The sequence below is a fragment of the Elgaria multicarinata genome, chromosome 18 (assembly GCF_023053635.1).
Source record: "Elgaria multicarinata webbii isolate HBS135686 ecotype San Diego chromosome 18, rElgMul1.1.pri, whole genome shotgun sequence".
Classification (NCBI taxonomy): Eukaryota; Metazoa; Chordata; class Lepidosauria; order Squamata; family Anguidae; genus Elgaria; species Elgaria multicarinata.
Window position 1 is genome coordinate 1,217,256 of NC_086188.1, and position 125,152 is coordinate 1,342,407.

The 125,152-nt window shown below is 43.0% G+C and overlaps 6 protein-coding genes across 11 annotated transcripts; 2 read left to right on the plus strand and 4 right to left on the minus strand.

Annotated features, from left to right (window-relative positions):
• Positions 1-2,823: 2,823 nt before the first annotated feature.
• ZCCHC8 (zinc finger CCHC-type containing 8) lies at positions 2,824-16,526 on the minus strand. 4 transcript variants are annotated; one of them, XM_063143852.1, is made up of 14 exons: positions 16,223-16,526; positions 14,605-14,647; positions 13,997-14,071; positions 13,271-13,376; positions 12,118-12,195; positions 11,682-11,785; positions 11,125-11,190; positions 9,430-9,490; positions 8,878-9,020; positions 7,761-7,903; positions 6,896-7,020; positions 6,150-6,233; positions 4,658-4,772; positions 2,824-4,393 (listed from the first exon to the last, which is right to left on the minus strand). In XM_063143852.1, exons 1-14 carry the CDS (start codon positions 16,404-16,406, stop codon positions 3,525-3,527), a joined length of 2,196 nt encoding a protein of 731 aa, XP_062999922.1. In that variant the 5' UTR covers positions 16,407-16,526; the 3' UTR covers positions 2,824-3,524. The 4 variants fall into 4 exon arrangements, with proteins under 4 accessions (XP_062999922.1, XP_062999921.1, XP_062999920.1 ...); XM_063143851.1 differs by having other exon boundaries at positions 9,430-9,493; positions 16,223-16,525; XM_063143850.1 differs by lacking the exon at positions 16,223-16,526 and having other exon boundaries at positions 2,824-4,165; positions 4,289-4,393; positions 9,430-9,493; positions 14,605-15,085.
• Positions 16,527-18,237: 1,711 nt separating this feature from the next.
• Positions 18,238-29,081, minus strand: RSRC2 (arginine and serine rich coiled-coil 2). Of its 3 annotated transcripts, none has more exons than XM_063143693.1 (10): positions 28,949-29,081; positions 25,123-25,279; positions 24,635-24,678; positions 22,171-22,361; positions 21,436-21,579; positions 21,157-21,279; positions 20,662-20,741; positions 20,063-20,295; positions 19,416-19,505; positions 18,238-18,881 (listed from the first exon to the last, which is right to left on the minus strand). In XM_063143693.1, the coding sequence occupies exons 1-10, from the start codon at positions 28,952-28,954 to the stop codon at positions 18,681-18,683; spliced, it is 1,269 nt and encodes a 422-aa protein (XP_062999763.1). In that variant the 5' UTR covers positions 28,955-29,081; the 3' UTR covers positions 18,238-18,680. The 3 variants fall into 3 exon arrangements, with proteins under 3 accessions (XP_062999763.1, XP_062999765.1, XP_062999766.1); XM_063143695.1 differs by having other exon boundaries at positions 22,171-22,383; XM_063143696.1 differs by lacking the exon at positions 28,949-29,081 and adding an exon at positions 23,877-23,954 and having other exon boundaries at positions 22,171-22,383; positions 25,123-25,166.
• A 3,221-nt stretch (positions 29,082-32,302) lies between these two features.
• KNTC1 (kinetochore associated 1) lies at positions 32,303-79,665 on the plus strand. The gene is made up of 63 exons (XM_063144311.1): positions 32,303-32,434; positions 33,475-33,595; positions 34,283-34,398; positions 34,745-34,817; positions 35,144-35,221; positions 36,951-36,985; positions 37,345-37,455; positions 39,040-39,133; positions 39,274-39,326; positions 40,374-40,486; positions 40,903-40,960; positions 41,380-41,478; positions 41,823-41,866; positions 41,956-42,021; positions 42,751-42,826; positions 43,657-43,782; positions 44,678-44,767; positions 44,940-45,005; positions 46,279-46,340; positions 47,267-47,378; positions 48,093-48,236; positions 48,750-48,806; positions 48,903-49,004; positions 49,154-49,270; positions 50,741-50,884; positions 51,500-51,598; positions 51,681-51,784; positions 52,358-52,463; positions 52,677-52,811; positions 53,868-53,990; positions 54,726-54,795; positions 54,890-54,957; positions 55,264-55,547; positions 55,729-55,901; positions 56,852-56,949; positions 57,702-57,843; positions 58,117-58,173; positions 58,859-59,022; positions 60,608-60,712; positions 61,472-61,600; positions 62,362-62,478; positions 62,706-62,815; positions 63,260-63,470; positions 64,554-64,643; positions 65,310-65,481; positions 65,606-65,664; positions 66,637-66,853; positions 67,103-67,176; positions 67,994-68,204; positions 68,526-68,635; positions 69,260-69,309; positions 69,572-69,650; positions 70,578-70,696; positions 71,749-71,884; positions 72,291-72,386; positions 73,226-73,282; positions 74,369-74,423; positions 75,427-75,490; positions 76,065-76,194; positions 77,203-77,292; positions 77,394-77,536; positions 78,732-78,822; positions 79,604-79,665. The coding sequence occupies exons 1-63, from the start codon at positions 32,303-32,305 to the stop codon at positions 79,628-79,630; spliced, it is 6,654 nt and encodes a 2,217-aa protein (XP_063000381.1). The 3' UTR covers positions 79,631-79,665.
• Positions 79,666-79,797: 132 nt separating this feature from the next.
• Positions 79,798-86,156, minus strand: VPS29 (VPS29 retromer complex component). The gene is made up of 4 exons (XM_063143853.1): positions 86,042-86,156; positions 81,648-81,839; positions 81,098-81,333; positions 79,798-80,210 (listed from the first exon to the last, which is right to left on the minus strand). Exons 1-4 carry the CDS (start codon positions 86,042-86,044, stop codon positions 80,093-80,095), a joined length of 549 nt encoding a protein of 182 aa, XP_062999923.1. The 5' UTR covers positions 86,045-86,156; the 3' UTR covers positions 79,798-80,092.
• A 286-nt stretch (positions 86,157-86,442) lies between these two features.
• Positions 86,443-97,337, plus strand: RAD9B (RAD9 checkpoint clamp component B). Its single transcript, XM_063144312.1, has 11 exons — positions 86,443-86,469; positions 87,061-87,150; positions 87,548-87,697; positions 88,112-88,226; positions 90,088-90,187; positions 90,927-91,033; positions 91,924-92,030; positions 92,928-92,992; positions 93,747-93,869; positions 95,054-95,189; positions 97,085-97,337. The coding sequence occupies exons 1-11, from the start codon at positions 86,443-86,445 to the stop codon at positions 97,211-97,213; spliced, it is 1,149 nt and encodes a 382-aa protein (XP_063000382.1). The 3' UTR covers positions 97,214-97,337.
• A 1,303-nt stretch (positions 97,338-98,640) lies between these two features.
• On the minus strand, positions 98,641-118,991 carry PPTC7 (protein phosphatase targeting COQ7). The gene is made up of 7 exons (XM_063144407.1): positions 118,966-118,991; positions 117,741-117,972; positions 109,042-109,221; positions 106,956-107,154; positions 104,678-104,801; positions 102,898-103,027; positions 98,641-102,337 (listed from the first exon to the last, which is right to left on the minus strand). Exons 2-7 carry the CDS (start codon positions 117,940-117,942, stop codon positions 102,279-102,281), a joined length of 894 nt encoding a protein of 297 aa, XP_063000477.1. The 5' UTR covers positions 117,943-117,972; positions 118,966-118,991; the 3' UTR covers positions 98,641-102,278.
• Positions 118,992-125,152: the final 6,161 nt, after the last annotated feature.

Here is a 125,152-nt window from a genome sequence, read left to right on the forward strand (position 1 = left end):
CTTCTATTCATTTTCTCCACACTATGCATATTAAGCTCTATTTAAAGGCCGGTGTTAGACATCCTTTTTCGTATGAAGCCCCAAATGTTTTAACCTTTCCTTATAGCAGCCTTCCCTAACCTGGTGTTTTGGACCACAACTCCCAGCATTCCTGGCCATGCTGGCTAGGGCTGATGGGAGTTGAAGTCCAAAATATCTGGAGGGAAAGCTGCCTTAAAGGAACAAAGTAAATTTAGCTGGGTTGGAACTTGGAGCCTTTTCCATTTACAGCTCAAATAATCTAAAATAGTTCCAACAGGGTTTGCATAAATCGTCAAGTTCGGAATGGAAGACAACTTACCAGCCAGGCATGAAATGCATCACTAAAGGTGCTTGGGAAAACTTCACCAATGCCCTCCCACATGGCTCTCACTTCATATTGGGCATTATTACTCACTTATTTTAATAGTCTAGCCTAGATTCTCATAGAACATACCCACTGCCATAGCCTAAGGGGGAAAATTACATCATGGCTAATAAAGCTGGCCATGAAAGATTCCCAATGCAATGGCCACAGGGTGCATTTTGAGGTAAAGACTCTTTAAAGATCTGCAGCTTAATGAATGTTAGTAAGGCAGGAAAAGACAAGAAGGAAATGCAGAAGCAGATGCAACACCACAGGTATGATTATGCACAGGAAAAGAGCAACTGCATAAACAATAAATCTGACTTTTGTAAGATCCTATCTAGCTAAGAAGGTCAGGAAGCAGGTTACGGGTCAGGCCTCTGATGGAAACTGAAGAGCTGTTCTCAGAGTAGCTGACAGTACTGGACTGGCTGGACCCAAATGGTTCAGCCGAGGATAATGCAGCTTCATATATTCCTATAGCTCTCCCAGTGAGATTATGTCTGAGGTGCAGTTTGACCCAGGGAGTTCCTGGCTCTCAACATCTATGGTTTGCTGCTACACTACATCTTAAGTAACTTGAAGGCTAAAACGGTATTTCTTGTGGGATTCAGAAGTCAGGAGCAACCGTGGAAACCTCAAATAAGAGAGCAACTACGAGGGAGGTAGACGGTGGTGAGCAGACACAGAAGAGGACTTCAGGGCCGCCATTTGCTGCCATTCTCTCTCACAAACCGCTACTGAAGAGCCCCGCCTTCCTTTGGACGCGGCCACCCTGACTGTTGCCAAATTTTATTTCTTGATTGTTTCCCAAGTTGATAGTCTCAGATTTCACATTGCTAGTCACCTTTGGTGTCCTTTTACATCAAGGCAGGCTATAAATAAACTAAAGTAACACATGCAATATGCAGTGCATCTAACTTTGGGGAACCAATGGTTGAAGAAAGGCTAACCCCTTGTAGTCTGACAAAAAATAACCTCGGCCCTGCCTTTTCATATATGGGGCAAAGCCTAGAAACCAAACAAGCCACAAGCCGAGAACAAATTGAGGCAACACAGTATGTGCTCTCCGTAGCCCATGCACAAACCAATCCTATCATGGACAAGTTGAAACAGCGTTTGAACCGCTCTCCACCCATTTATGATCTTCTGTAGTTAAGTCAACCCTGCAGGCGAAGGTCTTTTCATGTGGTTTAGCTCTAATGATTTGTTGTTGTTTTAATTTGCGCCCTCCTCACCCCGCCTCTCCCCTGGGCACTCATTCATAAGTTAATTAAACTACATATTCTAGCCCAAAGTGGAAGCCTGGGAAGAGACTGCAGGTGCAATTTCTTAGGTTCTTATTTAGCCAGGATAGCTAATGGAACTTCTATGTGCAGAAGCAGCATACCATGGAATACCAGACGCTGGGGACATTGTTACTGTCACACCGGGGTTTTATAGAAGTTTCCAGAAGCATCTGCAGAAAACAGAATGCGAGGCTATAGATGGTCCTTGGAACTATCCAGTAAGAGAGTTCATATCTTATTTGCTGCCTCAGGTGTTTCTAACAAGGACCACTTCAAACACACACAGAGATGACTCTCTGGATTACCACCACTGTAGGAAAGAATTCACAACTGAAACGTTTTATGCAACTTTCCCATCACTGAACGCTTTTTCAACTGCAAAAGTTCATCCAGTAATAGCCAACGACCGAAACACTTGATTGAATACCAATGACCTGGACTGACGGTACCCCACGTCATAGCCTCAGGGTACCCCTCAAAAGTGATATCAAGACAAAATGTATTTGATGTGGGTTTGCACACCTTGAAGTTCATAGCTTAACTAATATTTTATAGTTTAACAAATATTTTTCAAACCATAAGGCCAGTTCAGATGCTAGGGGTCCAGGGTCAGGAGATAAACAACAGAGGATCCTTCTATTTGGTCATTTGCTTGAGGGAAAGAGGTACAGGCAGGGTGAGCCTGAGGCCCGCTCGGGGAGAAAACAATGCAGACACTTTGCTGGAGCTAAACAGATCAAAGTCTGGTGAGTGGATGGGAGGCTATTCAAATAGGCCACGATTGCCATGGTGAAAGAAAGGTGGGATAGAAGTGTGCTAAACAGACAAACTGCATTGCCTTACCTGCTTTAGATATGCATTAGATATGCATTACCTTACTTAAGTGTGCATTACCTTTCCTATCTTAGGTATCCACCCAGCATTAGAAAAGGGTGTTCAGTTTATCTGTGTTACTTATGGGTATACATACCTGTGTCTTCCAATTACAATACTGGAAACTTCCCTGAAAGTAGCTAAATTAAAGCTTGTTTTAATACTTTTTTTAAAGCAGAAAAAAAACAGAAGAGTATAACATTCAACTACAAGAGAATTTTCAAGCTTGATTTTCTAACAAATTTTCTAGTTGCTTACCTGAATAACCAAAAAAAGTTATGAAAAACTCTTGTTTATTAAACCTCTGTACACAAGCATTGACATATATGTACAGCAAGTTCAACTATATGACGATGTTACCAAAAAAAGCGGAAGTGACTAAAAAAATCGACCCACATAAATTACTTATAAAACTCTTCAAAAAGGGTAGAGACAGTTGCAAAGTAATCCCTGATTATTCCCATTTGATTGCTAGTTTTCTCTCTCTCCCTCTTTCTTTTAAATGGAAGGGAAAGTATTTTAAAAAGTTTAGAACCTTTTAAAAACCACCGACAGCAAACATATCTACAGGATGATCAGCTCCATGTGGAAAGCACAGGTTTCATGTACGCAGCACAAATCCGTCACTTGTTGCTGCTGTAACTCACAAGTCAAAACAGAGCCAAAAAAGATTAACCCATATTTGGAGGACATTTTCAGAGGAGTCTGTAATGTAATATAGGATGATTAAGTCACCCAGTAGCTCTTTCTTAGTGAAAACATTTGTCTTTAGGCTGCAATTGGTCCTAAAGTCAAAATGGAAGCCCCTGTACACTGGACTTTGAAAAATAAATCACACCATTTTAGGAAGAACAAAGCATCTGCTTTCTATGTGTCTGTTCTTAACTTGGCGTTTTCATATAATTCAGAGCAGCATCCCATGTTAATGGGCACGGCTGGTTTCTTTTGGGTGAAACCCTGCTGCAGGAGCAGGACAATTAAACGGAAGGGTTCTTGTTCTTCTGCTGGTTTCTAGGAGAGTTCTTTAGCACGCTTCTTATTCGGAGGTAAATCCCAGTTGATTCGGCCATATTATCAAATTCAAATGGCGTTATCCCTGCCGCAAACTTGCTCATGTCAGGGACAGGGCTGGCATTTTTAGTCGACATCTCAACATTGGTGACCACAGGGGAGTCATCGCAGTCTTCCCCGTGGTTTGCCTCACATGCTGAGGCCGAGGGGCAGTCCTCTGCTTTGTCTTCAGAATCTTCCCCTTTTGTTAAATCAACTAATTCATCAGCTGAAATCTGTTTATTTTCAGGCTCTTCTGTGAGATCAACCAGTTCATTAACTGAAATCTGTTTGGTTTCAGACTCTTCAGCTTTGAGTATCTGCTCGCTGTTTTCTGAAAGTCCAGGTTCCGAGGCATCCAACGTCTTGCACGTAACTTCTTCCACGAGAACTTCTGGCTCAACTCTAGAGGGCGATGACGCTACAGAGTTCCCTGTTAAAGGGGTCCCGGCAGGGATGTCGGAGTCACTGGTGGCACTGTCGGCCTGCTCCAGGGCTGCCCAAATGAGACGCTGCTGCTCTTCCAGCTCTTCCAGGGTCAACGTGTCTTCATCCATGGCGGAGCCCTCTGTTTTCAGCGGAGCAGAATCATCGGAAGGTGTCAAAGGGGGAGTATCACGGGGAAGTGGTGGTGGTGTACAGGCAGGAGGCCGAGGAGGGGTAAAGTTGGGTGGGGTACATGGTGGGGTACCTCGTGGCAATGGGGGAGGAGTTGCGTTCAGCGGTGACCCAGGAGGCAACGGAGGTTGAAACTGGAAGCCATCATAACCTGGAGAGCTGTGTGGAATGTCCAAGTCTGAAATTAGGGGAAAGGGCACCATTTAGTAATAGTCCTGCTTTAATTCCTACCTAGCTCTGTTTTCTTCAAATAGTGCAAGACCTTTATTTAGGGGTAGTTTTTTAATGGTGGGGATTAAGTTGGTAATCAGGCCAGATGAATCAGATTCATTTAAAACAAGGTGACTTACATGAACCTGGGATGCAAGGATTGGGGACGTGTGTGGTTTTTTAAAAAAATAACAGTTACATATTTTCTGAATGTGCTTATTGAAAGGTATACCAGAATCCATCTCCATGTCAGCTGATGATACTTCAACGTTGCTTCCTCTCTGTCTTTTTGAATGATGAGAGCTCTGGTGAGATGAAGGCCTTTTATTGCTGGGCTTTGGACTTCCCTGAAGAAGTATCAGAAGGAAACAAAGAGAAATTAAGGGTATTTAACCAGTGCTATGAAAATGATCAAATTCCTTGTGTGCCGTAGCCATGTAGCGGGGAGGGCCGGTGACAACCTGGTCCCTTCAGAGATATTCTAGGCACGTTTTCTGAGTTTCCAACTCTCCCTCTCTCTCTCTCTCTCTCTCTCTATATATATATATATCCCTTTTATCTATTGCAATTAAGTATTATGCTCTTATTTTCCAGGGGTCTGGCTAGTAGGTGCAAAGATGCCGGGTTGACTGAAAAACACTTGGTTGTTTATTTTAAATTGATTTGATTAAATGTTGAACATATTACATTACTTGGATTTAGGTTGGTATTTTGCATTGTGTTGTGATGCTCTTCTAATATTTCTACCTAGGAGCTGTATATCCCTTATTTAGATTAACATTAGGCTGTTAAATCTCTCCAAAGGAGTTTAAAACAATCAGTTATCCTCCTCTCCTGAAGAGCAAGTCGGAAATACTTTGTCATCGGATAATGTAACTTTTCTATGATTAATGTTAAGATTTTATTTAGGTTATTTCTTCTATGCTGTTGCAGCCCCAAAGGGCTCACAGAGATAAAAACTGTACAATTAATTCAAACAAACCTACAAAGCCCTGAATGGCCTGGAGCCAGCACATCTAAGAGACCACCTCCACTCCCATTTCCCTTCACAGCACTGAAGGGAGATGGGGAAATGGCTTCAGACCTAATTTCTATGTGCCATGTCAGGACCTCAAAGTCGGTATGTTTTCCAGAAGCAGGGTAAGAACTTTTTAAAGTTTCCGAGCAGCTTTTAAACTGATCCTTGGGGGGAAGTCGACAAGAGCTGGGAAGGATCCAGCTTGGGATGAAGCATCCTTGGGGCTTAAGGTTGAAAGTTTTTCTGATCCTTCAAATGGGGCTGGGATAGAATTAGGGCAATGAGAATGATAGCCAGCCAAAGGGCTGTAGAGGAAGATGCACATACCAGAGGCATTTATAGAGTCATTTAAACACTAGTGCTAGAAGCCTCTGAGCCAAGATGGGGGAACTGGAACGCTTGGTTTTAAAGGACGACACAGATATAGTGGGCATAACAGAAACCTTTATCACTGAATATAAACTCTATAGGAAAGACAAGGAAGGGCTTACTTGGGGTGATGGCACTCTGAACATCAGAGGTCACAGAATAAAATAGAGTAGGTAGGATTCAGTGGAATGTGTCAAATGTAACATGCAGCAGAAACGTATTCCTATATACATGTTCTACTTGTTGCAATCATAAACAAAGAATGGGTGGGTTGTTGTTTTTTGTTAAATGGAAATACCAACACACAGCTTTCACCAGCATGCGTAAATATATTCACCAAATGATAAGCAGAAAGGTAGTGGGCAAAGATATCCTTCTGCTGAGATGGCTGAAGAGGTACTGAACCAAACATCCTCCATTCCTGTAGCAAAAGAAATATTGGGCTATTAAGAAAAATGAGGTACTAGTGAACATGCAAGACTGAGATAATTGCTATACATCAAAGGAGTTTGTTATACATGTTTAACAAAGAGTGTGGGAGGGAGAAGAAACATGTACATTGATGGTGCTATATAAATAAATAAATAAATAATAATAATAATAATAATGATCTGTAACCAAGCATATTATTTTTAAAAATTTATAATCTTTCAGGAAGAACCGTTACAAGGCAGCTAACAACAAAAGGGAAAACAATTTAAAAACAAGACATAAAAATTCCAAACATATTTAAAACAGCAAGAACTAAAATACCAAGCCAGTAAATCTTCACTACAAAGTAGTGTGGAATAAATACGTTTTAAAGTAACCAATGAGAGGGCCCCATGCCCACCATCCAGGAGGAATTCGAAAGTTGAGGGGGGCACTGCCAAAGAGACCCAGTCCCTTGTACCCATCAACTTGATCTCTCTTAATGATAGGCAAGTCAGCAGGGCCTTTAAGGTTCATATGGGTGCAGGTAGGCCTTCAAAACCACTTTCAAAAGGAATAATGCCAGATAGATATTGTGGGAAAGAACCATGCCACCCTGGGCTCCCTGGAGGGCGGATGGGATGAAAATATAAAAAAGTTATAGTCACTTACATCTGCTACTCCATTTGGAGTGGACATATTAAAACCTGGATAATTTATCAACTTGGAGACATCATAAGTGACACATCGGTTCTGTTGGCAATATTCTTCCTCCTCTGTTTCACCACCAGGAGATGCTATAACAAAGCACCACAAACATTACTGATTCTACTGACAACAGAGGACCTGGCAAATATAATAGCCAGATTTTCTTACTTCTAATCACTTTGGCAATAGAGTGCTACAATGCAGATTCTGCAATCGTAAGAAGCAGCAGACCCCTGTAAAACCTGATCAAGAAAATACTACCTGACAGAGCCCAGAGGAACAAGCACCCAAGTTCTGCTTTGGATGGTTAACTAGTAATTAACTAAAGAACAACCCAGAGTGAGAGTCAAAGAGACCCCATGTACGCAGTGGGATTTAAGTCATTGAACAGCATTTAAAAAAATCATTGAAGGAAATTTTAAAAAACCACTACAGCCTGTTACAACACAAACATCAACTGACACATTACTTTACACATCATTTTACTGTGACTGAAGTTCTGAAGCAAATGTGGAAAAAATGGCAGAAAAAATGAGCGCTGTGTCACAACTTAGGCAATATACACCTACGGATTTCATCTGTACTGACTAATGGCTTTGGTATTACAGGCATTTAATTATTCTGGGAAAGATCCAACAGGGAAGCCTCTTATAAGATAAACTACAACAGCAAGTAACACTATTGGAACCCTTAAGAGCTCCACTGTGCAGTCAGAAACCAGAAAGGTGGAAATTTTCCAAAAGGCAAACAATGGACAGACCCTCTTTCTCAGGTTATGAAAACACATTTGCGAACGGGGTGAGCTAACGAGGGCCCTGCCTCGTTTTACCTTTCCCATCATAGAGTGTTAGTCCAGATTTTTCCATTTCAGCCTCTTTCAGCCAACCTGGGGGGTAACCAAGCTGCCGCATGCGATAGATGAAAGGAGGGAGACTCTTGTCGGTGACACCAAGGGCATCTTGAAGTTCCTCACTATAATAGAGGGGGATAGAAATACTTTGGAAATTTGTCTTGAATTGCGAGGTACTAAGAAAAACACACACAGCCATTCATCCACCGGTGGAAAACTGGGGCCCCACTGGATGTACATAAATGAGCTGCAGAGTTGTGTCCAGTCTGAACAGATTTGGAGGTTATCACTCACAAGTGGAATATTTTCATGAACATGATGAATAAGTATATTATCACAATCCCATAACTTTCTCCCCCACAAGGCTTTCCAACATGTATTGGGCCATAATTGCCTCCCATTATCAAGCTGGTCTTGGGAAACTGTTGTTTAAGAATTTGCTGCGTTTTCATTCATGAACAAGCTTGTAGTTTCTATTGTTATTTAACTAAGGAAAGCACAGTGACCTAGTTCAGACATGACAGCCGCACCGTGAGTTAATTAACTCTCAGGACGCAGCAGTCCGTGCCATCCACCATTATGAAGATGCAAGCCCCAACCGGGGATTGCCAGAGCTTGTCATGTCATCTGTACCCTGCCAGCAGCAGTTATTTTAGGGTAAAACAGCCCTTGAAGAACCCATGGTCTGTTTGCCTACCAGATGACGAATCAAACCATTGTTTTCTCGACCACTAGGATGCTTGTTTCCTGCCTTCTTCACCTGCTCTTCTCCTGTAAACCAAATGCCTTTGTAGCACTATCATGTAGAGTGGATGGGTTTTTGACCACCCTCGCCTGCCAGCTCTGTAGCCTAGCAAAACAGCTTATGAAACACCCATGGTTCTGGGTTCACACTAACAACAACCCATGATTTAAACAACCCAGAGTTCAACAACTCAACAACAAACCTTAAGTTTTTTTTCTGGGTTGTTCATGCTTAACAAACCATGGTTTGTTAGCCCAGTTGCATTCACACATCACATAACTCAGAGTTCAACAACCCATGGGTTAAATAAACCATGGTTTAGCATTATGTACACACAGTGGGAAAATGTACCTAATTATTCCTGGCTTGAATCTTCCAAACCTTTCTTCAACCTCATCTGCATGATAGCGCTGCTGGAAGTTTTGGTTGCCTGCTTCTCCACAAGCATCCATAAACTGTTTTCTTTTTTCATTTATACGGGCAGCATTTCGTGGCTAAAATGTAATTGGATGAAAAAACAGGACAATGCCAACTTGGTGCCATTGATAAGACTATTGCAAGATGCAGTCTGCTCCTTTTATAAGTACTATCTTGTAACTTTACACAGAAATGGTATTATTTGATATGTATAAGCTTTGGTCGTGAATGGGTCATATGCTAACATTTTTTCTTCCTTTTTTAAAAGATCCCAGAATATTCTAAAATATTCTAAAAGGTAATTTTGTAACTAAAAAAAGTGCCTTAACATTTGAAATGCATTAATCATGTAGAAATGTATTACACACCTCCATCATATGGGATTTTTCCAAAACCCAATTCAATCCTTAAAAAATTAACCCATACTCTACTATAACAGATCATTTTCCTGAGGATAGAACATGAGAAGTCTGAGGAATAATTTACCTGTGGACAATCTTTCATTTGGTGGTCTTCAAAGCCACAGTTGAAGCAGTGAGGTTTCGGCCTGCTTTATAACAGTAGTAAGTTTACAATGCAATTATTTAATATTTGCTTAATAAAATGTAATTACATTATACATACACTTCCAATGTCTTAAAAAAAGCACACTCGGTATGTCTAATATTCTAAACCCATAATCACCTGTATTACCACAGAAATATTCATGATTAAGCATTCCAAGGGCTATGCAATCCCGACATATTTCAAGTGTATAATTGCAACAATGTCATAATATTGGGGCTGTTCACAGGACATGACAGCTAACCATGGGCTATTTAACCCATGAAGAGCTGTAGTGCGTGCAGCCACCAATGTGAATACACAACCCCCTGCTTAGGGGTTGTCGTATTGTGCATTCCTGACGAGTGTGGGATATGTGAGAGTTAAATAACTATCATGTGTCCCTAGAACAGAACGCACACAACTCATGCTCGCCGCTTTTGCACAACACACCAAACCCCAAGTAGAGACTGGATATACAATATAGTGCCCGTGTGCGCCGTGGTGTTTCATCTGAGCTCAGCCTACTGTGAGAGACAGATGAAGTATTGTAGATTGGAAATCTGGAAGTTGTAATGGAAACAAAAATACTCCCTTTGATATATTATATTTCAACTTTAACAGCATTTAACAACGTTAAGTTTGTTTTTAATGGACCCCAGAATTGTTGTTTTTAAATGGATACTGTTGTTTTTATACTGTTGTTTTTACGTTTTTGATGGTTTTAAAATTTTGTATACTTTTAATGTTTACCATTTTTAATTGTTGTAAACCGCCCAGAGAGCTTCGGCTGTGGGGCGGTATATAAACGTAATATAATAAATAATTAAATTTAAACTTATAACTGTAAATAAGAAATGTCAATAATGAAACACTAGATCTCAGTCTAAATTCATAAAATCTAAGCAAATTCATAAAATCTAAGCAAACTGCAGGGAGTGGAACTAGGACAAGAATATCAGGTATAAGCGATGAGCAATAAAACTCAAATATGTGGTTGAATATCCATACTATAAAACAAGCTGCTTGATACACAGGATATCCAGGTTGAATTAGAAAAGCTGAGTACATTTTTTCCTCCCCTTTAGCCAGGAAGAGTTGAAATCATCAGCTTCCTCTAGGCATACTGGCTAAACCAGAGTTTGGCTATCAGAATGGTCTTTGGGGTCCCGGGGTCCCACGCTCCCTCTTTCCCTCCCTCAAACCATAGCTTGCTGTGACATCCAAATCAGACAAATGACAAATTGCACAAACCAGAACTTGGAAGTCCACTACAAATTGTGGTTTCCAATTCAACTTTGGGGGTAGCTACGGTGTGGATGAACCAGGAATTGAGGAAAGGAACCAACACATGCAAAGAAAGGGAGCAGTGTGCGAAAATGAAGTCCTTTTATGGCTTGTCCATCACATTGTTTGAAAGGATATTGTCAAGCTTCAATAGTATAACTGCTTTGCTTTTCAAAGTATTGGGGGAATAGAATACCTTTTAAAAATTATTTGGAGACATAATAAAGGACACACACAAACCAAATTATAGAGCTGGAGAGAAATTAAGCCTCACTTTTTAGAATCAAAACTAACCACAATACATTTCAGATGTTGAGCTAGAGATTTTCATAGGTTTAGAGAAATACAAACCTTTTAGACTTTACTTGTATCTCTTGTCCATCTAGAGAAAGAATCTGCGTGAAAACTTGCTGGTATCTTAAGAGTTCAATAAGGAATTGCCATTGTATGAAGCAGAATGGATTTTGTATGCATGTGTGTCTGCATGATTTCTAACTTTAGCACAAAAGTATTTGGTGCAAATTGTTATTACAAAATATTTTTTTGCTTTAATAAAAAATAAGATCAAAATCATTATCAATAACATGATGGTGAGATTCTGTGTCGAAAACTTGCCCTCTCTTTCTAGTAAAGTTTAGCCTGATCGGTTTAATGTGTCACCTGCCTTATACTCCCTCTTTCCAGAAACACATCATAAGGCACAAAAACAATTTAAGCTGAGTTGCAAATCCATCCACCAGAAATTATTTCTTCACCAGACAGCAGTCTGTGCCCTGTAACTTAAACACGGGACTCATGCAGCTAAAGCCACTTGAAATACGCAGACTGACTCAATCTGTTTTAGTTCTGATTGCATGAAGTAGCAGTGTTAGTAGGAAAAGGGAATGACATTTAACTAAATAGGATACTTGGGTATTTCCCATCCGTCTGTCAGCTGAGGATTTTCATTTAATATAGGCTGCCCCAGTTTATCAAGACAAAAATTGGTAAAATAGAGAACACTTCCTACAACCTGTAGAAAGAGTCAGAAAGTGTCAGTATTATGTCAGATTGAAAGGTAACATTTATATTGAAAAATGTACTTAAATATTTCTCAAATATCTATTCTGATATAATTAAGTACATTAAAATAATGGCACCCATGTTTAACGATTCACAAGTCAGATCTTACATTGAACACTTCGGTACCAAGTAATATGAGATATGACCTCCCAAGAGTTATATAGCTAATTACAGTAAGAAAGAGCAATCAGAATTACACAAGCAATTGGCCAAATGCCTTGGCAAGAAAATCTGAAATATGGGACTCTAACATACATGTCGCAGAACAGAGAAGTAACTTACACTAAAAGCTTCCTTGATTTTTTTGGACATAGTTGAGTCGGTCGCTTTATGATCTTCTTCCAACACAAAACTAGAAGGCTAATAAAAAGAAACCATGGTTTGCAAAACAAAGGTCATCTTTACCAAGCAGGGAACTTTTATGATTCTGCGTGTTCCTCCCTTATGCCCACCCTCTCCCTCCAAATCCCAGCACAAACAGCATTCTCTGTGAAGCACTTGGCTTCACGGCTCATGAGCATACCGCCGCCCTCCATCCCATCCCCAATGCTGTCAGCAGGGATGCCCCTTTGTATATAGGCACTCTGAGTTCACGTCGGAGAGTGAATGGAATCATAGAATCATAGAATAGTAGAGTTGGAAGGGGCCTAAAAGGCCATCGAGTCCAACCCCCTGCTCAATGCAGGAATCCACCCTACAGCATACTTGACAGTCTAGGGGCATGGCATAGCTTTCACTGGAAAGGATACAGGGATATCGAAACCTGCCTCATACCAAGTCAGACCACGGGTCCATCTAGCCCCATATTGTTGACACTGACTGGCAGCAATGGCTCTCCAGGGTTTTAGGCAGGAGTTTTCCCAGTCCTACCTGGAGAAGCTGGGGCTTGCAAAGCAGGTGGTCTTCCATGAGCTACAGCTCCTCCTCAAGCACTGCCTGAATCCTTTGGAGTCGCTGTCAAAGTAGACAACACTGAGTAATACTGAACTGGGGGACTAACGGTCTGGTTTTGTATGAGGCAGTTTCATGGGTTCACATAGATCAGTGACAGCTTCTAATGTGTTTTTTCAAACATCAGAGGATTACTGGTTGGTTTAAGAAGCTCCAAATGCAATGCATGGCTTTCTAAAATGCCAACATGTTTTAAAGGCGCATTTTAGCTTTGCACCCTGTTTTACTGAACAAAACGCAGTTCTCTGAAGCACCGTCATCATGATGAGGTAACACACTGAAACTGACATTTTTTTTTGCCGACCAGCTATATGAACAGAAACATGTTATTTCTAAAAAGAAAATGTAACTCTCTTTTGTCATCGTTTCCCAGAAACATGATATACCTTTCATCAACAACAAAGGCTAGTCTACTACAACAGCAACAATGCAGACCAAGAAAAAAGTGAGAATTTTTTTAATCACTCCATTAATTTATAAATACCTGAGGCTTAACATTGAAGTAGGTCTTGTCAGATTCCGCTCTCTGTTGCTCCTCATATCTTTGAACTAAACTAGATATAAAATCCTCTATTTCTTGATGATATTGCCTACACAAGAGATTATCAGAATAGATAATAGATAAATTGCCCTGTTGCTTGTTTTTAAACACTATATGAAGTGACAAAGCGTGCCTTCTTTAGATATTGCTTTTATACATTGTTCAAGCTGAGGACTTTATTCTGCAGACTTCTCTTACATAAGAAAGAGGTTGTAGATCAAGCTTCCACAGACAAAATGCACAGCCATTTGTCCTATGCAGTGTTCTGATGGCATTACAGAAATTCAAAATTGCTTTCATGTTCCAGCAGTTTGCTTTCTCTGACAAAGAGTAAGTTTTAAGGAACACACAGATTTCATGAAACCACGTCTGCTAAGAGATATTTTGAGCAATATTTTCTTTAAATACTTCTTCAAATTCTTTAGACCTGGGACAGCAAGCTGCAACATGGGATCCTTAAATTTTTTTAAAAAAAACTTCTCTCTTTTATTCTCACCCACCCAGAGATTTAAAAGACTTTAAATTCTCTTTTAAAAAAATGAATATAACCAAAAATAGATGTAGGGTTACTGATGAGAATCCCCTTTAGATTGGGGAATACATGCTAGAATGCTCACCAGATCCAAGCATTTGGAACAGTGAACTTAGCCAATATAAGAAAATACTTACTTTGAAACAGTATTGTTCATAAATAAAATCTGTAATAAAGGTCCATCAAGTTTAGAATCATCCACTGCAAGTCCACTAAAAAAGGAAGCATAAATTTATCTTTATGCATTTCAGGCAACAGTTTACACAACCCTACAGAAAGTCTTTCATGTTGTTTGGAGGCATTGTGCCTACTTTATCAGACAAAACAACATTTAAACATCTTATTTTATCATCCCCATTATTCTTAATAAACAGGTCTTTCTTCTCACAGTAGGGCACACAAAGAATAGTTTACTAACCAAAATTATTTCTCTTTTGACTGTGTGTGCCACAGGTTACAACTAAATATTTGTGGGGGAGAAATAACAATTGTAAATAACTGGTTCTCTCTATTGTTCTTTAGTGAGTAATAAACTTTAATGTTATGTATCCAAAAAACAACCAGAATGCATAAAACTGTGCCATTAGCGTCACATGCCCAAAGGCACTGCCTCCCATATGTCTAACCGAATCACACAGGGCAAGGAATTAAGACGTGCCTAAAGTCGCTCTTTGGACCCCCAACTACTCTCGTTCGTCTAAACAACAGACTAAACATTACAGATGGTGGAGCCAATTACACATACCTCGGTCGACTCAGCATGTTCAGTTTTCTTCTGAGTTCGCAATGTTCATTATTTGTTAAGGAATTTCAAGTCATGCTATTGCTTCAGAATAATGAATCTAGAATAATGACTATAGCCCCTGCTCTGCATTCACATTCAGTAATGATCACTAGAACCAGAGCTCCAGATATAAGCATACTAAGAACTGAAAGAGCAGATACGACAGGGAAGTATGTTCTTAAACCATTCCTTAGGCAATCAAACTGTGTGACTATGGATGGCTGAAACGCATTAAAGGCGTGTGCATACTCAATGTGCACTGTACATGAAGAAAGGAAGGGACCTTGAAGGAAACAGACCGTAAGCCAACAGGTGGGGATGAACACCTTTTCAAACTCTTCAGGCTGCTTCATTGTGGGATTGTTGACATTTTTTATCTCACAAACGTGCTGGAGAGAAACCCCACCCTTGCGTCTGACTTATTAGAAAGGTTATTTTGGGGGTCTGGTCTTCTGTGCCCTTTAACATCTACTTAAGAGACAGACACTTGGCCAAGTCACACTCTCAGGTTGTTGCGAGGATGAAGTGTGGTTGTGCGTGGGAGAACTACATATACAACCTTATGTTTATTGGGAGGAAGAACTGGAATGTTAAAAATCCAATTTGCATTCCAGTCCAGTCCAGTGGTTAGTGTTGGACTGGGAAGTCCCAGATTCAAATCCTCACATAGCCAAGAACCTAACTGGGGGAGGTGGGCGGGTGATCTTGGGTCAGCCACTCTCAGCCTAAACTACTTCACAGAGGTTTTATGAGGATGCAAACCAGAAAGGGAAGGGGAGGGGGGAGTAGAAGAAAATGGTTTACATTACCCTGAGCTGCTTGGAAGAAGTGTAGGATAAAAATACTGTAAACGATTTTTTAAAAATTGCAGCAGCAAGATCCGAAGACCCTGCTCTTCGATACAACTTCCAGGGTGCAGCAAATATGTTTGTAAGTTGCAACACATATCCCCTGCACATTTAGACTAGAGCAGCCTTCCCCAAACTGGTGCCTTCCAAACGCGTGGGACTGTAGCCAGCATGGCTCATGCTGGCTGAGAATGATGGGAACTGTAGTCAAACCTTTCTAGAGGGCACCAGGCAGAAGGCTGGCCTAGAGAAAGCCCTTCAGCAGGTACAACTCTAGTCCATGAATGCAGAGATGCCCCAACAAACATAAATAGATCTGTAAAGTGCCACAAGCCTCTTGTTTTTGCTGCAACAGGCGAGCACTTCTTTTGGAGACGTTCAAGCTTAAGGGATTCTTTCCCACGTATATTTAGAAAATAATAATAATAATAATAATAATAATAATAATAATGATGCTCGGGTCAGCTGTGCACCTCATAATCACCGGAGAACGGAGGAGGGCCTGAGAAACACTCTTGAAACTGTGGCTGGGGACAGGAGGGGCGAGAAAAGCCCCTAAGAGGGCTACACCTGTTGGACTACTGCCTCGTAGCGGTAGAAAGTGGAGGAGGAGGAGAAAGTGAAAGGGGAGGGGGTTTAAGGCGGGATCTCAGTAAACTGGGGAGGGGGGCGACGTGGAGGGAAATGCCCCCAAGCAGGCAACCCGCCCCCGGCCTGCCCCGTCAGGATATTCTCGGCCTGCAGCGCCCGAACGGTCTCCTCATAGTCCCTCAGCCGCTCACGGAGCTCCTCCGTTTCCTCGTCAGTCTCCTCGAAGCGGATGTGTAGCGGCTGCGCGGCTGGGACGGGCGTCGCCTCGTCGGCGTCCAGCTGCTCGAAGAGCTCGCGGTCCCCGAAGTCCACCTCAGCCGCCATCTTAGGGCCGGGAGAAGAAGGACGGGCGGGTGTGGCCGGCCAGGCGCGATGGAGCACGCTGCCTCCGCTGACCGGAGAGGAGGGGAAAGCGGGCAGAAGGTCCCAACGCTACCTCGGGAAGGAGGCAGGCTCGGGGTTTCGATCGAGGCCTTCTGCCTCCCGGCCTCTTCACGCGGGAGAAACTACGACTCCCAGCATGCAATGGTGCAAGATCATGCTAGCCGCCCATAGGCCTGAAGAGTATTTCAGCGCTGGGATTTGTAGTCCAACCTTGGTGGCAGTTACGGGCGGCAATGCATGCTGGGATTTGAAGCGCACTTCCGCCCTGTGACGAAGATCCGGAAGAGGGCCGAACGGTAGAAGGGGAAGTTTGAAATCGGGTAGAACTAAAAGCGGTTCTCATTTATTTGCAAGGGGGAGGCACGTTTCCTGAAACGGTTTCTTGATGGATTCGTAGTATTAATCTCGGCGTAACATATTTGCGTTGCGTGAGGTTTACTACTAACTTGTACACCCAAATAGGAAAATTAAACAAGTGTCTATTTTTAACCACACACTGACTCCATGTTTTCAGATGTTTCCGTAGCTATCCTCAGCAATACAGCATGTTTAAATCTCACATCTACCAAGCTATCCACCATATTTCATCCATTTCATAAAAGGGCTTTCAGCAGGGGTTTCTTCCACAAGTCTGCAGCAAACTCTCACAACTTTTTAAACAGTATCTAAAGCAAAGGGATTCTTGTTACACAAAATGACCCTGGTTTCTCCTGAGTTCAGATTGTCTCCCATTCAGCTCCTGTATTTACCTAAAAGTAAATTCTACCAAAGACCTTAGGCCTTGATCACAAATAAAGCTGCAACCCTAAACTTTTGTAACCCTATAGTTTTGCAGTATGTTGGAACTTCTTTATTTCAACATTTCACCTCCTAACCCCACCTCAAACACACTCCAGAAAGCGGAGGGGGGGGGGGAACCTTAGGGCTGAATGCACAGTAGTAAGAATGTAATAGGGTGGGGTGAGAATTCATTCCAGTTGGAATAAGAGGCTTTAGATCCTTTGAGAAAACAATCCTTAAAGGGTTCCCCCCCCCCTTTTTGAACAAGCCAAGTCTTCAACTAGTCCTTAACGCCTCATCAGAATCCTAATGATCAGCAGGACATAGTCCAGCAGGCACTACCATCTTTTCATTAGACTGAGGCTTGAATAGGATGTTGTAAGCCTTGCTTAAAAGGTACAGAGATTGCAGAGCATCACTATTTTCTATTATCAGTTTTGATTTTTTAAAATAAAGTTTACATTGCAAATGTTGATCTCCTGAAAAAGAGTGGTTTTTTATGCTAATTCAATAGAAAACTTAACCGGAGGTGTTCTGGTGTTTCTTTTAAGTTTGCACAAAGTTTTACCAAATCCAAACAGTTCCAGAAATCAGGCTGGTCACCTGCTTAAACTGGCATAATAGCTTGTCTCAATAGTTTGAACAGGTTGGAACTGAAATCTGGTACAGGACAAAAACAAGACTCTAGCAAGTAAAGACTCCACTAATAGGGCTAGCGATGGAATCTTTGAACCTGTGCAAGAGGGACTATTAACTAGCTGAACTGCAGGAGAGAACGTTGGTACAACCAATATTCTGCACGCGATACCCTAAAGCCTAGTTGCATTGACCGTATGAAAATGGTCACTGCAAAACTGAGGTATTTCTTTTACACTTAGCTCTGGTTTTCTATATTGGAATGAGTTTCTTTCTTGTGTTAACATGTAATTCAAATAAATACTAGAAAATTAAGCTCTCTGAACAATTTACCCACTGAACTTAAAAACAGTACTATTTGAGAAAAAACATTTTTATTAACCAGGTTTTGCACTGCATTATATACCCACTGGCCCAGTCTGCTAGATTAACAACTACACAATGTGTTTTATGTTTCAAGAGTTGAAAATAACTGTACAAGAGTAAAGTACAAAAGTACACAAGACAGTGGACACAAAATATCCATGTATGAGTTTACCCTCACCTGTTCTGTTTTGAAACCACAGAACTAAAAATGTCCTTCTATAAGCTCTGTGAAATATAATGGAAGTGAGTATAACCTGATTACAACATGGAACACCAGTTATCACTGATCTGATATTTACAAAAATTGTAATGTCAATAAATTAAAGTCAATGCAACACCCATGCAAGCTAGGATGCTAGCTTTTGGTGAACAAGGACCCAATATCTGAACGAGAATTTTTGACAAAGTCCCAGGCTTTAAGATCACGTCCATTCAAACAGCGTCCATTCCTCGCATCGAAGATGTAAATCCCAAACCCATTCCTCTTTGTGTGTGCGTCTGTGACCTTGCCATTTCATATTGTGCATCTAGGTTTCTGAATACTTCTTCCTGCTGCTTCAAAGTCTTATAACTTTCTTCATCTACTGAGCTACCACCACCAGCAGCAGCAGCAGCAGCGGTTTCCTCTTCACTCTAGAATCAAAATAAGAACAAGATGTTTTAGAGAAAGAGATCTGCCCTCTGAACTATTATGCTGGCAGCTTATTCAACTGAGGCATTATCATTGTAAATGAAATTTCTACATTAAGTTCCTAACTGAACATATTATCAGCTTCCAGTTCATATAGTATTATAATTAAATTCATTTTGGTGTAGTTTCAGCGGAGCACTGTGGAAAGGACTTTGTTATAGCACTTCTCATCTATAGATACGGCGATGTTCGCTTGGCCTTGGAACACAAACTGCTGGAGGAACAGACTCGCCCCTTCCATTTGCAGCCCCCTCCCCGAGCCAACTCTGGAGGGTTTCGGGCCACCTGATGCCAATTTGGGGGGCATCATGCAGGGGGTGTATGGAGGAGAGCCAGCGCAAGTGCCCACTCATATGACTTAGTCCACAATCTCTGAACAAGTCACCCTAATCCATTTTAGCTTTTCCCTTATTAAGCGTATGTCATTCAACTAGCCTATATTTCTATCATTTGTAAGATTTTGAAGTTTCACATACCTTAATACCCATTAATTTTCTAAATTTAACATTTTGGTCCTTATTTCCAAAGTTCAGTTTCTCCCAGATTTCTGCAGATTGTGATTTATCCTATAAAAATGTAAAACCGTTTGTTACATACGCATACAGCACACAGATGTTATCAACTAATTTGAGTTTATGGATCTATTAATACTATGGAGAAAATGCTGTTTAAACATACCAGCATGCAGCAGATAAACAATTTCACACATTCTCCAGGGGAGGACAATTTCTTAATCTTTTTTACCCCATGTCTCCCAGCACAAACAGCCTTCCTGAACCACTTACAGTGAGACACTATTAGTGACTATCCATTATGTACTAGTTCTGCAAACCACGCGCCCGTTAAGGCCTTTATGTAAACTGTAGAAGCTCGTTAGAATTCTGAAGATCCCAGTAATCAAGAACATTAATTTATAAATATTCAATGTGTTAACAAGAGTCCCAGGTCGCTGACATATAGATTATGCACGTCATATGCATGTAGGTAACTATATCTATTTTATTTATTTATTTTATTTATTTAAGGATTTTTATGTCGCCATTCAGCCAAAAAAGGCTCTCACGGCGGCTTACAAAAGTATTTCTATGGCACCAAATTGAGATAAAAGGACAAAGAGTATTACCCCTTCTTTTTTGCCTTGCCACAACATTTTCCGCTTCTTTTCCTGTTCGGCAAACTTCATAGGATTCACTGCTGCTGGATTATAATAGCTTGGTACGGCGATGCCTGTCTCAGCAAGGGCCTTTGCTTGCAGGGCAGCCATTTGAGCTGCCATAGCTATCTGAGGAGTGACTTGTGTCCCAGAGGCCAGAAGAGCCGCAACATTGATGACAGAACCACCTGTGGCAGCTGCCGCTAAAATAAACATTGAAATGTTAAAACAAGTTTTCAACCTTAGATACATGGAACAACTACAATCTTTTAATATATATTAGTACAGACTAGCAAGCTGGAAGAATGCTTTCAACGGACAGCTTTTGCTAGTGCTACCCATGGCCCTTGTCTGGTGGTGCAACTATTTTTAGGGTCTGTTTATAAAAATACTTTTAAGAGCAGAGCGGAAAAGCCTCTACGGCTTTGTTTATTTAAAGGGCTTTGTTTATTTAAAGATACGTGCAAATGAAAGAAACTGGGTGATACTGATTCTTCTTATTTTAGACCTCAAATTCAAAGCTATAATTTTTCTATTGTATATCCCAGCAGTTCATAAAAAAACATTACCAGCAGCTATTTCTTGTTGCTTCTGTTTTTCAACCAGTTCTTTTTCTCTCTGTTCTTGCAGTTTTTTTGCTCTTTCCAATCTAGGAATATTAATGCAGAAAACAATTAAAAGTGATCTCCATTTTCTGCACACAAAACAGCACGCACATGTGTGTATCTGTCTCCCCCTTTTGACAATAAGGACAACGTTGTCCCTGAAGGCTTACATGTGACCCTCCAATTGACTAAGCATATTAAAATCGTTTTTCATTACTGCAAATCTGTTTCACAGTGTGTTGGCGAGTAAGTGTGAATAGATTACATTTCCAATTTCAATTAAATAAAGATTTTTCAAACAGACTAAAGCAGTTTTTCACATTTTGTTTTATAACGGTTAAAATTAGTTGGGGGAAGAACAATTACAACACTCCTCTTAAAGCTAGCTTGCTGCATTTCTATTTGGCCAATAACAGGTATGTCATTGGCTTCTATAAACGTGAGAGAAGAGTGAGGTACCTTCTAGCCAGTGCTTCCTGTGCATCCATTGCTGTATTTCTTCCCCTAAAAGGTGGCGGACTAGGAGTTCTGCTGTGACTTCTGCTGAATCTTCTGGGTTTTTCAGGTCTCTTCTTCCTTTCCCTGAGGTTAACCATATTTTAATAGTCATTGTTTCATAATTAATTGTTTCTTTGACCATAAATTAACCTTAACTGATTTCCAGAATATAGTCTCACTGTAAGTGCTACCACCCACCCTATGGCTTTTAACATTTATAAAAAGAAAGCATTAACATACCTGCTTCTACTCCTAGTTCTGCTCCTGCTCCTGCTCCGATGCCTGTGTCTAGATCTTGATCTAGAACGTGATCTTACACGCCGCTTTTTATCTCGGCTTCGAGATCGTGACTTTTTTCTATCACGGCTTCTACTACGATGACGCCTGAAAGCACATTCCAAATTCCTGGTAATATTTCCTAGCTTCACTATTCCTATTTAATAGCAGCAAAATGCAAGGAAGCCTATGCACTTTCTTCTATTTAAGAGATTACAAAAATCTGGAAGAAAAGTTCTGGAATCATCTACAAACAGCTTATGCTCACCTAAAATAATATTAGTGGCCTGAACACACCACTTAACATCGCTGTTCTGTAAAACAAGTTACTGGCATAATCTAAGGGCTTGATAGAAGGGTTATGGCATAAGAATACTAAATATGGGAAGAAAAAAGTTCAAAACTACTGGCTGGCTGCTGATCCACAAATACTAATGTGCTTAGAATAAATATGAACAGTTACACCAAAACAAGAACATGTTGGCACATCACTGATGCTGTACCAACACTACAAGCACATATGCTGGAGCAAACATTTAGGATGAGTGTGTACCTGGGCATATAAAAAAGTCTACGAGTATGTTCACTGAGTAAATTCAAACACCAAAGGCTTACATTTGGCAAATTTAAATCACACTTTATGAGCAGCATAAATAACTATAAATATTTAACATATCCCAAAAGTGTTAAATGATCTACCTTTCGCGAGATTTAGATCTCGAATGACTCCGTCCCCTTGAGGATTTCTTCTCCTTTCGTTTATGCCGATCCTCACCATTTTCAGAAGTGCTCACGCTCTCTCTCCCTTTTTCAGAGGAGTGTTCTTTGTCATTATGATCTTCTGACTTATGTTTCTTGGAGGACTTCTCTTTGGACCCATGTCTTCTTGCCTGTTTTAAGAAGAAGTTGGTTCTTTCAGGAAAATAGTGCAACAAAGAGAGTTAGTATGGGCATCAGCAGATAAAGAATGATATGTTGTGATGCAACATTAGTAACCTTAGGAGCGTGGCCCAGTCAACTGTGATGGCTTTAACACCACCATCTACCCAATGTTGCAGATACACATTTATCATTCCTCCTCCCACCATTTTCACCCCACCCCCCAAAGTCTTTTAAAACCTTTTTTGTACAAGATCATAGTATCTTCTGACTAATACTGGAAAACTGGACATGGCATAACAGCAACCTCTTTAGTATTTGGTTACCTCATGCAGTGACAAAACATTGTTTCCTATGGCTACAAAGTGGATGGAATGAGCGTAAACATGAGACCTGTATAAAGGTTTTAAGTACAAGCTCATCAGCAATGAAGACAGCTTGAACGTAGATCTACTGGCCATCCTTATAATCCAGTAACCGAGATTTGTATATGCAACGTATTTTCAGCCTGAAGTCTTTTACTTCAGATGACCAACATGAAGACTTGTGTTGATCCTGGAGTAGTCTGTGCATCTTTTGAAGCAGACTCTTACCATTCAAGGTTTATTAATGAAAGTTTTTTGTGTGGAGATTCTCTGTAGTTTTCCTTCTTTTGACAGTTTATTGTGTATAAATTTCTACTCTGAAGATCATAAGGGGATTTGCTTTTGTAACAACCCAAAAGTCTCAAAGATAAATCCCAAGTGTCTCATATAATAGTTCTTATCTCCTGGACCCAACTAGCCTCACTGAAAGCCAATATTACACATATTTACAATCCATCAACTCATTGCTGAAGACAACTGGGTGTACAAAGGCATTCCTACACTAAAACCAACAAGTGTTAAGCCACTGAACATACTAGAAGATTTTTGTTTGTTTGTTTCAAGTAGTTTCTAACATCATTAGATCCATTTGAGCTACTTTTTCAGTCACTTGTACAACCACTGAAGAAAGATTATTAGAACTTCACTGTAAAATAAAGAGTGCAAAGTGTCTGCTTATTACATAGACAAGATGGGACAAACCCACAAACATGGAATCAATCCCGCCCTCCAAGGCAGGAGTGATGAACTAGTAGAGTTGGGGCATCTCCACATTTGCGCAATGCCCATGTCCTCCTGCCCTTCTTCCTTTTTAGCATTGTAAAATTACATCACTAGTAAACTATAAAAAGCCAATGCATTGTTCAACAACTAGGTAAACATTACAGTTTAAGATACAGACCTATACTAAAGATGTTGGGCCAAGCATCCGCAGTAATTTCAAGTAACACCACCAGTTATTCCCACTGAATTTAAAATCTAAGATGTACATGTATACCATGTTTCTACCACTTGTACATTTTAAGTGAAATATTTTCTTACTTAAAACATAAAGGAGCAGACTTCTAAACATACACTTTGTACTAAAAACCACCATTATATCCCATAACCGATTTAAGTTTCTTTTTAAGGGAAATATGAGTTTGAATGACTAATAGTTACCTTATCATGAAGTAGGCTTATAATTTTGCTATCTGAGTCTGGAGCGTCTTCAGTTCAGTCTCTTCGCGCATTAGCACGCTGAGTATGATTTATTATAGAAATGTTATCATGTGATCTAAACAATATAGTCAATTTCACAAATACTCTCCTAATCTTTTTTTAAACAGAGCTTCCATTGGGAAAGGGAAAGAGATGACCCTGCCCCCACATTAAGAAATATCTCTCTCGTCTAAGGGCGTCCAGCAGAACCTAGCTAACCTTCTGGCTATTGCTGATGTTTGTCTGTTGGTATAACCTCTACACTGGAGGCAACTGACTTACCTAGCAATGCTATCACTACCGCTGCATCTCATTCCCCTTGCCTTTGCTTTAGGACCATTTCTACTCCCAAGAACTATCACCATAGCAATACTTTAAAATACAGAGAACTAAGGAAGTGGGGATACGATGGACAAAAGAACTTTGCAAACTCTGGGAAATGGAAGCTCTGTGAGAATCAAATATACAAATCCTATTTCTCCAAAGAAATGTTTACTGTGGCTGTTTCCACAGTTACTCTCTGAATGAACTTCTGTCAACTATTACCTTTTTGTCTTAATGATGTTTTCAGTCATGCTTCTCACTCCAAGCACATTTTTTGAATTTACAATTTTTGTACTTACCATTTAGACAATTTTATATATTAACATTTAAACATGATATGACATATTTTAAATATGTCTTGCACAATTACCCAAGCACTACAAAGTATTAATTACCTCTTTGCTTCTGCTCCGGCTTCTGTATTTTTTCCCGTCATTATCTAAGGAAGGAAGAAATTATCAATCAAGAAAGGAACACGGGAAACAATTATTTCTTTACATATACTCCATTCCCTGCCACAACCATTGCATAAGCTATTCTTGAGGTTTTAATTGGGATTGAAAACATAATTTCAATACCTTCACTGTTACCTTTTTGTCCTGTTACCTACTCCCCCCAACCCCACCAAGTCTTAACATAACGCTGAAGTCCAAAGTGTTGAGAACTGGACCACAGATCTCAAAAGGACTTGGAAATTAATTTTAAAACTTTGTATTTCGACCTTAAATATGTTTACTTGGAAGTTGCATTGGTTTTAATGGAACTGACCCCCAATAAACAGTCTGCCACCTCAAGTATAACAGCACAGAATCCCACTAAACTACAAGTTTATCTACTAACAAGATTTTATAACAGAAACTGTAACAGCCAGAGGTTTCCATACCCGACTTTCGTTTTCTTTCTCTTGATCGTGAACGTGACCTTGAGTAATGGTGTTTTGAAGTTCTAGGAGAACTAGATGCATCTGAGCGTTCCTTTTTCTTCTCTCTATCAGGAGATGATTTTTCTGGGGCTACGGTCTCCCGCTCTGAATCGCTAGCCTATGTGAAATGAAATAGTTCTTAATATTGTGCAGCAGAATGGCTATCTGATTTACTGAAAGATACTATGTTCCAACTATTGCCAAGCAACCTAACTGGACCATTATTTTACTAGTCCTTTTCTTTCTTTCTTTTTTAAAAAGCTAGCACAAATTTCTAGAGCCCAGTTCATATGTGGGCTTCTTCAAGCTATATATTCTAGCAACATGAGAAATTTAAAACGTTAACCGCAATCCTGTTAACCGCCACTGGACAATAGCACGTGAAACTAAATTCAGACACCGATGCAGTATCTTCTATCACAGACAGCTATGATCCCTACAAGCTCATCCTAGCTTCTGATTGATGAGATGAATCCTGCCTTCAGTTAAAGATGTTGAAAACAAAGTACCTCATCAATGACATCTATGAAATCCCAGCAAATTCAACACACTGAAGCAGCAGCCCACAGTTCTGTCTTTACCTCAAGTAATTTTACATTTTTTTACTAAAAAGGTTTGAGCAGACTTATCTATCCTTGGCGTATTATATTTTCCAAATGATCCCCCCTACGAATTCTTAAGGCACAACAGATGTGGTCTTTTTTTGTTACTATAGACAGAGTTTACATAGCCTTTCCCACCTCAGCGCTCTCCAGATGTACTGTACTACAATTCCCATCATCCCCAATTAGTTTGCCAATATCATGTAGACTGGGGATGAGGGGACCTGTAGTCCAATGTATCTGCGAAGTACCAGGTTAAGGAAGCCTGATAGTACAAAACATCTCATGACATGTTTTTGCTTACAACAACTCAGATATGAATGTTCCAAACGGAAACGTATTTTTAAGCCCATGTCCAAATGCCAACATACAGAGGAACTGGATTAACCCCCTCTGCCAAACATCCCAGGTTTCAATGGCGTTCCTCAGAAACTAGATTTCCTCCCTAACTTCACTATGCAGTCAGGCTGTGTATACTATACGCATGTCGTAGGTAATCTCTTATGAGGCTTAATGAAAGGGTTCTCAAATTAGTTTGTTTCCACAGGCTGGACAACATAGCCAGGGATGATGAAATTTACAATGTTGTTTTCCAATGGGTTGGATAAACATGGTTCTAGATCTCTCAGAGGTGAAGTTGTGCTCATGGGTCATCCTAGTGGCGGAAGCCATTTTTGCCCTTTCCCCCTTCTCTCTGCAAACCCCCCCCCCCAATCTCTAATCTGCTCTAAAAGGATGCAGCCTGGGATGTAACAGCATGGGATATTGTGCTGGATGAAGGGGGAATTGATGAAAACTGCCTCCCCTCCTGTTTGCAGAAGTCCTACCAGATCCAACCCATTGTTTCTGGGTGTGAAAGGCTACATATAAAAATTGCTAAAGTCTTTATGTCTGTAATCCAGTGCCAACCTATTTGGGGAATGACTTCAACACACAGGACTGATGTGTGAATATGCCAACTAAAAGTTTCTGGACCAGATTAAGCTATGGGCCTCTCATGGCCTCATTAACAATTTGTAAATGTGGACGTTCAAAAATGGGTGTCCTGCTTTTTTCAAATCCTTTCCCCCTCCCTCCCTTTAATAACAATTTTCAATTAGCAACCAGGACACCCCAAGGGATTGTGTGTTTTTATAGATAAATTTGGATAGTATTTCATACTTTGTTTATATATTCAACTATTCAAGTTAATAGCCTGAACACTCAGGATGTGGGAAACTAATTCTTAAATACAGCTCAAGACAAAACAAAACAAAATACCCTGCTGAATTGGGATGGATGGGTGGAATTCACCAACAACTTTAACTATGTCATTTACACTGGCAAATTTATTTATGTCCTGCCCTTCCTCCAAGGAGTACAGGGCTGAATACATGTTTCTTCTAGCCATAATTAAATATAAGGGAAATGGCAAGGCAAGTTGAAACTGGATGTTCCCAGCCTTAGTTTTCCATTTTTCCAATGGAAAACCTGAAAATTTGGGGAAACATTGCAAAACGCCTAAAAAGTGCAACACCCGTTAAGATAAAGCATTACTCACTCAAAAGATGTGGTATGAAGAATTTTATGGAAAATAACCTACAGCTTTAGAAAATGTGAATTCCTCTGTACATCAGGGTTGGGCAATTTGCTGTCCTCCAAATGTTTGGGCCTATAACGCCCATCATCCATTGCCTAGGACTGATGGGAGGTATAAACCAAATATTTGGTGGCCCATGACTTACCCAACCCTACACAACACTCAAATCCAAGATGCATGTCTGAACTGAAGGTGCTGCTATCTTCATGAAAGCATACAGAGCCTTCATTTTCTTGAGAGTTGTTGCTTGGCTTCTTCGGGTACACTTTTTCATCTGGAGATACTACAATTCTCCAGGCACTTACATGGGATTAAGACTAATTGAATGGGACTTATTTCTGAGAAAACATGCCTGGAATTGAGCTTTCAAATGATGATGATGGTATTTCTTAAGGGCACAATCCTGTGTATGTTTAGACAGAAAATGGTCCTATAATTCTCAGCATTCCCCAGCCACACATGCAGCCTGGGAATGCTGGGAGTTGTCACTTTTTTCCTGACAAAACATGCACAGGATTTCACCCTAAAGCAAACAGAATAGTGTAGAATAGGGTGACCATATGTATCTTTAACAGTTGCATAGAAAAGAGAATTTCAGTTCTCATTTGTATATATGGGGAACCTGGGGAAATTTCCTCTTCATCACACCAGTTAAAACTGCAGGAGCTATACTAGAGTGACCAGATTTAAAAGAGGGCAGGGCACCTGCAGCTTTAACTGTTGTGATGAAGAGGAAATTTCCCCAGATTCCCCATATGGGCAAATGACACCTGCTGAAATTCCCTTTTCAATACAACTGTTAAAGATACAGCGGCCCTGTCCTCCTTTTCCTATGGTCACCCTAGTGTAGAAAGAGCTTTAAAAAACAGAACAACAAAAACAAACAACCACAATCTTGCCCATAGGCTTGGTATTTAAAATACATAAGTGAGGGGGTGAAAAGTAGAGAAGAATACCAGGATTTTTACATGACCACGTATAAAATAAGAAATCGGGTGGTGGGCATTGGAGGGTAATAACATAACCGGCAGCTCAGAATTATTTTTTAAAGGTGGATTTTAGCTTCCTAGCTGGAACACAAAGAAGGAAAAAATCCTGGTCGTTTAAAAACAGATACATAAATGGGGGGGGGGAGGGGAATGATGAAAAGAATGGGAGAAGCAGCCAGCCAAGATAACATTCAGCAACTCAGAAGTCAGGAATTAAGAAACGGACAGATTTTTTTTTCAAAAGGGGGAAGGGGAGAAAGGGTACTTCAAAAAAGCTGCGCCCCTCCCCACGCAAAGCACCGTCTTGCAGACCGACGGCTCCAGACCCCGCCCGCCCTGCCGCCTTCTCCCCCGCCCCAGCCCCGATCCCGAAAGGAGGAGGGAGAACACGCAGAGAAACGCCTAGAAGGGGCCCGAGGAGACGCCACTGCCTCGCTCCTTCCCCCTCGCAGGGCCCAACATGGCGCCCGCAGGGGGGGAGGAGGAGGAGGGGACGGGCGCCATCTTGTCTCGCGCATACAACTGAACTCCCTCCTCCCGGCTCAGGCCTCGAGAACACGAACACCCTCCCCTCCCCTCCCCTCCCCCCCCCCGGAGAAGGAGCTGGGGAGGCTCACCGCCATGTCGGGGTTGGGGTACAGGGGAGGGGGAACGGGGCGCTTGTCGGTCCTCCTCGCCTAGCGCTGGCGGCGGCGGCGGCGGCTTCTCCGCGGCTCCGGCCCCCTCAGCAAGCGAGCGACGAGCGCGCTGCTCCAACGCTCGCGACTCCTCGACTGACTAGCTGAGGCGAGCGAGCAGATCGGCCCCACCCACTTTCACAGGGTTCCCGGATGTAGCTGGGAGGGGGAGGAGGACAAGAATGCTGCGGCTGCGCAGTTGTGTGAAGCGGCAGACAAACGGTGCGAGGGGAGTATAGAGATATGAAACTTGTAGAATGGCAATCGGTTTTGTCTAGAGATGCAGCTTCCTAGTTTATTCCAAAAGCCCTATTAGTGCGATACCGTTATCGGGTGAACGAAAAGTTCGCTGAAAATGCGCAAGCCTTCGAGATCGCCAGAGCTCTTCATCAGGCGAAGTGTTACAAAAAGAAAAAGCAACTTTTACTTTATCGTTATATTTGTTTATATGACACACAGTGGCCAGATTTGCAGGTGACAGTCCTCCATTTGAAGGAGTCCTCTTTTTGAAGGGCTGCTCAGCTCAGTGGGGTTTAAAAATAAGGAGCAAACACAAAAAGAGAGATAGTACCACAAAAGGCAATAAGTAAATAAGGGAGGCTTCCTGGCAATTGTTTCTGGCCCAAACAGTTTCGGATTCAGGCAGGGCCACTAATACCTAACATACAAAATAGAATGGCATAATTGTAAATAATAGCTGTTTGTAAGGTAGGCTGCCCTGTTCCTCTTGTGATCTGGGTGGGAGTTAATAAAAGTTTTTTTAAAAAAAGTATATAAAACACTTCTTATATAATAACAAGAACTCATGCTCTTACCATTTGTAACTAACATGCACAGCAAACATTTGCAGGACAAAATACCCTTAGTCAGAACAAACCAAAGAAAAAGGACTTCAGATACCTGCATCGTTGAATATATATACCACTCAGAGGCTGGAAAGACTAGGGCCTGGTTCAGATGACACTCTGAGCTTTGTGGTTAGCTTAACCATGGTTTAGCGTGTTGTCTGAATGGGGCCTGTGTGGGAAGGGAGGGCAGGAGGGAGAGCCACTACTCTACCAAATTATTCCTGTACAAAGTAGATGTAAATTTAATTAAGCATCTTCCATATATACAAATAATAACATTCCTTTTGCACTAATAGCCAGCGACGCTCTGGCTGTAAAAGACCTGCAGGCTAGAGTCTTATATACCAACTAATTACCTATAAAATCAGATGGTCACAATCAAGAGCCAACACTAATCTAATAAAACTGAGGTGGTATTAATCCTTCATAGAACTAAAGAGATCCTAAATTTCGAATGCTGGGAGTTGTAGTGCTTTTTAAAACTCTGGATTCCTCCATTGCTTTCGATGGGCAGCCTGCGAAAGGAACCAAGAAGTTCCGTCTCCAGGCCTCCCATTGAGATTCTACCCCTTTCGTATCTCTAGGCGCAGCCATCCAACACTATAAATGCGAAGAGGAAAAATCCCGCCAATTTGAATGCTTGACAGAGGCGGCGGCTGAGGCTGAGGCGAGAAAGCGGGTCCGTCGCTCCCCTGGGTCTCTTGTTGTAGGGAGAGGCGGGAACTGGGGTTTGTAATCTGCCGGTGGATTAGTTTCATGGGTCCTCTGTAAGAGCTGGCTGACAGGTGGGCGTTCAACAGGTGAAGCTTTCCGCGGCATCGCTCCACGGCCGGAAAAGCTATATCTGTTGACTTTCTGCCTGTCAGGCAGTTGTTAGCGACGCAGGAGCTAGATTGTTTGATGGCGAAATTGAGGACTTTTATTGAATACTGGAAAAATCAAGGTCATGCCTCTGTATGAAATTACAGGGGGGGAGAATGCCGGGGGTGGGGGTGGTGGCATGCAACTGCGCGTAATGATTTGCTTATCGCGAAGGTGATAAGCAAATTAAAGGAAGCCGGATTCCAGCTGGACATCAGGAAAAACTTCCTGACTGTTAGAGCAGTACGACAATGGAACAAATGACCTAGGGAGGTTGTGGGCTCTCCCACACTAGAGGCCTTCAAGAGGCAGCTGGACAGCCATCTGTCAGGGATGCTTTAGGGTGGATTCCTGCCTTGAGCAGGGGGTTGGACTCGATGGCCTTGTAGGCCCCTTCCAACTCTGCTATTCTATGATTCTAAGGTAAGGTAACTGGATATAATTTATCAACACTTTTAAATTTTAAACCAGTCTAAAGCTCCAAACCAGGTCACAGTAATATTGTCGCCTTTCATAAACAGTTGCATTCAGGGTATTGCATCTAAGAGACGAAATTATTTCCCAAAAGCAACCTTGTGTTCAACAGAAAAAGTTATTGCAACAAACTATGTTGTTTAATTTATAAGTCTGCCAGACAAAATTGTTCTTACTTTGACCTGATTTGGAGCTTTAGACTGGTTTAAAATTTAAAACTGGTGATAAACTATATTCAGTTAACTTACCTTCTTGATAAGCAAATCATCTCTTCTCGGTCATTGCAGAGTGCAGGACACAGAATAACGGGCTCAAGTGACAGGAAGCCAGATTCCGGCTGGACATCAGGAAAAACTTCCTGACTGTTAGAGCAGGATGACAATGGAACCAATGACCGAGGGAGGTTTATTTATTTATTTATTACATTTATATCCCGCCTTTTTTCCTCCAAGGAACCCAAGGCGGCATACATAATCCTCCTCCTCTCCATGTTATCTTCACAACAGCCCTGTGAGGTAGGTTAGGCTGAGAATATGTGAGTGACCAAAGTCACCCAGTGGGTTTCCATGGTCGAGTGGGGACTAGAACCCAGATCTCCCGACTCCCAGTCCAACACCTTAGCCACTACACCACACTGGCTCTTGTGGGCTCTCCTACCCTAGAGGCCTTCAAGAGGCAGCTGGACAGCCATCGGTCAGGGATGCTTTAGGGTGGATTCCTGCATTGAGCAGGGGGTTGGACTCGATGGCCTTGTAGGCCCCTTCCAACTCTACAATTCTATGATTGCATGCAGTTGTATGCCCCCTGCCATTTTTTCCTGTTATTATCAACTGCAGCCTTTTGTTCATTGTTTTCAGTACAAAATTAAACATGTATATTTTAAGAAGCAGGGTAAGAATTTAAAGTCCATTCACACACTTTTAAAAAAAGTTTTATTTTCTTATAACTGTCTTGGATGGCAGGAGAAGCTTCACCTGATGAATATCTACCTGCCAATCTTCTACCTGTGACACTCATGTTTAAAGTGCAGTGTTATTTTACCTTAACACGCACACAAAAAAAGACTCAAATTGTTACCTTGTTGTTCATTTTTACCAGGGCATAAGAAAACATGTGGGATGATGTTGAGCTTTTGGCAAGTGATGATACAGGGAGTGGGCAACTCCGTCTACATTCCAGGCAAGAATGTGGAAGCGCGCTGTATCAGATGAATACGCTCCTTAAAGTCACCTCATCTGAAAAGGTAGGGTTTCCTGTAGTGGTTCCACTTCATACAGTGCAAGTGAAGAAGACTGCATGCCTGCATAGATTTCAACAGCTCCGGCTGCCAGTAGCAGATGCTGAACTGTCCTGTCCTGTCAATTGTAGCAGGAGGAATATGCTTAGGCTCTGAGTCCTACAATCCACAATAGCTTGCTTGCCACAGATGCTGCTTCTGTTATTGGAAAAATGGATGTCGATGGCACCACTAGGTATTGGGTTTGCCCCCGTTGCACTCAAGTCCTGCTGGCGCACCTTTCCACAGACAGCTCCTTAGTCACTGTGTGAACAGAACACTAGGTTAGATAGACCGTTGATCTGATCCAGCATGTCTATTCTCAGATACCATAAGAAAATTAATGCTTGGATGATGATGATGATGATGATTTACATTTATATACCGTTATTTGTAAATCTCTGGGCGGTTTACAAAAATTAAAACATTGAACATTAAAAAACAAATATACAAAATTTAAAACCAAAAAATACCAACAAAAACAGACAATATCTGTTTAAAACAACTATTCTGGGGTCAGTTAAGAAACTCAGCATATGCTGTTAAATGCCTGGGAGAAGGAGAAAGTCTTGACCTGGTGCTGAAAAGATAACAATGTTGGTGCCAGGCAAGCCTCATTGGGGAGATCATTCCATAATTGAGGGGCCACCACTGAAAAGGCCCTCTCCCTTGTTGTCATCCTCTGAGCTTCCCTCAGAATAGGCACCCAGAGAAGGACCTTAGATGTTGAGCGCAGTGTACGGGTAGGTTCATGTCGGGAGAGGCGTTCCATCAGGTATTGTGGTCCCAAGTCATGTAGGACTTTACAGGTTAAAACCAGCACCTTGAATTAGGCTCGGAAACGTACAGGCAGCCAATGCAAGGCAGGCCAGAGTAGTGCACATTTGGATAAGTAGTGCACATTTGCTATTGCTAGACTATTGTGGTTAAAACAATTAATTCTGACAGGTTTATCTGTTTGGAAAGGAAATCATTTTCTATTCAGATTCTTTCTTTTTATTTGACAGGTTTTGTCTAACCCAGAGTTATATGCGAGCAGTTCGAGTGATGGCTGTGTGCTGGTGGCTGACAGAACAGTGGTCGTCCTTGACGATATTTGCCAGTCTCTTCGGATGTTTATTCAGTTTGGTAAGTTTACAGCAGGGTTGGGGAACCTGTAGCCCTCCAGATGTTTTTGACTACAGTTCCCATCATCCTTGTTGATTGGCTGGGTTTGGAGGTGCCTGATGGGAGTTGGAGTCTCCAACAATACCTGGGGAGATGGAGACAGTTCCCCACCTCTGGTTTACAGCTTTGAACAATGAAGCAACCCAAATTGAATGGTCTTTGGGATTACAACATTAAGATGTGGGCTTAGAATGTCCACTGTAAAGCATTTCAAATTGTTTTATTACCGTACTGGAAATTTGTGCACTGATCTAGGATCACACATGTGCTGTAATACACTTATCAAACCATTGTTTAGGAAGTTGGTTTGTTTCTACAAATCGTAGTTAATTATTAACTATATTTCAGAGTTTGGATGACACGCTGAACTGTAGTTAACGTGAAGCAACGATCTCCTCATGGCCACACAGGAAAGGGAGGGGGTGGATTCCTGCATAGAGCAAGGGGTTGGACTCGATGGCCTTGTAGGTCCCTTCCAACTCTACTATTCTATGATTCTATGCAATTGACAGGCCCACTGCTATTCATTCTTGTAATAATAAGGTATGGTAACACTAAACCATGGTCTAACGTTAACTCCAAACATAGCTGGAATCTGTGGCATCTGAATACTGAAATGAGACTTCTTTTTTTAAAAAAACCTTTCAGAGGCTGAGGTGGATGTTGTCGGCTTGTGTCAAGAAGGACAGTTTCTTGTGTCTGGGGAGAGAAGTGGCAACCTACATCTTATTCATGTATCATCGAAGCAAACGTTGCTAACTAGTGTATGTAATTTATTTCTTGCTTGTTTCTATGCAACATTAAATTCTTAAGTTTTGGCAGTATGGCTACATTTTAGTACTCTGCCTTGGACCCACATGTTCCCCTCTGCTCCTCTTTCCTCTTCCGACATGGGCCACAAGGAGATTACAAGCTTTTGCTGCAGTTTTCAACTAAGCGTAGTTACTCATTTCATGGTTAGGGAAATGGGCAAGGATTGTAAACCTAATTTCAAAGTGGTCTTTTTTCCTTAAAACAAATAAATTAAAGTGATATAATGTAAATTTCCTTGCTTTTTTTTGTTGGAAACTAGTATACTTATGTCTTTTTTTTCTGTGAATTTGTGTTTAGAGGTTGGTTCAAAGATCTTCAAACAGTAGAACTTATTTGGGTCTTATTCTAAGAAAAGACAGTTCTGATGGAGGTAAGTTTTGTTACGAATAATCAGATCTGTACATTTAAATTTTTCTCTTGCAAGCTAAGGTTGACATTATTGGAATTTTAGTGCCTTGGCCCTCTGCCCAAAAGGGAAGCCTCACATTTCCCCCAAACATTTGCTGGTGTTTATTCTGTGAATCTTAAAATCACAATTTTGGCATGTGCACTTTTGATCATTCATACTTGGCTGTTCCTTGTTTATCGTTGGAGAAGCCCAGATTGCTTATTTACTTAGGGACACTCACTTGGACACTCTTTGAGAACCTCTGTTGGGAAGACTTCTTGACACTTTGTCTTTGATTATTTTTTTAGGTACCTATCATGCGTTTATTCTCACAAACAATGGTTTTTTCTGTATTATGCACCTCCCACTTGCCAGAACACAGGAAGGTAGGACAATACTGTTTTAGATCTAAATCTTAATCTCAAGTCACTACATGGGTTAAGAGATGGAGTTTCCCTTGCTGTTTTTCATAATGCCATGTTGAATACCAATATCTTAATTTTACATGAGCAATAGGTTTGTGTGTTTTTAATACCTTGTAGGTGAGAGTTTGTTGTGTATATGATTTCTTCTGAGCTTATGTGGTATGAATGCCATTGGCACGATCAAGTCAATCGGAGTTACTGGCCTTGTAACTGTGCTTGTGCCGTACTTTAGTCTAGATTATGTGCCTTGATCTGTGATTGTAGTAGCGAGTATTGCCTTTGGCCCCTTCCAAACTGAATGGCCTTTGGTCCTTTCCTAATCTAATTGCATGATGTTTTGAATTTTAAACTCGTGGTCATGCAGCTTCTCAATAATTGAGTATGTTATTCCCAAACATTAATTTATAATTACATTATCACTATTTTAAGTATGTGGAGTGCTATACATTCTAGTGTGCTAGATGCGTTAATATGCTAGAACAAACCACAAGAAGACAGTTTTATGTCCTTTTAAAGACTTAACAAATATATCATGGCATAAGATTTCATGGATTAGAAGTCACTTCAAATGTATGAAGTAGGCACTATTCCATGGAAGCTTATACCACAATACATTGTTCCTATACATGTCTACTCAGAAGTCCCATTGAGTTCAATGGGACTTACTCCCAGGTAAGTAGGTATAGTATGCTAGCCTTATGGTGCATGTCTACTTAGAAGTAACCCCCATTGGGTTCAATGGTGTTTACTCCCAAGTTAGTGACAATAGGATTACAGCAGTGGTTCCCAAAGTGGGTGGTACCGCCTCCTTGGGGGCGGTGGGATTGCATAGGGGGGCGTTAAGAGGCAGGGGGGCTCTAAGAGGCAAAGGGGCGGCAGGGGGGCGCTTGAGGTGATCTTTTCCAAGAAGAGCCTCTCCAGAAGGTCTTAAAACCCAGGGACATTTTTATGGGAGAAGGTAGTTTGGTCCCAAGCCATATAGGGGAAGAATCCACACATGTATTAATACCGTTTAAGAAGCCCATCCATTACATTAAGAATTTACAGAATAGTGAGGTACTCTATCTACCCTAGTTACTAAATGTGATATCTAATATTCTTGCTAAATGACTATCAGACTTTGAAAAGATGATATCACTGGATCAAGTTCATCCATTATTTAATTGAATAAACTAAAAAGTAATTGGATTTTGAATAAACATTCAATTGCTACTGTTTTGAATTTGGGTTAAATTCAAAACAGTTATTGAATAACTGTTATTCAATAACAGGGTTATTGAATAACTTGGGTTACTGTTATTCAATAACTTGGGTTATTGAAAACCGCTATTCTGAATAATGATTTTTATAGTGTAGGGTCGGGGGGCGCTGGGCATGAGTTTGTGGAACCAAGGGGGCGGTGACCTGAAAAAGTTTGGGAACCACTGGATTGCAGCCTTTGTCTTTAAAGTACCTTAAGACACACTTTCTCTCTCTTAGAATATTATAAATAACTATACCGAGATATCACAACTGTAAATGTTATCTGAACTGTATTTTATTAAAAAATGTAAAATGTATAACCAATAGAGATTTTGAAGGAACCAAGTCTGCTTTATAAAGCAGTGGTAAAAACTGCTGGGGGTGTGGGTGGGGGATGCTTTTGGGAAGATGTAAAACCGCTCTTCACAACACTTTTGTCCCCATGCAGCAATTGACAAGATGGACATCGATGCTGCAAAGAAGGTAACCAGGAGCATGTAGAAGTCTTATATCTCATATTTTGGTTTTAAAATAGTTTGGCTATGATTTAGAGTCCTGTGTGCATATGGGGGTACTACTCCCTCCTCCCCCACACAGGAGGGAATGACCCTCCTCAGATTATGCTCTCTGCAACATGCTTAAGAGATTGTTTTTACCCATATCCTCACTTATGCAAATATAACAGATAAATTAATTGATTACAAACACCATACAGCTGTTCAGTTAAGAATTCGTAATTGGGTTGCAGCCCTAACAATTGTTATTTTTTACCATTTTTCATGAAATTGGGAATTATGCTTACCACTTTAAAATATGTGAATAGCTATTTGTCCGTCTTTCAGTTACAAGCGCAGGTGGACACATGTTTTATTTCAACAGAAGACTATCATACGGTTGGCTGCCTTACTTTCGTAACCGAGCACACAGCAGACAGGATCACTCTGATAATAGGGGTAAATAAGATGATTATTTGAATGCTTTTGTCTGTGACTTTTTTCTGGCGTAAGTTTGAGCAACTGGGGTGATTTTAGGATGTGTACAAATAGTCTGGCTTTTGCAGCCCCTGCTAAGAACTCCTACCTGTTCACAGTCATGGTTGGCAATTTGCATACAGGCGTCTTTCACTGTAGACTCAAGTTTGCATAATTCTGTGGTCCCTTGAGGCTCGCAAAGGAAGCATTGGATGACAGTCAGAATAAGAAAAGATGAAAATGTGACCTTGGATAGTTCCTGCTGGCTGGAACTCTCCCCTACTGCAACGGTAGGCAGATGTTGTCTCAGCAGGGAGCTGAACCCTTATATAGGCTGACAAGACCTGTAGTCTGGCCAGCTCCGCCCCCATTGGAGGCGCTTAGCTGGACTGTTAAAGGGCCCTTACCTGATTTTGTAGCCCAAGGCTGAGGAGGTGGAGGTTCTTCTGGGGACTCTTCATTTGAACCAGAGGGTGAAGGCAGAGCTGTGTCCTCTGGCCAGGAGGGCCCCGAATAAGGCACTGACTGTTCCACCCCCAAGGAAGTAGCTGACTCCTCTGCTGCACACTGCAAAGTCCCTGGGCTGGTGGTGGAGTTACACCTCTTAGTGAATGTGGGACTGCCCCTGAAAATGACAGGTCCACCTCTCTCCTCCTGCCCCTCCCGCCTCTAATAATTACGGATACAAAATGTGTCATGTGATGAGATGCTGCACGTTTCCCTTGCCCTACCCCCTACTTAGTTGCCAGCTGCTTGCCAGTGCAGTGCGATTGCATCATGTTTCTGTAAACCGCCCAGAGAGCCCTGGCTATGGGAGCGGTATATAAGTGTAATAAATAAATAAATAAATAAGTTGAATGCCCCTAGGTATTATGGGGAGGGGGGAGAATGAGACATGGAAGCAATGCCTAGTTCCAGCCAAAGTGTATGCGCACTGGAAAGCTGTTGCTAACTGTGGCTTTCCAACACATGTATGCGGAGCAAAACACACACACACACACACACATACACACACACACACAAATCCCATAGGTTTGGTGATGTAGGTACAGATTACAGACAGTACTTTCTGCAGACGGGGAAATTTTGTAATGTGCCCTGTGGTCTGAATTTGGAGCAGTGCTGGAAAAATCCCCGAACATCTGGTTAACCAGGCTTTCAAAAATGTAATGTTGCTGGTGCCTAGGAATTTGGATTTGGCACAGGACTAGTTCCTATTAATTTCAAATATGTTTGCACCCCTAGTTACGTTGTTTTTTTAACAGGGAGTAAATGTCTTATTTATTAACTCCTTTAAAATGTTTTTTCCGTCCTTCATCTTATGATACCAGGGTGGTATACAAAATAAAACTAAAAATCCCTATACAATAAAAATAAAACATGAACTACATCAAGAAATTAATGTCTTGAGGACCACTGCTTCCAAATACATTTCTATACACACTTACCTGGGAGTAAGTCACAGTGAGGCTTACTTCCGAGTAGGTATATAGAGGTGTTTACTGTAAATCTCCTATGAAGCACATGTGTGTGTGTTTCTGATATAAATACATTTGTTTCTTACAGGGTGTAGGTGATTGTGTGATGTCTGTTTGGGAAGTGAAGCCTAATAAAAAGCTGATCTCTATTCAAAATGTTGTTGATTCAAGTATGATGAAAGGTATGTTCTTCTGGGTAACGTGCCCAAGGCCCCCCGGCCACCACAAGTGCCCCCCCCCCGTTGGAGACCCCCCCCCTGGGGCTTATTATGCTTCTTTTCTAGGCAGGACATTAACAGGGTGGTATCTTTCTGTTTTGCAGCTGCAAATAAGCTTCAGGTTATCGACAGCTTGTTATTTGTCTTGGATAATGAGGCAAGTTTATTATGGTGGTATTTACTTTATAACCTAAATTTACAATTATTCCTCTCAGCAAATATTTAGCTAATTTATTTATTTATTTATTTATTTATTGTATCGGGAAGAAGAAGAACAGCAAAGCATTCAGATGATACTTCAGGATTCAATTGAGGGGGATGTTAATTAACGCATTACAGAAATACCAGCAGAAATCATTAAAAATAATAATGATATGGCTTACTATTTCGATTTCGTCTGAACCAAAAGGACATAGTCTGTTGGAGCGAGTGGAAATTCCCTGTCGCCAGGGGCACTAGTCTTCTGAGGGCGAAACTTACTGTTCCGCTAGGCCCGTCTTCCAGTCGCTGTATGTACTTCCCTTCAGTGTAACCGAGGAGTTTTGGTGCTTGCTTGCTTCCACCCGTCACTGCTGAATGACCTTCGTCTCTCCCCCTCAGGTCTCAGGCCCACCACCTTCCCACTTCCCCCACATTTTAAAACCCGGCTTTTCCTAGGGCAGCTTCTTTCTCTCCACCATGGCTGCTTCAGAGCATTCGCTACTCCCTCCGCCACTGTCCCTGCTGCCAATATGGCCACTTTGTGAGCAGCTCACCTTGCAAACCACAAGGCCCTCCCCTCCGCCCCTGCTTTTGTGTTTTTCTCCCTGCACGCCTCTGCGGCATGGAGCTACACTGGAGCTGAAGTTCCCCCACCTCCTCAGGTCCTGGCCAGAGCACAGAAACATACTGTTTAGCTATTAAAGATCGAGCTTTGAACTTTTCCGAACTTCCACATTTTCCTGCACGTCTACACTGCTTAAGGTTCAGTTTAAAACAAAATTAGCAAAATCAGTCTGTCAGATCTCGAGTAGTAAGCCTTACGCTATTAGCTAACTAATAGAAACATTTTTTTCATAATTTGAAAGGTTGAAGTATCACAAATGTATACTCTTTATGGATCAAACAGTTAAAGGAAATGTATTTATTTTATTTCTTTATTAAGGGGTCTTAAGTATACCAAGTTATATGTCAAAAATGATTCTTTTGTTTTCCTTTCTTATAGAATGTATTGTCACTGTGGGATGTTCACTCTCTTACCATGGTTTGGGTCTGCCCTACAGTTTACATTGAAGAATTTCTTCTGACATCAGAATCGGATTTTTCAGCAGTTGCATGGTAAAACTCTAGATAATTATAGTATTACTCCTGAGAAATATGAAAGGGTGCTGCTACTGTAGAATGGCTCATCCCCAATCCTTTGACCAGATCTGATCCCCCCTCCCACTCTGCACTCACTCCACTCCAAAAGAAACCCCTTTGAACAGAGAGGGGCAGACTTGTAAGTAAACATGCATAGGGTTGGGCTGTGGGGGGGGGTGTAATTATAGATAATATGTCAGTTAGTTCCCAACGTTCCATTACGCGGTACAGCCAAGAAATGAAAACTAGGCTAGATCCGTGCAAGTGGATTGGCTGAACAGGCAAGAGGGACATAGTGACAGGCATTTTGCTAGCTAGTACTAAAATAGTTTTAAATGGCGATGGCTCATAATCTGTAACATCTCTGATGCATTTTTCTCCTTTTTGTTAAGCCAAGGGATTGCCAATCTTAAACTGGTTGCTTTGACAAAACCCGATGCTGAAAAACAGGTATTGGCCTTGAGCTTTTAGTCATTTGCTTATTCAAAGTCTTTTTATGCCGCTCCTCGGCCCAAAAGGTTCTCATGTTATCAATAAAACTCGACAGTTCCTGCCCATCATGCCTAAAAAGATATGACACACAAAGAAAAATGAATGTGGGGTGGATGGGAAGGAAGGGAAAATAGTGAGGCCTTTCAGCAGGACTGGTGGAATAGCCCGGCTGGCTTCCCCCGCTCGTCTCCCTTAGGACAGTCCTGCTGGAAGGCTGCTGAGAGTGAACGTTTCTCATTGAGTAAAAACAACCCCAGGTAGTGTGCATAGCAAGAGACAGCAGGACAAAGCTGGGTATTTGCCCAGTAGGTTTTCCAGCCCTATTTTAATGAGGTCCCGTCTCCTATGATTTCCATAATTGTTCTGTTTCTGTGCAGACAAGGAACATTGTGGTTTTTTCACTGCCTGCGATACACCAGCTCTACTCTTTGGAAGTTGCGCACGTTTCTTCACTGGTTCAAAGTGGCATCAATACGGTATGTTTATGTCTCTGCTCTTCTGGGAAGGGCAATTGTGAAAGGGAATTGAAGTCAGGAGAACAAAGGTGGTTCCTAGTAACTGGAAAGAAATAGAAAGGTAGTAGTCAAAGAGGATGTGTGTTTGTGAGTGTGTGTGGGGAGTTACATTTAAGGCCTTAAGACTGACACTTCTTTGGGAAGGTAAATTGAGAAGTTTTGATCATAAATAACGCTTTGGAGAGGCATAGTTGTTGACCCTTAGGTAAAACAATACACCTCTTCCTTTATTTCTAGATAGTTATTACGCAATTAAAGCTATTTGGAAGGGATGATTTTCCATCTGAATATTGTCTCTCCCACAGGATACAATATACATTTTGGAAGGAATGTATGAAAATAACGAAAAGTAAGTTTGTACCTGAATGGAAAGATCAGCTATAGCTTTATTTCCAGTTGTTGTTACAGCTCTGTTTTTAACCAGGCATTCATTTCTAGGTCTTCTGACATACCCATTTCACTTCTGGTAATGAGATGCTTAACGGAAGCCTTACCTGAGAACAGGTATATGTATAATTTGGTTGTTACTACTAGTCTGGTTTAAAATGGGGTTCTTGGGGCGTGAATGAACCAAAGTTTAGAATATTTAAATCTCATTGATTTCAAATGGAAAGGACTAAAACGTGTACTTTATTCTGTCACTGAAATCCATGTGTGTAGCATCTTTACTTGGAAGAAATCCCCTCTGTAAGCTCCATCTGATGAGCGTTTTATTGCACGCTCGTTACTGGGCACTCACGGATTGCTCGGAGGTAGCTCACATGACATCGTCTGCCTCTTGCACACCTTCTGCCCCTTCTGGTCTTCCTTGCGCTGCAAGAAAAACCACGAAATATTTTTAAAACTGAAGTTGCTGCTCTCTCCTGCTGTGTGTGGGAGAAGCAGCATGTTCACAACGAGGGACTGAATGGCCCTCGGGCACCTTGTTTACTTCCTGTTTGAAAACAGGAAGTAACTGAGTGTCCATGGAGAAGCGATGGTAGCCAGTGTTAGCCAGCGTGTTGTCCAAGGTGTGATGGAGCTTTGTGCGTATACAAGTCCCAAAATTTCCCTCAAAAACGATCTTTAGTTACAATGCTGAAAGAGACGTACGTGTGTGTGTGTGTGTGTGTGAGAGAGAGAGAGAGAGAGAGAGAGAGAGAGTCTGAAAGCAGAAAAATAGGCTGAATTATACAACATTATTTTAGGCAAGGTGATCATTAGATATTCACACTCCATTTTCTGTCTTTTTAGACTGAGCCGTCTACTTCACAAGCACAAGTTTACTGAGGCTGAGAATTTTGCTGTTCTGTTTGGACTGGAAGTTGAGGTAACGGACCTTTATGTCTGCAAATCGTATCCTATTGCTTGTTGCCAAATGCAAAACCACAAATGTTTTCTTTGGTAGCTTGTTTGCATGCCTGCTTATTCCAGCTAACCAAACATAATCACCCTCTATCAAGCCTCCTGTGGGTCCATAAAAAATAACCAACAGTAACTTTCTTCTTTTGGATTGTAGCTTCCAGATATCGGCTGCCTTCACATGGAACAATAAGGCAGGATCATGAAGAGTCCTGGTTTAGAACCATTCGCTACTGCTTTGCTCCTCCCCGCTGCTGAACAAACCAGAAATGAGTTTTTATAATGTCATCTAAACAGGGAATCCTGGGTTGCAGCTCCCTTTATAATCCAGGCTTGCAAGTCAGGGTTTGTTCTTGGTTTACAAATTCTGTCTTGCTTGGGAGCAACAAGACCAGATCCCCTATTCAGACAGCACCATAAACCATTCCTGGTTTGTTCCGCAGTCATGCTAGAAGGGTGGAGCAAAGCAGAAGTGAAGGGCTGCATGTACCAGGCTTCTGGAGAATCCTGTCTTAATGTTATGTGTAATGAATGAATGAAACTTTATTGAATAAGTCTTCCTACCATTTCAAAAGATCACATCAGACATTGTCCGTTTATTGCTTGAAGGGGTTCTTTTAACTTACCTTTCGAAATTGTTAACTGTGTTTGCTGCGGGAGAAGGAAAGAATGCACAAACGTTTTGCAAATTTCACTCTGTGGGTACCAGACAAGCCCCACTCTACACTGAGTGCAAGCAAGAGCTCTGTTTTAATGAGAAAATAATATACTTTTTCATTTTTATTTTCTTTTAAACAGCTTGTTTACAAAGTAAAAGTGAGCTTTATTTTGGAGAAGCTGGTTACGGAATCTGCTGAGAACAATGGTCACTCAGCCTGGTTAGAACTTGTGGCTCAAGCTAAAGAAACCCTGAATAAAATAAAGGTAGGCATCTATATACTCTACTGTATGTACGGTTTGTTTATCTATTCCTTCCAAGATGTTTGGACAATAAGAAGTTATTTATTTTTGTTGTTGTTGTTGGTCATTGATTGTCTGAAAACAAAGTAAGTTTAAGAAAAATGATACAAACAATATATCAAATTTAGGTATAACTATACTTATTACAATAAAATCATATTAGTAGAAAATATTTTAATCTTAAAGCAAATACATACATTTTAAATTTAAACAGAATAGTCCACGTACATCAAACTTCAAACAAAAATCCCCAAACGCGTTTCAACCATACAGGTCTTCATCAGTGGGAAAAGGATATGTGGATTTTTTAAAAAAATATACAAATATTAAAAACAGCTTTTTATTCCCTAGATAATAGAGAGTTTCTATTGGACCTGAAAAGCAAAACAAAGAAAAAATAATTGCCAAATGCCTATTGGTGCCCTTCCCCCTTTCTTTTGACCCCAAGGTTTTACTCTAATAATGATTATTTACCCAAAGTTGGGTCTTGTAAATCTTCAAACTTGTAACAAGGAAGACGGGGGACTAGATACTCCCTCCTGTCTTCAAGAGCTGGTGGATAAAGACACCTAATTAGTTTGCAAAGTTGGCCTAATTAAACAACACTCCCACAACTTGCTCACTCTTAGAGAAAAGTATGTAATATTGAGTAACCTTACCTTGGCTCCCAAGTAATATCTAGTTGCAAAAGTGATGTCTCAAATGAACAGGTATATGCAAAATATGCAAGATAAACTTGGGAGCCGTGTTCTCAATAATGCAGTTTTTATTTGCTGTCTCCTAATTGTGGCCCGAGCGTGCTCCAGCGGCACTTTTTCACATTTCTGCCGGTCATTGACTGTCTCCTTCTTCCAAACAGGACAGCTGTTTCGTGGCTGAGTATTGCATCAATACCCCCTGGCCAACGTATGAAACTGCTCAGGAAATGTTGAACTATGCTCGAAGCAGGGTAAGTCCTGATATGTGCTTTTCACCCATCCTGCCTTGGAACTAAAGCTAGTTTAGATCTACCCTTGATGTCATTTTTCAGTTCTGATGGTTGCCTTATCCTGTTTGAGATCTTCGGCTTATTACATCCATTGGACTGCAAACTAATTTAGCATTTCATGTTCTCGTTTCAGGTCCTGAAGAGAGAGGATGCCATGGTTGTTCCTCTTTGGGCTGGGAACCCAGCATCTCTTACAGAGGTAACAAAATAAAGCTTGCTATGTCCTTTTTATTGTAACTGGGGTGTGGGGTGAGTGGCTGGAAAGAGAACCTTGAAATGTTTATGAATTTGAAGTGTTATAAGAGAACCATGATGGGATGAAATGCCAGGCTCTTGTTCATTTCTCACAATTTCTGTAGAAGTAGGCATTTTTCTGCTTCAGGACACGTTCTGAAACAGGGGTGGTGAACCTCAGGCCCGTGGGCCAAATCCGGGCCCCTTGAGATTGGCTGAGCCCCTTTTCCCCAGCTGCTGATCCTCGGGAGGGGCCAAGGTGGAGAAGGTTGCCTCCGCCACTCTTCCCGGCCTGCACTGTACGTGACCACAAGCCTCTGAGCCCTAGAGCTAAAATCTGCCGGCACCCCCACCCACCCTGCCACTTTTGCCTTTGGCCCCTGCTACCGCTGGAATGCGCCCCCTGAGAGCTTCTCCAAAATTGAATTCAGCCCTCGGACTGAAAGAGGTTTGGCACCCCTGTTCCGAAAGATCACTCAACTTGGGACTGTTTCACACATTCTTCCCACATGCGTGTAGGGAAACGAGGGCCAAACGAGCCGTGGTAGAGCAGCCACAGGGACTGCATGGGGGAGGGGACCCAAGCCATCACCCCTCCCTGCCATCCTTCGTTGCATCAAGCAACTTTCTCCCCATCCAGGCTCACTTTCCCAGGTCCCTTGACGTCAAGCTGACTTATGTAGAGTAAGACGTCCTCTATCTATCCAATGCATTGCTACCTCCAGTAGCCAAGGCAGTAAGCCTGTGTGCACCAGTTGCTGGGGAACATGGGTGGGAGGGTGCTGTTGCACCATATCCTGCTTTGTGGGTCTCTGGTTGACAACTGGTTGGCCACTGGGTGTGTCTGATCCAGCATGGCACTTCTTATATTCTTACATTTCTACCCTGATGTTTAGGTAAAGGCCTCAGAAGGCAGCTTACAATAGGGTGGTTGTTTTTTAATTGACAAATAACATCAATTAAGCAAGAAGTTAAACATATACAGGGAGACAGCAAAAAAAATCACTAAGAAGTTTGTCAGAATTTAAAAAATCTGTAGGGTCCACTTAAACGTTGTAAGACGGAAGGGCCCAAGAACTGCACAAGCATGGGGGCTACCACTGAAAAGGACCTGATCCGAGTACCCGTGAACCTGATCTTATGCAGTGAAGACAATTCGGAGATAGCAGTTCAGAACGTCTTATATGCATTTATCGTTGAAGGACTTTTTTTCTGAAAATCTTTTTGTCCTTACCCAGGTGATGCAGGCACAAGCCAGACTAACTACGTTTTATGGAGCATTTGGGCCGGAGAAATTCAGGTTGACTTTTTTTCCGTTTTTATAGTATTGGTTGTGTGTCTATGTGAGTAAATGATAAATCTCTTTTGACCTGGTGTACTTAGCTATATTAATTTGTCTTCTACACTATAAGACGGTGGTTCTAGGAAGGTAGGGAGCGAGGGTTTGATGTTTTAATGTAATATCTTCGGCAGACTGTCAGTTCGTTAGGATCAAATATATACAAAAACATTTACTTACCTTTAATATTAATTTTCGGATTTATCTATACAGACAAAATACAAATAACTCTGCCTCTAAACCACTGTTAATTACAAATGCAATGTCACAGTGACAGCCACTTTTCACAGTTTCTTGGACTCGCGTTGCTGATCTCTGCTGCTGAATTTCACAATTTTTCACTGGCTGAAGGAGCTGCTCTTTGGGTCTCTTTCTTTTTTCTGCTCCACTGCCTTTTCTTCCCTTTCTCCTCAGCCCCCCTTCCCTCCTTGGCCTTCTCTGCTTCTCTTCAAATCGTCTTTCTCCTGTGCGCTCCCACTCTTTCCCCTCTGTTCCATTCCCCTCTCCCTGACCCCTTTTCGCAGCTTGGCCTTTAAGAGCAAGTAAATACATTTCCATGAAGATAATAACTGGAACCCCATGCACTTCCTTTATTATGCATCAGTGGCTTTCCAAAAGTTATTTGGATAAACTTGAATGCTCTTTGCCCAACTGTTCATTGGCTCATAAATATAATTTGTGTGTGCTCCGAATTTAAATTACAAAATTCAGCTAATGGGGTCACTTGATAGTAACTTGATTTTTCAATAAACGTTTGTACAATCTAATCCAGATATTGGGGTAGGTTTTCAGTATTTCAAAACCGAATTCATTTTTGGAGAAAGAAACCTCTAAAGGTGATCACCTTATTTAGAATGTGCTTCTAAAATGTAACTTTTCTCTCCTAGTGGAACTGCTTGGTTTGAATTTCTGAATAATAAGAACATCTTCAAGGAGATCCTTTTACAGCTAAAAGAAGGAAATCTCTCTTCTGCCCAGTATCTCTGGCTAAGACACCAGGTAAATTGTTCCAGGTATATTCTCAGTGAACAGGCCCAGCTGCCACATGTTGCTACATTCCTGGGCTTTGTTATTTCATGCTACTGAAGTATTGAGCACTTGCTACATACGCACCACACCACTCATAGATCTCGCTGCAGCTCCCTGGGAGACCTTGCTACATCATCACCTGTCATGACATCGTTTTGCACCACCTCTGAATAAAACAGGAACGTTGAACCACTTTCAGCCCGAGGGCTGAATTCCATTTTGGAGAAGCTCTCATGGGCCGCATTCCAGTGGTGGCAAAAGGAGCGGGCGGGGGGGGAACCCTTCCAAAAAGTACAAATTATTTTAGCTTAAAGTTCTTACTCCTAGTAATTAAACCTTAGGAGAAGAATGTCAATCTTTTAGAAAGGGGGAAAACTCTACACAAAATCCAGGTCACTAAAAGGTGGAAGCAAGGAAGAGGCGTGGTTGTCTGGAGAACAATGGAGGGCCGGATTGGGACCCCCAGTGAGCTGGATTGGGACCTTTGTACCAGGGGTGTTGTATGCTGGCTGTGTTAATGATAGGCAGAGTCTAAACGCCCCTGGTATAAAGGTCCTTAGGGCCAGACGGACCAGTGATCTTTGGTACAAGAAGGCAGAACCACACATCCACAAGCCCTATTCTTTGCCTTCCACAATCACCAGTCTGTTGAGTGTGAGAATCTCTCTCTTTACTCCTCTCCAGGCAGACTTCAAAAGCAGCTTTAGTGTGGAAATGCTGGATATCCTGCTAGCCACAGTCTCTGGGACAGTTTACTTCAAAGAACTGTGTCTGTGGTTTAAGGATGTGATCATTCCTTTCATAAGGCAGGTTCTACCTCAAGGACAGGTAAGTTCTAATGGGGGTCTCTGCTATGCAGATTGGTGAACAGGCAGATGAGTGCACAGGTTTAGGTTTTTTAAGCCCTGATCATGGTGCAAGGAGTTGCTTAAGAGTTGTGGTGACGGCAGTTTCAGTAGAGTTGTCCAAACAAAACTTGCTGCTATTAAAGGGCATTGAGGAAAAGCTGGTTTTGACTTAGAAGGCCCTAAACAGTTTGGGGTCATGATACCTGAAGGACTGCCTCCTTTCATATCAGCCTACCAGGATTTATTATTATACTCAGATGCCCAGAGAGGCTGATGCTGAAGAGGGTTTTAATAGATTTTATGTCTTTTTATTGTTGTGTTCTTAACAGTGTTTTTAAGGTATTTTTTTAAAGTTATGTGTTCAATTAAGATTTTGTTTTTAATCTGGATTTTATTGTTCGCATCTTTGGGCACCATTTTTGGCAGAAAGTCAGGATATAAATAAAATAAATGCTTGTTTTAACTATAACCTAGCTTGACACTTACCTTCCAGAAAAGAATAGCAAAGTGGCTTGAAGAAGGCGCACGAAACCTTGAGTTAACTGATAAGGTAAAGTGTAGTAATTCCCCTAAAAAAAAACCTTGCATATATCTTTGTTTCCACAACAATATTTTAGAAATTTCACTATTTCATGTTTCAAAACAGGCCAATTGGCCAGAAAATGGACTTGAAATGGCACAGGTGTTCTTTAGCAACAAAGCTCCAGGTGAAATTGGATTGCCATCTTCTTGCCGCTGGGTTCCTTTGGTAAGTATTTCGCTATCTTGGAACTACATTTGGGAGAGAGAAGGGTACAATATCACAACACATTGATATTCTCTTCCCCCCCCCCCCCCATCCCATATAGGTCGAAAGTACAGAAAGAGAATTGATTTCACTGATGATTTGTATTTCAGAAGGACAATGACAACAAGGAAGTCCGTAGTCTAAGAGAATTGGTCAGTGCATTACAGGGCTTGGTAGACCTCTATAGAAAATACAACTGCAGGCTGGCCCTCTGTGACTTTGAAAAGGTACGAGACATCGTGGTGGTAAAGCCCGCGGAGGCTAGTGGCTCTGATGTCAGTGGGTCAATGGATCTGTCCGGGTTTTAGTCAGAACTAGTCGGAGCTCTGGAGGAGGTATCCAGGATGCACCTTTGGCTTTGTAACCCCCACCCCTACCCCTATATGCCATCCTGCGCACTCCTTTGAACATAAACGTGAGAAATACATTTAGCGTGGATTTGAGCATGTGCTCTGGATCTGCAGAGCAGCTATAAGTCAATCAGAGAAGGGTTATTAGCCATGAAAGTGAAGGGGAAATAGGTGTGGTTAATCTACCATGTGCTGCGCGTCAACTTCCCCAAAGGCATTAAGCTAATTGTTTGTCAGAGACAAATTGTGTGTCTAAATGAGTCTTTGATCACCAGAATGTTTTTTTCTGTTCTAGAAATCAAAATTACGGCATGGGTGGAGGGAGATATTCACCTGGTTCTCACAATGGCAGGCTAGTTAATAAGTCACAGTGGCTTATTCCCCCCCCCCCCCCGCCCCACACACACACACACACACACACACACACACGGGTGCCAGGGGAGATTAACGTAATTACCCTCGGCAGCGTGGCTTGTTGTGTCATGTGTGTTAGGAGTCTGATTATTGCACTCCCTCAGAGCATGCACAGAGTGCAAGCACACATCAGCAGAGACAGAGGTCACTGGCAGCAGGCAGATGTTCATGAAGCGAAGGAATACTCAGACACAGCATTTTGAACTACTAATCTAAGTTTACTTTACAAGTATTTACATAGAGCATAACATAGTTGAGGAACCGCCTTTTTGTGAACCGCCCAGAGAGCTTTGGCTATTGGGCGGTATAAAAATGTAATAAATAAATAAATAAAATAAAATAAACTTTACACAATAACTCTTCACACAAACTCTCCACACTCTTCAATCACATGTCACCTATTAATAGCCTTGTGAGCCAATCATACTGTCCATATGCAATATGAACACCGGATTGCATCACTGGGATTGTGTTGCTATGCCTCAAGAAAAAACATGGGCAAACGGCCTTGGCCAGAGAGCCCTCCAGCTATACATCCTGGCCGCTCTCAAAGACCTTGAGATGACTATCACAGAAATTATTCACTTTGTTCTTCAGTTCCAGAAAAAACTTCCACTTGAATTATGAACACTTTCAAATCCAGTGTGAACCCAGCCAGGGTTCCATGGCTAACAAGCTACCCCAGAACCCACAAGAACCCATGTTAACCTTCCCAGCACATGACAGGCATATGCAGGGTATATGCAGGGTAGGTAGCAAGTCACAGTGGTGTATTAACCACCCTGCAATCGTGTGAACCAGGTCAATGACTTTCATGAGATAATCCATCTGTTGCTCCAAAGGCTCGATTATTATCTCAAATAAGTTTTGCTATGTGCTGCTCATATCCTGCTTTAGAGATCATTTTCCCCTTGTTTGTTTTCTATGTCTTAGGAAGACGCAAATACAATAGTGTTTCGCATGTTCGATAAAGTTCTGGCAGCAGAGCTTATTCCATCAACTTTAAAGAAGTATGTTGAACCGTACATGTGCCATCATAATCTAGAAAAAGATGAAATTCTCTTGCAATACATAAAGGTACATTCTTTTTCCATTCTCAGAAAAGCCCCCACCTTTTATTGTAGCATTAAACATCCAAGCAACATGTATAATTATTTCTGTTTAGGTGGGTCCAAATTCTTCTTGCCTTATCTGAACATGGACCTGTTCAGACTTTAAAAAAATTTTTTTATGAAGATCTAGGCTAATCTGCATAACTATGCATTTAATATTTGTAATTTCTCCAACAGTGCCCTATATTTTAGACATTCCCACTGCCACCAGGCTATTTGAACTGAATGGCAAGTAGCCCCTTGGCATGTTTAGGAACTACCAGGGCTCTTTTTATAGTGACTTTTTCCACTGGTATAGCCCTAGTACCCATAGTAGGATGCTGTAGGTATAGGTGACTGTTGAGAGATTTGGAGACATAACACACAGGCCTGGTACGCATATCACAGTGGCATTTAGTGGCAAACCATGGGTTGTTTTGTTGTTAAACAACCCGAAGTGTCTGGGTTCGGATGTCATGCTAACAACCTACTAACACGGCATTCATAGGTTGTTTCTGCATACCAGAAGCAGGCTGCACATGGTCCACGTTCCCACAAATTATGGATTAATTAATTGATTCTTTCTTAAAATGCTATTTAGGACCTGCTACAACGGTACTGCACACGGTCGACCTCTGTCTTTGACACTACCTGGGAAGCAAAGGCCAGAGCCGTCTTGGGCTGCATGTCCAACACAGATGTGAGTATGACCGAGTACAAATGGGCCAATCTTGAAATGCAGGATGAGGAACTTCAAGGTTTGGATTTTCTTTTCTTTATAGCTGATCTTTGAAGGGGTCCTGGCAATAATGTACAGTGCTGTGGTCCCCTGGAGTCCAGGAATGGAGCAGTTGGTGCAACAATACCTGGACATGGATCATGCCAAGTAAGAGAACGCATGCACACCTGCTCCTATGCCTTCTGCGACTTCAGGACGTTTTCCTTGGTAGTTTGACTTGAGTGCGTTCACTTTTCTCTTGTTAAAGTGTGGAGCTGGAAGACAGCATTAAAATAGTGACTTAGGTGGGGAGCCAATGGCCCAATGACATTTCACTTTAGCTGAGGAACATGTGGACCTCCAGATGTTGTTGGAACCTCACTCCCCTCCGTCCGGTTCCTGGGCGCTGGTAGAAGAGCCTCCATGGGTGGGTGGCTGCTTTCTCGTATCTCTTACACAGCTCCGCTGTGCTGTGCAAGGCAGTTTTTAAGGATCGGAGCAAGAGGCCCCCGGAGCAGCCCTGGATTCCAGCACAACGTTGCACCTGCGCTTCAGGGTGATCGTTGTGTACCTCTGGCCTGAAAAACGTGGGGCAGGGAGGCTTGTGGCAAATGTGGTAGAACAGCGTTTCTTTGGCCCTTGAGCTCTTTTTGCATAAGCATCTGTTAAAACGCCCGCGTGGATCGGAGTGCCAGTCGGTCAAAAGCGGCGCTGTAAAACCAGCCACACGCTTAATTGCAGAGTGAAGCTGGTGCAAGAAGGTTACAGACTCATGGAAATGAAGAAACTTTTGCGGAGCTATGGAATAAGGGACACCAGTCTTTTAAACGATAAACAGATGATAGTGGTAAGTCTGACGCTTTGTTTGTAAAATTTCAGAAATAATCCCTGTCCATTTCCATGGAATGAGGATGTAATTGCGTGCAAGATTACAGCCTTGCTAATATGCCTCTTTAGGACCATGCATGCAAAAAAGTAACTTTATACACCAGCTAGTCTGCCCTGTGATCATTTCATATAACTGAGACAAATACAGTGAACTGATGTTTATCTTTTCCAGATGTTGGTGAAGTACATTCTTAAACAAGACACCCCTTCTTCTTTGGAAGATGCTTTGAAAATAGTAAATGCTTATATGTTGTCCACCGCAGAAGTCTATGTTTGGAGGATAGTGGACCTTATTCATAAAGGAGAGGTATGAACGTAGCTAAAGACCTTAAATAGCAAAGCTGTGCATGAAAAATGCTGTATTTTTTAAATTATATTGGCTATTTAGTGTGTTGCACAGTAATTAGTTGTGCTGTAACTGGCCATTAGCATGTTCTTACATAGCAGTGGTCGAGCACCTCCTTTGTATGCAGAACGTCCCAGTTTCAATTACTGACATGTCCAGCTGGGCTGGGAAAGACTGTCTGAAAGCACGGAGAGCAATTGCTGCCAGTCAGGGTTGGCAATACTGAGCTATATGGAGCAGCAATCTGACTTCCCGTTTTCCTAAAGCACCAACCTATGTACCAGGATTTAAAGCAGCCTTCCCCAAAATGGTACCTTCCAGACTGTTGGACTTCAATTCCCAGCATTCCTGACCGTTGGCCATGCTAGTTGGGGCTTATTGGAGTTAATGTCCAAAACATCTGGAGCTCACCAGGCTGACCTAAAGAACCACTCTGCTACTGCTGCAAGGAACTGGGGTGGGTGGGATTTTCCAGACGTGTTTCTTAAACAGCCGGTCTCCATGCCGAGTGGTCAACTGCCTTGTTTATTTCTTAGCACGAGGCTCAGCTGTTCAAAGGGGGAGAGTCCAAATTCTTGCTGGGCTCACGCAAGCCTTCTGAAGCATCTACACTTTTTATTTATTTATTTATTGCATTTATATCCCGCCTTTTTCCCTCCAAGGAACCCAAGGCGGCGTACATAATCCTCCTGCTCTCCATTTTTATCCTCACAACAACAACCCTGTGAGGTAGGCTGGGCTGAGAGTCTGTGACCGGCCCAAAGTCACCCAGTGGGTTTCCATGGCCGAGTGGGGACTAGAACCCGGATCTCCCGACTCCCAGTCCAAGACTCACTTACACTTACTCTTTGGGCCTTGGCCATGCCTGTCTTTCATGGCCTTCGACCTTAAGCGAAAGCAAATTCCTCTTCAGCAGTCATTTTGTCGCTAGCCACGTGTGTCTACAATAACGCTCCGTGCTTCTCGAGCCGTTACGGGCTGAACGACAGGACTATGACGTTTTGCATATGCTTGCAGGGGGAAGATGTCGTAGATTTGTTAAAATCTCTACCTTCTGCGGAAGCTCTGGAAACTGCAGAGCGAGTGTTGATATGGGGACGGCTGGCGCTGGAGGAAGACGGGGAGGACCGTGAAGAGGAGGTGACTGCCAAGAAAGAAAATGGCCATAGTGCAAGACCCTATTTCTTCGGTTCTAAAACGCACTTTTTCCCCCATATAAACATCTCTAAAAATGGGGTGCGTCTTAGAATCGCGGGTGTGTCTTACGGTGTTTTTTTCTGTTGGTGGTACTGAAATTAGTGTGCGTCTTACAATCTATGGCGTCTTACAATCGAAGAAATACGGTACATGTAGAAACGGTACAGAATATACACACACACACACACACACAGAGTATATATATGAGGGGACCCTCTTCTGTCAAGGGCTCCACCCCTTCAGGGAGAGCCTGTTGGGGTCTGCATATCGGCAGTGGGAGGAGCCAGAGCCGGTGGGGGTGGAGCTTGCAAGGTGGGCCAAGGGCTCCTTGTGTACTAGCTAAGGCCTTTATTTTTAAGCTATTCCTTCTCTGTGGGGGTAACTACACATCGCTGGTGAAGATCAGGAGTAGGGAGCTGGCAGAATTTGTATACATCCCAGTATAAAAGTAGTACAAAGTATTTCCCAAAAGAGTGGCCGAACAGCCCTATTTCTATGATTATGTAATTTGTAACTGAAGGTAGCAAACGCTGGGTAATTTTTGTTTCAGTTTGTTAGCAATATTAAGAGCAACAATGTTTGCCTTTTTTAACAGTGATGTCGTCCCCTTGATGTAACTGAGGCTGACAGAGAAGGAGTTCCTCACATTCTTTTCTCTTCTTCCTGTCCCCTTCCCAGCAGAAAATGCAGCTGTGTGTGAAAAAGATCCTTGTGGAGATCCTCAAATTCTTGCTTACTCACCAGAAAGGTACATTTTTGCATTGTTCACGTTCGTTCTTAAAATCATAGTAAATAACTCAATAACCTCTCTTATTTTCATCCCTCCCCCTCTTTTTGGACAGAAAATCTTTTAAAGAAAGCAGAGTATGAAGCAGATTTAAAACTATATAAAACTCTTGCAGCCTTGCAGGTAAGAGTTACGTGGCTTTTAAAGCTTTATAGAGAGGTTTATTTCTGAGTTGGATTAATTATGGTGTGTGTGTGCGCATGTGTGAGTGTATACGTGTCTCTGTGTGTGTTTGTGATCGAAACAAACACCTTCATTTTCTAATTAGTGGAGAATATTGTTCAGGATTTGGTAATTTAATCACCTATGAACATGTTGAATTTTGTAAAGCACAATTTCCATGGAGGCTGGATGTGAACCTGGTCAGTTCCATTATTTCTCACTTTTATTCCTTTTTTCTTCCATCCTCCTTATTTAATAAATCTTCAGGAGCATTTTGAGATCTGCCTTTCAGTCACAGATTATTGGAATCCATCACTAATAATTCAGCTCCTTGAAGAAAACATTAAAAACTATGAAAGAATCGGGAGCTCTAGAAAAATGCAAGAACAGGACGCCAGTGTGGAGGGCAGCAGCAGAAAGAAACCGTTGACTCAGCTGAGACTTTACAGGCTGGGTTCGCTTCTGCAACGGACAGAACATGAGTTGGGGTCCGAGCTGGTGCTGAGAGCATTGGATACTGGAAACGTTGAAGAGGCGCTAAAGATATGCAGGTTTTTAAAGTTTTACGTTTGGGCTAACCGTCTCTCCTGCTTAGCCGTTTACTATTCAGGTATCCTGCATGCAGGTTTGCATGCTGTGTTGATCACCTGGACTTCCTTGGGGTTATTTTTTAAATGTCTGCCTTCCTTTGCTTACCTTAATTCTTCCTTTTTTATAAAAATTCTTTTCAAGATATTTCTATGACTATTACCACGACGAGCCGACAGGACAGTTGCTGCTTCTGGCATGTCAAAGGCTTTGTCACATGTTAGGTTCTGATAGTCTGATGGTTATGCCCGAAGGATTAAATCTCCCAGCTGTGATCCATGAGATGGCGCGCCAAGCAGCTACACTCTGCAGCCCAGGTAATTCACTGCAATGCATCCATATGTTGTTGTCCTCCAAAAACTCTGATCCCTATAAATCATTTTGCTTGAAATGATTAATTTTGGGAGTTATCAAGCTACATTCATGTGTATCTGGGGTTCTAAATTAAATGTCCTCAAAACAGAGCCATGTGTGTAGTTACAAAAGAAATGCATTTGGGGTTTTTGGGGACGGGGGGGAGCCTTTTTTATCCCTATGAGACATTTTTTAACTCAGAACTTCTCATTGGCTGCCAGAAAAAAAAAGCACACCAGTGGCAAAAGTACTTGGGCTACTCCACCCCCCAGGTTCTTTGGTATTTATTTATTTATTTATTTATTACATTTCTATACCGCCCAATAGCTGGAGCTCTCTGGGCGGTTCACAAAAATTAAAGCCATTCAAAGTATAAAACAACAGTATAAAACCATAATATAAAATACAATATAAAAGCTCAACCAGATAAAAACAGCAGCAGTGCAAAATTACAAATTTAAAACACCGAGTTAAAATTTATTTATAGACTGTTAAAATGCTGGGAGAATAAAAAATGGTTTTCAGAAAGAAAACATTGTTTGGATACTTAAATCTGCTACCTTAGGTCAGTTTTTGTGGGATGCTTTTACTGCAACACATTTCATTGGCTGGGAGAAGAAATATTGCAAACTGCCCTATTGCAAATATTTCTCCCATATATTTTAGGGTGGTTTACTGGGGTATTGTTTGTCCCAGGTGCTTTTTCCGTACAGGAGTAAAACCACAAATGGTAAGTACCTGAAAATTTGAGGACGTTGCATACCACTGTGCAGATGATGATGTCTTAGAAGGACTGCATTGTAATTCTATTTCTGTGTACGTTCTGCATTGAAAAGTGCACCTGTTGTTGGACGACAGTAGCAATGTAGGTTACATTAAAGAAAACATGAAACCAACGTTCTCTTTTCCACAGATCTTTCCTTAGATTCGTTGGAACTTTGTAAATATACCTCATTTGCCCATGAAATTTATGGAAAGTGCCAAATTGAAGACTATGGGTTTATATCAAAGGTAATACAGAACTTGCGTTTACCAGAAGTAAGTCTCAGAAGAGTGTGCATAGAGTTGCATCCTTACTCTTCTGTTTGAAACCAGGATACCACAGCAGTTTGGGTGGCAATAAACTGAAAGGGATGACGATGATGCTCCTTACGTAGTAGCCCTATCCACACAAATGGCACTTTACAAAGAACCGAGATGTCAGGTCCCTGCCCAAGGGGTTTGCAGCCGAAAGAGGGAGACAACAGAGGCTGGCGGAAATTGGAGAAGAATCTGCCATTTCCCCCCCAGTTATTCCAACTTAGTTACAGTACGCTGTTGAGTCTAGGGCAGGGATGGAGAAAAGGTGTTTTGGCCTACAACTCCCAGCAGCCCTAGCCAGCATAGCCCAAACATCTGGAGTTGCCCATCCCTGGTCTAAGGGCTTGTTCAAAAGGCTTCCTAGAAAAGGTGACTTAATAGATACATGGGAGAAATGTCAATGAGCTCTGCATGGCTCCCACTCACAACGGTTCAGCTGTCTGAGCCCCGTTCAGGTATGCCTCGTAAACAAGAGCCAAGGCTCGCGATGTCCATACCAGTCCAGTCACCTTCTCTCTGTTCAGGCTTCTCTGTAAGGAGAGGCAAGAGGGAGAGGCTGAGTTCACCCCCTGCTGAGGACCTGGCAGGATGGGCCTTCCACTTCTTGCCCTCCTCCATTCATCCCACTTTCCCCTCTTATGGAGCTTTGACCAAAAACGGCCGCACGTTCCTCCTTTCTCTAGGCAACCTCCTTTGGAGCTGACAAAGACCCTTACGTAGAGTGGACGTTCTGTGACTATTTCACCGAGGATGGGGCTGTGCTGGACCTCCCCACTGTGCTGCCTTTTGCATTTGAAATGACGTCTTCCATTGTGCCTCCAGCAGGTAACCAACCGTACCTTGATTTAAGCTTAAGCTCCTTTCCAGACTCACTTTACATATCCCATTTCTTCGTAGACCTGCATTCACTGCTAATAGTTCCTAGATAACTTCTGCTGGCAAGCTTTCTCTCAATAGTTTCTCTCCCTTGTTAAATGCCATACCCAACCCTTCTACTGCGCTAAATCACTGTTTGTGGTTAAAACATTTTGCACATCTATGTTAGCAATGTTCCAAGATATTACGTTACAGTATACAACTCTTGCCCTTCTCTTGCAGAGCGGAAGATGTATCCACTAGACTCTACCAGTCTGGCATATTGTCCATTTGAACAAGGTATTACAGGAGCAAATGATTACAACCACAGGATCAAAAATACATCTCTAAGGGCTTAGGCAGATTTTTAAAAGCAAGGATTGTGGTTAACATTTCTCACGGTAAAATCCTTGAGTTTTAACTAGTCTTTGGTTTACCTAAGCTGTTAAAGAAATGACGATCAAGCTGGTACCCAAAGGGTTACTGCTTTAGGCAGTCTCGGGGGGCCTTGGGCGTGACAGGTGGGATGTTCTATCTGCCCCATCCCCACTGCTTTTAATAGCAAGAGTTCTCAGTCCACCATCATGCTAAAATTGCGGCTTGTTTTCTAAGGGTTGTAGGACATGGGAGGCTGTGGTTTGGAGAAGCACAATCCAAAAATACCCATTGAATATGTGGAATTAATTGCACACATATCTGCCTTCTTGCGCCGTCGTCTTTATTTACTTATTTACTATCTCACCTTTCCACCCAAAAATTGGTGCTCGAGGCTAGACATATCTTGCTGGGCCACCGTTCGGGTCTGATCCAAACACGGTTTTGCCACTGACTGACTGGGGTTCTTTTCAGTGGGCTGCTAGCCAAATGGGCCCGCTAATAATCTGCCTATCAACATGCCCTACAACCCTTAATTTCCAATACAAACCAAATCCTCACTGTTATAACACCCTATTTATTTTTCTTTCTTTCTTTCTTTTTGTCTTAGGAAAGAGTATTTGCTACTCATGCAGGAATCCCATCTCTGTTCTGCTGAACAGCCTGCAAGAATGTAGTCAATATGAGCTGGCTTTGGGGCTCATTATCGCCTCTTTCGGGTTGTTGTTTCAGCACATGGTGACCAACAATATGGATATTGGTCTGAGTGAGAAGGTAGAGGGGGGGCAGTCTTGGGGCGAAGTTACTCCAATGAGGCCTATTTCAGGCCTGCCTTAAGGTCAAAGTAGATGTGACACTGTTAATTCGTTAGCAGTTGTGATCAGCGTTTTTTTAAATAAGTAGTGCGTAGGGTGTTTTTTTTTAAGCCTTTGCCCATGCTGTGTTCAATGGAAATTTTCTTTCCCATGCAAATAGCATGTCCAGGGGCACCAACCCAGATCAAGTCTGCAGCCGGGGGGGGGGGGAGGCAAAGGGTTAACACTACTAGAGTTCAAGGCCTTGCTGTTGGCATATAAAGCTCTGGATCACTTGGCACCAGGTTATCCGAAGGATCGCCTTTTCCAGTATAGGCCTGTGCAATCACTAAGGTCATATGAGGAGGCCTTGCTGGTTGTAATGCAGCCAATGTCATCTGATGGCAACCCGGAAGCAGGGCCTTCTCAGTGGTGGCATCTGCCTTAAGGAAAGCCCCTCCCCCAGTATTTGGGAGTCACTGCCTGTTGAAAGACCCCTCTCTTTACTGAATCCTTCCCGGAATTGTGATGCCCAAGTGGTTTGTTTAGCGTTTACTGGGTTTTTAGTTTTGGTTTTAAATATTTTGAACATTTTAACTGATGTGTTATTTATTTATTTATTTGTTTTATTACATTTAAATACCGCCCCATAGCCGAAGCTCTCTGGGTGGTTTACAAAAGTTAAAAACATTTAAAAAGTATACAAAATTTAAAAACCATCAGAAACATAAAAACAACAGTATCCATTTAAAAATAATAGTTCTGGGGTCCGTTAAAAAACAAACTTAGCGTTGTTGAATGCTGTTAAATGCCTGAGAGAAAAGTATTTATTATGATGTATTTCAATTTTTGTAAACCTCTTAGGGATATTTGTTTTATATATGGTAAGCGTTATATAAATTGCTTGCCATATAGAAATAAATAAAAGCAAGGAGCCATTTTTATTGGCTTAGAGCAGTGTAGGATGCATGCCTAAACTAAGAATCTGGGGCACCATTTAGAGATTGGGGGTCCCCCTCCATGTTTTAAATGCAAGCGATTAATCCTGTTTGCCTCTAATCTTTTGAGAGGTGTAAAAAAAAAAACCCCACCTAAGTGCAAGAAATGCTCTTGAAATATATTTTGCTGTTTCTCCTCTAACCGTTTTCTAAGTGACACTTCCCTGACCCTTGCCAAGCTGGGCTCCGTGGTGCTCTTTCTCATGGGTTCCCTACCGGCCCTGCAAGGACAGCCGCAGCGGCAGGAACTCCCGGAAGCTGTGGAGAGGCCTGTTTGCTTCACCCCACCCCCTCAGTCCCCAACATCTCTCTTGCCTGCCCCACCACCAACAGGCACATTAATTTCTTTCCACTGGATCCCTGTAATCTGTAATGGTCATCTTGAGGATCATTGGATCAAAAGGCAGGGCAATCTTTGAAATAAAAGTACTTAACTAAAATAAAAAAGCATTAGAGCAAAGATGGCTCTTGGTATTGGCCAAGGAAGCAGATGCCATAGACAATTGCTGCTTTCATAGCAACAAAAACGTCTACGGCATTTCCAGTGTATTTTTCTCTGCCCATTAGCTGCATGACCAGGAAACACAAGATGGTGCCAGAGCGTTCCTCTTTACCATGATGCAGAGTTCCACTTCACAGATCAAAAGCATCGTTATGGCCCTACTGCACAAGGTGAGCACGTGCAATGTACTGCAGGGGTGGGATGCCATTTAGCCCTGTAGAGGGGGTGGGATTCTGTCAGTAGGTCGCCCCCGCCCCCTAAGTCTCTCCCCTGAAGCTCCGCCTCCTAACAGCAAAGTTTTTCTCTGCAGAGAAAGGCACAGAACAATCAGTCCGTGCCTTTCCCTGCACAGAAAAATGGCTTTTTCCATGCTTCTCTCACTGCACCAAAAAAAAACCCAGCCTTTTCTCCGTGCTGAGAGGTCTCTGTGTGGTTAAAAAGGCAGCACCTCCCAGCAGAGGAGAAAAGCAGCTTTTCTCTACCAATGGAAGAGGAACCCTCCACTGTGATCAGTATTGGAGGCACAAATGGGGCTTTTCTCTCACCACACTACAGAAAGCCCAACCTTCTCTACTGCTGGAAGAGTAGGGCAGGAGTTGGGGGAAGGAGGGGGGGATCCTCTCCAACCTCCACAGGCCAGACAGGGAACCTCCATGGGCCAGGTTCAGTTCCCCACCCCCTGGGGACCATAGCGTTACGATGCACTGTGTTTGGAGGAGCAAAGAGTTTTGCAGGACATCAAATTCCCTTGCCCAAACACTTGTGCAGCTCCCATTCACACTGGGGTGGGGGTGGGGTTGTGTTCTTCATCCACCAGGTTCCACCCCACCCCCTTTCCTGCCTTTTTAACATGTCCAGAAAAGGAAAGTATTAAATTAACTCGAGTATTTTTAAAGTTGCTTATTTGACAGTCTGTTTTGCTTCTGTAGGTTTTCAACAGTCAGCTGATAGACCTCAGTCTTGCGCTGGGCTACTGCACTCTGTTGCCCAAAGGAATTATATTTTCAAAGCTCTGGGATGTCGTAAACAAAACACCACAAAATTACAGTAAGAGTCTGGTAAGACTTGACTCTTTTTTAAAAAAAAACGTTAATGGAGCGTATAAACATGCGAAGCTTTTTCATGGAAAATGTTCTTCCCGTGAATTTATGCAGGTTCTAGAAGTTTCTAATTTGCAAATGTCTCTGACAAATGTGGTGTTTAAATTATTTTTCAGTAGTTAACTTTGAATCCTCCTGTATCTCTTTAGTCTAACATAAGAATTCCCAAATTAGGCTAATCCTTGTCAATTTCCCTTTGATGACCCCAAGTTCCAGCATTCCTTGGTGAGGAGAGAAAATCCTCCCTACTGACCCTCTTTACACCTTCCATCGTTCGTGTCCTAAGGACTGGGAGTGTTCCGGTGGTGCTGGAATTATTTGAGACACGTGAGGAGCCCCTTCAGGCACCTAATTCCAGCTGGCAAATTGCCTCGCCATGGCCCTGTTTCGGACACACGCTAAACTATGATATAGCATGACATAAAATGGCTTTGAGCAGAATTTCAAAGATATCAGCCTGAAGCTTACGCACATAACATTAAACCATAACTTGCGTTTAAATAGATAAACAATGGAATGAATCATTAAGAGTTTGAATGATAAAGGGAGGACAATAAGATAGAAAAGCATGCTAAGAGGGAGGTTTAAAAGGAGAACAGGGAGGTTTAAAAGGAGAACAGGGAGGTTTAAAAGGAGAACAGAGGTTTAAAAGGACTTAAGACCTGGTGCATGATTGCCAAGGTGTGTGTGCCTTTAGGGTTTCTTTTCCCCCCATTCAGGCCATTGGACTGGTTGGAGCACAGCTGGCCAGTCACTATGAAGAGACAAAAGAGAAACAAGCGTTTGAAGAATTAGTCACTGCGGCTGAATGGGGTATACAGCTCGGTAAACTTGGGGTGCGTGCTCCTTTTTACAATTGAATTTGGGACAAAGGGTTGGGCTGAGGAGTTATAGTGATTGCTGTTGACACCGTTTTAAACCGCATGGGAAGGTGTTTGCAGCTCAGGCCGTTTCCAGGCCAGGGGTGGGCGGGTGGGTCTTAACTGCTAACACTCCAAAGGGACATTGTGCAGCACGCCGTCAGCACTTCCAGTTTCACATTTGGCCTTTTGTCTGCCGGTAGATCTCTTTTCAGAATGTCTTTACAATGCCGTCAGTGAGGAAGAAAGAACTTCTAAGAACATTGGTTCAGCATCCGAATATAGATACAGATCTCATATTAAAATACTGCCGGTAAGTCAGCTACGTGTCATTGTTGCAATAAAAATGCTGTTTAATCCCAAAAGCACAGAAACGGGAATGTTTTTCCGTTGGATTACCACCCCTAAGAAAAGTCTGTACATGTCACCAGTGTGATAGCAAAGGGCGGGCGCTGCAGACAAACGGAACACCCCTAGAAAGATCTACAGATTGTTTCCGTGGATAATAAAGAATTGTACCCTAAAGATTATGAATATTGTAAATAATGTGTGTTGCGATGTTAGCAACTTTGTATTTTGTAATGGTCTTTGTGCCACAAACAAATAAACTATACATTCACTGGCAAGAAAAGTCTGTGTTTAAAAGTAAAACACATCTTCCCCGTCCTTCTTTTATACGGAAATACACTCCCTGATGGTCTCATTGGTCTTCTGAATGAGGTTGTGTTTCCCCTCCTGCCCCCGTCCCCCTTTCCAGCACGTTCCTGTTGGATACTGACACAGCGTTGCAGCTCTGCATCGAAGCGTGCCTCCAGAGCACCAGTGCAAGTCCGGCTGAAGGAGAGCCTGTGGGGGACCCTGGGAAGCAGCCAGCCCAGGCCTCAGCAGTGGCCAGAGCTGCGGAAATAATCCCCCTCCTGAGCAACACCGGCGGGTTGGTTGCAAGTCTCAGCGCGATGCTCCAGAAGGTAGAGCCCCGCAAAATGCATGTGCTGCGTTCCCACCCCCAAACCTTTATTTATTTATTTATTTAAGCATTTTTATGCCGCCATACAGCCAGAAAAGGCTCTCACGGCGGCTTACAAAAGTATTTCTTGACAATCCCTGCCCACAGGCTTACAATCTAAAAGACATGACACAAAAGGAAAGGGGATTGGGAGGGAGGAGGAGGAGCCTTTCTCCTTGCACAGAACAGGAAGACAGTCATTACAGGAATGAGACCAACCACCACTCCACACACCCCATTTAACTCCTGCCCTGCAAGTAACCCATCAGGTTCCACAAGGCCCATCGCAGGAGCTCTTTCCGCTCAAGGGCCAAAGTCCATTTCGGAGATATTCATGTTCGAAGGGGGAAAAGGCGGGACCAAAACACCCAGCCTATCGTAGCTCAGATGCAGCTTCACCTCGTTTAGAATGGGGCGGGGTGTGTGTGAAAAACTGTACAAAAACTTGCTAACTACCAAACAACGGGGTGGTGGGCTCATGTGGGGAATGCCAGAGGGCCGGCTTGGGACCCCAGATGGGCCAGGGTTGCACCCCTGAAGTTCTGCAGCTGTGCTCCAGAACAAATACCGTTTCTCTGAGACTCCGTTATAGAGCAGAGGTGTCCACTGTTATGAACTTCCAAGAGCCGCTACCTAACCTTTGCATGGCCAAGAGCCACACGTGGCACATAACTTACCACCTGCCCTTGAACTTGGGATAGAAACTCTTTTGGGTTGATGAGCACTTAAGGCTAGGGTCCATCTGAACCAGGGTTCGAATCTGATTGGCTGTGATACAACCCGGTTCGCAGTAACTGTGGGAAAGGCTAGCAGAGGAAGTGCCGGAGGCGGCGCTCGTGCTTGATGGCGGAGGGCCTGGGCGACGGGGCGGGAGTGAGGATATGTTCCTGTCACCACAAACAAGGGGCGAGCTGCCGTTATGTCTCCCGGAGTGCCTCCCGGAGTGCACGTCCGTTTTGCCAGCTTTGTAACCAGGAATTAACTGTTCACTTTGGTTCTTCTGTGTGTGTGCGTTTTTTCCACTTGCTCCCAATCCCTGAAACAGCTTGATCCATACGACTACGAAACTATTGAAAGTCTTCTGATGGTTATGGAAAGGGCTGGTGGGGAGGCAGCGGACATCCCGTTGAATCAGGTAAGGTGATGAGGATGGCTGTGCTTGCCTCATTGCAGCCTGGCCTTTCAAAGGCTGTCGGCCACTTGTTGGATTATTCTTGCTGGTGTGGCAGAAAATGCTCGATTATGGAGAGAAACTCTAGAAACACCTGGTGTTGTCCCCAGTGGGATGGATCCAATGTTAGTCCAACAAGTCCTGATCATTTCGGTGGGTCTACTTTAAGTAGGGCTAACATCGGATTCAACCTAAATTCGCCAAGCTTGCACATTGTTTTAACTGTATTAATTGGTTTTGCTGCTTTTAAATTCCATACTGGTTTTAGCTTGATCAATGATTTAATTTGTTTTTAGTTGTGTATATTTATTGTTCTATATTGTTGTATAATTTTATCTGTACGCCGCCCTGAGATCCTAGCGATATAGGGCGGGATATAAATGTTTTAATAAGTAAATAGAATAAACCTCTGGAGCAGTAACATGCTTGTCCCTGTGTCCCAGTTCAAAAGTGTGGACTTCACAGGCCTTTCCTGAATGTCACATTCTTCAATAGCCCTGCCTGAGTTGCGTCCCTGTTCCACGGGTGCATCCGTCCGTCTGTCTGTCTGTTGGCCTCCCTCAAACGCTGGCTCTTTAAGCGGGGCGATGGGGAAGCCCTGCCAGCTTTCGTTCTCGTCTGTCCCTCCAGGCCCTGATGCTCATTAAACACCTGAAATCCTACCGAAGGACGTCCGCACCTGGAGAGTTGGAACAGCAGTTTGCCCTTGAACAAGCGGTCCCTCTGTCGCCAGCGGCTCAGATGAGGCTGCCCTTCCACCTCATCTTCTTCAGAACGTCACAGTGCTTCTGGAAAGTCATTTGTAAGTTGGCTAAACACTTCTTCTTCCTCCTCTTTTTATTATTTTTTAAACCTTTGCGAGAGAGATGCATTTTGATGGCCTAACTCGTTCAGGAAATCATTCCTGGCTTCTTTTTCTTTTCCAGCTGTAGAGCTCAGTGAAGAATCATTCCCAAACCTTCTTTTGATCTCCAAACTGATGAAGGTAATGATGGCCATGCTGTGGTTCTTGTTCGAACGTGTGGAATTAGCTCTCCCTGGAGGGAATGAGGAGTATGAACTTAGGTCAGGGGTGGGGAACATCAAGTCCAGCCCCTTGAGGTACCCCAAATGGCCACGTCTCCTCCCAAACACCAAACTGCTTCTGTGCTGTTTTCCTCCATTCTGAAAAGTGGAAATACGCCTCTCTCTGAAGCCTCTGCCAATGGCAGCGAGAACTTTAAGCTGCATTGTGCCGGAGTGTTTTGAATTCCCCCCTCCCCCGCCCCCTTTGTCGTTCAGCCCTGCCCATCACTGGAATGTGGTCCCCGAGAGGTTTTCCAGAATGGAATTCAGCCCGTGGGCTGAAACAGCTTCCTCGCTCCTGGCTTAGGTGAAAGAGGAGCCTGGATTGGTCCCCTTGTCATGGCCCTAGGCAGAGGGAAGCGTGCTGCTAGGGCTCAGGCAGGCCGTGGAAGAGCACCCAGGCCCCAAAGGGCTGCCCCCTCTTCCGTCCCTAGCCCCAGCCAGGGGGCTTTGGGTTGCCCTGAAAATTGCATTTGTATCCATTACTGTAAACCGCCCAGAGAGCTTTGGCTGTGGGGCAATACAGAAACAAAACAGCCACTTGCCCTCTGGCCTCATCGTGCTGCTGTTTGAAGCCAGGTTTGGTCCACAATAAAGCATGAATCGTGGATGGAGGAGCTGACCCGGCCTCTGTGACTGAGGCCTGGGTGGAGGAGCTAAGAGGAACTGATACCTCTCAGCTTTGTCCACCGGAGTTTGAAGGAACACTATTTGCCTAGCGCAAAATGGGGGGAGGGGAATGGAATGGAGTATCCTGGAAGCGGATGTGGCTGGTCAGGAGAAGTCCGCACTGCCACATTTTGTTGTAGTTCCCCCTGGCTGTGCCCTTCTAGTCATTGCAGTAGGAAGACCTTGCTCTACCCGTTTGGCTTTTGTTGTTCTCCACCCCAAGGTCTCGCTGGACGTCCTCTACGTGTCTACAGCCACCCACGTGTTCCAAGAAAAGCTGAAGCCGAAAATGTTGGACAAGACGAGAACTGGATGTTTGCTGGTGGCTAACCAGGAGATGGCCAAACCCATACAGACCATCCAGTCTTGCCTGCTCTCTATCGCTAACCCAGAATGGGCCACCGCCCTTGCCTACAAGATCGCTCAAGATATTCCCACAGGTACGGAGAGGCTCTGTTCGTTGGTCTGGCCTCCCCGCTTGAGCCGGAAAGGAACGAATCGCCCGCTTCGCGTTCCCACGCTGAGGTTTGCCATAGCAGCTGGGCTTTGAAAATGAAGCTCTAACGTCTAAGCAAAGAGGCTCTGTGTGTGTGTGTGTGTGTGTGTGTGTGTGTGTGTGTGTGTCAGAGTGTTAGAGAGGGAGAGCTCCATATTTACCATCATTTTTAATTTTCCCTCTCAATCTCCAGGGCCCATCAAAGTCGAGGCTTTGAAAACCTGTCTCAGCTTAGCTGAAAAATGGCTGAAGAATACAACTGTGACGGTATTGATTCGTGCATCACAAAGCCCTCTGTGTGGATATTATTATTATTATTATTATTATTATTTATTTATATAGCACCATCAATGTACATGGTGCTGTACAGAGTAAAACAGTAAATAGCAAGACCCTGCCGCATAGGCTTACAATCTAATAAAATCATAGTAAAACAATAAGGAGGGGAAGAGAATGCAAACAGGCACAGGGTAGGGTAAGCAGGCACTGGGTAGGGAAAAACTAACAGTAGAAAGTAACAGTAACAGAAAGTAACAGAAAGTAACAGGATATTCACAGGGCAGTTTTGAGTTACATCTGTGTGGGTGTATAATATAAAATGCCAATGCCCAGCGCTCTGTTCCATGGCAGAGGACCCATGAAACGACCTGGGAGCAGGGCTGTGTAGGTGATTCTGGAGTAGATTGAGGCTTCTCCCCATTCATTCCTATGGAGGAAAGTCAAGCTTCCTGTGGAGATCTGCAATGGGCTGGTTCACACGATCACAACAGCTGAACACACAATGGGCTTCTTTCAGCCACGGCAGCTTGTGGTGTGTGCTGGCAGCCATGTTTAATATTCCACCCCCAGTGAGGGTTCCTCCCTCCTCCCCCACGCCCCCTGGCCTGGTAGCCTCCAGGCCATGGGGCAAGGCTGGGGAGGGGGCTGTGGGGGGACCCCTGCTTCACACGGGCCAACTGAACTTACAGCTTTTCCTGGCCACGCCGTCCTGCTGGCCTTCTTGCTTTTGTTCTCTTCCCATTTGTTTGGGAACAGGGCCTCTAGGTTCTGCTTGTCCCAAAATCTGCTCTGTCTTTTGATCAAGGATGAGTCTCGCGAGAAGGCCCGCCTGCACCTGAAGAAGCTGCAGGGGCAACACCAGAGATCCGCGACCGAGGCTGTGCTGACAGCCCACGCGCTGGACTCGGAGGGCCACCGGAAGCTCCTGGGGAAGCCAGCCAACCTGGTTGTCCTGCTGTATCAGCACAACAGCATCGTCGAAAGAGTTCAGAATCCAGTGGGCGGAGATTACCCAGGTAAGCCAGCGCCGCCGCCACCTCCTCCTCCTCTTTCCTCCTCCTCCGCCCCCTTGCAGGAACCAGCTCCAAAGGGCCGGACAATTTGCCCTTTGACCAGCAAAGGACCCACCGTGCCCACAATCACCCAGCATTGTCCAGGCTGTCTGGCAGTGGCTCCCCCGGGATTCATCCTTACCGGGGGAGGGGGCCCCCACAGCTTAGCCTTGATGCCAGCCCTGGTCATGCTGTTTTCAGATTGGGGTGGGGGGAATCAAATGGCAGGCGAGGCAGGAAGGTTTTATCAGATTCCTCAAAAGTACTGTCTTTGCGCTTGTGTAGATATCCATGCTGCAGCTAAGGAGATCGCTGAAATTAACAACCTCGATATGAAGAAAATATGGGGCTTGTTGCTAGAAAGGTGGCTGTTTCCAAATGTACTCCCAGCGGAGGTAAGTGCCTCCCCCCCTAAGAGGAACCGGTCTTGTTGTAGGTGCTGAACTTGTAGCTTAGAACAGCCTTACCCCACCTGGCACCCTCCAGGTGTGTTGGACTGCAAGTCACAGCGCTCCCAGCCAGCCCAGCCTATGATGGGCGCGGCAGCCCATGACACCAGGTTTGAAGTACACCTGCGTCACACTGACCTGGAGCCACCATATCAGAAGCACCCAAGAAGGACGCCGCGGGATGAGAGGCCAGAGCGCCCCCATCCCACCTCCGATCTGGAGGCAAGGCTCTGCCATTCACAGTCTAGTCATACCCTTGCCAATTTCTAGATTTAACTGGATAATAACCTGCTTGTAGAAGTGCAAGTCTGTCCTAGGAAGAAAACGTCAATTCACCTCCCGTGGGTGACTGCACCCTGCACTTGGACGTTGCCAGAGGGGCAGAGCCACTGCTCAAGAAGAGCAGGGGCTTTTCACCTGCCCAAATGAAAAAAACAGGCTGCTTGCAGCGTCCAGGTTCCACATCCCAGCAAAGCACTGGGCCTCACTCTGGCCTAGCATCTCCGTCGTGTCCTTGAAAGTTAGCTTCCCAAAATCTCACTGTTCTACTTTCCGTTTATTTTTTAAAAGAAAACGCCCGAGGTCTCTGACAGCATCCAAGAAGACGAAGACCTCAAGAGGTGAGGGCATCCAGTCCAGATGCAAACCTTGCAGGCCACAACAGGGTAGAGCTGGGAGGACAGGCGAGGACGAAAATGTATTTTTCAAAATCCTGCTGGGTTGACTTGTCAATGCTTCCTTAAAAGCTTGTGCTTCCAGGACTTCCTAATTTCAGTTTGCATGATGGAATTAAAAGGGCAGCTTTACGTACGGAATAAAACCATCTACTTTGGTGCAATTGGAAGCTTGCATAGAAAGAAAAAAATGTTTTTGTTTTTGCAGAGTTCTGTACCTCCTTCAGCTTCACCCAGTAGATTACTGCTTAAGAATCCTTTACGAATGTACAACATCTGCAACGTCGGTAAGTTTTTATACATGCAAATCAAACCAGCCGGTAGCGAAGTCTAATATGGCCATGCCGACTTGTGCCGATCAACAGTGGGTTTTAAGTCCCTTCTCTCAGTCCTGCCACCGTGGGAGGCACGTTTGGTGGGCATGTGCCTCTCCCGGGCTCTGCAGCTCCCTGCTGAAAGAGGTGAGGTGGGCTCCCTCTTTGCTAGCCTTCCGGCCACCAGCAAGGCTGTGTTTATCCCAGCCGGCCTTTGGCACGTACGCTGGTCTCTTGCTGGGGAACGCTCTCCCCAGCGAGGTCCGGCTGGCGCCAACACGGCCATCTTTCTAGCGCCAGGTTAAGACTTTCTCTACTCCCAGGCATTGGATGGCATATTTCGGGGCATTTTAATTTTTATCAGTCCCTGGTAGATTTGTTTTTAACTTGTTTTCAATGTTAAAGATTTTGTATTGTATTTTTATCATGTTGTGAACCGCCTCTCGGGTGGCCTAGAAGTGTAATGACTGAATGAGGCGGCTTCTCATGGTCTGGGTTCTTTTTTTAAATTCTTTTACTGTTGTGTTTTTATTGTATTTTTATGACCGTTTTGACTATGTTTATTTTAATCCTGATTTTATTATTGTTATTAGTCACCTTGAGCTTCATATTTTTGGTGGAAAAGCAAGCTGTAAATCAAATACAAAAAATTAACTTCTGAGCTATCATGAAGGGCGGCCCCTCAGCAGCGCGCCTCTCGGGCCCTGTGGGATCGCTTGGGCAACAGCCGCTTCCACTCCACGGCTGCCTTTGCACGAGTGGGGCCTTCTACAAGGCCCCAAGAGTTGCATCTCTGCTTTTACGTGCTGTTAAAGGGCAGGCTGAATAAACCAGGGAAAGGACCGCGTGCTTCACTGATGGATTCCTTCCTTCCTTCCTTTCTCCCCGCCCCCATCCCAGCCTATTGGGCTCACCCAGCTGACCTTTGCTCACAGAAGCCGGGCCCTCAAGTGTCTGCTCTACTTGGCTGATCCTTGCGCCATCGAGTCACTCTTCAAAAAGCCCATTCAGAAAGTGACGTAAGTGTGGAGTCTTGTTTTCCTTTTGACATAGAAAGTGTCTAACGGAACTTCCTAAAACTCGGCGTTCGCTCCCCTCCAGCACAGGATGCGTGAAGATCCGTTCTTATTCCTCCATTGACTGACTGTGGTCAACAGACCAGAAATAAAGATGAGCAAAGCCCAAAAACAATAAATACAAAGCAAAGTATAACAGCATAGGTACCATCAGCCCGATATATATAGGAGGCTGCCTTAGACAGAGTGTGGCCCTGGGTCCACCTAGCCCAGTATTGCCAGCACTGACTGGCAACCACTGCTTCCCAGGGTTTCAGGCCAGATTCTTTCCTCACCCGACCTGGAGATGCCGCTGATGATTGAACCGGGGACCTCCTGTGGAAAAGGCAGGTGCCCCCGGCCCCTCACTGAACTCGAGCTTCCTCCTCAAACAGTGAATGACCGGGGGTAATCCCCTGAAATCACCCTTCCGGGGTCAAAGCATGACTTGCTTCCTTGTTGTAATTGCCATTGATCAACTCCCCTTCTTCCTCACCCCATTCTTTATCCTCATAACAACCCTGCAAGGTAGGCTAGGCTGAGAAATGGCGATTGGCCCAAGGCCCCTCCCGGTAAGCTTTGTGGCCGAGCAGGGATTTGTATCCGATGCTCCCTGACCGGTGAATGATACTCTAGCAGCGACATCCTTTTGGAACGGCTTTTGCAGCTGCGATCCAATCCATGAACTGCTGGCCAGGGAAGGCAAGGCCGGGGGGGGGGGGGGGGGGGGGCTGGGCACGGAATACCACACTGTTGCTCAGTGGGATGTTGGTATCTTAAAAGGGGCTCCATCTGCACAGCCCCAAGTGAGGCAGGCCCACGAGCGGGAGTCATTCACACGTGCGGTTCCGTATCAAGCTCAGTGCCCCCCCCCCCCCCGTGGCTGACTCTCCTCTGTTTCCATTTTTTGCAGAAATGCAACCGTCATGTTTATATTAGCAGACGAGTTTAGGATAACCGCACTCAGGTAACCTCAGTTGCAGTAAATGCAGATTTTTTCTTGGTTTTTTTAACAGGCATTTCCTGAAGTGCTTAATTTACCTCAGTGAACTTGAAATTCTGAATGTTCCCTACACCTACGAGTCGTTCCATAGCACTCCCAAGGAAGGAATGATCAAAGGATTGTGGAAAAATCACAGCCATCAACCCATGGTAATATTGCTGGGGTGTTGGAGGTGGGGGGTTAGATGCGAGGGGGGACAGGAGGCCGCGAATGCAGCATGTGGGGCAGCCGAGCCTTTCCCTGTGGGATAGCAGGGAACGTGGATAAACAGCAGGGTTTTGAGGGGCTCCTGTCACAATCTTGTGGGCTTTCGTTTTTCTTTTTCTTTAAATGCACAGCAGTGTATAAAGGAGACAGCCGGGAGCACAGACTATGTATTATTAGGACAGAGTAATCAAAGGTTGGCCTTGAAATAAAAGGCTATTAAATTCTACTTGAGGTTTTACAGATATTGATGAATAGTCTTCTCAATAAGTTAACTTTACCTTGGAGCAATTTCTTAAGAGTAAAGAGGGTGTTAATGAAATGGTTTTGTGTTGTTCTCATTACTTTCAGGCTGTGAAATTAGTGGCAGAGCTTAGTTTGGATTACAAGGTGCATGATCCCCAACTGTGGAATGGGTTGCTGCAGAAGCTAATGAGCTTTGATATGGTAAGTGGAGTTTTTTTCTTACCTGGGACAAATTTGTGTATACTCTGCTAAGTTACAGTGTAAAACAAGTTACCTGGTGCCTGTGCAGATATTAGTTATATTTGGTTACATTTTCCAGTTGCAAAATGAGGGAAGAAAATTTAAAGATAATTAATATTGACATTCAGGCATATGTGGATTGATTAAAAGAAGAGATTTAATGAGAACAGAGGAATTAACAGCACAATTCTATCTATATCTATACAGAAGCAAGTTCAATGGGACTTACTCCCAGGTAACCTGTTATAGCATTGCAGCAGCCGTAGGAAATTGCAGGTCCGATATCTGTGGGGATTCCCATTTAAGTTACTAGTTTACTATAAAGGCAAGACCATAGTTATCTATAATCTGGAGGAAGGATGGTTGTTCTAGATTATATTGTGGAAGTTTAAGAAATAGATCAAGGGGTAGAATTAGTATGTGTGTCCAGTGCTCCAAAACATCTGGTTAACCTTTTCATTTGCTTCATTTATGAACTCTGGAAAACTTGGTGGTGATGGGTTTTTTTTTCGAACCACCCCAAACACTGCAAAGGGGAAAAGACTTAACACAACTTTTATCAGTGGGTCCAATAGCTCCATTTTATGGCACAAAATACCAGTTTCTAGCTTTGAGTTCCACGGTATGTTTATCACAGAATTGTGATCTATCATGTAATTTTGGGGGGGGGGGGGTTTCATTGGCTTCGCTGACTAAATTTAAAGAGTTCAAACTTTCAGCAAGTCCGCATAAAGTGGCTATTTACAGAAGCACTATTTACTATGTGCACACAACCCTTTAAAATGCCTTGTTTGTTTCAGATCCATTATATGAGGAAGGTTTTAGCAGAGATTACTGAGGTCTCTTCGTTATGGCAGGTGCGTGTAATCTTTTCCTAGCTGGATCCCGTGCTTAGCTTTAAAAAGAAATAAGTGTAGTCATAGCTTTGCTTTTGATGAGGGTGCAGCCGTTCTTTTCTGCCTGCGAGCTGAATATCACCGCGGCTTTAGAACCTTTAATATCTGCAGGTCACTGGAGGTGCAGGGGGCCTCCATGCAACCGTGCCCCTTCCTTCGGCCTAGGCCGGTGAGACAGCTGCCTCCCACCACCAGACAGAGATGGCCTGGCCTTGGCGATCCATACTCTGGTAACCCCCAGATTAGATTACTGTAATGCCCTATATGTAGGTTTTGGTTGGACAAGGAGGACTCAAGTACTTGGAGGTGGGGTAAGGGTTATCTGCTTGCCAGGAAACTTCTACCCCTTCTTTGGCACTTTGCAAATTTAAAGCCCGTTGCATCCGAGGGCCAGAGTGACCTCTGGACCCAGTAATAATTATGCTGCTTTGGTCTCAGTGCACTTTCTGCACCAGCTCTTGTCATGCAAAGTCACTGTAACCTGTGCACTTGATCCTATGCATAATGCCTTACCCTGCAGGGCTGGGTAGTAGGTTAGGACATTCAGTAGCTGGATTTTTCATTGGCTTGGTTGGGACCGAGGGTGACTGGGCTCCTCTTCTCCCAGAACCGGCTTCTGTTAGCAGCCGTTCTACCTGGCAGCGGAGGGAGAGGTGAGACAGAGTGATCCGTTCTATTCGCTCGGCGGAGGCCCCAGGCAAGCACGCTTCTCCTCTCCTAGAACGATCTCCGTCCTTGACCATTCTGCCTGGTCGCACAACATTTTTGGAACTATGCGAAGAATTAAAGCCTGAATTTGCTTGTCTTCCTGTTCCCCCTCTCCCCATTTCCCCCCTTTGTATCGTCTCTGTTAGATTGTAAGCTTGCAGGCCAGGACGAGGTCGTTCTTGTGTCATCGAGAAAAATAGCGGAGTTTTTTGTTTGTTTTTAACAAATACATCCATTAAAATAGTTTAACTTGACCTATGCATTCACAAATGGAAATAACCTTGGCACGTTTCACAGAATTCTCTCAGGCGTTTTAAAATGCATTTTAACTTTCCACAGATTCCAAACTTCAGCCGAGCCTGGCGAAGTGCTGTTCTGGCACCGTGTCTCTCAGGTGAGCGTTGTTACTTTGCGCTCTCTAAATCTTTATGCCTTCAAATCATCAGGTGGAACAGTTGTGAGTTTTTAGGTAGAGCTGTATCTATTCCACATTTCGGCAGAAGTGCAGAAAAGCCATTGAATTGGAGAGTGGATGCAGAAAGCGTCTGGGAATGCTTGCTTAGAAACCAGAAAGAGGTTCAACAGGGTCTTCCTCAGCCATGAGGTAGACTCCGGTGGGGATTCAATGGCTTGAAATACTTCTGTACCTCTCCCCACGACCACTAAAAGCAGAATACGGTGACCGTCTTATGCCTGCCTGCTTTCAGGTGGATTCTTGCATTGAGCAGGGGGGTTGGACCCGATGGCTTTATAGGCCCCTTCCAACTCTGCTATTCTATGATTCTAGATAAGTCCCATTGAACTAAATTTGACTTACAAGCAAACATGCAGAGTTTGCACTGTCAACCATGGAGATTTTCATAACTTAATTGGGTTTGGGATTGAAGCTGATAGTCAGGAGATTCAGGGCAGACAAAGTACTTTTTCACGGAATGCATAATTAGAGTATGGCATTTAAAAGTCACAAGATGTGGTACTTAGACGGCTTAAAAGGAGACTAGACAAATGGATGGAGGACGGTTAGCGGGGATGTGCTCAAGGCGTTCCATTGCTGTTCAGCGTGAGCATCCTGGAGGCTTCTGCCTGGGCACTGTGCGAAACAGGATGTGGGGCGAGAAGGGCCCTGCAGCAAGGCACTCCTTAATCCCTTATGGTGCGGGGTCTGCACATATAGCTCTGATTCTAACCCTACTCATGTATTTGGCTGTATATATTTGCTTAAATGCAGTGTAGAATCTGACCATACTATCACAGTAGTCATACATTACAACGGTCAGTAGTTTCTCTCCTGGGAAAAGGGTAGTCCTCTACAGAGCAGGAGGAAACTGATCTATGAAACAAGACAAAATGCAACATGAAAATCCTTTTCCTGTGTGTCTGTTTTTTTGTTTCTAAAGCTTCATATCCACCAAACACTAGTCAACAGGAAGCATGCTATGAGTCTTTCAAAACGCTGTTGAGGTAAGTAAGGAAACTCCGGGGGGCGGTGAGGGGAAATAGACATAAAAATGTCATATAAGGATTAAAAATTCTAGCTCTGTGTGCAGAACAAGGTGTTTGAATGAACAGCACCACTTCAAACTACAAGTGAAGGGTGCCACTTTTGAATGATCTCCTGTGTAAAAGAACTAAGACATCGGGGAGAAAGAGATCACTTTTTTTTAGTGCATTAAAAACACACACCTGCCAATAACAACAACAGCAACAACATGTCCCTTGCCTGCTGTGCTGGCTTTTTATTCCCAGGGTCTATTTAATGTGAAGGAGCATTTTAAAAATGTGGTTTTTTACAACACTCTTGCAGTCTATTCTGCTCTCTCTGCTGGCTACACGTGGAGATTAGACCTGGGATAAGAGATTATCAAAATATACATGAAAAAAACAACTCAGCCAAGATAACCTTACATGATTTAAAACAGATTGGTAGTTTATTAGTGTATATATCCAGCTATTAGGCTACTGAAGAGAGGGGGTCTTTCTGTCCCCCTAGAAAATAGCCCCTGCTAACTCTTCATTGCCCTCTGCCCTCTCAAAGGTGTCCGGTCCTGGCTGATCTTGATCTAATTGGGATTGCAAAGCAGTATGCCCAGTTAGACCAGCTGGCTTTGGCGCTAGCGTGTCTGTTGCTGATTCCTGAGCCTGAGAAGAGAGCTCAGCTGATTGAGGTGAGTGAATATATGCAAACGCCTGACAGAATGCTGCCTTTTCCCAAGCAGTTGTCACCTTTTTCAGTCCCCTGGTAAAGCTGCAGCATTCTGCATCCTTCGGTGCACATTTGATATTGTAGAACCCGGGCTTGGCAAACATCAGAGGTGTTGTCTACTTTGGCATGAACGCTCAAGAGCTCTTGAGATCATCTCCAGAGGCCCATCTCTCGAGCGCTCCCGGCCTTCTGAGGTGAGGCAGGGAAGCTGGGGAAAGAGCCTTCTCAGTGATGGCACCTCCTCTCAGGAACCCTCTCCAGAAGTTCTCACAGCACCAACTCTTTCGTCTTTCTGGTGCAAGGTGAAGACTATATATATATATTTACCCAGGCTTTTACATCTTGGTTTTAACCTGCTTTTAATGCTGCCACTTTTTATACTGTTTTCTGCAGCTTTTAATTTTTATTTTTACATTATTGAAGTGGTTTTTATTCTGAGCTACCAAGAAATTCTTTTTACAAAGTAAAGGGCAGGATGTAATTTTTTTTTAAAAAATTGGGAATTGCTTCTCTCTGCAGACAAGAATTACTCTACTTCAGGTGTTTATACCATCTTTCTTGCCCTGCTTTTTTCTTTATCATCACCAGAGGCCCCAGGTCCCAAGAGGGCTGCATCCACCTCAAGTGGACTTTCTATTCATTTGTGCACTGCGTAGAAATGTCACACCTACTGTTTCTTCGGCTTTTCTCCACACTCTGTAAAAATGTCATTGCTCTTCTCCTCCCCTGGCTTTTTTTACTTTTGTATTTACTAATTTAGGAGACTACATGTGTAGTGAAGGTGATCTTGAGCCCACAAAAGCTTCTGCCACGATGTCATGTTTAAGATACCACAGGAATCTTCCTTGTTTTCTGCTACCATAGTTCTAACACCTCTGATCCTCAGCCGCCTACCTGCACACCAATGTTATAAGATCCAAGAACTCAGCATGATTTCTCCCCCCCCTCCCTCCCCCCCCCCCCCGACTAGGCCTTCCTAGCCTCGTGTCAGCTGGAGACTGTGTTGCCGCAAGTGGAAGAGCACCTGAGCCTGGGAGAAGCGGCTGGCTTTGCTTCACAGGTATGATAATTTCACCCTCTTTGATCAAACGAAGACCTGACAAAGTTGACTCTCCCGTCATCCGTGGACGTAACCGGAATAACTCTCTTGCTATTTTGCAGATAAGGAGTTTGATTCTGGAGCACATCATAAATAAGAAATACGAAGAGTCTGCAACTGCAAAGTACTTCACATTATTGAAGTTCAGGGAGCTGGGTCCTGGCAGAGTGAAAGGCCTGGTGGGAAAACTTGTGGATAAGAACAGGTAGGCAAGTGCAGAATTCCCAAGTATTCCTTTTTCTTTCATCCTTTTGTGATGGGAAGAAAAGACCCACCTAATCCCATTGCTCTCCACTACTGTACACACCTTGTGCCCAACAATCACTCTTGTGGAACGGGCCTTGGTGTACCTGTAAGAGTCCCTTGATCGACACGTGGGTACAAATGCCTACACTTGGGCATTGTCAGGCGAACGAACAGGAAGAAAGAAATACCTGCAGTGTACCAGAAGCCACTCAGTGTGCACAAGAGTGAGTGGCTAGGGATTGGGGTTTCTTTGTTACAGACTTGACTTGTCATATATCCTGCACTGCTACATCAACACCTCTTGTGTAGTTAAAGCCATATCCAAATAACTAGTTTGCCTCTGTGGGTGGTGCTAATTGCCTGGATTGGACAGGACTGGAAGCTTGCAAGGTAGTGTGGAGAAGAGGCAGCAGCTGTGCTGTTTGAAAAACAGACTTGGGCCCCAATTTCCACGGGAACCGATATGTGTCTGCTCACATGGGGGGAAGTTAGTATAGGATTGCAGCCTAACGTCCTTAACACTTTTAGAGCGCCTCCATGAGACATCTGGCTCAGCAAAGCTTGCAGGCCTCAGCAGTGAGAGCTTATTGCAAGTTGACATTCAGTCCACTAAGAATTCTACCACAGTGTAGTTGTGGACTGCAGTTACGGGTCTGCCATAGAACTTACTGGACTGGATCCCCACAGTGTTGTTGTAGCAGGTTTTTATGCGTGGGTTGCCTCCAGGTGTGGGAGAAGAGCTTTCCTATAGCTTTAAAAGCCTGAGGCTGAGTTGCTTTGAAGAGCAAAAGTCACCATCTAATAATTCAGTGCTTTCAGGGTTTTTAAAGCTGCATTCCTAAACACACTTAGCAAGGGAGTAAATCCCGTTAAATCAAGTGGAACATCCTTCTGAGTAAATGTGGACTGTGGAATGTACACACCAAATTCTGGACTGGGTTGCGGCCTAAATGAATGCATGCCCATGCAGAAGACACGTCTCAATCCCCGGCACAATATCTGGTAGTCCTAATGTTCCCATCCCAAAACTACAGCTACCGGGCGTCAAGGAAAACAAGGGACCTGCCTCTGGCAAAGTGTGCGGTTTTTCCTTTGCATGGTGCAAATCTGAGGTGTGTTCTACTAATCATTGCGTTCATGTTTTGTGATTGCAGGATGGATGATGCAGCATCCCTAATAACAGAGTATCTAAAAAAATCTGGAAAACCTCTTCCACCAGACACGTCACCTTCAAATGTTGTAAAGGTAGTAAAACATTTTGTGTTGTGTTACATTAAAACTCTCTACCCATTACCTTTCCAGAAACTTTCAATGGAAACCAATAGGAACTCAGCTGAAATGTGCTAAGACTCATTTTGATGGCATCACCAATAACCACACTTGCCATTTTGCCAAACTAAGATTCAGTAACCATGAATTCTGTGTTTGGTATCACAGAGGCCTCCAACTCCTTCTACTCCTTCTACACTCTTCAAATACTTAAAAGGTTGTCACACAGAGGAGGGCCAGGATCTCTTCTCGATCCTTCCAGAGTGCAGGACACGGAATAACGGGCTCAAGTTACAGGAAGCCAGATTCTGGCTGGATATCAGGAAAAACTTCCTGACTGTTAGAGCAGTACGACAATGGAACCCATTACCTAGGGAGGTTGTGGGCTCTCCCACACTAGAGGCATTCAAGAGGCAGCTGGACAACCATCTGTCAGGGATGCTTTAGGGTGGATTCCTGCGTTGAGCAGGGGGTTGGACTCGATGGCCTTGTAGGCCCCTTCCAACTCTGCTATTCTATGATTCTACTGCCTAGGAAAGACAGGGATCATGTGACCTGGATCTTTTCTCTATGCTAAGTATAGATAGACTCCGCCCCCAGGCCTTCTGTATCTTTGGCCCAGGGCAGCGTGTCCTGCTGTAGCTATTCTGTCCTTACAATTCTCGACAAAAAGATCTTACTTTCTCCTGTAAATTCCTGCTAAAAGGGTTTTGTCTAAATGGTCTTACCCGGTAACATTTCCCCCCTCCTTCTTCAGATGTACTTCAGTGGTGAACTGGCATAGATCTCTAACAACTCCGGGAAGAACAAGACATTTTCCAGAGAACAAAAGTTTCAGGACTCTTAAGATGCTATGTATATAAAATAAAGTTTTTCTTATGTGTACTTTGTAGACGTTCCCTGATTTATCATAAGACGTTTTAAGCTGTAAGTAATGTTAGCTGTACCAAATTAAAGTTAAATGAGTGTTTATTACAAGACGGGGAATAGTTCATGTGAACAGACAGGACGGCGCTGTGCACTTTGAACGGTATTTACAAGCATGAACCATTTTTAGGCAAAGGAAAGAGTCAAGCCAAGGCAGACTTTGTAGAAGTCAAGTACTGTGAACTTAGTGGTCTACAATAAGGTAAGAGGAGTCATTTTGTAAGCTAATAATTTTGCAAACACGGTGGACCTTTGGGTGCATACTGCAAAAAAAGAAGAAGAAAAGAGACCAGAGGAGACCCAGGCTGAGCAACTTGCTTTAAGATTTCTTGTACTCGATTCTTTCTACTTTCACGTCATCGCCAATCAGCTGATAGACATAAGTGACGACAGTGGATGCCTGGATATCCATCAACACAAACGAAGGAATGATGTTGCTGAGGGGAGAAAAAGGTGGCACAGTTATTTTGCTGACCACATCAGGACTGAGTCCTTCACGACCTATGGCTGCAATTCTATGCACACTTATTTGGAAGAAAGTCCCATTAACTTCACTGCGACTTGCTTCGAAGTAAACATAGGACCAGGGTCAACAACTTGTAGACTGTAAAGCCACTAGGTGGTCTTATGTGGATCCTGCTTAGCCTCCTCATCCTCTAATACAGCCTTCCTCAACCTGGGGCGCTCCAGATGTGTTGGACTACAACTCCCAGAATGCCCCAGCCAGCTGGCTGGGGCATTCTGGGAGATGCAGTCCAACACATCTGGAGCACCCCAGGTTGAGGAAGGCTGCTCTAATAGCAACTTGACATCACCAGTTGTTAGGAGTAGTTTGCAGCTGCTTCTTTGGAGGGGTGGGCGGTACTTTTGCCACTTGCTCATTCTACTAGCCCCAAACCCCTATAAATCATATCAGGCAACTGAAGTGCGCCTCCAACAACGCGGCACTCTCCTACCAAAGGAAATAACTAAAAGCCTACGTAACACACTTCAAAAAGTGAGCCACACTTTGTTGTGAGCTGCGCAGAGGGGCTCGGATATTGGGCGGTATAATAAGTAAATAAATTAATAATGATAATAATATGAACTCATAAGTTGCCCAGCCCTGCTTTCATGTATTCTTAACTCAAAAATCCGGAGTGGGAGGGGCTAGAGATTTAGCACTGTTTGCTAGACCTAATAGCAACATTGAATTTATGCAACTGTAAATCTTCATAGCCAAGACTGAGAAGCTGTGGGGTGCTCCAGTCCATCCAAACTGCAGTAACTAATATTAAAACCGCCACATCCCCACTTAAACAGTATCCTGCAGCGTATAACTCACTTTTCCAAAGCACTGTAGGCTCCTGTCGCCGATCCAGGGTTGATGTAGAACTTGTTTTCATGTTCGAATGCCTCGAATTTGTGTGTGTGCCCTGAAATGAGGATGTCCACATCGAACTGCCTTTGCAGTAATGCCAGGCTGGCCACGTCCCCCCAAGGGATGACCTGGTGCCCATGAATCAGCCCGATCTTAAACTGCCCAACACTTACAACCTTCTGTTCAGGATAATTCAAGTTCTAGGATTAAAGACACAACATGTCAATTCTGTATACAGCTGCTCTATCCCTTTACCCGTTCCATATGAAAACGCCGCCGTGTATTATTAAGAATGACCAAACAACAGCCCTACAAGTAATGTGGCTAAACAAGGTACCGGTTCTAGTGTCTGATGTGGCAAGCAGAAGTAGCATGCGTGCACACCTACACCTGACCAGCTTGAAAGATCAATATATTTGAAAGAAACCAGTTCTGCAGTCGGTTACAGAGAACAGCAGAATAAAAGCTCAGAACAGAAAGCCGTATTCTTTCTCTACCCAGTCGACGTCATTACCTCATCAAAATCCCCTCTAACTACATGGACATCACCAGCCAGGGTCTTGAGGTAGTCATAGCTCTCCTTCGTGCAGAGGTTTCCAGTGCAGAGAATGTGCTGAATCTTTCCTGGAACCAGCAATTTCTTGAATTTAGCTGGCAGGCTGTTGCAGCGGTGCGGGATATGAAGGTCTCCCAACACTAACACCAACTTATAGGGAAAAAAGGGAAGAAGAAACACTTAGGTCTCCGGCAACATGTCAAGAAACTTTCAGCGCTTCAAATCTTTTTTCACGGTTCCTCCATTTATGGATAGACTCAGCATACTGCTGGAAAGTAAAAGTTCACGCTCCTTCAGACTTTAGTGGAGTTGCATCCTTATTGTGCTATCTTTATTGTGCTATCTTTATTGTGCTTTGTACTGTTTTTTTTCCAAATCCTGTGGCACTTAAAATATCAAAAAGGTTTAAACTGTTTTGGATTCTACAGCAGATAACCAAGACACAACCCCCAAACACAGCAATGACAATGTTTGAGCCATGTACCAGACTGGTGAAAAGTAATAGCTTTATCCAAGCCAGGCTTGCACGCTGATAAACACACACACACACAAAGGCCTTGATGCAAGGAACCTATTTAAATGTGTTGTCTGCCAAGGAGCTCCTGCATGTCACACAGGATTCTGGGAAGCGTTCAAGAGCACACACCAAGTTCACACGTAGAGCTGGCCAAGCCTGTGTGAAGTGCAGAACAGCACACCCCAGCACAGAGGTGGGCAGAAAGTAGATTTTGATCTATCAGTAGATCTCTGGATTACTGGCAATAAATCAACAAGGTTTTCTGACTCTAAACTATTTAAAAATTGCAACAAAAATGATCCCTCCCTCCTCCCCCTCCATGAAATGAAAAAAATATTTGGGGTAACCAGGAATGGAATTTTCTGTAAAAGGACTGTGAGTTCTTTTCAGTTTTGGTATCCCAAACAATTCCTGAGTTCAAAGTTGCTTAATCCTAAATATATTATTTAACTCTTTTGCACCAGGCTCCGATTGGTGGATCTAAAGATTCTAGTAAGCAAAGTCGATATCCACAAGTCTGAAGTCCTGCCATCCCTGTCCATCCCACCCTCCCTTACTGCTGCTGATGGCAGGGATGGATTGATAGTTGTGGGCAGACTGCCTTTCAGGGAAGCCTGTCCATGGTTATTGCTTTACTCATTGAGAAATAGTTTGCTATGCTTTGCCTGGGTCCCCTGGAACACAGTCTATAAGACGACTGTCTTAATTTAGAGCAAAGTAGTCACAATGAAGCATCATAATGTGACTCCACACCAGCAATTCAGTAGCAGCAGCCAGCAAGGCATTTTTCTTCATATCCGTTTAAACATTTTAATAGCCACTAAGAGAGTTGCCACCTACCACAACCATTGTTAGTAAGAGGCCAAGTTGAACAAACTTACTCTGTGCCCAGCCTTATTGGATGAAGAAGTTGATTGCAGACAGGGGTGGGGAGGGGTGCAGGGGGGGTCAGGAATGGGAGAAAAATAGGGTGAGACATGAACAATGTTAAATAAAAAGGAAGCAACAGAAAAGGAAACATTTCAAGCCAAATTAATAGGCAAATCATTATGAAATCTGAATGTTAGGGGGGGAAATGTTAAAAAAAGTAAATCTGATTTATGCAACAGATGCCATAACTAATGGAAGCATTTTCCCAGCATTGCTTGTACAGAGGAGTCATAATCTCCCATAGTTTTCAAATGAGCCACTAAGGTTAGCAAGCACAACAAACCCACCAGTGCCTTGCAGGTGTGGAAGTTTATTTATTTATTTAAAACATTTGTATCCTGCCCTAGATCACTAGGATCTCAGGGTGGCATGCAGCTAAAGTTCCAATGTATAACCCAAGATTCCCTGCTCAAAAGGGTTTCCCCATTCACTTCAGTGGAGCAGATAGCTCTGTACGCATGAAGACATGAGATGATGCTGACCTTATATCGAACAAATGCAATGAAAAGTGCACATGCTACATCTCCTAACGGGCGTCAGAGTACAAATAGGATCTGGGACATTAGCTTATGAGTAACTCCCAAAACACACACTTCATTTGGGTTCCCAGTAAAGAGAACATTTTCTTAAGAACTAGGTATTCATTCACAGTATCTTCGTTCTGGCCCTGCTACAATAAATCCACTTCCTCTTGACCCTTTGCTGTGGCTCTGGGAGCTCAGCACAGTCCACTCAATTTCAGAGTGAAGGAGCTGTGGAAGGTGCTGAAGTCTCCTCCACAAACACTCGATATATTATTCCATTACCCCACTTGAAGACTCTAAGGTTTACCAGACATTGTTCTCAGCTTTTCAATCATATGGCAGCCACAGGGGCTAGAAACTTAAACTAATAATAAAAAAACAATGCTGAGAATCTCAAGAGGCTGAACTGTGAACCTCAAAATCACATTCTTCACTTTTTCTCTGTGCACACACAGACCTGCCAAACTGTTGTAGGAACTTTCCAGTTCTGTTCACCTCGCACGAGATGTTACTTACAAGACTGTGCTTGCTAGGAACAGCAAAGTCAGGAAAAAAGGACCAAGCTGCCACACAATTTCTACTGCAGACCAAATTCCTTTTACTGACAAGCACAGGCACTTATTTTCATTCCTCTCCTCATTATTCCCACCACAGACCTTCATATATGAGACTGACAATCTACACACAGTGCACGATGCCACATTTCATAGATTCAGCGTAATGCTGCCAAGGGGTTAGCCAAGCATAATTCTTAAGAGAAAAGTTATTGCCATAAATACCATGAATGCAGGTGAGTTATGTATGGCAGGAATGTAATCAAAACTATAGTTAATGTGAAGCCGGGCAGGGTTAGAAGGAAAAGAAAATCCTTGGAAACTCGCTGGTTGTGAAATTCATTGGGAAATTGCCTTGACTAGCAAACAACTCCTGGAGACAATAATCACATACTATCTTTTTGTCAAAACGTTTTGGATCAGTCACCATGGGCTGCAAGGGCATTTCTTGTGCACAAAATAGAACTTCAGCACTGTAAGTTCCAAGGGGAGTTAACACCCAAGTCAGTGGAGTGTAGAATCGTTGTGTAATTTAGACTGAAAATTTCTCTTTTTTAAAAAAAAAAAAAGCACCAGTATACTTATGATGCTGTATAAACAACAGGGAAGAGGGATCAAGAAAGGGAAGAAAGTGTGGCTGGGAATAAAACGAACAAGAATGGAGTGTGGAAAGATTATCCTTTGCTCTTTGGAATACTCCATCACCTCCGTAAGCCTGACAAGAGTCTTATAAGGTAGATCAATACTGATTTCCCCATAATGTAGACTGGGTGAACCAGAGGCTAAGAGAACGGTAGCTTGCCCTAAGGCCAGAAGCACAGACAAAAATTCATGCCACCATTTAAAGGACTTTTAAAATTGTCGTGTATTTCAAATGTTTAAATGTTTTAATATTGGAACATATTTAATATATTTTTTAACTTTTGTACATTTCTATTCATAGGTTTTAAATGTAGATGTTTTAAATTTTGTAATGCCGCCTTGAGGCCCAGCAGATGATGATGATGATGATGATGATGATGATGATGATAATGATAATGTGTGCTATCTCCAGTATTCAAGGCAGTAAGCCTGTGTGCCCCAGTTGCTGGGGAACATGGGTGGGTGGGTGCTGTTGCACCCTGTCCTGCTTTGTTGGTCCCTGGTCAACAGCTGTTTGGCCACTGTGCGAACAGAGTGCTGGACTAGATGGACCCTTCGTCTGATCCAGCATCAGCGCTCTTCTTATGTTCTTAATAATATTAATAAGTTTAAGTTAGATGTATTGTCATTCAAACAGCCACCCAAGAGGGAAGTTATTGGTCCGCCGCTGAGTTTCAGGCCCAGGGCATTCATGGATTGGATCCAGACCTTAGAACAGACCTACTGACATTAACGGCACTCATGGTGACTTACATGCCCCACTGATTCCAACGGGCCTCCTGCTGCCTCTGGATCCAACCCACTGAAATGATGACATGCAAATGGGTCGGGCCAATTAGGGGGTTCAAACCGCGGGACTTCCCGACTGACAGCTCCCTTCTCTGAGTCACTGCGACAGGCTGCTCCACCCAGGGCCTGCCCAGATATATTAGGCTACAGTTCCCAACACCTCCAGCCAACTGGAGATGATGGGACTTGTAGTCCAACACATCGGAAGGCGGGGAGGCTGCCACACTACAGCAGCTCCAGGGGATCCCCGAAGGCAGCTGCTTCCAGAGAGGGAGGAGGAAAAAGGCTGACTGGAGGGGCTTTGGGGCAGGGGCTTCTTTCCCCCCCCCCACCCCGCTCGCTGCTTATCCTGATCTCCCCCTCCTCCTCCCCCTCCCCCTCCCCAAGACGACTCACCATCTTGGCCCCCCTCAGCGCCGCTACTTCAGCCCCTTCTTTCCGCCGCTTCCGGTGTGCCAAACCCGAAGTCCGGAAACAGGAGCTACGGAAGCCGAGGCTGAGCCAAAAACCATCCAGAACGCGCTGCGGAGGGCCCCGTCAGTCAAACTCGAGAAAGGAGACAGGAAAGGGGCGGGGCTTGTGGGCTCGTCTGTTTCCCATCGGGAAGGCGGGGGAAGAAACACAATGCAGGAGGGCGACATCCGGGTATCGGAGCTGTTCATGAACCAAAGGGCCACAGATTCCATACAATCAGAGACACTTCCGGCTCCCGACTGATCGTACGGAGGAATCGGCGCGAAAGGAGTAGGGGGAGGAGAGGAGAGTGGCTTTCCTCCATTCTGCATCTTGCCCCGCATATGGCAGTGCTGAAACGGAAACCAGAAGTGAGGAATGCACACAACGGAGCCCTTTCTCCCTCAGTCCCCCCTCTTTGTTCTCCGCGCGCTCTTTACCTCAGGCTGGGCTTCCCGCCTTTTTGGCGCGTCAGTGGCTCGTGAGGCGAGAGGGCGACGTCGTGGTCCCCTCCCGCGACCATGAAGGGTGTTATTGGGGGCGCCCAGCTCAGAGGTAGCGCCACGTACCGCGGCTGCCCCCCCCTCTCAAATACATTAGTAGTTACTGTAGCCATGAGTAAAGTCACTTCACAAAACCTCTTCCTAGCAGCAGTCCATTGATATTAAAATATTTTTTTTATAGATAATACACTATATCTCGTGTTGCATGTTTTGTTTTTCCTTCGTCCTGCTCCACACAGAACATAAATCAACTTTAAATCCTTCCCTATATTTCTGATTTCAAGAGGTGATTTACCTTCTTAGTTGACATCAGTTCATTGTGGACCAAGGCTGCAATGTGATAGGCTTAAGATGAATTAGTCCTATTCAACTCACTCGGAGTTACTTTTGAAAAGACATATTCCTTATTACGTATATAGGGTTGCCCTGCATGTCAGAATGTAATCGTACTTAAAAAAGACAATAATCTTCTCTACAGTATTTGGAAGAGCCGTACACGCCATAGCACGAATCAGTGACGAATTTTGGTTTGATCCTATTGAAAAAGGAGTAAGTACATTCGGAGTTTAGAAAAACAAACCTGGAATTAAATAATAGATGTTATAGATTGAAGTAGAATCAGAGTGATAATTGTATTTTGCTATCAAGATTCTTGCCACTAATAGCATATTGAAATCACCAGTCATTTGGTTTTATAGTTCTGATGATAAATTATTATTATTTACGTTTATATACCACCCCATAGCTGAAGCTCTCTGGGCGGTTTACAAAGATTTTAAACATCGACCATTTAAGAAAACAGATACACAAAACTTTAAAACCTGTAGAAACAAAACATTATACGAATTTTTTAAAACATAAAACGCAAAGTCCCCCAAAATTATCATTATGTTTCCTTCTCTGTGACTTGAAGTTCATGTGATTTCATTTAATCCTATATCCACAGCTTTCCTTGAGGTCAGTGAATTCTTCTAGGTCAGCCTATGCCTGTGTCTTCTTTTCATCTATGTTCTTTCAACATTATTCTTGTAAAAACACGACTGAATTGGATCTGAACAAAAACCACATACAACCTACATGTAAATTAGTAATAAAGGTAAGTCTCAGTAGATTTAAGCAATACATGCTATTTTATGCTACAAAACAGTTCCATTTATAGTTATTTGGACAATGAGATGACATGTAACGTACAGATGGTTTATTTGATATGTGGATTTCAACTAACAATATGACTTTGAACAATATCAAATTTTCTACTAGCAAAAAAAATAAATTACTGTAGAAATTTTGGAAAAAAATAATAATTTTCCAACGTTGTTAATACACAGCAAGGCAATATTAACCTAGCTCACCAAGATACATCTCCCTTATGCAATTGCTAATGTACTTTATGTGCATGTTTATTCTGCAAAGATTAGGAGCCAAATCTTTTGTTATCTTCAATGTGTTTTTATGAGCTAACTTTACGCTTAGGGAAATCTGTGCATTGATAACATTCTTTTTATTTCAGGCAGTCCTACCTCTATTTCGGTCCTTAAACACACTGGAAAGGAATGTAGAGAAATGCAACATTTATACAAATTTTAAAGATTGCCATATTGTTTTTCAACTTTTCTGCAAACATGGTATGTGTTGACACATGATCTTGTAAGTCATGTTATGGGCTAGAAGGCAGGGTTAAAATCCGGGAATCGACAGAACTTAATTCCATTTGAAAATAGGGGTTTTGGTCTTGTGTTTATACTGCCCCATAGCCAAAGCCTTCTGGGCAGTTAAAGTTGTGTGCTGGGATTAAGTCCTCAGCAACATTTGAGAAGTAAAAATGGGACAGTTACAAACATGATCGAATACACAGTTTCCATTTTCCATGTATGTCTAATACACGTTATTTTATACATGTTATTAAAGTTACACAATACAATGAAGTAGACAAGCTGACATGGTTTTTTAATTAGGTTTATGCACTGTAAATACAATAAGATAGGAAAAGAGAATCCAGCACTAGCACATTTTATTAAAAGATATGAAGTGCACAGTGTCCACTAGAGAGCACTAGATGCCACCTTTTATTTTAACAAGCCATGCAAAGGAACTGGTTATTAAATATTATGAAAACCAGGTAATTGGCATTTGATGTAGCACTAAATAGTCTTAAGAGTCAGCACATACAAAATCGCCACTCATTGAGACTACTCTAAAGTGTTCCCAGTGTAGCTGCGCCATTCAGTAATAGAGTGGACACTTACAAATCGCCCAGAGAGAAGAAATGCATCACCAAAAAAGAAAATGAATGAGGACATCAATTTGCATACATTTTGCATGTGCTAATCTATATGTGTAGATGCAAATTTAGAAATAAATATAATTTATACAGAAATACATTATTTCTGTTGGTACTGAAGGTTTGACCATGTGACCTGTGCAACTGCCTGGTCAGTCTGCTCTCCAGGTGCTGACTGTTGACGGACCACAGTCCTTACTGGTCTAGATCTTTAAACCGGAATTGGATAGGACAGACCTCAAAATAGAAGAACAACTTCAAACGGAAGGCAGGAACAGAAGCAGCTGCCTGCCCCACAAAATGCTGAGACTGCCAATCAAATTCTTAACACTGGCCATTCACAGGACAATTGCTAATGATAACAGAAACATCCTGGCACTAGATAAGTTAATTAACACATGTGGTGTAATAAAAATTCTTTATCCCCATTCAAGTTTCTGGCGATAGAATTAAACCTGTTGATGAATTCTAACTCAGCAGTCTCTCGCTCTAATCTCATTTATGATTATATAGTGTTGGCATCTGGGTTTGTAGCGGAGTCTGGTCTCATATGGCCTGTTGTGGTAGTAAGTAACTGGTGGTTCGGAGGCTATACTTAATCTGTATACTCAGGAGATAATTTTGTTAAGTCTTCTTGAAATGATTATAAAAATCTTAGTAAACCAGTAAAATGAATTGGTTAAATTTGAATATGGCTAAAGCAGTAGTTTTGAAGAAGACAAAAACATGCTTTGTTTTTAGGCAGTGCATGTATGTGTCACAGCTGGCCCCATTTTGGAAGAGGCACTCGCTCACTCCAGCGTAGGAGGAGAAAGGGAGAGCCTTTCCCAAGACGGTGCCCTGCCATCTGCAGACTTTATTAAAGTGCTTATATTAAAACAGCCTTTCCCAACCTGGTGCCTTTTGTATATGATAGACTATAACTCCCAGCATCCCCAGCCAGCATGACCTTTGGTGGGGATGCCCAATTATTAAATTGACTAACCAAGGATGCCTTTGGGGTTTCTAGTTGATTAATGTCACTGAATAATTGATTCAAGACTGCAGTTTTAGCTGTCACACATTGTTTAGCCTACTTCATGTTTATATAAATAATGCTCAATTTTTTTCAAACATCCTAAATATGTAATATACTAACATATGAAATGCTATTAATTTGTTCAAGCAGACATAGGCCAATTTCAATCCCTATCCTCTCTCCTCAGGTGTTGTGAAAACTCATAATTTAGCTTTTCAAGAATGTGAACCTTTGCAAGCTATGTTTGCAAAGCATCTCTGTCCCAATGTACTGAAGCTCCAGTCAAGGTAATAAAACAAACAACACCTTTACCAAGTCACCTGATACTTGTCACAGATTAAAATACAAAGGCTTGCCTCTCATTGTCAAGAGATCTAGCTTTCATTAATTCAGGCAGGAACATGGGAATTGAAGGAAGAAAAGCCAAATCCTGCAGGGACCACAACAGGTTAAGTACTTGGCTCCCTCCCATTGTGTTCCCCCACAAGATATGAAAGGCACTGAAAGGAGGCGTTCTCATCCTGCTGGGCACCCCCTTGGTCTCTACCAGCAGAAGGAAATAGCTCATGAAAAGGTGGTGACAGATCTGTTTTGCCAACTGGTCACCATCTCCACCTGCTGGAGAAGGTAGGAATGCATAGAGGAGAAAACAGCATGGTGCTCAGCACCCCAAGAGGATGTCTCCCGAACTCCTTTTTACTCCAGGCCGTAACTTTTTCTTGACTTGGCTTAGGCCATGTGAACAAACTGTCAGAAATTTGACGTTAAATAAGCTCCTCCGGGCCTCTCACATTTCTGGTATTTATCAACCAGTTCAGCTTTTTACACTGCTGTGGGTACTCTGATCTGAATAAGAAAATATTGAACTCCAAAATAAATAAACTAAAGCAGAGATAAATCCACAACATGTTGTGTTTCTTTTTAGGCATCGGTAAACAAATCTAGCAATTTTTCTTACTCATGTAAAACACAGACAGAAAAAAGCGCAATCTATGCATATAACTTCCATGTTTTCATGCTTCTCAGGCAGTTGTCTGATATATTGATTCATTTCCCAACCTATCAAGATGAAATAACTTTAGCTGTAACACCAGTGAAAGTTTGTTTCAAGACTTATGTTGAGGATGAAAAGGGTAAGGATTCAATTTTCATTGTGTGATTAAAGTATTTCAGAAAATTTATAATTAAAAATATTCTACATGCAAGAAAATATTATGATATATTAAGGGAAAGTGTCTTGCACCTTATGTGGCTTAAAATTGTTATTTAATCATCATATCAAGTCAATGAAAGAAAAAATAATGCAAATAGGATTGGATAACTACTTTTTCAAAATAAATAATATGGTATAACTGTTAACCTTCTAATTCAAATTCAAGGGTTAATTACAGCATCTGATGAAGTTGGATGTAACCCAGCACACTGCATTCCATCCCTTCTTTATCTGGAGAGAGAATGAGAATTAGCTGGGATATAATGTGCCCACTTCACTGCTAATATCATAGATGTGATTGCAGGCTCTCTTCTCACCATATGTGCAGTATTCTCCTTTTGAGGAACATGTACAAGGGCCTTGTGCTATAGATCAACAGGCCTTTTGCTGACCATTTTCAAAGATTCTCAATAAGGGCTAGGATCTCTTCTCAATCCTCCCAGAGTGCAGGACACGGAATAACGGGCTCAAGTTAAAGGAAGCCAGATTCCAGCTGGACATCAGGAAAAACCTCCTGACTATTAGAGCAGTACGACAATGGAATCAGTTACCTAGGGAGGTTGTGGGCTCTCCCACACTCGAGGCCTTCAAGAGGCAGCTGGACAACCATCTGTCAGGGATGCTTTAGGGTGGATTCCTGCCTTGAGCATGGGTTTGGACTCGATGGCCTTATAGGCCCCTTCCAACTCTGCTCTTCTATGATTCTATGACTCTAAGCCCTCCATTAAGTCATTTATTCCTTCTCATTTCCCTTTTGTTAACTGTTGCTCCTCTGCTTTAATCTCTGTTATTGTCATGACTTTTGAACAGATTTTGCAAAGGTAATGCACACGGAAATACATCTCAGTCCAGAAGAATTTGAATACTATCAAGTTGGAGTAGACTCTGAAGTAACATTTTGCCTTAAGGAGTTGAGGGTAAAGTTGCTAACTACAGTTGCTTGGTTTTGTGGTACATTTAAAGAGTACATAGCTGTGCTCTTCCATGAGCTCCTGCTAAAAAATCTTGGTTAGACAGTAGCATTTAAGCATGTGGGCTGAAAGGTTTTTGGGGAGGGGAGGGAAATAATGGGTGAAGTGCTATGAAACAATGGCATCTCTAAGAACAGTAACTTAAGAACATAAGAAGAGCCCTGCTGGATCAGACCAAGGGTCCTTCTAGTCCAGCACTCTGTTCACAGTAGCCAACCAGCTGCTGACCAGGGACCAACAAAGCAGGACATAGTACAACAGCAACCTCCCACCCACGTTCTCCAGCAACTGGTGCACACAGGCTTATTGCTTCAAATACTGGAGATAGCACACAACCATCAGGGCTAGTAGCCATGGATAGTCTTCTCCTGCTGGATCAAACCAAGCACCAGAATCCTGCTAGCAGCCCTAGCGAGCTAGATGTGTCCAGGTAGCCATAAGCTAGAAATAAAATAGCCAGTTCTCCCACCCATAAGAGATTGGAATAGCAAGCTTGAAACAAGTATCTAATACCTTAATGCAGTGGTGGAGAACCTCAGGGTTGGGGGCCCGAATCCGGCTGCCTGGGGCTCCCCAGATGGCCTCACTCTTTCCCTGCCCTCGCCCACCTTCTCCCCAATCCCTGACCGGGTAGAATGGCTCTCCTAAAGCTTACAATACGCTGGTGATTTTTTTGTATTTACACTATGCTGGTGTTTAACTTCTGGCCCCACCCACCACTGGAAGGCAGCCTCCGAGAGCTTCTCTGGAATGGAGTTTGGCCCTCAGGCTGAAAGAGGTTCAGCATCCCTATGGTCCTTAGTGTTATTTTGTGTTAATTAATTACACCCTTTCCTTGTTTAGGGACTCCTGGCTTTTGCAGAAGCTTTCAATGCTCCTGTCTCTGTCCATTTTGGTGTTTCTGGAAAGTAGGTTGATGGGTATTTTTTTTAAAAGATATATAATATTTTAGATATATAATATTCCATCTTTATTGTAAACTTCCAAAAGTTCGCTTCGCTTAACTAGTACTGTATTTCTTCAATTCTAAGACACACTTTTCCCCCCATATAAACATCTCTAAAAACAGGGTGCGTCTTAGAATCATGGGTGTGTTTATTATTTCTTAGAACCAAGCTTTTTTTTCTATTGGTGGTACTGAAATTAGTGTGCTTCTTACAATCTATGGCGTCTTACAATCAAAGAAATATGGTAATTAATAAAATTGCTTAAACTATTAGCTAGTATGCAGTTATGCAATATCAGAAGCATAAAAAGGCATAGAATTTTTGTGGAAGGTGTAGTACATAGAAAGAAACATCTACATAATCTAAGGGCTGCCTTGCATATACCAATTACCTTCACAAATACTATTTCCGGGTCATACATCCCCATGTACAGCATACACATGGGCCACAATCCAGCACACAGTTAGGTGTGCTTAAACCTGTTTGTTTTGAAAAATGTAGCAGCTGCGTTATGTAACGCTACGATGGAAAGACAAATAATATTTTAGTAGGTTTTTTTAGAATTAAAGAACAGTATCGGAAGCTGTCTCACTTGGAGAATGTAAACTGTTATTGATCAGAAGTATTTATATATTTTATTTATTACATTGTAAAATGTAATGAGAGAGATGTGTAATTGGGCTGCCAGTTGAAGTTTTATTTTTTACATTTAAAGGCCAATTGCTTTCAGCACTGAAGACATGGTGGTAGAAGCCAGTTTTATTTTGGCTACCTTAGCAGATTCTGAAAACAAGACATCCTCTCATGAATCCCTGCACCTTTCACAAGGCCAGAAAAGGTAACAGATTTTAAAGTCCATTCTTCCTTGCAAATTGCTAGATTTTAGATGACATGATAGCACCCTTCAAATACTTAAAAGGTTGTCACACAGAGGAGGGCCAGGATCTCTTCTAGATCCCCCCAGAGTGCAGGACATGGAATAATGGGCTCAAGTTACAGGAAGGCAGATTCCAGCTGGACATCAGGAAAAACTTCCTGACTGTTAGAGCAGTGCGACTGCTATTCTATGATTCTATGATATAACATCTCTGCAAGTTCAGGAAAGGATACCATTCATGCTCTTGCATGTGGAGTTCCAAGTACAGAATATTAGAGAGAATACTTCCTTATTATTATTATTTATTTATTTATATAGCACCATCAATGTACATGTCCTTACCTATTGGCTGTTGCCATTACTCAAGAGCACTTTTCATCCAAGAAACTAATTGCCCTCATCAGTATAGCAGCAGCCGTGTTTATTCAGTATCGTGCAACTAGGTGACTCATGCCTTCTCAGGTTTTGTTCACATGCCAAACAGAATCCCAGATGTTGGGAGTCAAACCCTGCAATCCCCCATAGTATAATCAGGGTCTGAGGGAAAATTACTCATGCAGCCCAGTCATATGCACTTAGTTCATGTATGCAGTTTTTATGTATTTAGGAGCGTAGGAGGATGCCAAATCAGATCACTGATGGTTTGTCAACAGTATATTGACTGGCAAGTGGTTCTTCAGAGATCCACAAAACAGGCTTTCCCAGCCCTATCTGGAGATGCCAGGGACTGGATCTGGCACCTTCAGCATGTGTTTTGCCACTGACCTTCAGCCCCCAAATGTGTTTCCTTATGAGTCTACATTCTTGTATGCCATCTTTCAAATTAGAAGTCAACATGAAGTATTTATGAATACTTGATTACATATTGCAGGTGTGACTGTTACGTGGCACCATCACATTTTGTTTCAATTCTGTTGGGGTTTCTAATTGCTATCCACTTGGTAAGCTGCTCTAACCAGATTTAAACAAATAAGCAGATTTAATTATTTATGGCTTTTATATAATCCTTTATCTGCTAAAAAGCCATCAAGGTGGTGTACAACAATTGAACAATAACTTTAAAAATGGTAAAAACATCAGTACATTAAACTACACGTTTTAAAAGGCTAGATTGAAAAGACAATCTAAAGGCTGTTGCATTTTAGGAGCCCTGCATCAGAGAGGAGCAGTCAAGACATCATCATGTCCAGCAGAAACATTCAAAACACAGAAACAGACACGAGTCTAGCAGGCGGCTTTAACACTGTGGAGGAATTGGTGTTACCTGATCCTAGTTATAAGGTAAAAGAGAAAGCTGAAAAGGTATTGAAATGGCTTGTTAAAGAGAAGTCAGCTTTGTACCTCAAAATAGAGCACTTTTTAAATTGATTTTGCTGCAGTGCCCCATTCAGAAGTTTCATCCCTGTACAAAAGCATCTATTCTGTATGTAGAATCTAGAACACCTCAGGGCACCCATGCACATATTAATTATGGTCCAAAATAGTATTTCCTTCCTGCCAAGGCCAATCACGCTGCTGAATCAGTCATATTCAGAGTATACCAATTGAAATATTAGAGTATACACACTGAAATTTCAATGGGTATACCCCAAGTAGAACTATGTCTGGATTGAGGCCATGGGTTAACATCTATTCCAGAAACCTTAACTTACTTAGGTTTGTTTACACTGAGAAAACGGCTAAGGCCTGCTTAGAATACAACAAATTCTTCCAACAAATTCGGCCATTTTGTTAACAGAAAGATAGATGTATCTACCTCTGTATGTATTTAATGTTACAAATATACAAATCAAGCAACTAAGAATTTTTCATATGAAAATCACCAGTTTACCTCCGCTTTAGTTTCTGAAATAAGTAAGCTTAGACACCACCACATAAATACCATTCCAAAATAAGAGGAACATTACTTCCCCACCCCAATTACTAGCTATACATATCTTAGGCCTTAGCTAGACCTAAGGTTTATCCTGGAATCATCCCAGGGTCATCCCTGTTCATGTAAATGACACACAGGGGACCCAGGGAGCAAGCAGGGATGATCCCGGAATAAACCTTAGGTCCAGCTAAGGCCTTAGTTGCTGCTGGTAAATTATGAACTCTAAATCTGGTATTCTTTAAACAACATAGTATAACACATTTGGGATCTACTACTAAAGAGAAGCCTATACTTTTTTTCAATTACCCAGAAGTGGATAATCACACATGTGCAAAATATATGAAACAAATCAGTAGGTGATGTGGAACATTGTATCAGCATTGTTCCATATCAGCAATGCCCCATAGTAAAAAATTTAAGCTATCCTATCGGGTGAGATATCATTGATAATAGATTTTGTCAAAAGCTTCCTTTAAGGTCAATTGAAGTCAGTCTAGGAGGAATTCCCCCCCCCCCAAAAAAACCCCATACCTATTTATAGGTTGAACTTTATCTCTCTCCCAATTCATTATAAAGTGGTAATTTCCATCTTGTATATTTATCATTTTATAAATTTTACTAGTAAGACCTCAAGCTATGCTCTTTGATATTTCTAATTCAAATGGGTTTTCAGTTTCCCATATTTCTAATTAGAGACCAAACATGCCTCAATTAAAAAAATAAAAAAAAAAATAAGGAAGGCCTATCTGCAATGAGTAGCTCACCAATTCCTTTCAAGGCCAAAAACATTCCATTATCAAAGACTTTCTTATTTGAGATAATTCCAGAGTTTATCCAAAAGGAAGTATCACCCAGTTGTTCTTATTGTAATCACTTGCTCATTATATAAAACAGAAGTTACTTTCACGGAAATTAAAGTACTTTCATAAGTGACAGACAAGATAGCCCCTGCCCTCAAACTTACAATGCAAAGAAGACTGGTCTAACGGACACTAACGGGGTCAGGGAGAGAGGAAAACAGGCAAAGTTAGGCACCAGTTCTTAAAGTTGCAAAGTTCTCATAATGACCAGCTTGAATGGAAGAAGTTCAGAGAGGAGCCAAGTGCAGCTGGGTCTGTCAGAGCAGTTTGAGTGTCCTTGCTTGCCCACTCTTCCCTCTGCTCCATCCAGATGGAGTGGCTGAAAGTTACCTGGGGAACACAAAAATGCCACCATCCTACCTAGTTTGGCCATAATACAGATGCAGCATTTTAGGGTCTTGGCTGAGACACTGCAGTTAAACTTCCTTCATTGCCTTTAGTTTCACTCCATGTTCTTCGGAGCCATTTCATCTAAGGAGCAAGATATCACCCATGTATTCCACAGTTTGGCAACAGCAAGCGACAGTGAAGAAGATTTTGGTAATAGACAAACCTCCCCAACATTTTAGTGATGCAATATATCCATCTGCTAAAAGTAATTTACATTGTCATTAAACAGTATATTTAAACAGTAAACCTGAGCTTTTACTTGTTTCAGAAGTATGTTTGTACTATTGGATTTATATATGTTGATTCCACATTAGTTATCATTATTAGAAGCTTCTGGACAAATGTATTTTATCTTCAATTGTCATTACTGTAACTTTTTTAGAGTAACTTATTAAGAAATCAGGGAAATCTACTCAGGTTCAATTCAATCAGTACATTTTTTTTTTGACAAATCTGCACTTAAAATCTAATGGCAGTCTTTTAACACAGGAGAAGTTGAGGGGCAAATGGCTGGATGAAGAGGTGCCTGGATCCAGTTCTGTTCACCATTTTCTTTTAAATCAAGTTTTATAAGATTAACTAAAACTAGTACATTACAAAACTGCTGGAAATATTGTAGCGTGAATTTTGTAATATTATGGCAGCGAGTTGTATTGATTTAAAAGTGTGTACAATCTCACAGACTCCTCCTCTTCCATAACAGCAAAGTCAGAAAGCATTTGGCTGTTTCAGCCTTGATAACAGGCAGTTACCCACAGCAACCTAACAAAGAGCAACTAGTCACACACTGCTCCATGGACTCTGCCTTTCTTTAAGATCCACTTCGCTTCAACTCCCACAGTGAAGGAGAATGGGTACTGAACTGCCTTTGAAATTTCACTGTAGTGAAACAAACAGACCAGCTAATATAAGTAGAGAATTCAGGTCATTTCTCTGGCACAGTTGTTTACTGCATGCCAAAAGAATGACTGTTTTAAGCTTTGCCATACGCTTTTTACAAGAAATATATCTGGTACTTTGCCCTTTCAATAGAATTTATTATTACATATTTGTTTTAATATTAATGTTTATACTTCATTGTCTTCTCGTGCCTCCTCACCTCAAAAACTTGCCACATGTATATCCTCCAGGAACAAATTCTGCACAAATCCATTGTAATTTACTTGACTTCTGCACCTGGAAGGGCATTGCAGGGAATATTATTGCTCGACTTGAGACACATTGGTTCCCAAATCTGAAATCTACACTTCGAGCTTAATTAATAGAAAATTCAACTCACTGCAAAGACATGTATATTTTTGTATACACGTTTCCTACTTCTTCTTATTATTCTTATTATTATTCTTATTATTCTTATTCTTATTATATTATTTTGAGTAGTATGAAATAAACTCTTACCTTCAAGCAATCACTTCTTGGAAGTTTTTTGCTGTTAAACAGGTCATGATATCCTTGGTCATAGGAGTACCATTAACCTTGAGCAGTTCACTGACCATAAAAATGAAGCCAGCAAAAGCTTAACAGCAACCCAGAGCCGGGGAGAGGGTGGGGGTTGGCAAGGCAAAAAACTAGCTCCAATCACAGCTAAAGAAGCCACGCATATACATATTGTATAAATACTATATTTATTAAATATCTTTACAGTTCATTTAAATGTATTTACAGATACTATTCTTGCGCAAATTATACTTCAGACATCCAACTCACATAATTGCCTTTTAGGTAAGCACAGGTAACGATAGTCTCATTTGACAAGAAAAAAAGCATCCTCGTTAGATTAGCTTGCTTTGTCAGGCAAGATTAAGAGTCCATTTCTAAATTTAGGCTCTAATCCTATACGTATTCACTTGAAAATTAAGTCCCATCCAATTCAATGGGATTTACTTCTGAGTAGATATTTGTAGGAAAGCACTGTTGGACTGCTTTCCTATGGGAAAGCAACCCAACACCCAAATAGCAATTCTAATCACAGTATCTTCTTTGTTTTCACTGTGGACAGTTATGTCCATATCCAATCTGGTCCCAGATTTTAGGCTGTTCTTCCTATTTTATTTTTTGCAGAAATAGCTAATCTTGAGGGGAAACAGGAGCTTGGATGCAGGTTTCCCCCTCTGCCAACAGAAGAGCTCCTCTTGATGCCAGAGAGAATTGCGATCTACTGAAGTAGGCTCTCCGCTGGAGGGAGGGGTGTTCTTTCCCCTTGCAGCACTTCCTCACATGTCGTTCTGGAGGGGGGGTAGGAAGGAATGAGCAAACATTGTCCCACGCCCAACTCCAGAATCATTCATTCAGTTTACAACATTCCACTCCACACCACTCCGGAATGCCACTTCCGTTCTCCCCAAGACAGCTAAAGTAACAAGGAACCCCGGACACCCAACTCTTTCATGTGGACAGATCACATTAGCCTACCTCTTCATATCTATAAACTTAGCAACACAGTTGTAGGCATCCCCAGAAGGCAACTCCTTCTGCTGCTATAGCATTAATTAGTGAAGTAGGTTGATGCGATGCAAAATCGTTTCTTCCATTCTCTATAAAGCAATTTTGCAGTTTTAAGTTCTCAAGTCTCCATCTATGTGTTTCCAATTTAAGAGAACACAAAATGGAATGCCTTCGCTTTGCCAAATCATAGCTCCAAGTTCCTAGGAAACTACTGCTCTGAGTACTGGTAAAGGTTATTTTAACAAAGTAGTGAGCCCTGCCTTTTCCTTTTGTAAAAAATATTTGTGCGCAGACAGCTTAAGTTCGTAGGAAGAAATTAGGCTCTAATATGTTTGAGTGCACATCTTAACATGGGAAAAAAAATCAAGCGTGCAATAGAAATATTCTTTATAATACAATATTGCTTTAAAAACAGATGGCAAAAGCTATAAACTGTACTGGTCTTTGGTGTCCAGTGAAGGGGGAGAGGGACTTAGTATCTGCAAGTTTAAAAACTCAATTTGATCATTAAAAATGTGGTAAAAGACAAATGGCTTTATACATACTGCTTGACTAGGAACTGCTCTAAGCAAAGCAATGCTGGCAGTCAAATTCTACTAAATGTTACAGTTCAACCAATCGTGAACAGGAAGCAAGATTCCAGACTCTGAACAGTGGAAAAGGGCTCCAGGCCGTGACCACCTCAGCATGCAAGAGAAGCAAGTGGTGGACATCCACTTTTGTAGTTACAGAAAGCCTGGAAGAGATTCTCCATCCTGTTATGTGGAGGCACCAAGTCAGGAAGAGGCCTACACACCAAAAGGATAGGGCAGGGAGGGAGGCAGTTAGTAATCAAATGCTTGTTCTAATGAGCGTGAATACTGGTGATTTAAAAATGCAAAGAAAATCCAAATTGAGGGATAACTGCTCCTTTCGCAAAGCAGAAAAGAAGCCAGGTACTGCAGCATTAATACATTCCTTCTAATTGAAGATACACAGGTACAACTTGTTCAGCTAAAGTAGTATACAAGAGATTGAAATGGTCTGTGCAAAGTGATTATTTGCCACGTTTCTGAATTAGAGCACTATTATTTTCTTCATTTCTTTTTATTCCACCCTGTATCCATGCCCCCTAAAAATCCATTTTGTCAAGCTAAATTGTTAAGGCATTCTGACAAGAAATTAAAGGTGATTTAAGAAAAATCATCATGCCAATTTTTTAAAAAAGGTAGATTTAACAGCTTCCAAATGATTTCGCCCATTCTCATGGTAAATGAAATGCCTGTTAGAAGCAGGATGCACTGAAACAGTGACATGTACATGGTACATGTTACATAATTATAAATAAAAGCTTGACACGATTATGCAAATATACAGTACAACCACAAAAATATTTAAAACAGGCTGAGGTAACCTCAAACTTACAGTTTTAATACAATAAACCTGGCAGTAAAAACCCCTTTTTATTCTTGAAGGAGGTAAGATTGCTTTACTGGCCAAGTTCATCAACTAAATATCAACATTACCCAACTGCTATATAAAACATGGCTTTTCATTTCTAAGTACTTCTCTACCAGCAAAAAAGTTATGAAAAACTGACCAAAATATATATATTTATATCTTTACAGCTATTGGTTTTTACATGAGCTTAAAAGAAAAAAAAGAGGGAGAAGGGAAGATTGCAGCTACTGAAGAAACTGGATTGACTGTAAATGAAAGGAAATGCTATATTGCTAAATGGCTATTAGATACCTGTAAACATCATGGAAGTTCATTCTGGGAATCCTAGATACCAACTACTAAAGTGGAAATGCTGTTTGTTCAGCATTTTGCCCATGTTACAATTGCTATTATTTGCAGGAGCACAAATAGAGATGTGGACTCTGAAACATCACAAAGTTCCTCAAATTTGAAAGGGAAGATTGCTTGCCCAGGATTATCCACTTAAATACATCTCCTTGGTCCTAACTACCACAGCACATAAACCAAGATCAGATGATACTTGTGCAGGTAACATGCCATCTCAAACTCTCAAATACCCCAGTTTCTTCAGATTTCATTACAACTGAAAGATTGAAAAAAAAAAATCCAGAAGGAAAATCTAGCTCACAGAGGGCCCCATGTGAACAAATGATATGCTGAACGTTCATCCGTATAACTGTTAAGCACCTTCAGCCTCTCTCACTTCCTCTCCCTTGCATACATGCACAACACATTTCACAAAGTAATTCTGTGTTTCAAATTTAGTAACAGACAAAGCTCCTGAGCCAATACCATAAATACCAAGAGGCTCACAGCACTTCGAAGCCTCTGGAGAATTCATATAAACACAAGCCTCAACTATTATTTGAACATACTATGCTAGTTATAGGATGCTTTGCAACCACTCACAGATGAAAAATGGGCTTTTTCTAGCAATATACTTGTGTCCTCATGGAGGTTCTCTTTATCAGTTTTAAATAACACATCTAGTTTTGAATCACAAACAGCCAAATCTACTTATTTGCTGCTTAATTTCCTCAGAGCCATCGTCATGATTATTTCTTCCCCTCCCCATTATGCGATATTTACTACTAAACTTTGAAAAGACAAGCTTCAAGTATTGAAATTCTTCATTTCTTGCTGGCAGATGTACCCCAGTGTACTCCAGTAGTGGTTCTGGACAGAGACCTTGACTGCATCTTAAAACAGGCAATAGACGTAACACGTAATAGCCACTGAGATCAACTGCAGAGAAAGACATCCTGCCAGCAGGAAACAGTCCGTGAGAAGCTGGGAACGGTAGGAAACGTGTCATCAAAAGCAGATGCTTTCAACAAATCAGTCTGTATATTCAGCGACTATAGAAAGGAGGACGGTGATGTCATCTGGCTTTCCACCTGCAAAGCAAGATATTTAGATGTTTTTATCTGAAGAAATGGCCAAGAAAGTATCATGAAAATAAGGTCAGCGAGTGATCATCACTTGCCTGCAAGCTTCATACCCATCTCTGGCAAGCAAGCGCCAGCAAGGTTGCAGTTGTGTTCAGTGCCATAAACCAGGGAAGTGGAGGCGGGAGTGGGTGGGTTAAGAGCTGATGCCCTAAATTCAAGCCCTTAATATTTGCCAATGAATTTTCCCAGGGAGGTTAAAAAAAAGAATTCTGGACATGGCAATATGTCTAACTGCCAAGAGAATGGGATGAATTTGGAAAAAAAGAATAAAATCTAACCTGTGTCATATTTTACAACTGTATCATGCAGTTGCACAAAAATACAGGTTTATATCTGCAAGGTGAGTGGCCATGTGATGGACCTGGCCCCGAATTAGGCAGCACATCAGAATCCTTGAACACTTGCCACTTCAGAATCTTGGAACACACCCTTCGCCTAGCAGTCTGAGATTTGTGGTTTTGCTATTATTTATCATTTATTTCCCTCAAGGAAACTGGAAACTTTACCTCTTACATTCAATCCATTGTCACAGGCAAACTGTGCGAAGGGAGACATGTAATTTGGGTCATATGCCAGTTCGTGAGCTTGTTCAGCGATACTTCTTGCCGTCTGCTGTATGCTTTCATAATTCGAATTCTGGATTGAAAGGGAAGCACGTTACTTTTTAAAATGGTATCTATTCACCTGTCACTAGGAACTGATATACCTTAGTTCCCATTTACAATTTCAGTAAACTGCCCAGAGAGTTTCGGCTATTGGGTGGTACAGAAATTAAATAAATAAATGAAATTAAGTATTAACAGTGTCTAATCTAAAGAAATCTTATTTTGTGGGGAAAATACAAATATATTTAGAATGCTATGTAAAGTAGTACAAACATCCTCCTCACCCCACAGCAGTACCTGCTGGGAAAAGTTTTTGGAAGCTGCACTTGACTTTGAAGAAATATTTTAAGGTCTTTGATAACAGTCCATCTGTTTTTCATAATAGGGGGTGTTGGAATGTAGCTGGCTAGAAAACCGAGCTTGACCTTGACTTTAAACCAACTTTTAACCTTTATAGTCAGCTATGCCTGGACAGGCAATCACAAGAAAAAGCTAGATTGGAGAGAGTTTGAAGAGGACACACACTCATAGGAGACACTGGATCAAAAAGCAGTATTAACACATGGCCTGCAAGGACTTGAATGATTTGTTCCGAAGTTCCTCCCCATAGTAACCCAATTAAATACCCTTGTTGAATAAGAGACAGGCAACTTCAACAGAACAGTGCAGCTTTAAATCTCCTTAGAGATTGAGCTGGGGGGGGGGGGGAATTCTGAGAGGATCCGAACAAATTTAAGTTTGCTTGTGGGTGGCACCTAATACCACCTGAACTCATACATTTGTCAGGACGCTGACCCTTTGGTGTGTCACTTGTTCTCTCTTCCATCTCTCTGACACAGACCCCAAACTTCCCATCAGACAAGCACAACCAAAGAAATTGGCAGTTTACACAAACTTCAATCTGATGGCTCGTTTTTACCAAGCCCTTTGAAAAGATTTTGGGAGGGCCTAGAAAGTTGCAATACTAAAAACATTTTAGTCATTTCCAGGAATCAAGCTTTTCCCAAAGAAGGCATTTTGAAGCCATGTCACAGAAGGCTACCAGAATACAGGGTAGATACACAAGATCAAATCATTTCTCAACCCTATAAGGCTTGCCACTGTTTGCCAGCTCTTGTGCATTCAATTTCATCTTAACAAAGGCAGACCCTAATCATCCCAGTTCAACAGTTCTGACATCACCAAAAAGACAGGCAGCCTGACCCCCTCCCTACAGAAATGGTGTGGTAGCCAAGAGACTGAGCTATGGATCAAGAAATCCCGTGATGGAATCTCACCTCTGTCACCAACTCACTAGATGGCCTTAGGCAAGCTACTCCCAGCCCCCTAATCTATGACATTCTGGGCCTGTTCAGACAACACACTAAGCCATGGTTAGGCCACTAACCCTTTTGCAGCAAATGGTTAATGAGCATGTTTAAACCATGGTTATGTAGCCACCATGGTTAGGAATGGTTCACACGACACGCTAAGCCATAATGCTTAACCACCGTGGCTTAATGCGTTGTCTGAACAGGGTCTATTATCAGCCTGCTTTACAGGGTTGTCGCAAGAACAACAACATCCATAAAGCTCTCTCAACAACCCGATGCACTATATAAATACTGTGATGATGGCTGTTGGCTTTCCCCTTTCCCCATCTGCGTCGATTAGACTGGAAACCTGCAGGCAGGCAGGTTACCTTTAGCTTCTTCAGCTCCTGAAGGATCATATAGTCAGGCATGTTATCAAAGAGGCCATCTGTGGCTGTCAGAATGATGTCTCCCAGCTGGACATCAAAGGTAGTACTGTCTGCAGCGTCTGGGCTGTGAAAACAAAGAGAGTGAACAGATGCGTATGTGAACGGTCCTTAGGTCAACATTTAACCTAAAATGTAGGGGAAACAACAGTAGTAGCTTATCTTATATTGCTACTGCAATAATGTTCAGAGCATGACAATGCAATCTTATATATGTCTACTCAGAAATAAATCCCACTGATTTCAATGGGGCTTACTCTCAGTAACATGGGCGTAGGATTGCAGCCCTCAGCACTAGAGAGAAAACTCTATTTAACTTGCTTTCTTCAAAAACAGATCACCCTTACAAGGTTGGATTTGAGCACAGAGAGCCACAAGCATATTTGCATTCCTAAAAAAAAAACCATTCTTCATTAGACACAACAGACCAGGACCAACATTTTATACACTCTGCATCAAGAGGAACAAGGAACCTTACACAGCAAAACAGCTTTGCAATGATCCCCTGAAGGGACCCAAAATAGGGAATCTTCCCTCCCCTGAACTTTGTTTCTGGCACGTTCTGCACTGACCAGTGAGGTTCCAAAGGCCTTCCTCTGAAGGGAGGGAGGAGAGAAGCTTTGCTTCAGGTCCTTGGCTCTAGTCCCCATTGGACAAAATGTGCTTTTCCAACACTCCCATCTTCAGAGCTTGGTGTTCCGCCAAGTGGCGGTTCTGCTCATTTTGATTGGGCAGCGTGCACTGCTGGAAGCTGTTCACTACACTGAAATACAAGCTACAGTCACATGCGTCTCTCTCTGTTCTTCCAAGTATTTGCTACCTCACCGCAAGAGTATGCAGAATTCGCAGATTCCCAAACCAAGTCCCAAGAGGAAGGAGGAGGCTCCCCAAAAATGAACAGGGCAGTATATGCTTCACAGTCAAAGGGGGAGCTGGCATGGCCTCATGGGTATAAACAGTCATCTTGGCTTGCTGGTGAATGCGCTCAACGCGCATGCCTTCATATTATTATTATTATTTGCATCTTGCATCAAGCGCACAACAGCCACACAGAACATGACCATTAGCATCCGTCCCAGTCGTTCAAAGATGCACACTGCATACAACCCTGAAAGAGCGCCTTCTCCCCTACCAACCTGCCCTGTCACTGAGGTCATCCGAGGGCCTGCTCCTGGTGATTCCACATAGACCCATCCTCTGATTGGAGTCCACCAGGGGAAGGGCCTTCAGCGTGGTGGCCCCCCTCCTATGGAATTCCCTGCCTCTCGAGGTCAGGCAGGTGTCAACTTTGTATTCCTTTCAGCGCCTCCTGAAAGCGTCATTGTTCCAGGAAGCCTTTCCTTAATGACTAGCCACGGTTCACTTTAAAGTCTATTTTAAAGCGTTTTATCCTGTTTTTATTTTACTTTATCTTGTACACTACTCCAAAATTTTGTACAGGGAGCAGTATATAAATACTATAAATAAATAAATAATACAATTTGAAAAGTGGCAAGTTTTGCTTTTAAGCCAAGTGAGCTCCCTGTAGCCAAGTAAAAAAATCCAGTGGCAACGAGCAATAGTCGTTTTTACTCAGCAAACAAATGAGCAGGAGTGAAATATTAAAATTTGCATTTGTGGCTGACAAATGTTGCTGAACATGAAAGTCAAACAGTAGGAGGTACATGGAGACATAAAGGTAACTGACGCCACACAAAAAGGGCGTTACACCCTAGCCAGCTTGTTCTTAGTGTGACTCACACACATTTGTTTTGTGAACACACATTCAGAACATGCAAGGATCACAAAGGGCGATGATCAATACTCCACATACAACAAATGCACACCCTCTCCAAGGAGGGGGACACCTTTCCCCCACTGGCTCCAGTATTTACTAAAGCCTGGCTAGTGAGAAAGATGGAAAAGTACAACAACAGAATCACTGAGCACAAAAAGGCCATTTCCCACATGATAGTAGTCGCTCAGTGTCCTCTAGCAGGACATGAGCAGAATAAAAATGGGAACACAGAACGAAACTATATGTTAGACATTAATGAAAGAAGATACACCACGTGGGAGCTCTGAGATGGCCAAGTGCAATTCAGCCCCCCTTGCATGAAACAATGAGTTACCTATTCTGGGATACAAGGTGTGAGCACAATTCCCGGTGGACATACCCAACCCAACTGCCGTTTGTTATGGTGAATGTGGGCCTGAATCATCCATACCCAAAAAGTCTCACCTGTCACTGAAGACAACTCCTTCAGCTTCAGGCGGTGCTATTGACAGCTGGAACGGAGTGTTGAAGTAGTGTTGCTGTTCATCGGACCGGTGTACTACTTCTCCACCTCTGACTACCAAAAAGCCTGAATCCCCCAAATTTGCCGTATGTAAACGATGACTCGTCCGATCCAGAACTACAATGCAAGCTGTGCTGCTCCCTGGAAATAAAATTTCAAAGTTTGAGGAAGAAGAAAACCTGCCTTTTTTTAATGGTGTGCTGCTTTTAATGATGTACTGGTTTTAAACGTTTGAATTAGTTTAACGTATTTTATGGTGTTATTTGTGTTGTACCCTGCCTCGATCCAGAGGGAGAGGCAGGTAACAAATATTATTATTATAATTATTATTATTAGAGTCAAAATGCTCCATGGTCTAGCTGATCTAAGACACACTGTAAACCGCCCAGAGAGCTTCGGCTATTGGGCGGTATAGAAATGCAATAAAAAATTTAAAAAATAGAAATGCCTGTGTTGACATAGAAATGGTGTTAACAAACAATGTGCAGAGCTGACACTTCTTGTGAACTGAAAAGGTCAAGACGAATTGGACAGGCTCATTTAGTAAGAGGAGACCTTGGAGGCGTCTAGTTTAGTCAGGGCCTTTGCACAAAAACAGCTACGACGTATACGGAGGCCCCAGTTCATGCAACGTCTGAACTGACATTGAAGGGGAAATTCTGCAGCTGACGGCCATGCTGTAAGTGTGTAATGAAAAAAGGGCTGACTATTCCTGAGCTCTACAGAGGTTAGCTAAATATAGCTTACTTATTCCTAGGGACCTCCTGGCAGAGAAGCTAAGGTCAGGTGAGGCAGCAAGAGTAACTTGTGCTTAGTGTGTAAAAGGTTGCCCGTTTCCATTAGCCCTGCTGGTTCTCAGTGTTACCAAGACGCAGCCAAATCCTGTCCAGCAAGTCCCTCGTCCATCATCCCCCCATACTGAACTCCCTCTAACAGGGGTGGAACCAAAATGGAGCCACAGGATGCTTGGGGGGCTCCAAGGTTTGCAGAAGGGGGACGAAACAAAACACCACCGGGGGAGGGGCAACCCCCACCGCAATCAGACTGAGCATGCTCAGTGACCGCAGAAGGTCTGTGGGGTTGAAATGTGATTTCCCCAATGGGGAAGTACAGCTGGACTTAATCATGGCCATTCCATATTGCCTAGGACTAGGCTGTGAAAAGGAGCACTGAGGAACAAATGAAGCACCCGCCTGTAAGTACATTCAAGGAACAGTGGAAAATGACTGAGAAGTACAGGCTGACATGTTTCAGATTTAAAAGTGTGCTGCTTTCCTTTCCCGAACCCACACACACGTCTGCCTGCATTTGCAACCAGTCCTGCAAATGTTGTGAGGTCATCACGATTTCAAAGAGTTTGTTCCAGTATTCCAGGCAAACCACCATAAGACTAAGTTGCAGACTTTGGGCTTTTCATCATCCCAGGGACACTTTTTTGTTCTAGATTTGGCTAACACTTAGCCAGAAGGAGAGATCTGCTGAACTCGAAAGCTTGCTCGCTATTGGCAATGCTTTAGTTCAGCCTTCCTCAACCTGGGGCGCTCCAGCTGTGTTGGACTGCACCTCCCAGAATGCCCCAGCCAGCTGGCTGGGGCATTCTGGGAGGTGTAGTCCAACACAGCTGGAGCGCCCCAGGTTGAGGAAGGCTGCTTTAGTTGGTCCTAATAAAGGCAGCACAGCAGTGTTGCTTTCAGGGTTTTTTTCCTAGTAAACTAACTGGGCTACCTACAATTTCAGTCAATTAATAAAGTTTTTTTAAAACAACAACACCCACACACCCTTCTTGTAAGGTAGGTCAATATCATCCCTATATTGTGGGGAGGGGGGAGGGAGGAGGCTGAGACTTGGAGAACATGATTGGCTCAGAGCCCTTAATGAGTTCATGACAGGTGGTGAGATCTAATGCCGGGAGCTTCGCAGCTCAGGCCTTAACTACTGCACATGCTCTCAAGAGCAATATAGGGGGTGGCTGCCTGGCTAAGAATGACCCCCGCAAAGCCACTGATGTGAGGACTTGGAAGCTCTTACCAAGTAAAGGTACTTTGTTCTGCAGCAGCTCACAGTAACCTGTGGTGAGAATTCCAACAGGATTGCTCGGTACAAAGCGTCCCTCCTTCACTAAGCGTTCACAAGTGCGCATGAGAGTCCCTGAGAACTGAGACGGGTCAACGCCGTAGTCGCGCCAGCCCCCAACGCCATCTGCTACTCCTAAGATAGAGAGAGAAATAAAATTCTATAATGTGAATAAATTCCTCATTATTAATACAAAACACGGTATTTACATAAAAATGCAAAGCTGGTGAAGCTTAATTAAATATTCTCATTTGCTGGTGATATTTCTAAAGGAGCCTTTCTAAACTAATTACTCTCCTAATTCAATACACCATGCAAGGAGCAGAGAGGTACATAATTACCTTTGATTGCTGAAGCCTCAAATAAGGGGTTTGTTATGCAACGGCATTAAGGCTACAGAACTGGGCAGCGGGGGGGGGGGGGGGGAGACTCAACAGGACCAAGGACAGCCACTGTGTGTTCCTTTCTGGGGCTATTCAGGAATAGTTTTCCAATTCCTATACTACCACACATTTCAGAGATACAGGCACCTATAGAAAGTGTAACAGGGTAAACGCTACCTACATCCGAACAAAGGCCATTATGAGTTGAAGGTTACCTAAATGGGCTTAAGGTGATTACTTGAACTAACTTTGAGCAGTTCAGCAACCAAATGTCAGCAAAAGCCAAGACAACACTAACTTTAAGTGGCTTGCAGGATCTATGCTTTTTATTTTAGTCGTGAGTGGCTATTCACAAGTAATGATTTTGAACATTTTGAGCCTGAGGCTAGGTGAAATATGATACACAACATATCACATCCACATACACGGATCAAGAACCAATATGGCTGTTTGCTGACAACATTCAGTATTGCCGCCTGCAATTGCAGCGTATTGTTACTGGGGCTGACTTTGACCCAAAAGCTTTGAAGAGTAGAGCCATTTAGCAAAAAACAACAACAAGCAAAAACAAAAAACCCTTGAGAATTTCTTCAGGGTGACATTAATGTAAGACAACAATATCAGAAACTTTCTCAGAGATGTTATTGAGTGTCTCTAATCTACTTACCAAAGCATATCTGGTAATCTTTCTATAACATTTGGCTCAAGCTGTTTTTCAGCCTGCATGAGCCATAATTTGGTATTTTACACAGTGAGTGAGGATCATGTAAATTATTCAGGATGCAGTATGAGTCACTTTTTTAAAGATCAGAGTGACTACTTATAACAGATCTCCTTTGGAACAAAAGTCCACTAACCTCTGTCAAAGAAGTGACAATTTATTTAATGCAAAAGTGAAATTTTCTAATCTGTAAACTGCCCTTCACTTAGGATGCCAGCTGAAATGGAGATGGACGGTTTAGAACTGACCTTGGCATGAACTATATAATCTGACAACATGTTACAGCCAGACTTTGAACAGACTGTCAGCATTAATCAGATTTCTCCCAAAAATAGTCCACAGCCTTCTAGACCTGGAATTCCAGCCCTTGTTTTACAGATCACCAGAAAAGTCATACCAAACAGTAAAAGAACCATATATGTAGGAAGGCAACCTCTGCTGTCACAACTTTGCATGCCTTCTATATACTCCCATCACCAGCATGTCAAAATTTACAAGGAGTGCTTTGGATAGCACAGGAAAGAAATCTAAATCTTTTCCTTTTCCAAAACTGGACATCACGTGGCTTTGTTGAGAGGGTGGGGGAGACAGACATTTAGTTGATTGTTTAGATCAATTTAAAAGAACCACCACCCACTAAAAACATGACCCTGATTAACTGGGCTGAAGATCTTTAAATGTTTTGATGCAAGTATCTCAAAAACTGCAGATAGCAAACACCATCTTTAAAAAGGAATTCCAATCCCTTCTTATCCACACAGGAAGGAATGCCTCATCTAAGATGCATGCACCATCTAGAACCAAGGAAAGTGCATTTCTTGCTTCAGTGTTGCTTTTATGTATATGCAAATTTAATCAAATAAAGCTCATGATTAAAATAGTGGAAGGTTTCTTTAATTAGGCAGCAATCCCAATTAGTCAGCAGCAGCGTTTCATCAGTACTAGCTTAGTTAGAACACTGCTACAGGCACCTTTTCACTATAGATTGCCCTAATAAAATGTCCACTAATATAGTTTTCCTCTTGCACAGAAGAATTAAATTAGCTTAATAAATTAGTTTAATAAAAAGGGAGTGTAAACTCATGACTATAAAAAGATTATTCAAGCTAAAATATCTGAAGCAGAGAGGACTTAAATTAAAACTGAACATGGGTGGGTAAATTGATTTTAATTTAGCTTATGTGCATATTATTAACAAACAACTTTGGTAATTGGATGGTTTAAAAATGTAATAAATAACAATAAAATACATTAATTCATCTTTCCTGCCAGAAACTGGCTCTTACCCTAATCCCAAACTGGAAACACTATAATGCACTTTCTACTTTTCTGCTTGTTTGGAAACTCAATCTTGTGGAATCTTATACATGTCTACTCAGAAGTAAGTCCAACTGAGTTCAGTGGGATTGGCTCTCAGTTAAGTGAGCATAGGACTGCATCCTAAGTTATATTAAAGCCTTTGATTTTCCCTATTACACAAATACCATAAATTCAGAAGATACCTGAAAGTTGCAAAACAGTAATTTCTCAAGGGAAGAACTGTACTCTCTCTTCAGCATGAGTAAAGAGCCGTTTCCCATTTCAACTGTTTTTCCAGCGACAGAGAAGTCTCCGGAGTTATTGCCTGGTTACACGTGCTCTGTGTGTGCGTCACTTACAGTGACACGGTCTCCTTGCTTAAGTCTGTCTACATTAAGACAAGCGAGGAAGCAAGCAAATTGCAGCTGATGAGGTAACAGCGCTGAGCTATAGGCTGCAATCCACTAGACAGGGATGGGTGTTTGGGGGTAAGCAGGCATATGCTTGTGTTGGCAGCAACCAGGAAAGCTGTTGAGTAACCCTCGTACAACCACATAATTAATCCCAGCTTTAACATTCCCACTTGCACAAGCTATTACCAAAGAAGTGATGCTAGCCGTTTATCTAGCCAGCAAGGAATTGTAACTTTTGCAAATGGCAGCAGCTCAGCAAAACCTTATCCATCCTTTCCTGCAGTTGCCAATAATCAGAGGCCAGAACACCTGTTCTCCCCTCCCAAATTAAAGACCATTATTTTAAAGTGTTGGGCATTTTCAAGGTACTAGAAAACCTGGCACCGCCAAAAGTGCTTTTGCATAAGAAGGCAACCAGGAGTGCAAAATATCCACTGCTTCTACTACTGAGATATTCATTCCCAAAATGCTGGCTTCAGCACACATTGTATATATGGCTAATTCATTATGTGTACCGTTACTCTACCTACCCATCGGCATTCCCAAGATCAGCAAAGAAGAATAATTATGCAATGACATGGTTCAAAGGAAGCCTCAGGATGCTAGCCTCCTTTTATCCTAACAGAGTAATTCCTTAGTTTGTCATAGACTGTCCTTCAGCCAGTACTGCATTTTTCAAACAGGGCAGCAGGTTGTAAGGCTTGTATTGCTGATTCATGTTCCCCCCCCCAAACGTAGTTATTTTAATTAAATCTAAGATTGGGAGATGTGGGAGATGTGGAATACAGGCAGAATATATAGGATGAAATTCAATAGTGCAAAGCTTCAAGATCACTTGGGAGACCAAGGCTGCAAAATTCTACACTTACTTACCTAGTAGTATAACACACTGAATTCAGTGGGGCTGACTTCCCAGTAGACATGTATAGTATTGTACTGTAATAGTGGCTGAGTTCACACAACATGCTAACCACCCAGTGTGGGTTGTTGTTGAACTGTGGGTTGCCACGTTGTCTGAATGCAGTGCATTTTCCACAGGGTAGTTTGTTGACCATGAAGTGTGTCTTGCTAATCACCCTGAACAACCCCAAAACAAGCCATGGGTTCTCAAGGTGACTTGTTTTAGAAAAATAAACCACACTACATGGTTAATAAGCCACCATGCAGAAAACATGCTGCATTCTGACATTAACCCGCTCTGTGGGAAAACACACTGCATTCAGACATGTTAACCCATGTGTCGTGTTCAGACAGCACGCTAACCCATGGTGAACCCAGCCACTGTTTTGTTTTAAGCTGGGGGAAATCACCTTCTAGGCTTGGCTGAAGAAGTCCAAGATAAGGTGGGCATTCATGGTAGGAGAAAAGCCACACACGCTTTCCTAAAATACATATTCTGTGGAGTAAGGTACAACCTGCTTGAAGCATGTAGACTATAAAGGCAAATAGACACCAAAAGTCTAGAATCATCAAGATTGAAAGCGGCCTCGAAATGCTAAGAAAATCAGAATATAAAAGGACAAACTAAAATAACTATCATTTCTCACACATCTATTTGCCAGCATTCTAGTTTCTGGCAGCTGCATTTATGACTTGGCTGCAAGAGGATGTTTATGACCTGGGAACAACTCTAGACCAGAAAAAGTCTCACATCATGCCTAGAAGAACAGCAATCACTAAAAAGATTAAAGTGTGTGTGTGTGTGTATAATGGACGGATGTAGGCAAACTTGACCCCTGGCAAGTTATCTTCTCCTGTCCATCATATCTTATCCTATACATATACACACACATTCAAGTGGCAAGATTTGTTATGCTGTTAAAATAGTATCTTCCAGCCATTATTTATTTATTTATTACTTTTATGTCCCACCTTTTTTTCCTCCAAGGAACCCAAGGCAGCATGCATAATCCTCCTCCTCACCATATTATCCTCACAACAACAACCCTGTGAGGTAGGTTGGGCTGAGAGTATGCGACTGGCCCAAAGTCACCCAGTGGGTTTCCATGGCCTTACATTACACATGAAACTAGTTCCTCAGATCTTTTGATACAGATTTGACACTGCCCTGACCTTTTCATATAATCTATTGATAGTGCTGTTCTCTCACAAACTGAAATGACTACAGGGTTTGGAATGTCAGCTTTCTTAAAACACCCATTATAGGATTTAACGTTACAGTTGGGGCCAAGGAGGAATCCAGCCAGTGTGTGTTTGTGTAGACGGTGTGTGCTCTGCCCAAACTGCAGAGAGACCCTGCCAGTGCCTGGGATACTGACCAGTTTGAAAATCTCTACTTGCAGTCTTTTGAAAAGATTTTCCTCTTTGTTGCAGAAAGCAGTTTTGGAACCTACAGATGAGAACATCCACTAAAAGATTTGGGAAAGACTTCCATGATTCTTTCTTTCGATCTCCCTAGCTCCTTCTTTTGTCCTAGCAAATTAGACCTTGCAGTGTCTATGACAGCCTAAATTTGAGATCCACATACATGCAAACATGCCCCCCATTGGTTCTCAGCACAGGTTTTGTTTCACTGCATGAAGCAGGTTGGCTGTAATATCCAAACAAGGTGCTAAAAGGAACAAGAAGGCCCCTCCATCATTCGCCCCCAAAAATGAGTTCCACGCTCCGTTTATGCAAGTTTTGCTTGCTTTACACTTAGCAAACAAAATGTTTACTATGGGTCCTTATCCCTCCTGAGTGCATAGGTGGCATGAAGGGATGCTGGGAATGCAATTATGGATGAAAGGGCAGAACATGTACAGAAGCACTGTGCCACATTCCTCACCCATAGCTAATCTGGCTGGGCATGATGGGAGTTATAGTCCATTACATCTCAGGCTGGAGAAGGCTGTCTCAGTTTATCTTCTGGACAGCCAGACTTGCTCTCAAGAGGAATTGGGCTCATGGTTCACCAGCCCATATGAAGAGGCCCACATGGTGGGCCCAAAAGTTATAGCAACATTTAAAAAGAAAGTGTTTAAAGTATTTATCTAGTAATCCTCAACAATGTAGGAACTTCAGCAGGATGCGCTGTGCTGCCATTTTCCAGGGCCCTGCAAGAGAGGCCATTGCTACAATTCCCATATTTTATATTGTGCCTGAGGTTGCAAGACTGGTTTGCATAAGCCTTAAGATCTAACGTAAGTTGGCAAGTTAGCAAACTAATTTGAAATGGGAACTTCCTGCTTTGCCGCTCATCCTTACACAGGTCTATTCAGAATTAAGTCCCATTTGAGCCCAAAAGGGTACAGAACAGGACTAGGCAGGTGAGTGTACAGAACAGGGGTAGGCAGCCCTCCAGATGTTTTGGATTCCACTGGTCATGCTGGGTGGGACTGGTGGGAGTTGTAGTCCAACACATCTGGAGGGCAACAGGTTGCTTAGCCATGATATAGAGGATTGCAGCATTAGCCTCTGCACTACACAAGCTCTGCGGAGGACATACTGCCAATCTTCTGTGACAAGGTGCATTTTTCAGATTCCGCCTATTGCACAACGGATCAAGGTCATGTGTGGCCTTTTTACTGCTGGTCAAAACAGGGACTGACTTGGAAGTTGAGCTGGTTCCAAGTGCCCGTGCAATTTTTTTCCCCCAATGGGTGGGAGAGGCCTCTGTGGCTATTCCACACCCATATCCAGCCCACACAGGTTCTCAAAATTGAAGGCAGAGAACTTCTTGGCCTACTCACATTCATCAAATGACTAATATAAAAACAAACCAGGTCTGAATGGAAAGTGAAACACACAAGGCTTATTCTTTAGCTAAGGCCATTCTAAACCTTTTATCAAAAAATCTAACTGGGACAAGATCATTCAGCAGAGTAGATCTGCAGAAGTGTTTGGAGATATAAAGTTTGCAAGAAAAGAGATGAAGGAAAGGGGCAGGAACACAGTGCTCCAAATGGAGAAAAGGCAACATGATTGCCAAACACACAGGATACACAAGCGGAAGAAAGGCAACGAATGTGCAGGCCATCAAGAGCATCAATGAAATGCAGCAAGTTTTAATGGGAAGTTAGAGCAGCAAAAGAACTAGCTATTCAACTATACCTGAGGACAGAGGAACTAAGGGAAAAGGGACTGCAAGGGATGGACGTCTTTAACTGTTAGCCAGTCTCAGTCCACTGCAGTTTCTCCCATCCCCTCCTAGAGGGAAGAGAGCCTGGAGCTCATCACCAAAGCCACACTCCACAGGCACTCCAGCGTACGTCCAATCATACCATACCTGTATAATATATGTAGCTATAAGCTACTTTGGGAGGCGATATTGACTGAAAAGCAGTGTAATATATGCAAATCAAAATATAAAATGAAGGATATTCGAGAAGTCAAGCAAAAAACACCAAGCCATATAGATCACATTCTGGGGCATTAGAAGCCATCTATTCACTTTGAATTTAGCGTATCTTCAAATCCTTAAGAGTACATGATCAAATCTATACTGAAACACACACACGTAAGCTTGCCATTAACAGTAGTAATGCAGTAAATTCAACCCACGTAATGCTTCAATGACACTACTGGGCTGCTTGCATAGAACTCTACTGCGATGATGCTTATGGCAACATCAAGTCCTGCATTACAATTCACTGTAGAGTCCAATGGAAGATGGGCCAGAGAAAAGAATTTGCCTAGTTATAGTATTCAAACGCAGTGCAGAACCAGGAAGAATCAAATGAGTCATCTGGTCTGAAGCACATTCACTACTCTGTCTCAATCCACTCAAAGCACATATGTCTATATAGAAAGAGTTCTGCAGACCCTGTCCTTCTCTTTTAAGGATAGCCAGCTTGGGTCTCATAAGACATTCCAAGAGCTACATTTCGTGTGTTTGTGTGTGTGCAGTGGGAGTTATGGCCCAAGGATGGAAAAAGATGAACTATACTACATGAACAAGGTTGATCTATTCCTCTCCTCAATAATCATATGACTACAACACTGGCATCTAGGAGCATTCCCTTAAATGTACACTATTTAGGACATTGTTTCTAACCAACTCACTTCTGGAAAGGTTTACTCATCACAACACGCATGAAGCTACCATGGCAACATTAAGTTTCCAATCACCAACAATGCTTTAGATACGAGAGCAAACTTAAGAGTCTAAGTAAATCACAATACACAACAAACATGTGCTTAACAATATATATATATATATATATATATATATATATACGAAGCCATGTCAACTGCTGTTGCAACACAAGGGCCTGTTGTCTCAAGCTTGCCTTGAAGAAGGTCTTTTAAAAAGCCACATCTCCACAAAAGACCTGTGCTCTGAAGGTTTTCCTCTCTTGCTCCTATGACATACAACAACTCAGCTGCGCTGCATTATAGTCCTGCAGCGAGCCCTGAAGCCACAGCAAAGTGGGTGTGGGAATTCAACATTGACATCTGAAATTCCTCTCAATGTCACTTTGCTTTTCACCTGACAAGGACTTGAGGTGAACTGAAAGCAGGAAGTGCCTGTTCCCAACAGCTTGTTTCATTTGCAAAGTTAGAAGGGAAAACACACATGCCTAAATCATTTAAATTCAAACTACTAAAATGAGAAACTGCGCACAAAAATGCTTTATTCTTAACCTAGCAGCCACCTTGGAGCTTGCAGGTGAGCTACCAACGATTTGTTTGATGGGAATCTAGGCTGGGCGAGATCAGCTTCGGAGACCAACACCAACAATTTATTTTGCTCTCTCCAAGGCACATTTGTCTCCGAGACAACAGACTCGATATACAATTATGAAGCCCTTTCAATTACTACCTGGGGCTGCTATTTCAGAACAGGCAAACCAATGTGACAAGGAGGGCAGAGAGCCAAGAGGGCCGGTCACTCACCTAGTACATCTGCAGATCGGTGCCGGGCCACGAAGCAGGCATCATCCCCGTAGCACATGCCCTTCTTCAAGATGCCCTTGCGGAAGTCCTTGCCGAAGCCACAGCTCGCAGTCACCAGGCTGTAATCTCGAGAGTCTGTCTGCGACAGGCCACCCAGGACTGCCCGGGCTACCAGTCTGCCATAGGAGAGGACCGAGAACATGGTGGTGTGGGGAGCCCAGCAGCCGACGGCCTGCAACAAGGGGAACCGTGGGCAGATGCGCCACCGGAGCCAACTCAGTCCACTCTGGACAACTAGGGCCACCCCTAGACCCAGGGTTCCTGGTAGGGGTCCTCCAAAAGTGGAGGCCCCCCCCTCTCCTCAAGAGTGGTTTGAACTCTCCTGAGAAAGGAAGGTTCCTCTGACCTTGAACTAGAACCCTTCCCAGATTAATATTTATATATTGTTTTAAGAAACCTTCTCTGCCTATTTTCAGCCTTCTAGACAAAGACTCCCCCTTACCCAATGTTTTTAATCTCCCCCCCCCCAACGCCGCAAAGAATGAAAGGAAGAAACCTCGACTTTGGTCCAGCGCTTAGGTTTCTACCGTTAGAACTGGAGCCTCTATATTTACTACCTCATTTCTCCCCTCACACACACACACACACACACACACACACACACACTCCCCCGAGAGACTTTCAAAGGTCCGAAGTTTTGTCTCCACCTCCGTCCGCACACGTTGGTCAACAGTCCTGTCCTCTCGTTCCTAAAACGGGTATCTTCCCCTGACGCACATTTCCCAAGCCCCCCCCCAAACCCCAACTACGTCAAAGAGAACCTCGGGAAGGGTCAAAGGCCGCTTGCCCCCTCCCCGCTTCAGAGCAAGCCCCCCTCCATCTCTGGGATAAGCAGCAGCAGCGGCGGCGGCGGCGGGGGGGTGGGGTGGCAGGCGCCCAGCCCCCTGCCCGCCTCAGAGCCCCCTTTGCAGGGAGGAGTGCTCAGGCCGCCCCCTCCTCCTCCTCCTCGTCCCCCTCAGGAAAGGGGCTCGAGGCTCCCCTCAGGAACCGCCGCCCACCCCCACCACTCGGGGCTGGAGGTCAAGGGCCCCTCCCCCGCTCTCCGGTTCAGCCCCCTCCCGCGGAGGTCCGCGCCGCCTCAGAGCGGGGCTCCAAGCGCTTCCTCCCCTCAGAGGGAAACCCGGCGAACGCCGCTGCCCCTGGGGGGAAGGCTGCAGGCCCCCACCTCGGGCCGGGGCCGGGGCTCCCCCTTCCTCAGGCGCTCTCGGCCCCTCTGCCGCCGTCGGCTCCCCGGCTCGGCTTCGGCCTCCCTCTCACAGCCGGCGCCTCGTCCGCGCCCAGCGCCCGGGCTCCGCCGCCATCTTCCGCCTCGTCGCGTGCTCGAGGCCCGCGCGGCTGCTCCTTGGGGAAGAGACGGAGGAGGAGAAGAAGCGCGAGGCGAGGTCAGCTCCGCCCCCTCGCCGGTAAAGAGCCGCGTCCGCGCTGCCCACATCCGGGCCCCTGCCGCCGGCGATGACGACACCCGCGGCCCCTCGCCCCCGATTGGCCGAGCGCCCCTCCCTCATTTGCATAGCCCTTCCCTCCTCCGCCTGCCCGCTCGCCCGAATGTCAACTACGCACGCGGCTGGGCGCCCGCCTTACCACTAGGAGCCTGGACTGCGGCGCCCGGCATGCAGCGCGGCCAGAGGGGGCGCGTTTCTCGCCTCTCTGAAGGACGCCGAGGCAGCGCGGCATTGCCGGGAGTTGTAGTTTCTTCCCCACCGGACCATGCGCGCTTCTCTGCTCAGGTCACCTTCTCCAAACAGCAAAAAGAAAAAGAAGAGAAAGGGAGACCGGGGGGGGGGGGGGGTTAAATGGAAAGAGGGAGGGGGTCCCTCTAAGGTGACGATGTGACCTCAAAGGGAAGTTCCCGCTCTCTGCGATTTTTAGCTGCTGTTAAAACATATATATATATTATTTTGTAATTATGACGCCACCTCTGCAACACCGCTATGCAAATAGCTGCAAAAGGCGCGGCGGTGACCCTGATTTCAAGGTCACCAAACGGGCCCGAATATGTTGCACGGCAAAAAAGAAAAAGAAAAAAAGCACCGCAAAAAAACGAACAAAACAAAATTTCCCCCAAAACTTTCCAGAAAGCCTCCAGGGATTTCTTCCCGGTACCGCCCGATGACTCAGCTACAGCTTCCACAAACCTGTCATGATTTTTAAAAGGAGTTTCCATAAATGTTAGGCTTAGATTAATGCTGTTTTCCACACACACACTCTGCAGATATTTCTTTCTCCAACGGGTCATGATAGAAGCTGTTTAAGGCCCAATTCTGTGCTTGTTTAGGCAGAAAAAACGTCCTTGGGGATGCTGGGAGTTGTGTGACTTCTTTTTCTTGTCTAAACATGCATAGGATTGCACCCTAAACGGGCTAGGGGGGATAAAGGGGCCGGGGGGGGGGGGAAACCCTTTTTAAAATACGGGTCATTTTAATATACTTAAAAACTAAATGTACATAACAACTACATGAATATTTTAATATGCATAACGTCTAAATATTGTTTACAAATAAACAGGTAAAGCTTTGGCGAGTGTTTGCTTTCAGCTCTTTCCTGAGAGAACCTGGACGTAACCTTTCCCAAGGGGGTAGTTGTGCTAACAGAGCATTATCCTAAGTTGCAGGTTATACCTATGGTGAGCATGGGGGTGGGGGGGTGGGACTGTAAACAGAACAAGGGGAAATTACATAAATTCATCACCACTGCCATGGTGGTTTGAGGCAGGCCTAAATGACCTTTCAGGAAACCTGTACAGCCAAAGCAAACAAGAATCCTTGATTGTAAGGTAATCTACAAGTAAAGCAATCAATGTAGATGGCTTGGAGGCAGGCACCTCTAACAAAAAAACAGATGATAGATGATAGATGATCATATCCAGGCAATGTCTTTCAATGGAAGCTGGGATGGGCCAAGAAGGCATACCTGATGGGTGCAGGGGACCCTTCCTTTCATTTCCAACCCCAAACTCAAGAATGTACTAATTGCATCTGGGTTGAGAACAATAGAAGCAAACAAAGTCTGTGTATGTAACAGTCAGCCTGTGGTAATTCAGGATGCCTGCACTCGCCACCAGACAAAAGTTTAGAAATGTAATAAACAAACTGAACAGGCTTCCTTTAGATGCTAAACTGCTGGATGGTATGGTATGGTATGGTGGCGGATTGAGAGTGGCACACACAGCTCTTGTTTAACTCTTTGTTCCCACAAATCCCAGTGGCAGCCATTCTACTGATAACAGATTATTGTATAGATAACTGAAGATCTAAAACATCTATTCATTCAGATGCTGAGCCTTCTCTCCTCACCAGTCCCTGAGGGCCCAGTTAAAAACAACCACCACCATCTGGAAGTTGAATAAATCTTAGCTCAGGTTTCAACCCTATCTAAGTTGCGCACTTACTCTAACAGGTGTGGTGCTCCTTTGCACACCAAAGGGAAAGTACAGTAGTTCTCATGCAAATTTCAGAGCTAATTACAAAGAGCATCTAAAGGCAGGATTGGAATCAAGGCCCTGCCTGTTTCAAATTAGATCAATCCATTGTCCTATAGACTTTCATTAATCCCCACATTTCATTTTAATCAGACACACCTCAACATTCTTGAGTAAGGTTTAATCCTCGCTCCTGCCCTCCTCTATTGCAATGGTTATAGAAGTTTGTTTCCAAATTATTTCTCCCACACTGTCCCTATGCAAGGGTGCTTTTCAGGGAAGAAACCTGGGAGGTATAATAAATATGCATTTAAAGATATAACTCTTTTCATAATTGAACAGAGCCAGTGTGGTGTAGTGGCTGAAGTGTCGTAGTCCGGAGATCCGGGTTCTAGTCCCCACTCGGCGGTGGAAGCTCAATGGAGGACTTTGGGCCAGTCACAGCCTCTCAGCCCAACCCACCTCACAAGGTGGTTGTTGTGAGGATAAAATGGAGAGAAGGTTTATGTACGGCACCTTGGGTTCCTTGGAGGAAAAAAGGTGGGATATAAATGCAATAATAAATATTTTTACTGTAAAAAATAGTGCAATTTTCTCCCTAGCGTTATAACTTTATTTTAATCCCATAGGCACACATGCTTGGTTCCAGCCTTAAAATGAGCTCATTTGCACCTAGTGTTCTGTTTTAATTAAATATAATTTAGTATGAGCGTTTGCAGAGGTTTGAGCCCACTTAGTCTTTCTTCAACCCAGATCCCAATGAGGAGGCAGGGATCACGCACAATGCTAGGCCCGCTTCAAAGTTTTTACAGCCTGCTGCGTAGCTGCTGGGAGCCTTTCACAACCGTGTGGCACTTTTCTAAATCTCTGCACGGCTCATGTGAGCAAAATTCCCAGCAAGGCTTACTTTTGTTTTGCAATTTAAATTGATCGGGTAAAAAGGGGACGTGGACTTTGAGTGGGGAGGATTCAGTTCACGCACCATCACCAAGGAGATGCCCTTTGCTCCTCTTTGGGTGCCAATTTGGGGACATTTAAGAACATTTTAGACCAATTTGTTTTGCAAGTGAACACTGCTATTTGTTTGTATATAACAACCACGCTGGATCAGACCAAAGGCTTATCTAGTCCAGCATTCTGTTCACACAATGGGCAACCGGATGTCTGTGGGAAGCTCCACAGGTGGGACATGAGTGCAGCAGCACCCTCCAGCTCATGTTCCCCAGCACCTGCCTCTGACATAACTAGGAGCCTGATCCTCCATGAATTTGTCTAATCCCTCTTTAAAGCCAACCAAGTTGGTGGCCATCACGACATCTTGTGGTAGCTAATTCAATAGTTTTAACTATGTGCTGTGTGAAGAAGTCCTTCCTTTCATCTGTTCTGAAGCTCCCACCATTCAGCTTCATGGGATGATCCCTTTGTGTTCTAGTATTATGAGAGATGGAGAAAAAATGTCTCCCATCTGCTTTCTTCATGCCGTGCATAATTTTGTACACCTCTGTCATGTCTCCCCTTAGCCTCCTTTTTTCCCAAGCTAAACCAGCCGTTGTAACCTTTGCTCATAGGGGAGATGCTCCAGCCCTTTGATCATTCTGGTGACCCTTTTCTGCATCTTTTCCAACTTTTTCAGGTGCAGTGTTCTGAACTGTACACAGCATGACAAGCATGGGCACACCATACATTTATAGAAGGGCAGAATGATGTTGGCAGTTTTATTTTCAATACCTTTTTTTATTATGCCTGACACAGAATTTGCCCTTCTTCCAGTTTGTTGAGATCCTTCTGGAGCTCTTCACAATCCTTTTTTGTTTTAACCAATTTTTTTGTGAACTGCCCAGAGAGTTTTGGCTATTGGGCAACATAGAAATGAAATAAATTAATAATAACCAATTGTTGTAAACTGCCCAGAGAACTTTGGCTATTGGGCGGTATAGAAATGAAATTAATAACAACAACAACACCCTAAATAATTTGGTGTCATGACATCAGCAAACTTGGGCACCTCACTGCTCACTCCTAATTCCAGATAACTGATGGCATCTCCCATCGTTGCACATGACACCTTGCAGGAGCAGTGCAAAAAAGAAAACAAAGATAGCGGCCTATCCCAAAGGAATTACATTCTATAGCAACTCTGGAATTTACTACCACAAGATGTGGTGATGGCCACCAATTTGGATGGCTTTTTAAGGGGGTTGGATAAATTCCTGGAGAAGAAGGCAATCAATGGCTACTAGTTCCGATGTCTAAGTGTAGCCTCCAGTATCTGAGGCAGTAAGCCTATGTACACCAGTTGCTGGGGAACATAGGTGGGAGGGTGCTGTTGCACAGTGTCCTGCTTGAGGGTCCCTGGTTGACAGTTGGTTGGCCACTGTGTGAACACAGTGCTGGATTAGATGGACCCTTGGTCTGATCCAGCATCAGGGCTCTTGTATTCTTAACCTTCCTTTCGTAACGGCATGAGGTACAATTTCCATGCACTTGTTTATAGGGGTGGAAAAGATTTAGAAAAGGGTTGATTCACACAACCACTAATGGAGCTATTGGAGTTAGCCATTTCGGTTTAGTCAATAGCTTCCAACAGCCAAGACTGGCTCACAACAGGTCCAACAATGCTGTATTAATTAAATATGTGGCAAACTCACAGAATTATGGTAATTAGGTGGTATATGTGTGTGTGCATGTGTGTATTAGTGTAAAGGTAATAAACATCTAGAGGAAACATTTAGACACATGAAGTTAAAATCTGGATCTGAAAGACTACGCCATGGAAGACCAATCCTTCTCGGTCCGGTCAGGTGTGAGTCACACTGGCAATGGACAGTGTGAGTAATCAGCTCACAGAGCTATCGCTGCCTGCCAGCTTGGGACTTCTGGAAAATATTATATTCGCACGCAAACAGAATTAACTATAACTGGGAGTTTTAGCTATTTAGATGTTATTAGTGGCTTTGCTAGCGTTCCTGCAAATAATCAAAATATACTCCCTTGTGCCCTCTGCTGCTTAGACAATAAAGCATCTGACTCGAAGAACACAACTGTCAAGGACTGAGGGTGCTTCCAAATGAGTTTTTTATCATGCCCTCACCCACGACCCACCTCAAAATTTTATGTGGCTATGTGTGTGTTTATGTCCAAATGACATTGTCTCCTATGCATAACCCTCCCATGTCTTTCTACCACTTCTTCCGTCTTTTTCCTTACTGCAGAAAATCAGTTAAATTGCTGCACAGTACTTTTGACTGTTAACACTAGGAGCGCCTGCATCTGTCTGGAAGCACCCTTATGATGGAGAATGGGAGAGGATTTGATGGACAGCTCCATCTGGGGATGTGGGGCAATGTCATGTGTCATGGGGAACAAAAAGGGAACTTCTTACTTAATCACAAAGGAGAAGAGAAGTGGAAATTTCTGAGATTTCAACATGTACAATTTTACCACTTTTCCCAGACACCTACCGTTTGTACGGAGGTAGTCTCTCCATTAGTTGTAGGCAATGTGTACTTTTCCAGTTGTGGGGGAGCTCATTTAAATGAGGCACGGCCGGAGGCATAAAGCAAAACAAGGTAAGCCACAGTGAGCAGGCTTCCCTGCTCTTTGGTATAACTGTCCCAGTGCTTTGAGAGAAACAGCCTCTGCTCTCGGGCTTAAAAATTAAAAAAACAAGACACGCGAGAGAAGGGAGATGGAGTGAAAAGCTAGAGGACGGTGGTGGGTGGGTGGGGAATCAGCTTGACAACGCCAGAACAGAGTTATAAACAGGCCAGGCTGATTTTAGGGTGACCATGTGCCCTACTTTATAGAGGGCAGTCCTCTACTTGAAGGGATGCTCTGTTTGAAGGAGGCCTCTCTGGACCAATTTCAGTTTAAAGATAACCCTAAAAGGGAGAACAAAGCAGCCTTGAAGTTGCCCTGTTAGCACCTGGGGTTA

Coding starts and splice junctions, on each gene's coding strand:
- KNTC1 (XM_063144311.1), top strand. CDS start 32,303: ATGTGGGATGATGTTGAGCTTTTGGCAAGTGATGATACAGGGAGTGGG. Junction 54,796..54,889: donor CTTGCTTACTCACCAGAAAG/GTACATTTTTGC, acceptor CTTTTTGGACAG/AAAATCTTTTAAAGAAAGCA. Junction 59,023..60,607: donor ATATTGGTCTGAGTGAGAAG/GTAGAGGGGGGG, acceptor TCTGCCCATTAG/CTGCATGACCAGGAAACACA.
- PPTC7 (XM_063144407.1), bottom strand. CDS start 117,942: ATGTTCTCGGTCCTCTCCTATGGCAGACTGGTAGCCCGGGCAGTCCTG. Junction 104,802..106,955: donor GGAGTTGTCTTCAGTGACAG/GTGAGACTTTTT, acceptor TTGTTTTCACAG/CCCAGACGCTGCAGACAGTA. Junction 103,028..104,677: donor AGGAGCTGAAGAAGCTAAAG/GTAACCTGCCTG, acceptor CTTTCAATCCAG/AATTCGAATTATGAAAGCAT.
- RSRC2 (XM_063143693.1), bottom strand. Junction 21,280..21,435: donor AGAACTAGGAGTAGAAGCAG/GTATGTTAATGC, acceptor GGTTAACCTCAG/GGAAAGGAAGAAGAGACCTG. Junction 20,296..20,661: donor GCAACAAGAAATAGCTGCTG/GTAATGTTTTTT, acceptor TGTTTATTTTAG/CGGCAGCTGCCACAGGTGGT.
- VPS29 (XM_063143853.1), bottom strand. Junction 81,334..81,647: donor TTAGAGGGGATTTTGATGAG/GTAATGACGTCG, acceptor CTTTAATCCTAG/AACTTGAATTATCCTGAACA. Junction 80,211..81,097: donor GCCTACAGTGCTTTGGAAAA/GTGAGTTATACG, acceptor TTCTCCCCTCAG/CAACATCATTCCTTCGTTTG.
- RAD9B (XM_063144312.1), top strand. CDS start 86,443: ATGGCAGTGCTGAAACGGAAACCAGAA. Junction 88,227..90,087: donor TCAACTTTTCTGCAAACATG/GTATGTGTTGAC, acceptor CTCTCTCCTCAG/GTGTTGTGAAAACTCATAAT. Junction 90,188..90,926: donor GTACTGAAGCTCCAGTCAAG/GTAATAAAACAA, acceptor CATGCTTCTCAG/GCAGTTGTCTGATATATTGA.
- ZCCHC8 (XM_063143851.1), bottom strand. CDS start 16,406: ATGGCGGCTGAGGTGGACTTCGGGGACCGCGAGCTCTTCGAGCAGCTG. Junction 13,377..13,996: donor ATGAACAATACTGTTTCAAA/GTAAGTATTTTC, acceptor TCTCTTGTGTAG/GCAATATCATCAAGAAATAG. Junction 9,494..11,124: donor ATACAAGTAAAGTCTAAAAG/GTTTGTATTTCT, acceptor ACTGTTATAAAG/CAGGCCGAAACCTCACTGCT.